The following is a 141294-nucleotide window of genomic DNA, read 5'->3' as shown; positions in this document are numbered from 1 at the left end:
TTGTTTTGTTTATTCACCATCTCTTCTTTCCAAACGGATTAAGTTTCCTCCTTCCTCCTGTGTGAGAAACACATTTTCCACCATGGATTCCAAACACAAAAGAAGAATGAGTCTGAACAGAAGATTGTATTTCAGCCTTTTTGTGTACAGAAAGGTCAACTAAATAAAAATGTACTGTAATGAATATAGACGATCCAAATCTCTATAGCAACCACATTGCAGTATTTATGCGGTATATAAACATAGCTTTTCCACGCAATCAAATACAATTTGTGCCTGTCTGGCACAGAAGGTGGGTGTGACTTGGCCATGGCCTGGCCACAGAAGAACAGAGCTGAATGACTAGGTGCTCCTGGAAATAGTGCTCCCACTGCACTACCACAGTGGTTACCAGTGACACCCACCATCACCAGACACCAGGGCCCTGCCCTGTACGGGCATACAGGCTGGATGGCAGGGATACAGACACAGGTGGTGGCAAAGCTCATTCAGTGTTTTCTTTGTGTTGGAACTCTGTGTACATGTCAAATATAGCTACCTTGAAACTTTCACTGACTGACCACTCATGGTGCTGTTGCTGGAATAGCACTATATTTTTGCGTGTAAAGTAGCTAGATTGGCTAGTTACATTGGGCTTCAAGCCCACAACACACCAGAAAACTCCGTTTTAGGTTAAATTGGTTGAACAAACCCATAAATGCTCAAAGTCATGTTTGTAGTCTGTAGAATTTTGACCATTAACAACATGTTTGGCCAAGGCACTGAACACATTAACTAAGAGACCGCCTTGAGGAGGCACAGAAGGGTTTGGAACCCTGTTCATTAATATAGCCACTTCTCGCTGTGTCTGTACAGAGATTGGTTGGTTACCACTGGCATAGTGGCGTTCTACAGTAGGCCTACCCTGTTATTTCTCACAATCCAGTCAGCGTTTCACGAGGAGAACAGTGCTCTTTTTATAATTACGCTGTATGCCAACTATCATTACTGCTTCTCCTAAAGAGCAGTTGGAAGCCGGTCAGAACCTGAAGCTGTGGAAATGTTTCTGTTTCTCTTTAAAATGGAAAAAGGATACAAAAGGGAGGTTTTTTCATCTTGTTCTAACTTTATCATGGGAGGACATTTAACACACAAAAGTCATACTTACTACTTAAAAGAATTGAGGCTTGATATACCCACTGGCGCCATTTTGAGAATTGAATTCCCCGACTCACTGTGGCCGGTGCTTCGTCAATATGACTTCCGCCAGGTGAACCTCTACCTATTTATAGCATCTGTAACAAACGAAGACACAGAGACACAAATTCGAGCCCTCTGAGCAAACACACCCACAACAGTTCAGAGAAAAGAATCCCCAGTGCCAAGTTTGAGTTGAGCAGCCGGTGGCATCATCAAGAACAGAACAGATGACAGGGCCTCCTCCTCCTCAGCACTAAAGCCAAAGTCAATCTGAGATGTGTTTGCTAAACAGGCTCTTCCTGAAACTTGGGGATGTCTCTTTCCTGTGGACACTTGCCACAGTTTGCTCTGTACATTAGCCTTCCCTCTCTTGAGTGAGTAGTCAGTAAATCTCCAGAGCCACTCTGTCTGTTTGCTTTAGCTAAGGTGGACATGGAGTCTCAATAGTTTTGACATCCAGTATGTTGATATTACCATAATAAATTAACAGCAGCCAGGTCCCCATGCTGTTTTGTTCCTGTGCTGAAAGGCCATTAGTCTTCTAAAATGCATTAAGACAGGATGGTGACACATCAACCCTCACTATGCCCATTCCATGTGTAACATTTACTGTCAGTGTGTGTTGACATAAAATGCTGTTGGAAGTGTGCTTCACATCAGTCTGAGAATAACTAGGCCAGTTCTAAAATGACTTCTCTGATTCAATGGTCAGCATTGACCCAGAGTGGAAAGATACAGACATCAATCTTAACGACACAAGATCTGAACTCTGAACTTTTTCCTGTGTTCCCAGGTTGGAGCTGCTTAAGAAGCTTCATGCGCTGAGAGAGGAGGAGATCTTCACTCCAGAAACTGGCACCGAACTCGCCAGCCCAACAGACTCCAGCCCTTCATCAGACCTCCAGCCCTCCATCAGATCTCCAAAATGGCTGCCTGGCTACCTCCGCAGAGACACACCACCCACTGTCATGAACACAGCCCATCTTGAACCTCTGGTACGTGTGAGGCTTGAGGAGGGCTTGGAGCCCCAACGGACAGGGTCAAGAGGTCGTCGCCAGGCCCAATCAGGGTCCCGGGGGGGTCACCACCACCCCCAGCTGATGAGAGTGGGGTGCGCCCTGGGAACCTGCCAGGTTCAGAACCTCAGCCACCGGCTCTATCAGCTGATTGGCCAGAGTGGACGGGAAGACTCCTCCCCCATTAACCCCCGGAGTCCGCATAGTTACGGATGAGAGACTGACGGATACTTCTCCCTCTCTTCTCTGAAAACATCATCACCCCAGCAAACTTCTATCTATAGACATGTATCTTTATTTTATGTATCACAGATAGCCTTTGCATTAGTATTAGATGTAGTCCACACCATTTTTAGATCCTGAAATGACCATTTCTGTACTTTTTGCCTTACTTTTTGCCTTACTCCTCTGTACACCTCAAAAACGCAACATGCTGTTTAAGAAAAGGAATCTGACATGAATGAAAGCCTCTTAGTTGACGCTTCCCACCACCAACCACCCCTGGGAACGAATACCTGTTACCCAGAAATCCTCTGAACATTTGGGTCTCGTCAAAGTCTTTGTGTTTCTCCCGGCCTCCTGACTAGTCAAAGAGCTGCAAGGGGCTCAGTTTGACTTCCCAATCCTGTTAATGTAAGAATAAATGCTCCCGTCCACCTGCCTTTCTACTTAACACAAGCCAACGCAACTGGACGTGTCTGTATAAGGCCTGATGACCTCCACAGCAGCAGTTAGCTCTGGCCCAATTGATCAAACACTTAAACCACTAATGTGGATTTCTACCAGGGCTAGGATCAGATCCCTGTCAGAGGGAATATATTCCTGAAGACCCGTCAAAACGACCCAATGAACCCTTTTACCCCACGCTAAACCCTGCCCCCTTAGATCTGCCAGGACAATTTGAGGGACCATGTTTGACATATCTGGGTTAATCCTCTGATTTACAGACCACCAGCAACCATTTGTGGGCAGACACTGACCTTATAGACACAGACACTGACCTTACAGACACAGACACTGACCTTACAGACAAGAACCTACTGTCCTCTCTCTTCTGCAGCCAATGATGTTCCCGACAGAAGCGGTCTGTGGTTCTGTGAAGTATATGTTTCAACAGACCACAGCCTTGACAGCCGCATTCAGCCACCATAGTCAAGTTCAGCAGTGGCTGAATGGAGTTCCGCTTCTGGACTCGTCTAGTAGAGACTGTTTATAGAAAGAGAAAGAAGAGAGTACACATTTCAATGACTCAGTTCCTACACAAGATGGAGGTTTTCAATGTTTTTATTATGAATCATTGCGGACCTATTTCAGCGGTGAGATCTATTGGTTGGCTCGTGAACACAGTGAACACTCCCGCTGCCCTTATCTCAGGGTCTGAGTGGGGATATTATCCCCTTCATGTGATTCTTAAGTTCTCCCACTAAGTCTCGACTTTATGTTTACGGCAATTTAACCAATCAGACCTAATCTCTTTAGTAGTGCCGCAATGGTGGCGAGGTGGTACACATCGTCTGCTGTATTTATAAACAAAATAAACTTTGACTGTGCCTTGCCTTGCCCATTGGACCGTATAACTACTAGCTAAAGCATCACAAGTTGCCAACCCAAACCCAAAATCTGCCACTTGCAGTACTGCCTAGGAATATTGAGAGGCTTACTTTGTCATTATCAATAATAATCCGGTCAGTTATGATCCTAATACTGCTAGTAGTTTAGTGTGTACACAACAATACTTTACGTTGTATGCTTGTAGTGTGTCAAATGAGTCCAAATTAGCACAGAGTCAACAGCAAAGTTCTCTGCTGTTACATTGTGGCTTTGTAATGACAGACCACGGATACCAAAAGTAAGGGAGCCAGAGTGCCACATTTTAAATCTGGATACGAAATACGGTAAAACAAATATATGCCCCTAGATTCCCTTGTTCCCTTGTCATAACTGACTCTGAAATGGTGGGCGGATGCCCTCAGTAAAAATAACCAAAAACAACCTCAACTCAGCAAGCCATGAAAAAACTAGCCCAACCTTCAAAAGGTGCAGAGCCTGTCGATCTGAAAAAAAACAAGCCACAACGTCTCCATGACATCTTTAATACCCATAATAATCATGCGGCCTGCCTCTTTGAAACACATTCAAATGTTTCATATTCTCTATGTCAGAGGATTAGAATAGTTTAAATCATCCTCAACGTTCAGACTATTAGTTTTCCAATAACTTTGATCCAAAATTGCTGATGTTGCTATTGCTGCAGTTAGAAACCAGGTCAGCAATAAGTCATACATTCATGTATTTATGACTATGACTATGTAACTATTAGGTTACTGTGTCGTAATTAAACAGTCACAGGAGTACCCAAAATCAGCTTAGAGTCTTTTAGGGTCCAGGTTTTTACTGTTTTGTTTTGACCACAGTGTTGCCTCAATGAAGTCATTCTATAACTAATTAAGTTAGTTGGGCAAGTGGTTTAAATTCACCAAATATCTGACAATACTTGACAGTCATTTTGTTTTTTTGTGATCTACTTTAGTGATCATACTTTAGTGTGGTCTCTATCCATATCCCCCTTTCATTTTGTTTGACATATTTTTGTCTTTTTGGACCGGATCACCATAATTAAAACTGGGTTTTTATTTTATTTTAGATTTAGCTCATTTAATCGTGGAGTGATTCTCTGTCTCACTCTCTCTATCTCACCATCTCTCCCTCTACCACTCTCTCTCCTTCTATCTCAGTGATGACGGCGAAGCCAGGTTGCAGGTCATAATCAGTGGTTCATTGGTTCTTTAAGTCTAATCTGTTCAAAGGCTTTGAGAAACACATGCCATTGTCTCTGCTGTAATTGAGCTAATCAATGTCTCGTGACAGACCATTAAAAGGCTTTTCAAACGCTAAGAACCTTGGTGAATCTCTCGACTTCTTAACCACCACTGTCACAAGTGTGTGTTTGTGTCTGACCGGCCACTTGTAGAATCAGGAACCAACATTGTGCTTGTTGGATTTTTGTTGGGGTCATTTTGTTTTTGCTGTACCTTTTCTTTGTGTTGTGAATCTCATATGACAGTAATTACACGTCAGTGTCGTGTCACTGGCGGGTCCGTAGCCTTTCCTAGCAGCAGAGCTGAGTGTTTTTGTCTGGGTAAACTGCGTACCACCAGATTATTTACGACCTTTGACCACTAATACCTCCCCTTGTGTGTTAAGAGAAACACTCTCCATCAGTCTTACATCAAAACTAACGCTGCCATCGCCTGCCATTGTTAACTTAACCTATGTTGTAAAGAGATGCAGGAGATTGTGTTGTGTGTTCACGTCTGTGTGTGAGTGTGTGTGTGACTGTATGTGAGTGTGTATGTGTAGGTACTTATAGTATAGTCATCCTAGCCAGGGATCTGACACATCACAATCCCAGTCTGTTTTTCCTCGTTCAATATTTAATTATACTTAAGGTCAGAAGCCTCTTATAGGGTCACAGCAAACTGAGCAAAGCACTTTAATGTTGTTAGTTCCTCACAACTTGAATTTCAAACATTGCAATTCTATTTTTAATGACAGATGAGAGTTATTGTATATGTTGCATTTGATAAAGATCTGTATTAATGTCTTTGAAGAGTTGTCAGTGGAGTGGAGTGAAGATGATATCATGCGCACTTGTGCATATTATATATTATTAGCGGTACTATGTAAGAAAAGTAATATATTTAAGTTTGTTAATCTTTGTATGTTTATATATGTATGTCACCAAAGACACTATTTATCTCGCATTTCCCACGCTTCTAAAAGGTGACCTTTTGTTAGGAAAGAAAAATCAATCCTAAATGTAGCTACATGTTCATGTCAGACAATGTATTTCATTCTCTGTAAAAAATAAAGAACTACTGTAGTGAGAAAGTCTAGTGTGTGCCTCTAATTTGTGAAACTGTGCGTGTGTGTTTGTGTGCGTGTCTCCATGTTTAACTTCACGTGTGTGTGAGTACAGTATGAGAAACTCTTCACAACAGTTATTGTTAACAACATCGATGCCATTGTCAAAACAAAAAATAATGAAGTTATAATCAGAATTATGTCTACTCTCCACAGAATTATACAAACATTAGAGAACATGACAGTTGCCAGCGCTCTTCGATATTACTACATCTTAAAATAAATAGAACTAGAGGTACCAAGAACATACATATTACTCAATATTTCCTTAAAGGAACATAAAAAAACACCCCTTCCTGGAATATGGTAAACCTGGGCAAAGGTGACATCATAGTGGAAAAATAGATGGGTGAAAGTTATCTTGACCATGATGCATCAGCATTGATCCAATGTCCTTCACTCTACTACTCCTAACAGCTCGTTAATCATTATTCGTCCCAGTAAACTGAGCAAAATTCAACAGACAAACAGAGAACACAGGTATAAATACACAGGGAATAATGGGGAAGATGGGAGACACCTGGAGGGGGGGGTGGAGACAATCACAAAGACAGATGAAACAGATCAGGGTGTGATAGAATGGCTTATAAATGCAAACTGTTTATAGCCTAAATATTGGTTGTGATAAGTTACATTTTTTTTGTGGAATTCCACCTTCATTTTTGCAGTGCTTTATTTATACAGATTGGAAACAGGAGGGTCAGTTAGATGGTTCATTTCTTTGGAATTGGTACCAAAGATAAGGTTTCGTCTCCTTCAAGTTGGTGGCAGCTCAATTGCCTCTAGTTTTGGTGTTACAAAGCACTTCATTTTAACAGTGTAGTGGAATCTGCGATGGCATCTGACAGTGTCAGTGTGTTGGTCTGGTTTTTGTTGTCAGTCTATACAGTATAACACATTAACATTTACACGCCGCAGGACAGGTCAGCGGGAGAGATGTAAAACTGTACTAATTCCATAGAATTCATCTTCCTTTCACTACCATGGTATGCATCTCACAAATACAGCATATATACTTGGTGTAAATCAGCTATGGGCCGGTGTCAACCACTAACACGAGAGAGAGGTGGAACAAGAGAGATGGAGAGAAGGGGAGGGTTTGGAAGATCTGAGAAAGGGGGAATAAGAGAGGGAGCTGGGAAGATATAGGAGGATGTAGAAAGATGCATGTATGGAGAGTATAGACCCCTTTCTGTGTTTGCAAACATTGCCACATGGGGGCGATGCGTGCAAGTGCTCAATGCCAGCAAAAAAAAGTAGCAATTTACATGAGTGTATTTCACACTATTTCATAATTGGATTTTAAGGTTTGTATGAAAGTCCTGCTTAATTGCAAATCAACTGCATTATACTTAAAAAACACTTCAACCAGTAAAATGGCTCTTTGGCTAGCGTTTGCTACAGCGTATGTCAATGAGCGTCAGCATTCTAGCTAGCAACTGTTATTTTAGCAAAGATCCCAACCAAATGTCATCTTAGCGACTGTTCAAGCAATAACTAAAACATCATTGTAAGCATATGAGAACCCCAAAAAAGTATTTTGTTTAGAAGTAATAAAAATGTAAATCTGGAAATGGGGAGGAAGGTAAGGATTGAGTGAGACAGATAGAGAGAAATACAGATACATATCGGAGAGATCTATAGTATGTCAAATGCTGCTGGTCAGGTGATAAACTGACAGAACCCAGAACTCTTCTTTCCACAAACACCTGACTAGAACCCCACGTGTCAAGGTTCACTCTCTTCCCCTGTCATAACATTTACATTCCATTACATAGGAGTTGCGCTGCAACACACACACGCACACGCTATCAGGCTGAAAAGTAATGTGAAAGTGTATAGGTGTACAGGACTCTGTCAGCCACTTTCATTGGGGTTTCTCCATCTTCATGTTTTTGTGTGTTTTGTCTTTAAAACGCTTGTTGAGCAAAATAAGAAATTGTAAGTAAATCCTAAAACCTGTAGAATCATGCAACGCAGATACAGTGCCTTCAGAAAGTATTTGCAATTTAAAATGTGTTAAATTGAGATTTTGTTTTACTGATCTACATACAATACCTTATAATGTCAAAGTGGAGTTTTGTTTGTAGAACATTTTAGAAATGAATAACAAATGTAAAGCTAAAATGTCTTGAGTCAATAAGTATTCAACCCCTTTGGTATGGCAAGCCTAAATAAGTTCATTAGTAATTTAACAGATCGCATAATAAGTTGCATAGACTCATTACGTTTTCTATAATAATGGTTAACATGATTTTTGAATGACTAACCCATCTCTGTACCCCACACATACAATTATCTGTAAGGTCCCTCAATCAAGTAGTGAATTTCAAACACAGATTTAACCACAAAGACCATGCAGATTTTTCAATGCCTTGCAAAGAAGGGCACTGGTTGCTAGATGTGTAAAGAAAAAAAGAAAAAAAGTAGATGATGAATATCCCTTTGAGCATGGTGAATTATGAATTAGGCTTTGGATGGTGTATCAATAAACCCAGTCACTACGAAGACACAGGCGTCCTTCCTAACTCAGTTTCCAGAGAGGAAGAAAACTCCTCAGGGATTTCACCATAAGACCAATGGTGTGATATGGGAAAAACGAGGATGGATCAAAAACATTGTAGTTATTTCACAATACTAATCTAATTGACAGAGTGAAAAGACGGAAGCATGTACAGAATAAAAATATTCCAAAGCATACATTCTGTTTGCAACAAAGCACTTAACTAATACTGCAAAAAATGTGGCAAAGAAATGTACTTCTTGTCCTGAATACAAAGCGTTATATTTGGGGTAAATTCAACAAGCACCACTCTTCATATTTTCCAGCATGGTGGTGTCTGCATCATGTTATGGGTAAACTTGTCATCTGCAATGACTTGGGAGTTTTTTAAGATAAAAAGAAACAGAATAAAGCTATGCTGAACAAAAATATAAATGCAACATGCAACATGTTTAAAGATATTACTGAGTTACAGTTCATAGAAAGAAATCAGTCAATTGAAAGAAATTCATTAGATCCTAATCTATGGATTTCACATGACTGGGCAGGGGCGCGGCCATGGGTGGGCATGGGATGGCATAGGCCCACCAACTTGGGAGCCAGGCCTACCCACTGGGGAGCCAGGTCCAGTCAATCAAAATGAGTTTTTCCTCACAAAAGAGGCAAAATCCTAGAGGAAAACCTGGTTCAGTGTGCTTTCCAACAGACACTGGGAGACGAATTCACCCTCAGCAGGACAATAACCTTAGACTGGCCAAATCTACATTGGAGTTGCTTACCAAGATGACATTGAATGTTCCTGAGTGGTCTAGTTACAGTTTGGACTTAAAGCGGCATGAAAATCTATGTCAGAACTTGAAAATGGCTGTCTAGCAATGGTCAACAATCAAGTTGACAGAGCTTGAAGAATTTTAAAAGGAATAATGGGCAAATATTGTACAATCCAGGTGTGCAAAGCGCTTAGACACTTACCCCAAAAGACTCACAGCTGTAATCGCTGCCAAAGGTACTTCTACAAAGTATTGACTCAATATTGAAAGTATTGACTAAAAACACGTTTTCACTTTGTCATTATAGGGTATTGTGTGAAGATGGGAGAAAAAAAAAACAGTTTTAATCAATTTTGAATTCAGGCTGTAACACAACAAAATGTGGAGTAAGTCATGGGCTATGAATACAGAAGACACTGTAGGGCAGGGAGGTTCAGACTGTTAAAAAGAGAGAGAGACGGAGAGGGAGAGGTTGAGTGAGATGGTAACTCTGGTCAACTGAGATAAAACGACAGCCTAAACTCCTTTAGTAGTCTCAGTTTGCTATTTTGCTTGTTATCTTGTAAAAGACAAAGCTGCTTGTTTTTGGGGGGCCAGGGTAAAAGCCGGGGTAAAGAATGATTATCCACGGACACTGGAACTTTAGATATAGACTCAAGGTTCAATTAGAGCAACCACACAACTTCAGGGGACGAATAAATGATGAAATCCTATGAACAAAGAGCTGGAACCTGCAAAGGCATCGAACTCTTAACTCGAGCTAACCCCTGCTCTTTACACCCCAGAGCCCCAGCATCTGGTATCAAAGTAAAAGTCCTCCGATTACAGTCCCACACGATCACAGTGCTGCTATGGTTTATTACAGCTTGTGTCTATGTCTATGTTCGTGTGTCTGTGCGTGTGAGCACACACACTTCTTCTCACACTGTCTTCATTGATATACAGTAGATGTTGTCAATTCTAATCGGTCCGCTGGCAGTAGAGTTTGGTTTCTAACCTTGGTCTCAAGCTCTATTTGAACTCAGCACTACAGATAACCAAGGACAGAGATTGGTCTCAAGGTTGAAAGTACTGCTTAATTGCCAACCAAACGCAACTTTGTAATGTCAGTGTTTAAACCTTGTGATTCACTCACAGAGGAGTTGTCATGGGTTATTTTCTGGGCAGTCTCGTTACCTTGCAAGGATCACGTAGATCTCTGTGGTCAAGCATTCTTTCACAATGATGAGAGACAGGCCTTCGTCTGAGAGGGCAGGGAGGTTCAGACTCTGTTAAAAAGAGAGAGAGACGGAGAGGGAGAGGTTGAGTGAGATGGTAACTCTGGTCAACTGAGATTAAATGGTTACATACACACACATACACACACATACAGTAGCTCAGTGTAACTCACTCTATCTGGCTTGAAGATTACTACAGGTTTTGATTTGAAGTGCCACTGACATGCTTTCAACAACTTTGTTACAGTGGATAGTTGAAGAAAGTGTAACAAGTATAGCGTATGCACACACACACACACACACACACACACACACACACACACACACACACACACACACACACACACACACACACACACACACACACACACACACACACACACACACACACACACACACACACACACACACCAAGACTCATGGTGTCAGATCTCATTTGCCTGAATCTTACTGACAGGAAGCAGGCTATAACTATCATAATACACACTCATGGGTGGGAGATGGATGTATGGCCTGCTTTAAGCCTTAAGTAAAACATAATTTAACTGCTGTAATCACACATAAATATCTGGACTCTAGTGTGGAAACAAATGTGAGACCGAGAGGCTCAAAGGCCCTGGAAAATCAGCAGCTGCGCTTTTCTCACTTGTGGGAAAACTAAAGTATGGTTTATTGTATTCATGTACAGAATCAATAGTGCTGTGAAGTCATTAGGTCTCATGTGATTGGGAAACGCCCTTGCATTTCTCTCTGAATGTCTGAAAGCTACAATTCCATGATGCCACATATCTCATGTGTCTGGCCATGTTCACTAACTACTATAACACCCTCTGGATACCATGCAGTACCACACCCTCTTACACACACACCAGCCATGGAGGTAACTCACTAGATCATAGTTGCCTCAGATTCCTGCAGGACAGAAAGATGATTGACTGTAATGTGTGGGTGGTGTCAATTTAGATGTACAGTGTCGGCCACTTCATTACATTTAAAACCCATGGAATCGGCCATATTGAAGTTTGCATTACCTGGAAGTATGTTGTCATTCGAATCTGGTGTCATAATTGAACGTAAGTGTTGCCAATTTAGGTCTATTTCATTACACACAATATGCCAGGTTGGGAGAAAATGGGTGAGAAGGTTCATGCTAGCAGCCCTGGGGAATAATATTCCTGACATGTACTGTAACCAATACACTTAACACTTTTAAGATAGACTAGGAGTGAAATTCAAATGATTGCCATTTCATTATTAATGGATAAACAGTAGTGTGTGTGTGTGTTTGTGTGTGTGTGTGTGTTAAAAAGCAGCTGTTAGGCATTAATAAGTGGGGTAATTTTAACCTTAGTCATAGAGATGAAATAGAGAAGTATGGAGAAGAGCTCAGCTGGTCTGTGAGTTCATTCACTCCACAGGCATCAGCAGCGACAGAGGAGCGTGACTCCACACCATGCCTCACATTCTCAGTTCTCTCTCACTCTTGCTCTAACACACACACACACACACACACATGCACAAACTTGCACGTGCAGACACACACGCTCTCTCACTCTGTCTGTGCTTCAGACCTTACCTCAAAGTGACACAGCATTCTCTATTCTAAAACCACACTGGCTAGACACACAGTCAGTTCCTAAACCCTCCCCTGAACCGGTGATCTCCAAACCTGGGTGTAGAAGTATACGTGTCGTCTCACACATAGTATCTCTCCTCAAGCAACCTCTTCACCCACTGAAAATGGAAAAGATGACCTGAATAATTATAGGCAATGCTATTACTACCCTGCCACACAAGATTATATTTGAACACAGATCAATTATAATCATTATGCAATGTGTATTTGGATTAGCTGGGTTTGACATTGTAAATAGAGAATATGATAAATATCTATCCAGATTTGATTTAATGTCTCTGACTGATGAGAAATTATTTATTTATTTTTCTGTTTAAACACTTCAAATACTTGGAATGTACGTGCTTCAACATTATATTGCTCAAATGATGTCAGGAAACATGTTGTCATGTTGTCGTTGGCAATATACCAAATTGATGTAACAGTTCAACAATCCAACTACAAATGACTTACCCAAGGACAAGCACCATTGACATGTTCAAAGCAGTGGAGGCTCCTCAGAGGAGTAAGGGGAGGACCATCCTCTCCTCTGTGAATTTCATAAAAATAAAAATAGTGAAACCTTAAAAAGTTATTATTTTTAGATGAAACTATCCTAAATATACGTCAGCAAATCATTTCTTAAAACACACTGTTTTGCAATGAAGGTCTACAGTAGCCTCAGCAGCACTCTGCAGGTTAGCACCATGGTGTACCCGGAGGACAGCTAGCTTCTGTCCTCCTCTTGGTACATTGACATCAATTCAAAACATAGGAGGATAATGGTTCTCACCCACTTCCACAGACTTACACATTAATTATGGCAACTTCCGGATCTATCAGAGCTCTTGTCCACCCAGTCAAAATATCAGATAATTAATCTAGCATTGAAAGCACAAGCTACAGCTAGCTAGCATTGCAGTGCATTAAATGTGGTGAGTAGTTGACTCAAAGAGAAAGAAGGACAATGGTTGAACAGTTTTTAACTAATACATTTCTTCCAAAATGAAGGATAAGCAAGAGAGCGAGGGAGAGAGAGAGTGCAAGAGACAGTTATATTTGGTTGTATTTTTTAAAACTTTCACTTTCACTTAACTTTAGCTAGAGAATTCAGCTTGCTAGTTTAGCCTACTCAAACACCCTGCTCAAACAGAGAGAGATGCTATGTTAGCTAGCTGACTATGGCTATCCAACACTGGGACTCTTCCAAGTCAAGGTAAGCTTTTGGTTTTATTAATTTATTGCCACCAGGTCCCACCGATGCAACTGCTAAACACCTGCTCGTCCAACATCTCATTCCAAAATCATGGGCATTAATATGGAGATGGTCCCCCCTTCGCTGCTATAACATCCTCTACTCTTCTAGGAAGGATTTCCACTAGATGTTGGAACATTGCTGCAGGGGCTTGCTTCCATTCAGCCACAAGAGCATTACATCACTGATATTGGCCGATTAGGTGTTCCAATTCATCCCAAAGATGTTCGATGGGGTTGAGGTCATGACTCTGTGCAGGCCAGTCAAGTTCTTCCATACCAAGCTCAACAAACCATTTTATATAAACCTTGCTTTGTGCACGGGTACATTGTCATGCTGAAACAGGAAAGTGCCTTCCCAAACTGTTGCCACAAAGTTGGAAGCACAGAATCGTCTAGAATGTAATTGTATGCTGTAGCATTAAGATTTCCCTTCACTGGAATTAAGGGGCTGAGCCTGAACCATGAAAAACAGCCCTAGAACATTATTCCTCCTCCACCAATCTTTACAGTTGGCACAATGCTTTGGGGCAGGTAGCGTTATCCTGGCACTTTCAACAATGCACATATTTTAATTGAAATGCATTCCAGGTGACTACCTATTGAGAGAATGCCAAGAGTGTGTAAAGCTGTCATCAAGGAAAATGTTGGCTACTTTGAAGAACCTCAATTATAAAATTCATTTTGATTTGTTGAATACTTTTTTTTGTTAATAGATAAAAGTAAGAGTTGTCAAAAATATATATAGTAAAGAGAAGTACATATAGACCTCAGATCTCATTACACTAACTCTACATTACACCACATGGTAAAGTCCAAACCAGCTTACTTAGGGGGGAAGGTCCTACTTCACAGCATCTGTAACATGTTGCTCAATGAATGCCTTCCCTCACATTGTTGTGTGTGGAGAATTGACAGATATCCATTTACTAGTGCTTACAATGGTTGATAACATTACCCTCTTATGGTTACTAAAAGTACTACAAGTATTGTCTTCTAGGCAGGATCCCATCAACATCTTTCACAACATACAGTACCATTAAAACATTTGGACACACCTACTCATTCAAGGGTTTTTCATTATTTTTTACTATTTTCTACATTGTAGAATAAAACTATGAAATAACACATATGGAATCATAGTTTAATTTCAATTTACTACAAAAAAATTACGTTTTTGTCTTTTGAGCTTATAGTCATGAAATCTATGCAGCCTACTCAATCACTTTTTATAGCTACTGTTTACAGGCCTCCTGGGCCATATACAGCGTTCCTAACGGAGTTCCCTAAATTCCTATCGGACCTTGGAGTCATAGCAGATAATATTCTAATTTTTGGTGATTTTAATATTCACATGGAAAAGTCCACAGACCCACTCCAAAGGGCTTTCGGAGCCATCATCGACTCAGTGGGTTTTGTCCAACATGTCTCTGGACCTACTCACTGTCACAGTCATACTCTGGACCTTGTTTTGTCCCATGGAATAAATGTTGTGGATCTTAATGTTTTTCCTCATAATCCTGGACTATCGGACCACCATTTTATTATGTTTGCAATCACAACAAATAATCTGCTCTGACCCCAACCAAGGAGCATCAAAAGTCGTGCTATAAATTCTCAGACAACACAAAGATTCCTTGATGACCTTCCAGACTCCCTCTGCCTACCCAAGGACGTCAGAGGAGAAAAATCAGTTAACGACCTAACTGAGGAACTCAATTTAACGTTGCGCAATACCCTAGATGCAGTTGCACCCTTAAAAACGAAAAACATTTGTCATAAGAAACTAGCTCCCTGGTATACAGAAAATATCCGAGCTCTGAAGCAAGCTTCCAGAAAATTGGAACGGAAATGGCGCCACACCAAACTGGAAGTCTTCCGACTAGCTTGGAAAGACAATACCGTGCGGTATCAAAGAGCCCTCACTGCTGCTCGATCATCCTATTTTTCCAACTTAATTGAGGAAAATAAGAACAATCCAAAATTCCTTTTTGATACTGTCGCAAAGCTAACTAAAAAAGCAGCATTCCCCAAGTGAGGATGGCTTTCACTTCAGCAGTAATAAATTCATGAACTTCTTTGAGGAAAAAATCATGATCATTAGAAAGCAAATTACGGACTCCTCTTTAAATCTGCGTATTCCTCCAAAGCTCAGTTGTCCTGAGTCTGCACAACTCTGCCAGGACCTAAGATCAAGAGAGACACTCAAGTGTTTTAGTTCTATAGCTCTTGACACAATGATGAAAATAATCATGGCCTCTAAACCTTCAAGCTGCATACTGGACCCTATTCCAACTAAACTACTGAAAGAGCTGCTTCCTGTGCTTGGCCCTCCTATGTTGAACATAATAAACGACTCTCTATCCCCCGGATGTGTACCAAACTCACTAAAAGTGGCCGTAATAAAGCCTCTCTTGAAAAAGCCAAACCTTGACCCAGAAAATATAAAAAACTATCGGCCTATATCGAATCTTCCATTCCTCTCAAAAAAATGAAAAAGCTGTTGCACAGCAACTCACTGCCTTCCTGAAGACAAACAATGTATACGAAATGCTTCAGTCTTGTTTTAGACCCCATCATAGCACTGAGACTGCACTTGTGAAGGTGGTAAATTACCTTTTAATGGCGTCAGACCGAGGCTTTGCATCTGTCCTCGTGCTCCTAGTCCTTAGTGCTGCTTTTGATACCATCGATCACCACATTCTTTTGGAGAGATTGGAAACCCAAATTTCTCTACACGGACAAGTTCTGGCCTGGTTTAGAGCTTATCTGTCAGAAGGATATCAGTTTGTCTCTGTGAATGGTTTGTCCTCTGACAAATCAACTGTACATTTTGGTGTTCCTCAAGGTTCCGTTTTAGGACCACTGTTGTTTTCACTGTATATTTTACCTCTTGGGGATTCGAAAACATAATGTTAACTTTCACTGCTATGCGGATGACACACACCTGTACATTTCAATGAAACATGGTGAAGCCCCAAAATTGCCCTCGCTAGAAGCCTGTGTTTCAGACATAAGGAAGGGAATGGCTGCAAACTTTCTACTTTTAAACAGAGATCCTTGTTTTAGGTCTCAAGAAACAAAGAGATCGTCTGTTGAATCTGACAATTAATCTTGATGGTTGTACAGTCGTCTCAAATAAAACTGTGAAGGACCTCGGCGTTACTCTGGACCCTGATCTCTCTTTTGACGAACAAATCAAGAACGTTTCAAGGACAGCTTTTTTCCATCTACATAACATTGCAAAAATCAGAAACTTTCTGTCCAAAAATGATGCAGAAAAATTAATCCATGCTTTTGTTACTTCTAGGTTAAACTACTGCAATGCTCTACTTTCCAGTTACCCGGATAAAGCACGAAATAAACTTCAGTTAGTGCTAAATACGGCTGCTAGAATCTTGACTAGAACATACCTACACGTACGCTATGGTCACAAGACGCAGGCCTCCTAATTGTCCCTAGAATTTCTAAGCAAACAGCTGGAGGCAGGGCTTTCTCCTATAGAGCTCCAGTTTTATGGAATGGTCTGCCTACCCATGTGAGAGACGCAGACTCGGTCTCAACCTTTAAGTCTTTACTGAAGACTCATCTCTTCAGTGGCTCATATGATTGAGTGTAGTCTGGCCCAGGAGTGTAAAGGTGAACGGAAAGGCTCTGAAGCAACGAACCGCCCTTGCTGTCTCTGCCTGGCCGGTTCCCCTCTCTCCACTGCGATTCTCTGCCTCTAACCCTATTACAGGGGCTGAGTCACTGGCTTACTGGTGCTCTTTCATGCTGTCCCTAGGAGGGGTGCGTCACTTGAGAGGGATGAGTCACTGACGTGATCTTCCTGCTGGGTTGGCGCCCCCTCTTGTGTTGTGCCGTGGTGGAGATCTTTGTGGGCTATACTTGTCTCAGGATGGAAAGTTGGTGGTTGACGATATCCCTCTAGTGGTGTGGGGGCTGTGCTTTGGCAAAGTCGGTGGGGTTATATCCTTCCTGTTTGGCCCTGCCTGGGGGTATCATCGGATGGGGCCACAGTGTCTCCTGACCCCTCCTGTCTCAGCCTCCGGTATTTATGCTGCAGTAGTTTATATTTCTGGCCGTGCTGCTGCTCCAGTTTCAACTGTTCTGCAGCTATGGAACCCTGACCTGTTCACTGGACGTCCTACCTGTCCCAGACCTGCTGTTTTCAACTCTCTAGAGACAGCAGGAGCGGTAGAGATACTCTTAATGATCGGCTATGAAAAGCCAACTGACATCTACTCCTGAGGTGCTGACTTGCTGCCCCCTCGACAACTACTGTGATGATTATTATTTGACCATGCTGGTCATTTATGAATGTTTGAACATCTTGGCCATGTTCTGTTATAATCTCCACCTGGCACAGCCAGAAGAGGACTGGCCACCCCTCATAGCCTGGTTCCTCTCTAGGTTTCTTCCTAGGTTTTGGCCTTTCTCTGGAATTTTTCCTAGCCACTGTGCTTCTACACCTGCATTGCTTGCTGTTTGGGGTTTTAGGCTGGGTTTCTGTACAGCACTTTGAGATATCAGCTGATGTAAGAAGGGCTATATAAATACATTTGATTTGATTTGATGTAGTAACCAAGAAAGTGTTAAACAAATCAAAATATATTTTGTTACTTTGCACACTCTTGGCAGTCTCTCAACCAGCTTCACCCTGAATGCTTTTCCAACAGTCTTGAAGGAGTTCCAACATACAGTGGGGCAAAAAAGTATTTAGTCAGCCACCAATTGTGCAAGTTCTCCCATTTAAAAAGATGAGCGAGGCCTGTAATTTTCATCATAAGTACACTTCAACTATGACAGACAAAATGAGAACGTTTCATCTTCATCTTCAATGCCCTTGCTGATGGAAGGAGGTTTTCCCTCAAAATCTCACGATACATGGCCCCATTAATTCTTTCCTTTACACGTATCAGTCGTCCTGGTCGCTTTGCAGAAAAACAGCCCCAAAGCATTATGTTTCCACCCCCATGCTTCACAGTAGGTATGGTGTTCTTTGGATGCAACTCAGCATTCTTTGTCCTCCAAACACGACGAGTTGAGTTTTTACCAAAAAGTTATATTTTGGTTTCATCTGACCATATGACATTCTCCCAATCTTCTTCTGGATCATCCAAATGCTCTCTAGCAAACTTCAGACGGGCCTGGACATGTACTGGCTTAAGCAGGGGAACGCGTCTGGCACTGCAGGATTTGAGTCCCTGGCGGCGTAGTGTGTTACTGATGGTAGGCTTTGTTACTTTGGTCCCAGCTCTCTGGAGGTCATTCACTAGGTCCCCCCGTGTGGTTCTGGGATTTTTGCTCACCGTTCTTGTGATCATTTTGACCCCACGGGGTGAGATCTTGCGTGGAGCCCCAGCCCCAGATCGATAATTGCTCCCACAGTTGATTTCTTCAAACCAAGCTGCGTACCTATTGCAAATTCAGTCTTCCCAGCCTGGTGCAGGTCTACAATTGTGTTTCTGGTGTCCTTTGACAGCTCTTTGGTCTTGGCCATAGTGGAGTTTGGAGTGTGACTGTTTGAGGTTGTGGACAGGTGTCTTTTATACTGATAACAAGTTCAAACAGGTGTCATTAATACAGGTAACGAGTGGAGGACAGAGGGGCCTCTTAAAGAATAAGTTACAGGTCTGTGAGAGACAGAAATCTTGCTTGTTCGTAGGTGACCAAATACTTATTTTTCACCACAATTTGCAAATAAATTAATTAAAAATCCTACAATGTGATTTTCTGGATTTTTTTTCTAAGTTTGTCTGTCATAGTTGAAGTGTACCTATGAAGAACATTACAGGCCTCTGTCATCTTTTTAAGTGGGAGAACATGCACAATTGGTGGCTGACTAAATACTTTTTTGCCCCACTGTATGTTGAGCACTTGTTGGCTACTTTTCCTTCACTCTGAGGTCCAACTCACCCCAAACCATCTCAATTGGGTTGAGGTCGGGTGATTGTAGAGGCCAGGTCATCTGATGCAACACTCCATCACTCTCCTTCTTGGTCAAATACATAACTTGAAGGTGTGTTGGGTCATTGTCCTGTTGAAAAACAAATGATAGTCCCACTAAGCGCACACCAGACGGGATGGCGTCTTCGCTGCAGAATGCTGTGGTAGCCAAGCTGGTTAAGGTTGCCTTAAATTCTAAATATATCACTGACAGTGTCACCAGCAAAGCACGCCCATACCTCCTCCTCCATGCTTCACGGTGGGAACCACACATGTGGAGATCATCCGTTCACCTACTCTGCGTCTCACAAAGACAGCGTTTGGAACCAAAAATGTCAAATTTGGACTCATCAGACCAAAGGAAAAATGTCCACAGGTCTAATGTCCATTGCTCGTGTTTCTTGGCCCAAGCGAGTCTCTTCATCTTACTGGTTTCCTTTAGTAGTGGTTTCTTTGCAGCAATTCGACCACGAAGGCCTGATTCACGCAGTCTCCTCTGAACAGTTGATGTTGAGATGTGCCTGTTACTTGAACTCTGTGAAGCATTTATTTGTGCTGCAATTTCTGAGGCTGGTATCTTTAATGAACAAATCCTCTGCAGCAGAGGCAACTCTAGTTTTGATGTCTTCACTATTATTCTACAATGTAGAAAATAGTACAAAATAAAGAAGATCCCTGGAATGAGTAGGTGTGTCTAAACTTTTGACTGGTTCTGTACATTATACCAACGTTTTGATCCAACTATACAGAAAATTAAGGTTTGATTCGATATCTTGAATTAATCAATTGTCCGTATAGGGACATTTATCAGAAGAACGTATTACAAAACATAAATATTTTAATAGATCTCAAACAAAAATAGGGTTGTTATCCAAAGGGGTTAAACAATAGCAGTTCAAAGACTACATGAAAAACAGTGGTCACGGAGAGATTATGGTCTCTAGCGCCAACTGGCGGAATAAGACTGTCTCTCCTCCCTGTCCCTGGCCTGTCTGTCTAACCAGTGGTGTGCTTCTCTGTGTGTGCAGAGGGAATCCAATCTCTCTTTTCAATGTTATGACTGTCCGTTCCTCTAGAACGTACCTGCCTGGTCGGTGGCACCCGCCTGCCCTATGCAGCACTCGGGTCCTGTCTATGGAACGAAAGCCCGGTGCTGAAGCAGGTCTAGGTTTGAGTTCTAAGATCAAGTCTCTGATGTCAGTCTGTGGCCCGAACACTGTGGTCTGGAAGACAGGCCAGTGCCTTGTAGAAGACAGGTGGTTCTGTCAGTGGTTTTCGTTCTGGTTCTTGGCTGGTTCCTGATCTGAATCTGGTTCTGGCTGTGTGTGGAGGGTCTGGTTGGATGGGGCTGACAGGGATCTGTTTACGGAGGGGTCCAGGGGGGTGTGTGGGGTGCCCCTGTACCAGGCCAGGTGGGAGTGGAGGGGTGCGGCTGTGTTGGGTCTGGTCCCACTGCTAAGTCTCCTAGTGGAGAAGTGGGAGAGGGGTCTGGACCTGAAGACACAAGGGATCAAAGGTCACCTGGATTCTGTGTTTAAAACCCTAAAAGGACAAAGTTAAACTATTAGTTTAAGATTATTTTCTTGAGGTCCTGGGACACAACAAGCAACACAACAAGCAACTCCAGTCTAGACCCCATGTTTTGCAGTTTGCTATAGTTTATGTTCAATATGCAGTGTTGATCATTTGGCAAGCGATTGCATCGGTCAGATATTCCCTTACCAACGCAGTTGCTGTTTGAGGTGTGGCTGAACTTTCAATCCTGCACTGGGTCTTCCTGTTGTAAGTCTCTGGTCAGTGTGTGATCAGACCCCAGGAAGCATATTTACAGGTCCAGAGCTCTCTGCAGCAGTTCAACAGCCTCTCTACTCGTTGTATTACTGGGGTCCTGACACAGAAGCCTGCCTCCATTGGGATATTTAAATAGACACAATCGCAAGTCCACAGCACAGAGCAAAAAACAGACAATCACATAGATCCAAAAACACACAGCAAAGAAAGACACAGATGGACAAACAACCTAGTACTGATTTTATCCTGTGGATTAATGCTGAGGGACAAACAACCTAGTACTGATTTTATCCTGTGGATTAATGCTGAGGGACAAACAACCTAGTACTGATTTTATCCTGTGGATTAATGCTGAGGGACAAATAACATTTAGAATTAAAGTGTGAAAGGGGGTGGTAGCACTCCTAATTAGAAGCTGAAAGCACAAGAAACTAAACAGTTTTTATGTTTAGTTTCTTGTGCTTTTTACCCTTTTTTCTCCCCAATTGGTAGTTACAGTCTTGTCCCATCACTGCAACTCCCGTATGGACTCGGGAGAGGCGAAGGTTGAGAGCCATGCGTCCTCTGAAACACGACATGCCAAGCTGCACTGCTACTTGACACACTGCTCGCTTAACCCGAAAGCCACCCGCACCAATGTGTCTTAAGTAACAGCGTACACCTGGCAACCGTGTCAGCGTGCATGCGCCCAGCCCGCCACAGGAGTCGCTAGAGCATGAAGGGACAAGGACATCTGTAGTGATGCCTCAAGCACTGCAGAGCCTTAGACCGCTGCGCCACTCGGGAGGCCGTTATTTTGGAAGTTACCTGTATATCACAGGAGGCTGCTGAGGGGAGGACGGCTCATAATAATGGCTGGAATGGAGTGAATGGAATGGTATCAAACACATGAAAACCATGTGTTTGCTCTGTTCGCTACCATTCAAATTTCTTCTGTTCCAGCCATTACTATGAGCCTGTCCTCCCTAAGTAAGGTGCCACCAGCCACCTGTGCTGTATATACTGGGACCTATTGAGGAGAGATGGAGGGAGGAAGACAATGCATAGACTGTAAATAACAGGACAATATTACATCCTCAATTTGAATGGATTCCTATTAGTGGGGTTATGGTAAAGAAGGAGTTAGAAGAACCAGAACCAGAAGCAGAGGAGAGGTAGGAGGACAGGACATCCGTCTCACCCTGCTGTGTCAGCCCAGACGTCTGCCAGGCATTCCTCCACCTCCACCACTAGAGGGTGCTCTTTACCATACCAGCGCCTCCTGGTCTTCAAGGCAACCTGGAGGTGCAGCACCATGCGGGTCTACGTCAAACACAGAAGTCACCATGTTCATTTAGATTGTCTAGGTTGAGGAATAGCATATGTCATTCACATGGTTTTCACATCTTACTGACGGGAAGCAGGCTATGACTACTATAACAAGCAATCATGGGTGGGAGATGGATATGGCCTGCTTTAAGACTTTAGTAAAACATCATTTAACTCATGTAATCACACTTAAATCCCTGGACTGTTGTGAGGAAACAAATGTGGGAGACCTAGGGGCTCAAAGCCTTTGATATTAGGTCTCATGTGATCGGGAAACACACTTGCATCTCTCTTTGAATATATGAAAGCTACAGTTCCATGATGCCACATACCTCGTGTGTCTGGCCATGTTCACTACCCAGCTAGCACATAATGTTCTGAGAACCATTTGCTTTTTACAGCTTGGTGAGAGTATGGTTGTCCTATGGTTATTTTGCATACAACCTTCCCACCTTCCTACACACAATACCCCATAATGTCAAAGTGGAATTCTATTTTTCAAATTTTGAACAAATTCATAAAAAATGAAAAGCTGAAAAGTCTTCAGTCAATAAGTATTCAACCCCTTTGTTATGGCAAATCTAAATAAGTTCATGAGTAAAAACTCATCTCTGTACCCCACAGATGCAATTACCTGTACGGTCCCTCAGTCGAGCAGTGAATTTCTAACACACATTCAACCACAAAGACCAGGAGGGTTTACCAATGCCTCGCAAAGAAGGGAACCTATTGGTAGATGGAAAGAAAAAAAAGCAGACATTGAATTTCTTGAGTCAACAAGTATTCAACCCCTTTGTTATCCCATTGAGCATGATGAAGTTATTAATTACACATTGGATGGTGTGGCAATACATTTACATTTACATTTAAGTCATTTAGCAGACGCTCTTATCCAGAGCGACTTACAAATTGGTGCGTTCACCTTAAGACATCCAGTGGAACAGCCACTTTACAATAGTGCATCTAAATCTTTTAAGGGGGGTGAGAAGGATTACTTTATCCTATCCTAGGTATTCCTGAAAGAGGTGGGGTTTCAGGTGTCTCCGGAAGGTGGTGATTGACTCCGCTGTCCTGGCGTCGTGAGGGAGTTTGTTCCACCATTGGGGGGCCAGAGCAGCGAACAGTTTTGACTGGGCTGCGCGGGAACTGTACTTCCTCAGTGGTAGGGAGGCGAGCAGGCCAGAGGTGGATGAACGCAGTGCCCTTGTTTGGGTGTAGGGCCTGATCAGAGCCTGGAGGTACTGAGGTGCCGTTCCCCTCACAGCTCCGTAGGCAAGCACCATGGTCTTGTAGCGGATGCGAGCTTCAACTGGAAGCCAGTGACGTGAGAGAACTTGGGAAGGTTGAACACCAGACGGGCTGCGGCGTTCTGGATGAGTTGTAGGGGTTTAATGGCACAGGCAGGGAGCCCAGCCAACAGCGAGTTGCAGTAATCCAGACGGGAGATGACAAGTGCCTGGATTAGGACCTGCGCCGCTTCCTGTGTGAGGCAGGGTCGTACTCTGCGGATGTTGTAGAGCATGAACCTACAAGAACGGGCCACCGCCTTGATGTTAGTTGAGAACGACAGGGTGTTGTCCAGGATCACGCCAAGGTTCTTAGCGCTCTGGGAGGAGGACACAATGGAGTTGTCAACCGTGATGGCGAGATCATGGAACGGGCAGTCCTTCCCCGGGAGGAAGAGCAGCTCCGTCTTGCCGAGGTTCAGCTTGAGGTGGTGATCCGTCATCCACACTGATATGTCTGCCAGACATGCAGAGATGCGATTCGCCACCTGGTCATCAGAAGGGGGAAAGGAGAAGATTAATTGTGTGTCGTCTGCATAGCAATGATAGGAGAGACCATGTGAGGTTATGACAGAGCCAAGTGACTTGGTGTATAGCGAGAATAGGAGAGGGCCTAGAACAGAGCCCTGGGGGACGCCAGTGGTGAGAGCGCGTGGTGAGGAGACAGATTCTCGCCACGCCACCTGGTAGGAGCGACCTGTCAGGTAGGACGCAATCCAAGCGTGGGCCGCGCCGGAGATGCCCAACTCGGAGAGGGTGGAGAGGAGGATCTGATGGTTCACAGTATCGAAGGCAGCCGATAGGTCTAGAAGGATGAGAGCAGAGGAGAGAGAGTTAGCTTTAGCAGTGCGGAGGGCCTCCGTGATACAGAGAAGAGCAGTCTCAGTTGAATGACTAGTCTTGAAACCTGACTGATTTGGATCAAGAAGGTCATTCTGAGAGAGATAGCGGGAGAGCTGGCCAAGGACGGCACGTAACTATATATATTATATATATATATATCGTAACTATATCGTATCAGTAACTACACGATACAGGTGTCTTTCCTAACTCAGTTGCCGGAGAGGAAGGAAACGGCTCAGGGATTTCACCATGAGACCAATGGTTACTTTAAAACAGTTTCAACATTGTATTAATGCTAACCTAATTGACAGCCTGTACAGAATAAAACATATTCCAAAACATGCATACTGTTTGCAACAAGGCACTGAAGTAATACTGCAAAGAATGTGGCAAGGCAATTCATTTTTTGTCCTGTATACAAAGTGTTATGTTTGGGGCAAATCCAATACAACATATTACTGAGTACCACTTCATATTTTCAAGCATAGTGATGGCCGCATCATGTTATGGGTATACTTGTAATCGTTAAGGCCTGGGGTGTTTTTCAGGATAAAAAAGAAACGGATTGGAGTTAAGCACAAGCAAAATCCTAGAGGAAAACCTGGTTAAGTCTGCTTTCCACCAGACACTGGGAGATTAATTAACCTTTCAGCAGAACAATAACCGAAAACACAAGGCCATATCTACACTGGAGTTGCTTACCAAGAGGACAGTGAATGTTCTTAAGTCGTCGAGTTACAGTTTTGACTTAAATGTACTTGAATTTCTATGGCAAGAACGGAAAATGGTTGTCTAGCAATGATCAACAACCAGTTTGACAGAACTAGTGCTAGCTGGGTAAGTACTGTAACACCCTCTGGGCCATGTTCACTAACTACTGTAACACCCTTTGGGCCATGTTCACTAACTACTGTAACACCCTCTGGGCCATGTTCACTAACTACTGTAACACCCTCTGGGCCATGTTCACTAACTACTGTAACACCCTCTGGGCCATGTTCACTAACTACTGTAACACCCTCTGGGCCATGTTCACTAACTACTGTAACACCCTCTGGGCCATGTTCACTAACTACTGTACCATCCTCTGGGCCATGTTCACTAACTACTGTAACACCCTCTGGGCCATGTTCACTAACTACTGTAACACCCTCTGGGCCATGTTCACTAACTACTGTAACACCCTCTGGGCCATGTTCACTAACTACTGTAACACCCTCTGGGCCATGTTCACTAACTACTGTAACACCCTCTGGGCCATGTTCACTAACTACTGTACCATCCTCTGGGCCATGTTCACTAACTACTGTAACATCCCCTGGGTAGCAGGGAGGTAACTTACTAGACTAGATCATAGTTTCCTCAGATTCCTGCGGGACAGAAAGATGATTGACTGTAATGTGTGGATGTTACGCTCCCCGGTTTCTGTGTTGTTGTGGGTTTGTATGTATGTGTATGTACTTCAGGAAATGGCTTCCTGGATTCCCCCAAGGAGCTGATTGGTCGGCCCCATTGCAGATTGGTGCTGACCCCGTTAACCTAAGCTGACATTGTTATTCAGTCTTCTTGTTCTCAGAACGTTCATTCATTATCTTCAAATAACCTACAATTTACATTCTCTGAACATTAATATAACCTCACCAGGAAAACAATCACGGAACCACAGTAAAACGTTCTAAGAACCTCTATGCAACCTAAAAATTAAGTTCCCAGAACTGACGAAATGTTCACTTCTGTTCGAAGAACGTTTAAAAAAAGCATTCCTCTTTACTAGTCAGGTAACTTATGAGACTAGATCATAGTTGCCTCAGATTCCTGCAGGACAGAAAGATGATTGACTGTAATGTGTGTGTGGTGTCAATTTAGACGTACAGTGTCGGCCGCATAGAAGTTTCCAATATTTTAAAACACATAGGCTCGTCCACATTGAAGTTGTAATTACATGTAAGTATGGGGTCGTTGGAAACTGGTGTCATATTTGAACTTAAAGGAAAAATACACTCAAATACGATATTTTTGAATTTTTGTCATTAGTCCACTGTTGATACAGTACCAAAATGTTTTGCAAGACAAGTTTTCTTAGTTGACCCTCGGATCCTGATCGGTTGGTCTGAAATTCTTAGTTGACCCATGGATCCCAGGTCGGATCCTGCTCGGTGGCCATGGACCTTGGGTCTGTGTGAAAATATGAAATACGGACCAGTTTCAAAATGATATTTAAAGAGTTTGAATGCTGTATGAATGATTGTGCAACACTTTTGAATGTGGGTCAAAAGGGAAATAAAATGTTTTTTTTGCCCATCTACCAGTCGTCCCCGCCTCCCGCTAGCACAGCAGGTGGGAGGCTGGGGCGTCAGCGTGCACTAGCTAGCTTGATAGTTAGCGACACCGTGTGCTTGCTTGAAAGTTAGCTATCACCCAGTGTCGCCTCCCATTTGCTGTGTAACAGAGTCCTCTTTAGGACTAGCTGGCTCCCTTACAATAAAAGATTGCCGTTTTGAAACAGCAATAAAAGTGCAGTAACTGCACTAACTTTGGATGCAGTATAATTACTGCATAATTACTGCAGTAAAAAAAACGGTATTATTTTGGACGCAGTATTTGCAGCATACTGCAGTTATACTGCACTATGACTGCAATCTTTTTTGTAAGGGCAAAGTGTCCTTCACTACCCGCCTGCCGAACACCTGCTTTCACCATTGTTAACAGAACTGCGGGAAAACAGCGCGAAGGACACTGTCTCACGGTGTACAGCTAGCTAGCTATCATTGTTGCCCCTGCCAATTCTTCTGTGGGGTTTATAGGCCGTTGGCATCCAACATTATTGTGCATTCATTTTAGGGCTAGGTGTCCCACCAGCGGGACAACTTCCTGTGAAACTGGAGGGCGTGCAATTCAAATAAATAATCATAAAAATGATGGATATTAAACATTTAGGTACATATGTGTCTTACATCGGTTGAAAGCTTAAATTCTTGTTAATCTAACTGCACTTTCCGATTTAGAGTAGCTATTACAGTGAAAACATGCCATGCCATTGTTTGAGGACGGTGCCCCACATTAAAAAAATGTTTCAGCGGCACAGGTTTCATAAATTCATAAATAGCGATAAAATATTCAATTACTTTTTGAAAATCTTCCTCTGATTTGTCATCCAAATGGTTCCAGCTATAACATGTAGTGTCATTTTGTTAGATAAAATCCTTCTTTATATCCCAAAAGGTCAGTTTAGTTGGCGCCATTGATTTGAGTAATTCACTCGTTCAACATGCAGAGAAAGGAATCTGAAAGTCTACCCCTAAAATGTATTTCAACAAGTCAAAATATTTACTCCTCAGTACCCTGAAATGTAATCAAACTATAATATTTCTTATGGAAAGAAGTATGTTCAATAGGAAACCGATTTTAGCAAGTGTGTCCTGTCTTCATGGCGCATGCAAACACGAATTTCCAAGACTGTGCCCCTGTACTAAACTAAAACTGATGTACTAAAACTGATGTTTCTTATTTGTTTTTGAAGTTACAAGCCTGCAACCTTGAACATAGACTGTTGACACCCTGTGGAAGCCATAGGAATTGCATCCAGGGAGCTAATTTTCAGTATGACCTTATACTTGCCATTCTAAGAAGATGGTCTCTCAAAAAGTTCTGGTTGGTTTTTCTTTTGATTTCTCCTACTATATCTATTGTGTTATATTCTCCTACATTATTTAAACATTTCTACAAACATCAAAGCGTTTTCTTTCCAATAGTACCAATTATATGCATATCCTGGCTTCAGGGCCTGAGCAACAGTCAGTTTACTTTGGGCAAATCATTCAGGCAGAAATTGAGAAAAAAGGGGCCTAGCCCTAAGTTAACAGCACCTTCTGTACTGGAGCACCCACACCTCCCGGCAGTCCTAACTTAAAAATTGACCATAGAAGTTTAAAGAGGGTTTCCTGCAGGTGCAGGAATGCCCACATGCAGCAATTACCCGAAATGCGGGCTGCAATTGCACCCTTCTCACTTGTTTTGGGATAGGAGGAGGATGCAGCAGAAAGGAGGGATAGTAGGCTTTGTAACATGAGTTTCTGAAACATGAGGTCGTTCTTTGCCTTTATGAAGAATAAACTGAATGAAAGAAAGTACAGGGAGGAAAAACCGACAGAGAAATTGTCTATATGAGTCTCCCCTGTGAGTGAAATGACCCCAAAAATTAGACGTCGAGCGGTGCTCACATGGTCATTTATATACATTGGATACTGAAGGGCAAAGGGTCGGTGCTGCTCTTGGCTCCTATTTTCAAGACCTGAGCTATTAATGACTTGAGTCAAGTGTGATATTTGTCAGCATAAAGCTGAGTGACTCACTCATACACTGGTTTTGTGGCTTTAGTCCAAAATAAAGATGTTGTACTATAATGCAGAGTTACCGACACATTCTTTGTGATCATCTTTAATAAATACAATTGTTGACCAATTTAAACCGCCCATGTTGTGTGTGCGAGAGGTAGATTGATAGCCTATCTAGGCTAGAGAAAATATTGTATCCTAATGTTGAAAGGCTGCCAATGTTTTGACTGTGTAAATCATGGTGGATAGGTATAAGAAATATCAGGACAACTTCTCTCTTCACTTAGGAATCTTTAATTAACTCTCCAGACAGTAGGCTACATGTTCTCTAGTATTCAGACCTGACATCAGACCGAGCACCTTGCGCCGTGGTATGGATTATTATTATCAAATCATTCAAAACCTATCTCAGGCTGTGTAGACTAATACTGTAAAGCATATCTACATTTACTTTAGAACAAAAATATAGGCTATTATAATGAGTTAGACCTGATTTAGGCATATAGAAATAGCATACCAAAATCTATTTAAATCACTCTTTAACACACAACACTCATCGCTGTACTACGTAAGTCGTTTTTTTTGTTGGTATCTGTACTTTACTTTAATATTTTTATTTTTGACAACTTTTACTTCACTACATTCCTAAAGAAAATATTTTACTCCATACACTTTCCCTGACAACCAAAAGTACTATGTACATGTTTAATGCTTAGCAGGACAGGAAAATTGTCAAATGCTGAAGTTTAACAAGAGAACACGTGCTCATCCCTACTACCTCTGGTCTGAATGACACGCTAACACAAATATATATTTTGGAAATAATGTCTGAATGTTGGAGTGTGCCCCTGGCTAATCGTAAATTTAAAAAAAGGAAATTGTGCCATCTTTGCATAAGGAATTTTTTATTATTTATAATTTTACTTTTACTTTTGATACTTAAGTATATTTTAGAAATGACATTTACTTTTGATACTTAAGTGTATTTAAAACCAAATAATTTCAGACTTTTACTTTCACTTTTACTTGAGTGACTTAATATTAAGGTATCTATACTTTTACTCAAGTGTGACAATTGGGTACTTTTTCCACCACTGCATAGCGGGAATACTAATCTAGACCTACAAATCATAATCGTTGGGAATGCAGATGGGAGACTCCTGATCAGAATACCAGGCAGGCAGGCAGCCACTGCGAGTGGAGTTTACCAGTCAAATTGCCAGGGTTAGAGGTTCCAAATTCGTTCAAAATGTTATATTTCAATAGTACATCCACCACCACAGAGTGGCAGTAGCTAGCTTTTGTCACAGTCACACACACACAAATTGTTAACTTGCCAATGCCGAAGAAGATATGTACATTTCCGGATTTCCGGCTATGTCGCTTTGGTCGCCAAGGTTCCACTTTCCACACGTGTCCAACCAGGTGCATTTGTTTTTCTTTGCGAGTTTTATCATATTTGATTTACGTAGCCTACTAGCTAGCTCGACTATTTGGATGATATATCACATGTTATGTAGCCGCTAGCCAGCTAGCTATAGTAGCTAGCTATTTATCTCAACATTGATCACACTTGTGCGCGTATGTACGAAAAAGTCAACTTGTGTTTTTATATGCACGTATTTTGCTAGTCGAATTATGGTAACTAGTTAACGTTACATAGCTGCTAGCGGTCATGACTATCCATGCTGTCACATTTAGGAAAGAATGGAAAACATTAATATGGTCTTTCTCTTACAGATAGAGAAAATAGGATATGCTGCAGCCACCATGTTAGGGACTCCAACATCCACCAAAAAAGGGGCACGTGAGAATTCCATGTTGTTTGAGATGTCTCGAATATCCCCTCTTCTATTTGAAGACACTCCTGAATTAATCTCATCAGTGACACCTGATACAGTCGAGGGATACAAAAAAAAGAAGAAGAAAAAGACTAAAGCACTATCTGAACAGGGATCAGAAGAACCGGCAATTGAGCATAATCAAAAGGATGGTCACCAGTTGACAGTAGAGAAAAGGGGTGAAGAACCTAAACATAAAGAGCAAACAGTGACCGTGGTGAAGAAGGAGAGGAAGAAACTCAAAAAAGGAAAGCAAGAGAAGCAGCTAAATGTTGTTCACAGTGAAATGGAGGTACCAGATCCTGAGGAACAAACTGGTGGGAAAACAAAGAAAAAGTCAAAGAATCTTCAAACACAACAGGTGGGAGCGGATTTAGTGATTGCTGATGAGAAGAATATGAATAGCCGGAAGAATAAGAGAAAACATAATGACATTGAGCCAGAACGGGTGATAGACAGTGTCCTCTCAAAGGCTGCAGTAGATGTTTCAGCTGTAACTGCGCCAGATGAGGCCAGAAAGAGTAAGAAGAAGCACAAGAACAGACAAACAGAACTTGAGGAGGGAGGGGAAAGCTGTCGGACAGTTTCAAGAACAGCAGAGGATCCAGAAATCATAGAACTGCACCCTGAAATGGTCAAGAGAGGTGAACGTATGGTAACTGAGGCAGCGGAGAAAGTAAAAGAGAAGAGGAAACAAAATAAGAAAAAACACAGAGAGAGTGAACTGAATGATTGTCCAGATAAAGCAGACCTTCCAGGTATAAAAGAACAAACTGAAAGAAAATTGAAGTCAAAGAGGTCGAAAACAGATGGAGGGTCTACAGCTGTGGAGGGCAGCGGGAGAAAGAAAAAACACCGCAGAGAGTCAGACAAGGGAATGGACAGTGTCCACTCTGCAGCAGATGTTTTGGATTTAGCTGTTCCAAATGACAACAGGGCTCATGATGCTGGAACAAACGGTGAGACACAGGAGGGCGCCCATTCAGTCATTGTTGAGACAGGGACCCAACACAACAAACCCTGCCTAAAGGAAGAAACTCTAAGGTGAGTAGATGGAAACCTGGTTCACTTGTATTGAAGTGTGAATCTAGCGTATTTTGAGAGTGATTTCATTTCCTAAGTGAACACAACCATTGACAGTAGGGCAATTCCACAATAAGAGTGATGCTGAGACTCTGATTTTTTCATTTTAATGTATGTATAAAAACAATGTTTGCAAAGTTAAACGAACCATACAAATCTTGGCACAATGATGACATTTAACCATTTCCACTGAACATTTTACGAAACACTCATTTAAGCTACTTGTTGAACAGTGCAGAGGCAAAGATTGGTTACAGAATGAGTGCACCAGCTGCACGAACCCTCATTCTGTTACCAAACTTTGAATCTGCACTGTTGTTCAACTAAATGTGCTTTTGTACAATTTTCTGTAGAACTTTAACTTTGCAATCATTGGTTTTTGTTTGACAATTTTAAAGTGAAATTAGTCCCCATATCACTTTGTTTACTGTGGAGTCGCCCAGGGGCATTTGCTGGTGAAAACCAGACATTTTGTGAATGCAGTGTACCAGAATATAATTTGGAATTTTCTCCCCTCACTATGCTACAGTGTGGACGACTGGCAGGCTCTGAAGGATCTCAAAGAGTTCATTCCCAACATTGAGTCAAAGTCGGTTGAAGAGATCCATAAGATGATAAAGTATGATCTTGATCGATTCAAGGAATTCCGAAGACAAGGTAAGCTTATTCTTCAGTCACTCATGGTTCAATATCTTTAAGTGTTTATCGCATCATTATGTAACATTGTAGCAATGATATGTAAGATGTTACTGTGTTTAGAGATGAGACTGAAAGTATTATCATATGTTTTATCATTTTAGACCTAACCAGTTAAGCCCATGTGGAATCTTCTGTTGTTCCCAGGCCTTTCCCTGCGAAGTGGAAGATTCAATGCGCAGGAGAACGAACGACTCAGGAGTAATGTCAACGACTTCCTGTCTCTCACTGGGATTCAGAGTGGCTCTGAGCTCTTCCATCCACAGCACTTCAAAGAGGAAGAAGCAAATATCAAGAAATTGAAGAGGCAGCACAGATTCCATGAAAGAATAGGTGTGTTGTCTTGTAGCCAGGTTAATTCGATTAGAGAGCTTTCTGACACAGCCGGTTTTTATCCACATTACATCCCTGTTCTTCAGCATTGTCTACAGTGGTCAAAAAAATATGCTTAGGAATTTCCCAGAAAACTGAACTCACCTCGTCCTAACCTGTTGTTCCAGGTGAAGGAATACCGAGGCCTTGGCATCAAGTCTATATTCGTGGGAGGAAAATGTTTGATGGCAGCAACTACAAGGGCAGGTAAGACTGGGCTAGTTACTATAAGGAAATGACCTTCACGGTCATAAACAGCTATCCCGGCTTACGTTATGTTGCCTCTAAATACAGTGTACGAAAGTATTGTCATATTGAATTGACATTTTCTTTAGTGTTCACAACTGTGCTCTTGTTCTAATATGAACCACTTCATGGTTTGCTAACATTTGCAGACACATTGAGGCACTTTGAATGATTATTTCCTTGATTTCCTTACCGAAGGTTCACCAAAGAAGAGCTTCACTCTTTGAAAAAACTGCAGACGTTGCACGGCAACAAGTGGGCGAAGATCTCGGCGTTGACTGGCCGAAGCGAATCGTCCCTGGAGAAACGTTTCGCTCAAATGTGTAAGTCGTTGGGAATTGTTCACCCCACCCCACCGCCTTAGTTTTTGTTGATGAAGTGGAAGAGAGGAATATCCAGCATCGTGGCACATTTTCTTTATCACAGTACATATTCTGCAGTTCTATCACACGTGCAATGATGGTATCACTCATGCAATGATGGTATCACACATGCAATGATGGTATCACACATGCAATGATGGTATCACACATGCAATGATGGTATCATACATGCAATGATGGTATCACCCATGCAATGATGGTATCACACATGCAATGATGGTATCACACATGCAATGATGGTATCACCCGTGCAATGATGGTATCACACGTGCAATGATGGTATCACCCGTGCAATGATGGTATCACCCGTGCAATGATGGTATCACCCGTGCAATGATGGTATCACCCGTGCAATGATGGTATCACACGTGCAATGATGGTATCACACGTGCAATGATGGCCCAAGGAGATAAATTGTGGTGTGTTTCAAGTAACTTCTTTGTTGTTGTTGTAATATCCCAAACAAATGTGGCAGTTCCACCAAGTACAGATTACAGCTTTAATATATTGACTCTGACATCCTTGCCGGACATCCTGCTCCACTTATCTTTTTGGGAAAATGGTTGTTAGCTTTGTATGACCTGGGGCAATGCTCCCGCTTTGTTTGGTGTGTATTTCTCAGCTGCAAAAAGAGGCACGTGGACTGAGGAAGAACTGAAAAGACTAATGGAAGCTGTGCGGAAGCACCTGGTGGGACAGGCAGAGCCTGGTAGTGGACCAGCCACCGTCAGGAAAGACCATCTGTACAACAACATCCCCTGGACAGATGTGTGCCAGGCGGTTGAAACGCGCCACTGGTCCCAGTGTCGAATGAAATGGTGGGCAGGGGGTTTGAGGATTCATGTTACAAAATAAACAATTCCCATTGAATTGTTTACACAAACGTTTAGATTCAGAACTTTTGTCTGACTTTTTAGACTGTCTTTGGTTTTGTTTTTCCAGGTTGGCTGTTTTGAAGCACAAGATGGCATGTGGAAAACCAGTATTCAGTGGCGGCACACAATCCTTACAGGGCAAAGTGGATTTGATCAAAGCGTAAGTGTGTTCATTTCCATTCAATCTATGCGATGGTGAATCTATTTTTTTGCTACTTTGTTTTAGGATTTATTAGCCCAGTCTAGTGTCGTTGACTTCGACCTTTCTGAAGTGTTCTGATACACAGGACAAAAGGTAGACGTTTGGTCCTGATATCTGCATGTGAAACTGTTGCATGGTGAATTTTTATCCATGTCATTTTTGACCTTCAAGGTTGAATGCAATGCAGATAGAAGATGCTGCAGATATCGACTGGGAAGAAATTGCTTACACAATTGGGTAAGAGGTTGTTATTAAACACAGATTGTTTTAGACAATGTGTCATGGGTGACCTTGTTGTGTTTATAAAAGGTGACATTTTCACCGGGGGAGATTTGTATTGGGTTGGCATTCACTTTTAGGATTGTCTAAGTCTCTGAATACAACACTGAGATCAATGCATGACAAACCCTTTACAAATGTTTTCCATCTTCTAGGAGTGTGGAATTCAACAGTGCATGTCAGTGTGATGTACGTGTGTTGTAATGCAGTGCTATGTGCTAACATTTGTATGTATTTCATTTAAGGGATGTCACGCCGCGCTACATTCAGACACACTACTACAAGTTAAAGGTATCCAGCGTTCCGATGTGGCAGAGCATGTCCTTCTGTGGTAGGTGTACGCTAATGTCATAAACATTATCCTCTTATTTTACAGGGCAGGGCAGTGGAGAGGACAGAAAGAGTGGGTCAGGTTCGAACCCAGGCTCACAGCAGTAGTACACAGTACCTGGGAGCCCGAGGCAGCGGCTTAGACCACCTCTATCGCTGGGTTTTTAGCATTTTGTTAGAATTGATAAGTGTGAATCACTATGATCAGTGACGATATTGTTTAGTATTTTACCTTTATTTAACTAGGCAAGTCAGTTAACAAATTATTATTTTCAATGATGGCCTAGGAACAGTGGGTTAACTGCCTTGTTCAGGGGCAGAACGACAGATTTTTACCTTGCTTTAACCACTAGGCTACCTGCCACTCCAGAAATAAAGGGAGAGGAAATGTTGCTATGTCCCCCTTGACTGTACTATTTAAATATAATAATACTTTGGGGAAGAGAGCTTTGATATAGTCCCAAGTTACACTTATTCCCTATAAAGTGCACTCCTTTTGACCATGGGCCCTGGTCAAAAATGGCACACTATATAGGGACTAGAGTGCCGTTTGGCACGCACATGGTTTGCTGGAACAATTTACATATTTAATTTCTGTGTATTCTTTTCAGAGATCATAGACTTCCTCAACAGTAGAGTTCTCCCCAATTTTGAAGAGCGCCTCCAAGTTCTGATAAACTCAGGAGAGGTGGTGTCCAGAAACGATCCTCAAGAGCTCTTTCTCCTCTCTGAGATCTTTGATAATGAGGACAGCGACTACTACAGCGAGGTTCAGAACAGTTAAAAATAAAGCACGTGGACCTTGCTTAAGTTCCCTGTGGGGGTAGCTGTGTCCCGCTCTTTCATTGTGGTTAATGACGATCAACTTAGTTGTAATTAAATGTTAGTTTGGTTTTCTGTAAGACATTACAATGTCATCACCCCATAACGATTACTTTGATGTAATTTATTTTGAGGGGGGGATATGGTGAATACTCCGGTGACCAGCTGTGTAATTGTTTTGTATTGTGTGTTTGAAAAAACTGACTGAGGGGACATTTTTATAGTCCCTTTTCTTTTGAGAATAAATATCTCCTGGCTTCTAGTTGATCTGTCTTGATTGGGTGGTCTTCACCCATTGCGAGCATGTTTATGAAAATCACTAAACCAAAGCCTCTTAGCGATTGACTACAATTAACAGAGCTGACAACTGGTGTTGAGCATCATACATTTTATTTAGTTATGTGAATGTATTTGACTGCTTCCAGTTGTGCTTTGTTGAAGCTTTTCTGTTTCTGTCCACTGTCAGCATGTTTGATAGACATGACATACCCTTGGGGTCGTAATGGAAACCCAGTCTGCACAAGATTCTCAAACAGGAGTATCTGAACTCTGCTCAACAGTGCATGGAACAGAAGCAAAGAAACCCATGTCCCATTTATTACACATGTAGTAATGTACTGCTAAAGAAACATGGGCTAACATTATTTGTGTAAGAGAAGGAAATTACATTAAGATTCCCTCTTCAAGAAACAGCAATAGTGTGAAGACATATTATCCATCGGCAGTCTTAACAGTTGAAAGGAATGGGGATACCTAACTAGTTGCACAAATGAGTCAAGTAAAGGCTTTGGGTGAAGTTGCCACTAGGGGAAACCTCACCCTGGAGTGGTTCAGACACGCAGACCAGCCATGGCCCTTTCAAGGGGATCACTGCTCCAGTACCCATAGTCCCAGCCCAAGAACCAGCCAGTGAACGTGGGAGGCTCATGACCTTGCTTTAACTTCACTATGGGCGTACTGCTGTCCCGCTTGGTAGGGTCTGTCTCTATGTAACGAACAGCTGACCACAGAACAGGAAATAGGCAGGAGCAGTGAGGAAAGAGAGAACAGTTAATTTAATGAATCGGCACATTTATCAGGTAATTATGTGATCTTGTTTTAAACCCACCATTGCTTACCTGAGGCTATACCCTCTGTCTTCTCCTCCTCATGAGCTTCACCTCCGATCCAAACAAAGATCTGATGGGTACATGGAAAATAGCGCATCAACAGGGGTGCATTATTAGCAAAAACAGAGTTAGACACGTTCAGCAGGATGCAACGTTTCTGAACGTTCAGATCTAAATATGCTATGTAGAACAAACAAGCCCCTCACATAAGGAATCACTTTGGTTCTTTTCATGGCATTTCTACAATGTTCGGCTACTGAACGTGGCCCTGGTTGCACCTTGACAATCCCTCTACTAGTCACCTGTTCCCAGGTGTCCAAGAGCATGACATCATCTGGGGCCAGGTCTTCTTGTGTCATCTCCCCAGGCACCTCTTCAATCTGTGGAAATAGTATTGTGGCATTTTGACAACAGGCCAGGTCACTGCACATTCAGGAGGACATGGAAATGGTTTCCCACACTTATGTATAAAATGTGGATCAAAGGCTATTTCATTAGCAGAGGAAACTGAATTTGTCCAAATGGATATTCAAATCATGTCAAACATGAAAACAGGAATGAAGCAAAGTGCTATACTACAGTTATAACAGGGAAGACTCACAACGAACTGGCCAGTTTTGTTGGAGCAGGCAAACAGGCGTGGTGGATGAACATCCATTTTGTTTTTCAGTCTGGCTGAGGTACGGTAGTCTGCTTTGCCTCCCAGAGCATCCCAAAAGTCATCTTGACACACAAACACATACATACAGTTGTGGATCTGGAAGAAGATGGAGCTGATGGATAATCTTTGTCTTGTATCCTCATAATCAGTAACATTCTGTGGCTATTGGCTAAACACCATTTCCCTGTGAATTCGACTGCTGACAGGGAACGTACCTGCTTCTTCACCCTCGGCCAGCTCTGAGGCGGAGACCCCTAGACGGTCACTTAGCTTTTGAGCTCCATGTTTCTCACTGTCACTTGTCCCCTTTCCCACCCATATGAAGGAGGATGCCGGGGTCACCAGCACAAAGACATCGTTGGAGTTCAGATTTGAGGCAGCAGCATCAACCTTGAGTGGAGAGAGGAAGAGAGGAGGCAGTGAGAATACTGTACACTGGAGGTACTAACTACAGTTCTGCCATGGCAAACAGACTGTAGTCATCTTCACCAAGAAACCAACCATACATCACAATAGCTGGCTACTCAACTATCTACTGGGGTGTATTAGTGTAGTTTCGGCTTGTTTGCTTCCGTTTGGATCCTAGTGAATACACCCCAAGAGTAACCAAATAGGTGAACCTACAAAACATCCTTTATTGAGCTCTTCCCACCTCACCTTCCATCTCCTGTTACTCACCTCTATGGCACGTGTGCAGCCAGCAGGGTTGGACCGCACATGGAACAGCTGTGTGTCTGCAGCCTGGGCCTGGCCACCCTCTCTGGAGGTACCACCCTGGTGCACTACCATCGGCTGCCCCCCGAAAAGACTCATGAGGTGGGCAGGCTCCTTACCCTGGATCACCCGCACCTTCATCACGGTAGAAACAGATAGAAAATCATAGAGTGAGTCAGAAACCTGGCTTTAAACCTAACCTTCCCTCATTTCATTTCATTTTACAGACCAATGCTCTGACACTGTTGATATCCATGTCTGAATCCTGGCTTAGGCAGGCCACCAAATATTCTGAAATTTCCATCCCCAGCTACAACATTTTCCGTCAAGATAGAACCGCCAAAGGGGCAGAAATGCAATCTACTGCAAAGATAGCCTGCAGAGTTCTGTCAAACTATCCAGGTCTGTGCCCAAACAGTTCGAGCTTCTACTTTTAAAATTCCACCTTTCCTGAAATAATTCTCTCACTGTTGCCGTTTGTTATAGACCCCCCTCAGCCCCCAGCTGTGCATTGGACACCATTATTGAATTGATTGCCACCCATCTATCTTCAGAGTTTGTACTGTTAGGTGACCTAAACTGGGATATGTTTAGCACCCCGTCCGTCCTACAATCTAAACTAGATGCCCTCAATCTCACAAAAATGATCAATGAGCCTACCAGGTACAACCCTAAATCCGTAAACATGGGCACCCTCATAGATATCATCCTGACCAACTTGCCCTCAAAATACACCTCTGCTGTCTTCAACCAGGATCTCAGTGATCACTGCCTCATTGCCTGCGTCCGTAATGGGCCCGCACTCAAACGACCACCCCCGATCACTGTCAAACGCTCCCTAAAACACTTCAGCGAGCAGACCTTTCTAATCGACCTGGCCCGGGTATCCTGGAAGGATATTGACCTCATCCTGTCAGCAGAGGAAACCTGGTTGTTCTTTAAAAGGGCTTTCCTCACCATCTTAAATAAGCATGCCCCATTCAAAAAATGTAGAACTAAGAGATATAGCCCTTGGTTCACTCCAGACTTGACTTCCCTTGACCAGCACAAAAACATCCTGTGGCATACTGCATTAGCATCGAATAGCCCCCACAATATGCAACTTTTCAGGGAAGTCAGGAACCAATATACACAGTCGGTTAGGAAAGCTAAGGCTAGCTTTTTCAAACAGAAATTTGCATCCTGTAGCACTAATTCTTAAAGGCTTTGGGACACTGTAAAGTCCATGGAGAATAAGATCACCTCTTCCCAGCTGTCTGAGGCTGAAGAAATACTGTCACCACCGATAAATCTACGATAATCGAGAATTTCAATAAGCAATTTAAAAAAAAAATGTTACCCCCTTTTTCTCCCCAATTTCGTGGTATCCAATTGTTAGTAGCTACTGTCTTGTCTCATCGCTATAACTCCCGTACGGGCTCGGGGGAGATGATGGTTGAAAGTCATGCGTCCTCCGATACACAACCCAACCAAGCCGCTTCTTAACACAGCGAGCATCCAACCTGGAAGGAAACACCGTGCACCTGGAAACCTTGGTTAGCACGCACTGCGCCCGGCCCGCCACAGGAGTTGCTGGTGCGCGATGAGACAAGGATATCCCTACCGGCCAAACCCTCCCTAACCCGGACGACACTATGCCAATTGTGCGTCGCCCCACGGGCCGGTTATGACAGAGCCTGGGAGCGAACCCAGAGTCTCTGGTGGCACAGCCCTTAACCACCCGGGAGGCCCAATAAGCTAGTATAATGCTAGTAAAACTAAATGCATGCTCTTCAACCGATTGCTGCCCGCACCTGCCCGCCCGCCTAGCATCACTACTCTGGACGGTTCTGACTTAGAATATGTGGACAACTACAAATACCTAGGTGTCTGGTTAGACTGTAAACTCTCCTTCCAGACTCACATTAAGCATCTCCAATCCAAAATTAAAATTAGAGTCAGCTTCCTATTTCACAACAAGGCCTCCTTCACTCATGCTGCCAAACAAACCCTCTTAAAACGGACTATCCTACCGATCCTTGACTTCAGCGATGTCATTTACAAAATAGCCTCCAACACTCTACTCAGCAAATTGGATGTAGTTTACCACAGTGCCATCCATTTTGTCACCAAAGCCCCATATACTACCCACCACTGCGACCTGTATGCTCTCGTTGGCTGGCCTTCGCTACATATTCGTCGCCAAACCCACTGGCTCCAGGTATATTTCACTGGTCATCCCCAAAGCCAACACCTCTTTGGCCGCCTTTCCTTCCAGTTCTCTGCTGCCAATGACTGGAACGAATTGCAAAAATCTCTGAAGCTGGAGACTTATATCTCCCTCTCTATCTTTAAGCATCAGCTGTCAGAGCAGCTTACCGATCACTGTACCTGTACACAGGTATACTGTACCTGTACACATCTGTAAATAGCACACCCAACTACCTCATCCCCATTTTGTTATTTATATATTTTTGCTATTTTGCACCCCAGTATCTCTACTTGCACATCATCATCTGCACATCTATCACTCCAGTGTTAATGCTTAATTGTAATTATTTTTGACACATTGGCCTATTTATTGCCTTACTACATTTGCACACACTATACATAGATTTTTCTTTTGTGTTATTGACTGTACGTTTGTTTATGTGTAACTCTGTGTTGATGTTTTTGTCGCACTGCTGTGCTTGATCTTGGCCAGGTCGCAGTTGTAAATGAGAACTTTTTCTCAACTGGCCTACCTGGTTAAATAAAAGGTGAAAAAAATATTATGACAATCCATGACCATGGAAACGTATTCATATAGATTCAGCGTCTGCAGACAAAACAACTGACTAATATTGTTCAATTCTGTAATCCAGTGCATCTTGATTAAAAATGATCTGGTCCGTATTATCGGGGCCAGACAGCGACAAATCAAACGATCCAGTCACCTGTACTGCCCCTCCTCCCAACTCGTCATCCAGCTGAACAGCCAAGATGGCCGAGGCACCAATTTCATCCTGGCTAGAATCCACTCCTTGCCTGTAAAAAAGGAGTACTTTTCAAGTGCTATTCACATACATTTATGCTTAGGTTATATCATACAGTATATAGTTAGTTTAGATGTGTCTGATACAGTATGTAACAAAAGCCCCGGTGCACATAAATGATGAAGATACAGTAACGATAGAAGGACAATAGCAGTTTTTGCTGTAAGACTATGTAATAACACATAAAGCTTCCAGAAGGATAATCTCCATTGTCTTCACCATATGTAGATGACCTGTCCGTTACGGCCTCCATGCTGGTAGTTGTAGAGGATGATGTAGCTGTCTCCCCCATAGAATCGTCCGTAAGTGGAGGGCTCCACAGGCACCTTGTCAGCTCCCTCAATACGCCAGATCTACGGAGGTTAACAGGTAAACACAGCTCTTACTAGTAGTCGTCCATGAATGGAAAAAAGGTAACACCCCTTGCAGTTCTTTTCTCAAGGCTTGTTTGTGAGATTGTGACACCTTTTTGGTGGGTGTGCAGGCCCACAGTGGTAACCCTTAGGGGCTGTAAGTATCCATTTTTATGAGGACACGACTATCCTAAACCTTGAAACACAATATTTAAGGTTAACTACCATCGTACTATATGGTGTTTACTCAGGAAACACCAGTGTCCCCGGGAAAAAATGTTTTCCTAACCTGCTTCTCTCCATTCCCCTCGTCCACCATCCCATGCTGAGCCGCCATGGCATCCGAGTGATGGAGAGTGGAGGCATCGAAGGGCACCTTCTTGATCTTGGCGATTTTGTTGGACACGTAGGCGGTTCCCAACCCCACTGTATGGTCCGCGTCACGCCAGATTTTGAAGAACTGCTTGAACAGAGGGGTCTCCCCATTCTCAGGTAGGATCTGGACCTGGGTGTGTTTCGGGTAGCCCATCTTTGTGATAAACTGTTCGGCAGCACTCATCACCGCACTTCTCTCCTCTTTGTTAGCATCCTTACCTGTTTTTATTCCAAATAAACTCATGATTAAACTGCAAAGGCAGAAGAACTAAGTGATTTCCAGGCACAACAGTATTCAAAAGTAGTGTCTAATCTAAGGGAACATTAAAGCTTGGGGTTTTACAGTCAAAAGAAGTCATAGAGACCAGCTGCTGAGAAGAAACCAATACCTTTCCAGACAAAGATCCTGCCATTGGGGCCATTGTCCAAGATAAAGCAGTCACTTGACTCCAGGGCATTCTGTGAAAACGGGTTCTCCGATGATACCATATCAATGCCCATATCCCCACTGGCATTAGACACCTTTTGAAAAAAAACATTTCAATGTAATATTGGTATTTGAAGGTCTGCTCAAAAACTGCTTATTACATCATATTTAACGATTCAATTGTTTAATTCGAAAATGGATCTGACCTTGTATAATTTTGCCAGCTTCCTATTGGACACGTCTGTATTTGTGTCATCTGCTTTTGCCTCAGGCAAATCGGGTTTGGGTCCAAGAATCTGGAATAAGACTACGAGAGTCAGGCATCTCACAGCAAATTATCACAATTATGTTAAAAAGTAACTAACTGTAGATGTTTATTAGAAGAAAATAAACAGTTGCATGATTTGAAGTGTATGGAAATTTAAAAAAAATTCCGTCCCTTTCTCCTTATTGAAAGACCCACCTCCAGCATCTTCTCACATTCTGCCCCCTCGTCACATATGTACAACTCAGCCCGCCCACATCGTTCATTGTCACGGATATCCTTTGACACCTGAGTGGCCTTCAGCTTCTCAAAGTTATTGGCCTTGGAACCACACCATTGATAGACCTCCTGTAATAGAGACGAGTGAAGATTATCAGTACAGTGGACCAAGTGTAATAGTGTAGCTCCTCTGCCTGTTGACTATGTTAAAGCATACCGCAACGTATACAAATGATATTTTACATTATTCATGACAAAAACGGTATTGATTTCAAAGTGGATTACTTACAATAACAGCTTACTAACATGGGCAATGACTATACAGTCTTAGCCTACAGTGTACAAATACATTTCCACTAAAATCTGCAAATAATTTCACTAAATTAAATCAGTATATGTTTCCTTGATTTGTACATAATGTAGATAGTTTGCTGTAGAAACTCTTATAGATTTCAGTGAACTCACGTTGCCCAGGTCGAGGATAAAGATGTCTCCCTGGTTGAAGCTGTCCCAACTGACTGCTACCTCTGTGGCTCGAACCACACGCCGACCCCTGACCTGGAGCATACGCTGCACCTTAACCTCATTGGACACCACATGCTTGAACCCTGAAGCCACACCCCCTTTCTAAGGTAAAGATTGGGAAGATAATCAGTAAGGTAAGTGGATGAGTTCTTGAGAGAAGTAAATACATTTAACAAACTTATTGAATGTCTTTCAACATTGCCAGTAAAAAGCACGAGCTGACACACACCCCAAAACGATGGTGGAGGTGCTAACTAACGGAATAGTAAACTGTGTAAAAATAAATACATTATCGCATACTCTATATATACCATATGCATCCAACAATTTAACAGGTGAACCAACATTTTGGCCCACAGTACCTTCTACCCAGCACACAGTTCCTTCTTGGGTAGAAGGTACTGTGAACACTGTAGAAGAGACTGTGCCAAAACGTTGGTTTACACATTCAATTGTTAGTAGCACACGTAGACTGTGCGACTTCCTTTGTTTCTCTTTACACGCTTTTGAACATTACCATGTACTTCAGTCCAGTTTTGAAGTAGCCTGAAAATGTTCTTGACTCGTAACCCTGCACCTCACGGTACTGAATAGGTTTGCCACCCAGGTAGTCATCTAATTGGATGGTAAAAATGGCTGCTGCTCCACTCTCATCTTGTGTACAGTCATCTCCTGCAGGACCAGAGAAATAATGAATGGTCACATTTCAAACATTATTTTCACAAATAATGGAATGGATTTCAATTGTAAAAGTGCATAAGCACACATCAGTGAACTGAAATGTACAAACACTGTACAACATTTCAAGAAATACAGTCATTCTGACCAGATCAAGTTTTACCTTGCCAGAAGTGAAGGTCATACTGTAGATGCCCAGAACGTTGCTTGATGGTATTAAGAACAAGGTATGCGTCCCCTGAGTAGAACCCGCCATACAGACTCTCTGGCACGGCCACCAGGTCCAGACTCTCAACTCTCCACACCTGGAGCCCAGGCTTCTTCCCGGCCCTCTTAAACTCAGGATGGTACGCCATGCTATATGGGGCAGGAAAAACTTCCCATTCAACTTTGATACGTGTCCCTAGGATAGCCTGGAATCCAGACCTGTTTTGTGATAACATTCCACTCCGAACTGATAGATAGAGTTAGGGATCATGTATCAGTTAAGAGTTCAAATAAGGTCTGTGGAGAGACACAGCAGTTAAACCAGAGATGTTCTCTAATGTTGATACAGGTTTTGATTTCACCACTCACTCACAAATAACTTGTCTGAGCAGAGAAAGAGATGAGGGAGGGCTCTCATATCTCCAGCCAATCAGTAGCATTAGTCTCATCTTGCCCAAGGGCTTTCTCCATTATCCTCCCCCACACATGATACACTAGGCTAGTCCCATCCCAAAAACAAAGAGGGGTGAGTGAGTTCATTTTGCATGGCCTGGTGCCCCGGGTGGGCGGAGTTTAAACATTTTAGACCATTCCATTGGTCCTTAAGTGAAATCTCCACCCAACCGGGGCACCCTGCCATGCAAAACACTGGCTACCAATCCGCATCACTCCGGCCAAATGCCTCACCCACTAACATTTCTTCTCCATTATGACCAATAGAGCAGTCAAATTAAATTCCGTATGAGTCATCAGGCAATATTTTTTCCCCCCTACAATAAAACCACCTTCTGCATGGATGATGTTCTCATGTCAGCTGATAAAACATTATTTTGCACTGGTTTAATTAACAGATACTAGTTATATCCTTTGTGGGTTAACCTACTTTCCTTTTACACTTTTCAGAAAACTAATGGACACAGATTAAACCTGGTCCTGGACTGAAAAACACTTTAGAATTGAGAATCTCCATTGAAGACCCTTCTTAGTCCAGGACTAAGATTAATCTTTGTCCAGGAAACTGGCCCTATATCATGCCTAAGACTTATCTTCCAGTTTATAAACTGCCCAAGAAACCTCTCACGATTATTGTGCAAGGGAGTCATTAATCATGAGATAAGGTACTACTTGAGGGAGTGCCTCATGACTACCCAACATCTCATAAATTAACATTTGAGAAGATAAGGAATTCAATTAAGAAATGTTTTCTAATGTAGAAAACAACTGTATACAATTTAAATTGTAACATGTATTCAACATCCTACTGGATGGAACATCTTAACTTTGTTTTCACAAAAACAAAAATCCACAACGACATTTCATTGTCGTTTCTGACTTTCAATGAGGAAGGCAATCAAGAGAAATGGAGGACATAATACGCTATTCTAAAGTTGTAAACTTTTAATGTCAAAACAAATCTTCATTCAAAACAAAGTAGCCTACCTGGTGTGCAATAATAAATAAACGAGTATGCTTGTCGTTAGCGGTTGGTATCAAGAGGTTGCTCAGCGATAAAGTGACACCGCGCTTCTGTAGATTGTACGGGATAAAATGACTGTATGGGCGACTCCCTTCTGCGCCAGGTACAGGTAACTGCCAAAATAAAGGAAACATCAACATACATCGTCTTAATAGATCGTTTGGCCACCATGGATGGCTACGTTTAGACAGCCCAGTTCTGATATTTTTCCAAGTAACATAATCACAAAAAATGTTTTTCAAACCTGATCTGATTGGTCAAAATTTGTGAAATAAAGATCAGAATTGGGCTGCCGATGACCCAACAGCTTCAATGCACATTGGCATACATTCTACAAGCGTCTGGAACTATATTGGAGGGATGCTACACCATTCTTCCACAATTTGGTGTTTTGTTGATGGTGGAGGAGAACGCTTTCTCCACCATCAATTCTGAAGGAAAACGCTCCAGAATCTCCCATAAGTGTTTAATTGGGTTGAGATCTGGTCACTGAGACGGCTATCCATAGTAAAACAAAATATATATAGTATTCCCAAAAAACTATTCTATTAGAATCCAGAAGAAAGATCTATCAGATCAGATTGTATCCTTTAGGAGTCCAATAGGACTGGTTCCAAAATCTGTTCGGATTTTCTTTTGGATTCAGGATTTTTTATTGGAATCCTATAGTGTAGTACGCCGTATAATCAGCATTTTCAAAAGCGTTTAAGAAATATATTACCTTCAACAGTGTTATCTTGTGATCAATCCATCAATGTTTTAGAATTATTGGTGTCGTAAAACATGTTGCTAATGGGTTAGCAATTATCATGTTTGACATTTCAGTGGAAATACCCGGCCATGGAGCTGGGTTGAACACCGCACCCGGACTAGGCACCGGCGCAGAGGAAGGCTCCGGCCTTGGAGCGGGACTGGACGCCGTGCCTGGACCTCGGCACAGAGGAAGGCTCCGGCCTTGGAGCGGGACTGGACGCCGTGCCTGGACTGGGCACCGGCGCAGAGGGAGTCTCCTGCCATGGAGCGGGACTGGACGCCGTGCCTGGACTGGGCACCGGCGCAGAAGGAGTCTCCTGCCATGGAGCGGGACTGGACGCCGTGCCTGGACTGGGCACCGGCGCAGAGGGAGTCTCCTGCCATGGAGCGGGACTGGACGCCGTGCCTGGACTGGGCACCGGCGCAGAAGGAGTCTCCTGCCATGGAGCGGGACTGGACGCCGTGCCTGACTGGGCACCGGCGCAGAGGGAGTCTCCTGCCATGGAGCGGGACTGGACACCGTGCCTGGACTGGGCACAGGCGCAGAGGGAGTCTCCTGCCATGGAGCGGGACTGGACGCCGTGCCTGGACTGGGCACCTGCGCAGAGGGAGTCTCCTGCCATGGAGCGGGACTGGACACCGTGCCTGGAAGCTCCAGACCGTTGACCCTCGCTGGAGGTTCCCGGAACGTTGACCGTCGTAGGAGGTTCCGGACTGTGAACCGCGCCGAAAGCTCTGGACTGTGAACCGTAGCCGGAAGCTCTGGACTGTGAACCGTAGCCGGAAGCTCTGGACTGTGAACCGTAGCCGGAAGCTCTGGACTGTGAACCGTAGCCGGAAACTCTGGACTGTGAACCGTAGCCGGAAACTCTGGACTGTGAACCGTAGCCGGAAGCTCTGGACTGTGAACCGTAGCCGGAAGCTCTGGACTGTGAACCGTAGCCGGAAACTCTGGACTGTGAACCGTAGCCGGAAGCTCTGGACTGTGAACAGTCGCCGGAAGCTCTGGACTGTGAACAGTCGCCGGAAGCTCTGGACTGTGGACTGTCGCCGGAAGCCTGGTGCGTGGAGCCGGCACACGTGGCACTGGACCGGTGACACACACTTCAGGGCGAGTGCGGGGAGCAGGCACAGGCCGTACCGGGCTGGGGAGGTGCACTGGTGGCCTGGTGCTTGGAGCTGGCACAGATGGTACCGGGCTGAGATGGTGCCCCTCAGCACGCCTGCGCTGCAGCATACTCCTTGCCAAAACCTCTCTCCGGTGTCTCTCATTACCTTCCTCTATCAACTCCCACACAGGCTCTGGCACTCTCTGCTGCTTGACCGCTAGCTCCGCCGACCACCCATCGTGTCCCCACCCCCCAAAAACATATTTGGGTTGTCCTTGGGCTTTCTGTGGGTGCGAACCCTGGCGTCGTCGCGGTCCTCCCTTTTTTCCTTCCGTCTGCCGCCAAGGAAGGATTTCACATCCTCTCAAGTCCAAAACCTCCTCACCTCATGTTCACGCTGCTTGGTCCTTTGTTGGTGGGATCTTCTGTCACGGTTGTGTGGAGAGACGGACCAAGGCGCAGCGTGATTAAAGTTCCACATACTTATTTACACAAAACTTCCAAACAAAAAGAAACAAACAACGAACCGTGACATCTGAGGTGCCAGATGCACTAACTCAAAACAAGATCCCACAAAACACAGTGGGGCTGCCTAAATATGATCCCCAATCAGAGACAACGATAAACAGCTGCCTCTGATTGGGAACCATACCAGGCCAACATAGAAATAAAACAACCTAGATTACCCACCCTAGTCACACCCCGACCTAACCAAAATAGAGAATAAAAAGGCTCTCTATGGTCAGGGCGTGACAGTTGCTCTATGTTTATAATAAAAACAATGTTTGTTGTGCTTTACTCTAGCATTGAACAGGTTAGGTAGCCGTTTTCTACTTATCATATTGCATATAATATACTGTATATGTTAAATTTTAGAATATGGTAGATTCCATCATGTAATACGACATTTACCAAAACATGTATTTATGGTTTCAGCATATACTGTACAAATTGATAACTTAAAAATACATTTGATTTGCTAAAGGTACATTGACTCTTCCCTAATCCACTTTATTCTCCCAGTCTTTATTTCTACATTTAGTTAACCTCAAATGATACAACAGGTTTGGGTTGTCTTTTTAATCATAATATATGGTATTGTCTTGCCTCACAGATATCATGATATACAATAAAAATACAGAATGAACTGATTTATTTTCCATCACTGTGGCTTGTCCAAAATCCAATATATACCACATACACAAACAGACACACTCCTTCTTCTGACTATAAGGTGATATGGCCACACTGCTATGAAAAACATACTGTATATTATCTGCATCTCAGTTGTGGATTATAAAGATTTTAATGATACGCTTGTATTATTATATATTTGTGTATTATCTTTATTTTCTTAAACATTACAAAATGCTTCTAAAATAAAATGTTTGCTTCTTTATTAAACTCTAATTTTACTTTCTGTGGCACACACTACTGGTCAACATGAGCTACCAAAATGATTATGAAGTGTGCCAGGCCTTGCAGTCCCAAGATAGAAGGGGGGATTTCGTCAGGCAAGAAAATGGCCTTGTCGAACCCCCCCCAACTCCCTTCTAATTTCCATAATTTTGTCACTAGAGTCAAATACTTTCTAGAGAACCAACTTCACGTCAGGATAGGCAACTGAAATGAATAATTAATGTATGTGTGTTATATTAAACAGAGGGAGTCAAATGTAGGCAAGCAATAAACATTTCAGAACAACTACTAGTCAAATAAGACACGGGAGAGATTAATTTTGACAGAGAGATTTATTTCTTGACTAACACACTTGAAACAAATAGGCAAACTGAAAACTGCAGACATTACTAGTGAAATCTCAACTAGCAAGCAATTCGCAGCAGTGAAGAATTGAGTTTGTGCGCGTTCACCCGAAGGGGGGGAGATTTTTGGCACAACACCTGTAGGGTTCCTATTGGTCAGTTACCCCGCTGCCTGCCTGAACCATTCCGATCGTATTGATGTATTTGATACCACTCCACTAATTCCACTTCAGTCACTACCACAAGCCCGCCCTCCCCTATTAAAGGTGACATACACACACTCAATTCTACACAAACACACACCTTTGAACTCATGACCCAAACTCTACATTACATGGAAAGGTCCAAACCGGCGTTGTCCTACTTCAGAGCATCTGTAACATGTTGCTCAATTAATGTTTACTAGTGCTTACAATGGTTGATTACATCACCCACTTTTGGGTCCTAGAAATACTATAAGTATTGCCTTCTGGAGAAAAGGTCAATGTTGTTGCACAACAGGATGAGGAGCTAAACCATCTTACAAAACATTTGATCAATATTTAGATGCAACCCTACAGAAAACAAAAAAGGATCGATTCATTTGACGTCATGAAGTGAAGTCAAATCATTTATTTTCTATACAAAATAGGGGCCATTTCACTCCATTTAAACATGCAAAAATTATATTTTAATTTATATGAAAAAAAATGTATTTTGACAAATTTCAATATTGAAAAGAAAACAGCTGATTGGTATCAAAAGTGGTAAAAGATTAAACACTCAAACAGTTCAGTGGTCACCATGAGAGCAGTCTTCTTTAGATCTTTCTCTTCTCTCTATTGCTTCCTGGCAGAATAAGACACTCTGTCTCTCCAGCTCTGTTCTCCTCCCTGTCCCTGGCCTGTCTGTCTGACCAGAGGGGTGCATCTCTGTGTGTGCAAAGGGTATCCAATCTCTCTGTTCAAAGCTGTTACTGTCCGTTCCTCTAGAACGTACCTGCCTGGTAGGTGGCACCAGCCTGCCCTATGCAGCACCCGGGTCCTGTCTATGGAACGAAAGCCCGGTGCTGAAGCAGGACTGGGTTTGAGTTCTGAGATCAGGTTTCTGATGTCACTCTGTGGCCCGAACACTGTGGTCTGGAAGGCAGACCAGGTCCTGGGAGAAGAAGACCGTCGGTTCTGTCTGTTGTTGTGGTTCTGGTACTCAACTGGTTCTGGTTTCAATTCTGGCTGTGTATTGCGGGACTTGTTGGATGGGGCTGACAGGGATCTGTTTACGGAAGGGTCCAGAGGGGTGTGTGTGGTGCCCCTGTACCAGGCCAGGTGGGAGTGGAGGGGTGCAGCTGTATTGGGTCTGGTCCCACTGCTTAGTCTCCTAGTGGAGATGTGGGAGAGGGGTGTGGACCTGGGGACCTGAGGGGTCAGAGGTCTCCTGGATTCTGTGTTTAAAACCCTAAAAGGACAAAGTTCAACTCTGTTAGGTCCAATGACCTGTAACGTTCTCTTAGATCCTATGAAAATGCAAGAAGAAAATATTAGCATTTTAAATTGTGTAGGAGCTGAAGAAGGCTTACTGTTGTAAGTCCCTGGTCAGTGTGTGATCAGACCCCAGGAAGTAGATATACAGGTCCAGAGCTCTCTGCAGCAGTTCAACAGCCTCTCTACTCTCTGTCTTACCGGAGCCATGAAATATCTGCCTGCCTGCCATGACACACACAAGCTCAACATATCACACTCTGTGCAGTTGCTAACAGTCAAGAAAAAAAGTGTAAGAATGATTGAGAGTTGTGGTGCCTCTGTTTGAAAAATGAAACAATTACCAAGTTTGACCAAGGTGCCTGCGAGGCTGCATCCCTTCGCCTGAAGACACGGCGATGCGGGGGGACAAAGCTTCATGTCCTGGTCTTTGACGTGCACCGTGTGTCGATACAGCTCCACTGCTAGCCTCTGCCTCAACCTGAACACGTCACATCTTCACCACACTGTGACATTCATATACTGTGACTGACTGAGTAAACTACTGAGGATCGGATGGGATGAGGAAGAGAAAGAAGAGGGAGAACAATGACAGAGAAGAAACTACTGAGGACACAATTAATGATGAAAAAGAGAAGAAGAAGAACCAGAAGAACACTAGAAGAGTAGTCTCACCCTGCTGTGTCAGCGCAGGTGTCGGCCAAGATGTCTGCCAGGCATTCCTCCACCTCCACCACTAGAGGGTGATCTTTACCATACCAGCGCCTCCTGGTCTCCAAGGAAACCTGGAGGTGCTTCTCAGCACCATGTGGGTCTTGCAGGCTGAGTCTGTCACATATACATTTTTAAAAGATCATGACATTAATCTAAGCTTGCCTAAATTGAGACATACAGTACCAAAAGTCATTCACATGTGTTTAGGTCTAACAACAGCAAAAGACATAGAAACCCCTGTAGCTGAACCTATGAAGTATAGAAGCGTCACGCATGAGACTATACCTATTTATGCTATTTAATACACACCTGTGTATCCCACAGAGCAGTGATACAGTGGCCTGAGCACACAGGTGGAGTTTGTGGTGTTCCATATTGATGATGTCACTGAGTATCTGAGAGGCCTCGATGGTTTGGACGTCTGCAAACAGCAGCTGGCAGAGCACACAAAGCAACTGACCTGATAGGGGAGAAACATGAAATACATATCATTTCAGCACACTAAAAGCATTTACGGTACTTACTTTGTGAATGAAACAATACATCATCAGGTTGATTATTTAAAAACATGAGACCCATAGTGCACCAACTCTCTGGACAGATACCCTTTCCAACAGTGATTCTCTCATGTCTCTCAAGGCAGGTAGCGGTGAGAGTCTGGGCGGTCACCAGAGCTGATCTACAGTAGGTCTCTGCCTCTCTGTGCTGGTCAGTCTCCACATAGAGCTCAGCCAAAGTCTGCCGCACTGTCAGCAGTAACATCACACTCTCCCCGTCTCTGTCCTGCTCACCAGCCTGAAATGACAGGAAATTGGGAAGCAGAGCGATAATTTCAGCAGGCTGTATGAAAGCCTTTCATAATTCAGTGTGAGTCTATACACTAAGAACATAAAATGGTATTACTAGAGCAATTACAGTGTTAAAGCAAAGTCTTAGCATCGTGGCTCGGATTTAAAGGGACAATCCACTCAAAACGATCTTCTTGTATTTTTAAAATTAGTCCACTGTTGACATAGTCCCGAAATGTTTTGCATGTCAGCAGTTAAGTTTTATTTTTCATCATCATGGTGATGTACCCAGTATCGATAGTGGACTAATGAAAGCTAAAGAAAATAAAGTTTCCCTTTAAGAGTGAGTGGTGGGTGTAACTAACCTGTGTGAGGGTGTTCTCAGACTGCAGTAGGATCCGCTCTGCTTCCCCCTTCCTGTTCAGACAGAGCAGCAACTCAGAGACCAACAACTCCACTCTCCCTTTCACACCTGGATCCCACTGACAACCATCTTCTACAGGTGGGGAACAAACAAAAACAGTCATAATCATCACTGGTCACATAGGATCACTGATGATGACTGGTAACACTAAGACATCCTCAATAATCAATTTGTTATCAGTGATGAATAATTACCTTTGCCGTTACTTTGGGACTCAGTCATGAAGGCCATGTTGCTGTGTGCCTCTCTCTGCTCTGGATTGAATAGAGACAATAGCTACATTATTTACGGATGGTATATCTACAGTTCTATGTCGTTATAACTGATCGCCACTGAATGCGTGTTGAGATGTGTAACCATGATGATTTTACCTGTATGTGTAGCAGGAGGGAATGCCCATCGCCCTGATTGGATAAAAGTAGGAGGTTGGCTTCCCTTACCCAGCAGGCTCTGGTACGAGGTGTTGGGGTCATAACCTCTGAGGATCAGGACAGTCCAGTACCTGACAACATCCATTCTCAGCTGAGGAGACTGGCTCCAAGTTGTAGACAGGTGCTCTACAGTCCTCGGGTCAGATAGTATGTGGATACCGTTATGTAAATAAATGATGGATAAACATGTGAATCTGTAATCTGATAAAAAAAAGTCTCACCCAGTTTTAAAGTGTTAAGTTAAATATATGATGACAGTTAATCTGTGGCTAAACTATTTTACCCAACAGTAACTTTGTGTGCCCCTAGTGTCCTTATGTGTGAAGTATATGTCCATGCTCTTACTGTGGATCTATGAAGAAGGTGTGTAGCTCCCTCCAGGCCTCACTCTGCTCCAGGTGCCAGGGGAGCTCCTCCAGGATCTGAGGCCAGCTACAGAGCTCTCTGCCCTGCCTCTGGAAGAACTGGGCCAGGCTGAGATGGTAGCCCCGTCTGGTCCTCCTCAAGCCCCCTGAACCTTTACCGGGACGGACCCCTACAGATCAAAAAGTAGAAGACTAAGGAGAAGTGGAATTGAAATGATTGGTCAGTTGGACTCCTTAGTGCAGAAGAGTTCCACTTACATGCAGATACTTCACTTTCATTGTTAGACAAAGATGATCAACCAAGTAAAAGCACCACCATGTTTGAAGGACCAACAAATGAAGGCCATTGTAAAATCTCCATTCTATGCTTTCTATTTCTAGGCTTGTAACTTCCGCTCCCATCTGCCACTCACTCAGCAGGAGGAGGTCCATGGCTTGGCCCATTGATTGATGGGTGAGGCTCAGTGTTCCATTGGGTCTCTCCTGTAGCCAGGGCCCAGCAGCAGTGCGGAACCGGGCCCACTCCAGAGGTAGAACCCGTATGGACCCAGGATAACCAAGAACCTCCAGCAGGACCAGGACCTGCTCCTCAGTCAGCCCAGCATGGGAGAGGTGAACCAGGCATAGAGTGTCCCATACCCAGCCTCTGAGATCTGGAGAGAAGGAAGCAGTAAGGTTAGATACAACAATTCATCATAGAGTGCCACAACTAACAATGTTAATTCTTCACCTTTATTGAGAAAACATTACAGTGGTTATTCTTGCTGTACGGCACTTTAAAAAAAAAAGACAACTGAATAACTAGAGAGGGTAAAGATGATCCCACCTATCTTGGACACCTGAGAGCTAGGCCCTCCCGTTCCTTTGGCTTGACTGGCCGTACCCTCACTGACCCCGCCATAGTCATTGATCCAGCGCTGAATCACCCTGGCCCACAGCTCCGCCATAGAATCCACTTCCACATACTCCTCTATCAACTCCTCCTCCTCCTCCTTTCCCCTCAGGATGCGGCACGTCTGCAGCTCGCTAGCCACCACCGCCAGGAACAGCGGCAGGCGGCCCATTCCCGGCCTGGTAGTGGTTCCCAAGATGAATTGCAGTAGGGTCCTGTGCGGCTCCTGGCAGGGCAGGGTAAGGTGTTGGAGCAGGACGCTGCGGCGGACCCAGGGGTCTGACAGGCCGGGCCAGGGGAGGGTGTGAACATCTGGGCGGAGGGTCAGCCTCTGGTAGGTGACGTCTGTGGAGGTCGCTGTGATGAGGATCTTACACTGGGGAGGCAGAGGGTCAGGGAGCCAGCATAGGTCCTTCACCTGTCAATGAATAATAAACGTTATGAATTCATGTTCACTATATGAAATAATACGCTTTGTTTTTAGTCTTGATTTATTTGAATGCTATCAATATAAAATATACTGTACAAGAACCACCACTGGTAGTGGTCTGGGCAAAGTAAGGCTTTACCTCCTGCATTGAGAGCCCGAGTGTCCCGGTAAGTCTGTCTAGTCCGTCCAGAACTAGAACACAGGGTCCCAGAGCAGCCGCAGCAGAGAAGGCCTGAACCACAACATGATCTGGCTTTACATGGTGCTGCAACCCCTCACTCCACTCAGCCTGGGGCCCTAGTACAGAGACACAATAACAACCCCTCACTCCACTCAGCCTGGGGCCCTAGTACAGAGACACAATAACAACCCCTCACTCCACTCAGCCTGGGGCCCTAGTACAGAGACACAATAACAACCCCTCACTCCACTCAGCCTGGGGCCCTAGTACAGAGACACAATAACAACCCCTCACTCCACTCAGCCTGGGGCCCTAGTACAGAGACACAATAACAACCCCTCACTCCACTCAGCCTGGGGCCCTAGTACAGAGACACAATAACAACCCCTCACTCCACTCAGCCTGGGGCCCTAGTACAGAGACACAATAACAACCCCTAACTCCACTCAGCCTGGGGCCCTAGTACAGAGACACAATAACAACCCCTCACTCCACTCAGCCTGGGGCCCTAGTACAGAGACACAATAACAACCCCTCACTCCACTCAGCCTGGGGCCCTAGTACAGAGACACAATAACAACCCCTAACTCCACTCAGCCTGGGGCCCTAGTACAGAGACAGAATAACAACCCCTCACTCCACTCAGCCTGGGGCCCTAGTACAGAGACACAATAACAACCCCTAACTCCACTCAGCCTGGGGCCCTAGTACAGAGACACAATAACAACCCCTAACTCCACTCAGCCTGGGGCCCTAGTACAGAGACACAATAACAACCCCTAACTCCACTCAGCCTGGGGCCCTAGTACAGAGACACAATAACAACCCCTAACTCCACTCAGCCTGGGGTCCTAGTACAGAGACAGAATAACAACCCCTCACTCCACTCAGCCTGGGGCCCTAGTACAGAGACACAATAACAACCCCTAACTCCACTCAGCCTGGGGCCCTAGTACAGAGACACAATAACAACCCCTCACTCCACTCAGCCTGGGGCCCTAGTACAGAGACACAATAACAACCCCTAACTCCACTCAGCCTGGGGCCCTAGTACAGAGACACAATAACAACCCCTCACTCCACTCAGCCTGGGGCCCTAGTACAGAGACACAATAACAACCCCTCACTCCACTCAGCCTGGGGCCCTAGTACAGAGACACAATAACAACCCCTCGCTCCACTCAGCCTGGGGCCCTAGTACAGAGACAGAATAACAACCCCTCGCTCCACTCAGCCTGGGGCCCTAGTACAGAGACAGAATAACAACCCCTCACTCCACTCAGCCTGGGGCCCTAGTACAGAGACACAATAACAACCCCTCACTCCACTCAGCCTGGGGCCCTAGTACAGAGACACAATAACAACCCCTCACTCCACTCAGCCTGGGGCCCTAGTACAGAGACACAATAACAACCCCTAACTCCACTCAGCCTGGGGCCCTAGTACAGAGACACAATAACAACCCCTAACTCCACTCAGCCTGGGGCCCTAGTACAGAGACACAATAACAACCCCTCACTCCACTCAGCCTGGGGCCCTAGTACAGAGACACAATAACAACCCCTAACTCCACTCAGCCTGGGGCCCTAGTACAGAGACAGAATAACAACCCCTAACTCCACTCAGCCTGGGGCCCTAGTACAGAGACAGAATAACAACCCCTCACTCCACTCAGCCTGGGGCCCTAGTACAGAGACACAATAACAACCCCTCACTCCACTCAGCCTGGGGCCCTAGTACAGAGACACAATAACAACCCCTCACTCCACTCAGCCTGGGGCCCTAGTACAGAGACACAATAACAACCCCTAACTCCACTCAGCCTGGGGCCCTAGTACAGAGACACAATAACAACCCCTAACTCCACTCAGCCTGGGGCCCTAGTACAGAGACACAATAACAACCCCTCACTCCACTCAGCCTGGGGCCCTAGTACAGAGACACAATAACAACCCCTAACTCCACTCAGCCTGGGGCCCAACCCCTAGTACAGAGACACAGTATAACAACAACCCCTCACTCCACTCAGCCTGGGGCCCTAGTACAGAGACACAATAACAACCCCTCACTCCACTCAGCCTGGGTCACTCCACTCAGCCTGGGGCCCTAGTACAGAGACACAATAACAACCCCTAACTCCACTCAGCCTGGGGCCCTAGTACAGGGACACAATAACAACCCCTAACTCCACTCAGCCTGGGGCCCCCTAGTACAGAGACACAATAACAACCCCTAACTCCACTCAGCCTGGGGTCCTAGTACAGAGACAGAATAACAACCCCTCACTCCACTCAGCCTGGGGCCCTAGTACAGAGACACAATAACAACCCCTAACTCCACTCAGCCTGGGGCCCTAGTACAGAGACACAATAACAACCCCTCACTCCACTCAGCCTGGGGCCCTAGTACAGAGACACAATAACAACCCCTCACTCCACTCAGCCTGGGGCCCTAGTACAGAGACAGAATAACAACCCCTAACTCCACTCAGCCTGGGGCCCCTAGTACAGAGACACAATAACAACCCCTAACTCCACTCAGCCTGGGGCCCTAGTACAGAGACACAATAACAACCCCTAACTCCACTCAGCCTGGGGCCCTAGTACAGAGACACAATAACAACCCCTAACTCCACTCAGCCTGGGGCCCTAGTACAGAGACACAATAACAACCCCTAACTCCACTCAGCCTGGGGTCCTAGTACAGAGACAGAATAACAACCCCTCACTCCACTCAGCCTGGGGCCCTAGTACAGAGACACAATAACAACCCCTAACTCCACTCAGCCTGGGGCCCTAGTACAGAGACATAATAACAACCCCTAACTCCACTCAGCCTGGGGCCCTAGTACAGAGACACAATAACAACCCCTCACTCCACTCAGCCTGGGGCCCTAGTACAGAGACACAATAACAACCCCTCACTCCACTCAGCCTGGGGCCCTAGTACAGAGACACAATAACAACCCCTAACTCCACTCAGCCTGGGGCCCTAGTACAGAGACATAATAACAACCCCTAACTCCACTCAGCCTGGGGCCCTAGTACAGAGACACAATAACAACCCCTCACTCCACTCAGCCTGGGGCCCTAGTACAGAGACACAATAACAACCCCTCACTCCACTCAGCCTGGGGCCCTAGTACAGAGACACAATAACAACCCCTAACTCCACTCAGCCTGGGGCCCTAGTACAGAGACACAATAACAACCCCTAACTCCACTCAGCCTGGGGCCCTAGTACAGAGACAGAATAACAACCCCTCACTCCACTCAGCCTGGGGCCCTAGTACAGAGACACAATAACAACCCCTCACTCCACTCAGCCTGGGGCCCTAGTACAGAGACACAATAACAACCCCTCACTCCACTCAGCCTGGGGCCCTAGTACAGAGACACAATAACAACCCCTAACTCCACTCAGCCTGGGGTCCTAGTACAGAGACAGAATAACAACCCCTCACTCCACTCAGCCTGGGGCCCTAGTACAGAGACACAATAACAACCCCTAACTCCACTCAGCCTGGGGCCCTAGTACAGAGACACAATAACAACCCCTAACTCCACTCAGCCTGGGGCCCTAGTACAGAGACATAATAACAACCCCTCACTCCACTCAGCCTGGGGCCCTAGTACAGAGACACAATAACAACCCCTCACTCCACTCAGCCTGGGGCCCTAGTACAGAGACACAATAACAACCCCTCACTCCACTCAGCCTGGGGCCCTAGTACAGAGACACAATAACAACCCCTAACTCCACTCAGCCTGGGGCCCTAGTACAGAGACACAATAACAACCCCTAACTCCACTCAGCCTGGGGTCCTAGTACAGAGACAGAATAACAACCCCTCACTCCACTCAGCCTGGGGCCCTAGTACAGAGACACAATAACAACCCCTCACTCCACTCAGCCTGGGGCCCTAGTACAGAGACAGAATAACAACCCCTCACTCCACTCAGCCTGGGGCCCTAGTACAGAGACACAATAACAACCCCTCACTCCACTCAGCCTGGGGCCCTAGTACAGAGACACAATAACAACCCCTCACTCCACTCAGCCTGGGGCCCTAGTACAGAGACACAATAACAACCCCTAACTCCACTCAGCCTGGGGCCCTAGTACAGAGACACAATAACAACCCCTCACTCCACTCAGCCTGGGGCCCTAGTACAGAGACACAATAACAACCCCTAACTCCACTCAGCCTGGGGCCCTAGTACAGAGACACAATAACAACCCCTAACTCCACTCAGCCTGGGGTCCTAGTACAGAGACAGAATAACAACCCCTCACTCCACTCAGCCTGGTGCCCTAGTACAGAGACACAATAACAACCCCTCACTCCACTCAGCCTGGGGCCCTAGTACAGAGACACAATAACAACCCCTCACTCCACTCAGCCTGGGGCCCTAGTACAGAGACACAATAACAACCCCTAACTCCACTCAGCCTGGGGCCCTAGTACAGAGACAGAATAACAACCCCTCACTCCACTCAGCCTGGGGCCCTAGTACAGAGACACAATAACAACCCCTAACTCCACTCAGCCTGGGGCCCTAGTACAGAGACACAATAACAACCCCTAACTCCACTCAGCCTGGGGCCCTAGTACAGAGACATAATAACAACCCCTCACTCCACTCAGCCTGGGGCCCTAGTACAGAGACACAATAACAACCCCTCACTCCACTCAGCCTGGGGCCCTAGTACAGAGACACAATAACAACCCCTCACTCCACTCCAGTACAGAGACACAATCAGCCTGGGGCCCTAGTACAGAGACACAATAACAACCCCTAACTCCACTCAGCCTGGGGCCCTAGTACAGAGACACAATAACAACCCCTAACTCCACTCAGCCTGGGGTCCTAGTACAGAGACAGAATAACAACCCCTCACTCCACTCAGCCTGGGGCCCTAGTACAGAGACACAATAACAACCCCTCACTCCACTCAGCCTGGGGCCCTAGTACAGAGACAGAATAACAACCCCTCACTCCACTCAGCCTGGGGCCCTAGTACAGAGACACAATAACAACCCCTCACTCCACTCAGCCTGGGGCCCTAGTACAGAGACACAATAACAACCCCTCACTCCACTCAGCCTGGGGCCCTAGTACAGAGACACAATAACAACCCCTAACTCCACTCAGCCTGGGGCCCTAGTACAGAGACACAATAACAACCCCTCACTCCACTCAGCCTGGGGCCCTAGTACAGAGACACAATAACAACCCCTCCCTCCACTCAGCCTGGGGCCCTAGTACAGAGACAGAATAACAACCCCTAACTCCACTCAGCCTGGGGCCCTAGTACAGAGACACAACATAATAACAACCCTCAACCCCTCCTCCACTCAGCCTGGGGCCCTAGTACAGAGACAGAATAACAACCCCTAACTCTACTCAGCCTGGGGCCCTAGTACAGAGACACAATAACAACCCCTAACTCCACTCAGCCTGGGGCCCTAGTACAGAGACACAATAACAACCCCTCACTCCACTCAGCCTGGGGCCCTAGTACAGAGACAGAATAACAACCCCTAACTCCACTCAGCCTGGGGCCCTAGTACAGAGACACAATAACAACCCCTCAACTCCACTCAGCCTGGGGCCCTAGTACAGAGACACAATAACAACCCCTAACTCCACTCAGCCTGGGGCCCTAGTACAGAGACACAATAACAACCCCTAACTCCACTCAGCCTGGGGCCCTAGTACAGAGACACAATAACAACCCCTAACTCCACTCAGCCTGGGGCCCTAGTACAGAGACACAATAACAACCCCTAACTCCACTCAGCCTGGGGCCCTAGTACAGAGACACAATAACAACCCTAACTCCACTCAGCCTGGGGCCCTAGTACAGAGACACAATAACAACCCCTAACTCCACTCAGCCTGGGGCCCTAGTACAGAGACACAATAACAACCCCTAACTCCACTCAGCCTGGGGCCCTAGTACAGAGACACAATAACAACCCCTCACTCCACTCAGCCTGGGGCCCTAGTACAGAGACAGAATAACAACCCCTCCACTCCACTCAGCCTGGGGCCCTAGTACAGAGACACAATAACAACCACTCACTCCACTCAGCCTGGGGCCCTAGTACAGAGACACAATAACAACCCCTCACTCCACTCAGCCTGGGGCCCTAGTACAGAGACACAATAACAACCCCTAACTCCACTCAGCCTGGGGCCCTAGTACAGAGACACAATAACAACCCCTCACTCCACTCAGCCTGGGGCCCTAGTACAGAGACACAATAACAACCCCTCCCTCCACTCAGCCTGGGGCCCTAGTACAGAGACAGAATAACAACCCCTAACTCCACTCAGCCTGGGGCCCTAGTACAGAGACACAATAACAACCCCTCCCTCCACTCAGCCTGGGGCCCTAGTACAGAGACAGAATAACAACCCCTAACTCTACTCAGCCTGGGGCCCTAGTACAGAGACACAATAACAACCCCTAACTCCACTCAGCCTGGGGCCCTAGTACAGAGACACAATAACAACCCCTCACTCCACTCAGCCTGGGGCCCTAGTACAGAGACAGAATAACAACCCCTCACTCCACTCAGCCTGGGGCCCTAGTACAGAGACACAATAACAACCCCTCCCTCCACTCAGCCTGGGGCCCTAGTACAGAGACACAATAAACCCCTAACAACCCCTAACTCACTCAGCCTGGGGCCCTAGTACAGAGACACAATAACAACCCCTAACTCCACTCAGCCTGGGGCCCTAGTACAGAGACACAATAACAACCCCTAACTCCACTCAGCCTGGGGCCCTAGTACAGAGACACAATAACAACCCCTAACTCCACTCAGCCTGGGGCCCTAGTACAGAGACACAATAACAACCCCTAACTCCACTCAGCCTGGGGCCCTAGTACAGAGACACAATAACAACCCCTCACTCCACTCAGCCTGGGGCCCTAGTACAGAGACAGAATAACAGTAAATGTGTAGCCTTAACAACGAGTTGAAGAGAAATACCACAATATTTTGGTATTGGTTTCATTAGCCCACTGTTGATACAGCCCCGAAATGTTTTGCACGTCATCAATCAAGTTTTCAAGATATAGAACTTTCAAAATATGTGTCACAGTTTGATTCGTGCACTAATGAAACAAATACCAAAATATTGTTTTTTTGTAAAAATTTTATTTGAACAGTTTCTCCTGGGCTGCACTAAAAAGAAATACTAAAAGCACTAATAGCCTCTGTCTATGGCCGTCTGTTAATGCCATGGCCATGTGTGTCACTGAACCACAATGCATCTACATGTATGACATCGTTGCTATATCTTGTAGTTTATTTGTTGCTGTTTTATCATGTTGATTTGTTTATTGTTTGTTCTCAGGGCACCATTGAGAATGAGACCCTGGTTTCAATTAGGTTCCCCTGAATAAATCAAATGTATACATCAAAAATAGAAATACCACACTAGTTACTTAGAAGAGTGAGATGAGAGGGAACCATCGGTCTGTCTCACTGGTCTAGACCAGACAAGTGGTATGACAATGTTGACCTTGTTTCTTTCTTAAGATCAAGGTCAGTGTTTGGTTTCTCACAAAGTAAAGACATCTTTTTTTTTTTTTAAGTCAGTATTGAAGTACATCTTATCTAGCAGTAAAGGTTATATTCACCGGAAAAGTAAAGGAGTGTAAACAAATTTCTGAATAAAATGTCAAATTGGGAATGTAAGTATACAACAGTGCTATAACGGGTTACATTTGGAATTGATGGGTTCGATGACAAAGAAGTGAATCGGTTGATGTCATTGTAGTCGTTTCTATCCCTCACAGACATAGGCAATAACACTCTGGAGTGTTTACCATAATGGGCCAGGCGTAGCTCAGTGGTGATGCGTCTCAGTACAGATCTGATATCCACACTGGAGCTGCTGATTCCACAGAAATGAGGGATGGCCGGGATTCTAGGATTCTTCTTCCGGAACTCCTGAAGCCACCGGGCGGCCAGTGAAGACTTCCCACAACCCCTTTCACCACAGAGCAGGAAAATAGACCCCTCGGAATCACCTTTGTCATAGTCGCTGAGGGCAAAAGAAAATAGGAAGGACAGTCAAAATGTGTTTTCCATTGATAAAAAAAATATCTGAACACTATGAATGCATGACTCCATCTACTTTTAAGTATGGCAAATCTCACAGTAATTCACCACTGATTCCAGCTTAATGTGGACACCAAAATTCTTACCCTGTTAACTTAATGGTTGAATTCCTTGAGGTTGCTAGACTCTGAGACGTGTCAGAATGAGTGAGAGAGGCAGTAAATGTGTTGAGTGCCTCCATGACAGCAGTGGTCTGGGTGGAGGGGGCAAACCAGCGACACAGAGCCTGGACAGCACCTTCATGATAACATCTATCAAGGGAGTCCAGGAGGCCTAAAGAGCAGGGGAGAAAGCACTGCTTTAGGGCTTGGAAGATCAGGCAGACCACTGAAAAACACAAATATGAACCAGACTGAGCTACGTTAGTCATCTTCGCCGTCTTTTCAAAGCTGGTTGAACTAAATGGAATTAAACAAAGTAGATGTAAACAGAACTAGCTCAACTAGCAACCCCTCACTCCACTGGTTGACTTACCTGAACAGGTTGGCTGCAGGTCCAGGGACCCATAGAGCTGTTCCATGAGGCACTTCCAGTCCCTCTTCACTAGGTCCCCCAGATCCTGCAGCGTTCTGAAGAACCTTACAGGTTGCAGGCTGTCCACTACCCTGTTCTTCAGCTCCCTGGCTCTGTGTCTCTCCTCCGCTGTCAGTTTGGAGAACACGCTCAGCAACGACCTCTGACCTTCATCTGTGTACCTGTCTTCATCCTCCTCTTCCCCATGGAAAGAGTAGTCTCTGAAGTAGAAGAAGCAGTGTCTGGTGTCACCCATCAGGGCTGCCTGGGTGATCTGCAGCTCTGTCAGGGAGCACGTCTGGTTCCTCCCTGTGAGGACCCAGGGGTAGCCTCCATCTGCTGCAACATGCAGGTTCCTCTCCACCACAGAGAGGGCTTCTCGTTCTGGACCAGCAGCTGGGAGAGGTGTGGGGTCCTGCTGCAGCCTGAAGGGGCCGTATCGGTGGCCCAGGAGGCAGAGGAAGGAGGAGGAGCGGGTGATAAGGTCTAGGCTGATCTTCAACTGCTGGGAGGAGAGGGAGGTACTATTGTCAGGGAGGTCAGAGGGACGATGGCTCTCCCAGTCAACCCACTGGGTGTCCAATGGTCTGAAGCAGGTGCCTCTGGCCTGGCAGAGGGCATCCAGGTGGGGGAACACCTGTGTTCTCAGGTAGTGCCACTCCTGAGACAGATCTCCAGGTACGGAGCACAGCACGGGCTGGAGAGGAGCAGTAACAGGAGGGGCGGTGGAGTACGACCCTCCCCGGCCTCCCTCTTGTGGGTCCATCTCAGGCCGTTGTAGCTGTGACCTGCTGTGCCCGTCTGAACAAAATAATGAAAAACAAGCATATTGGGAATAATCATCAACTAGATATCTAGCCACAGTGTTTGGCAAGTACATGGTATTACTGGTGTAAATATTAGAGGTTGACCGATTAATTAGGGCCGATTTCAAGTTTTCATAACAATCAGTAATCGTCATTTTTGGATTCCGATTATGGCCGATTACATTGCATTTCACGAGTAAACAGGTGCTCAGCCTGCCACGCAGTTATGCGAGAGCAGCAAGGAGCCAAGGTAAGTTGCTAGCTAGCATTAAACTGATTGTTTTTTTTACAAGATAAATCTTCACATAATCACTAGTTAACTACACATGGTTGATGATTTTACTAGGTTAACTAGCTTGTCCTGCGTTGCATATAATCAATGCGGTTCCTGTTAATTTATCATCCAATCACAGCCTACTTCCCCAAACGAGTGATGATTTAACAAAAGCACAACCGTTGCATGAATGTACCTAACCATAAACATCAATGACTTTCTTAAAACCAATACACAGAAGTATATATTTTTAAACCTGCATATTTAGTTAAAAGAAATGCATGTTAGCAGGCAATATTAACTAGGGAAATTGTGTCACTTCTCTTGCGTTCATTGCACGCAGAGTCATTATATATGCAACAGTTTGGGCCGCCTGGCTCGTTGCGAACTAATTTGCCAGAATGTTACACAATTATGACATAACATTGAAGGTTGTGCATTGTAACAGCTATATTTAGACTTAGGGATGCCACCCGTTAGATAAAATACGGAACGGTTCTGTATTTCACTGAAAGAATAAACGTTTTGTTTTCTAAATGATAGTTTCCGGACTTAATGACCAAAGGCTCGTATTTCTGTGTTTATTATATTCTAATTAAGTCTGATTTGATAGAGCAGTCTGACAGCGGTGGTAGGCAGCAGCTGGCTCGTAAGCATTAATTCAAACTTTACTGCGTTTGCCAGCAGTTCTTAGCAATGCTTGATGCACTGCGCTGTTCATGACGTCAAGCCTATCAACTCCTGAGATTAGGCTGGCAATACTAAAGTGCCTATTAGAACATCCAATAGTCAAAGGGAAATGAAATACAAATGGTATAGAGAGAAATAGTCAACGTGTCATAATTCCTATAATAACTATAACCTTAAATATCTTAACTGGGAATATTGAAGAACTGGGAATATTGAACCACCAGCTTTCATATGTTCTGAGCAAGGAACTTAAACGTTAGCTTTTTTACATGGCACATATTGCACTTTTACTTTCTTCTCCAACACTGTGTTTTTGCATTATTTAAACCAAATTGAGCATGTTTCATTATTTATTTGAGACTAAATAGATTTGATTAATGTATTATATCAAGTTAAAATAAGTGTTCATTCAGTATTGTTGTAATTGTCATTATTACAAATATATGTATACATCTTTTCAAATAAAAATCAGGTGATTAAATCGATATCGGCTTTTTTTGGTCCTCCAATAATCAGTATCGGTATTGAAAAATCATAATCGGCCGACTTCTAGTAAATATGTACTGCAAATTCATGACATGCAGGGAACAGTGCATATTTCCCACAAAAAACTGCTCAGTGACTGGATATCTACAGAACTAGAGGGGAACATTTAAGAAAAAAACAAGATAAACATCTAAATTAAGATGAAATCACACCTAATAAAACCCAATTTGTGAAAACATCTAGCTTGATGTAGGCCAAACCTGTAACATAAATAAACTATTGTGTGTGAGTGTGTCAGATATGTCACATGTTTGGTGGACTGTGGACAGGACCCATTTGAAGCTGCATCGCGGTGTCTTCTGACTGGCCATTCTTCTGGCAGAAGGTACAGGAAGTGAAGGCATAGAGAAATGGATTCAGGCAACTGTTGGCATAGGTCAGTAATACAACTTGGTAGAGAAGTTTTTCAAGTTTTCAGACTTGGCCAAATATCCTGACATGTTTAGCATGATAACAACTTGGAATGGCATTGAACAGATGGCAAAAGTCACAATGATGCTGGTCACATGTCTCGTCATCCTGGACTTTCGGGAAGAAAGCTGAATGTTTCACTCTCTTATGGAGGCGGATGTAGGATGTTAGTTGGAGGGAGACAGGTATCGAAATCACCAAACCTCCCACCCCAGGGCTATACTTCTGTTTACTATAAGAGATGTAAACACAATGGAGATGGTTGTCCACCCCCTCCTCCATGTTGACTGTCAGGAACGGTGAAGATATTACAACACCTCACAGTATGGGAAACAACCACCTCCCCAAACTCCCCTCACGCCACCTGACCCAGCACTGGGGTGCAGAACTTGGTAGTAGCGCTGGACACTCATCAACAGGATGGTCAGCAGGCTGGAGAATGTACAGCAGTAGGCAACGAAGACAAACAGCTTGCAGAGACTGTTGCCCAAGTCCCAGCTGAAGACTATTGCATAGACCAATAGCGGCACGCATATTAGCAGGCTCAGCATATCTGACACGCCAGGCTCAAGAACAGTTTCATACTCAATTTGTATTAGTACAGATGCAAACAGCTGATCACAGCTATGTTATGCCCAGAAGATAGCAGAGAGCCAGGACGACTCCACTGATCATGGTGCCAGTCGGTGGAATCAGGGATTCAAGAGGTGCAGTTGAAGTTGGAAGAGTTACAGGTGGAGGAGTTGAAACTGTCAATCGTTGTGAGACTGAAGATGAGGGAGAATGAGTTCAATTGAATGTAGACGAGCAGCTGAATGTTGTTAGCAGTTGAGAGGTGGTTTGGTAGTGTCTGCACCTGAGTCGCTGGCATGGTTTCAAAACTAGGAAGGAGAAAAACTCTGATCACATGAAAAAGAAAGGGGAGGGTCTATTCCATACCAAATATGTTGTTTTGAGATCTACAGCCTGTGACAATTGCACAAGCAAGTGAATGCTGGCATTTGAAATAGATGAGTAGCTATTCCAAATAGACTAATTTCATAAATCAAAGCACGCACCTGGACACACACACACAGACTAAGCCACGTGTGAATGGACAATCGTTGACAAACAAAATTCCATAAAAGTGTTGATACCTGTACTAGCGGCCAATAGTTCGTTCCAGGGATGGTTGCCAGATCACAAGGCCAATAGTTCGTTCCAGAGATGGTAGCCAGATCACAAGGCTGTCTGTGTGATCCCGATTAAAATGTCTCACGTTATAAATACATCTGAAAGCTATCTGTAGAGTAGATGTTTTTCCTGGCAAAATATATGCATTTGGCAAACTAAAAGTATGTTTGTAGGTAGTCTGAGGTGCTTGATCGTTTTAGTACAGCGTCGATGTCAATGCATGCCTGGTACTTCGCTGAGAAGTTGTGTATGACAAGTCATAGCAACAGTGGTAGTCAAGGTGAACGTATGGGCTTCCGGATGAGCCTATCATAAATTGTTACACTGTAAATGTGCTGATGAATGTATATATTTCTAATGACGTGTTGCAATGTATCAGACATGATCTTATCGCTTTTTATGATAACAAAATCCTTGTTAAACGTGTTATTCGGCCAATGGAAACTAGCCACGCGTTGAACATGTACAATCGGCCATGTAATACCACGATTGGAAGATTGAAGCGGCGAAATCTTCTGCCATTGGTTATTGTTGCGCGTGGGGAGCAGGTATAAGTGCACTTCATCAACCCACCGCCTCTAAAGGGGGATCAGATAAAGTAGTCTACAACCCTGGACGCAGTTTCAAGCCTATGCCGGGGTGTAGGAATAAAGTACAATATAATAAAATACGGGACTAGGACTATAGTGCTATATTTTTGTTTATTAAAATGAAGCGAATGTGGATTGTATGCCTCCTTTCTGCTCTTCTAGCTTTCAGTAAGTAGGAGTTATAAATTGCATAATAGAATAGAATTTCAACTTCTTTGCTGCTACTTGACATGTCATGATATTTTCTTGGTTGCAGTATAAGCAGCAGTAAATGTGTTAAAATGCCATCTTTTGATTGCAGTGCAATGTTTTGTTGACCGATGAGTGTGTTAAATGGGGTAACATCGTAGAAGACCTAGGACTGAATTGCAGGTTTCTGCTACTTTCTCTTCATCTGATTCCTGTGGAGCCAGACTAATGCCTAATGCTTATCTTTTTTTCATTCATCATATCTGGACGTTATTGTTTGCTTTATGGGCACGTTATTCAGAGTTTTACTGAACATTTTGTACATATTGACACTGCAATGTCATACCTAAGACCTCTGCTTCCACAACCATTAAACAAAAGCAGGATTCTGAACACCCTGATCCCACACAGTTATACTCTATTTGTACCAGTTATCAACAAATAACTACCAGTGTTGGAAAAAGTACCCAATTGTCATACTTGAGTAAAAGTCTAAAAGTATTTGGTTTTAAATATACCTAAATATCAAACCTAAAAATATAAATAATTTCAAATGGTTGTACGTCTTTACGTCTTATGGTTTTGTACAACAGCTTCAAACAGCTGAAAAAACTATATTTTTGGTTATGGAAAATATATTTCTCAGAGGTTCACATGGTACAGTAATTCTCTACACAATACAAACTTAGAATTTTAGCAACCAGGAAATGGCAAAAATGATTTTTGCATATTGCATCTTTAAATTTCTTCTCTGTTCCATCAGGTTGACTCCGATGACCTTCCTCTGAAGGTTTCAAGAGAATCTCTCCAGCAACACAAACTTCTGAAGGTGAGGCTTGCTTTCAATTCACTCTATCAAACAACGAAACCCACCTGGACCTCAACCACTTTTCACTCAACAACTCTGCTAACAACATACTTAACATGCCTCTTCGGCCAGGTCATTCGCAAGACCCTGGACATGATCAAGAAGATCAAAGGAGCACAACGAGAAGTTCTGGAAGGAGTTTGGCACCAACATCAAGCTGGGTGTCATCGAGGACCACTCCAACCGGACCCGTCTGGCCAAGCTGCTGCGTTTCCAGACCTCCAACAGCGACACGGTGCTGGCCAACCTGGAACAGTACGTAGAGAGGATAAAGGAGAAGCAGGATAAGATCTACTTCCTGGCTGGGACCAGCAGAAAAGAGGTGAGGGTCTAGATGAGAGCACTGCTTTGTGATAGAAAATAGAATATGTAGGTTTGTAAATGTAGAGCATAATAGCGGAGTTGGTTATAAACCTTGTAATGAAGAGTCAGGATCTGTAAAACATAGTAGCCTCCTTTCTATATCAAATGTATTTATATAGCCCTTTGTACATCAGCTGATATCTCAAAGTGCTGTACAGAAACCCAGCCTAAAACCCCAAACAGCAAGCAATGCAGGTGTAGAAGCACGGTGGCTAGGAAAAACTCCCTAGGAAAAACTCCCTAGAAAGGCCAAAACCTAGGAAGAAACCTAGAGAGGGACCAGGCTATGTGGGGTGGCACGTCCTCTTCTGGCTGTGCCGGGTGGAGATTATAACAGAACATGGCCAAGATGTTCAAATGTTCATAAATGACCAGCATGGTCGTATAATAATAAGGCAGAACAGTTGAAACTGGAGTAGCAGCACGGTCAGGTGGACTGGGGACAGCAAGGAGTCATCATGTCAGGTAGTCCTGGGGCATGGTCCTAGGGCTCAGGTCAGTTGAAACTGGAGCAGCAGCACGGCCAGGTGGACTGGGGACAGCAAGGAGTCATCATGTCAGGTAGTCCTGGGGCATGGTCCTAGGGCTCAGGTCCTCCAAGAGAGAGAAAGAAAGAGAGAATTAGAGAATGCACACTTAGATTCACACAGGACACCGAATAGGACAGGAGAAGTACTCCAGATATAACAAACTGACCCTAGCCCCCCGACACATAAACTACTGCAGCATAAATACTGGAGGCTGAGACAGGAGGGGTCAGAAGACACTGTGGCCCCATCCGAGGACACACCGGACAGGGCCAAACAGGAAGGATATAACCCCACCCACTTTGCCAAAGCACAGCCCCCACACCACTAGAGGGACATCTTCAACCACCAACTTACCATCCTGAGACAAGGCTGAGTATAGCCCACAAAGATCTCCGCCATGGCACAACCCAAGGGGGGGCGCCAACCCAGACAGGATGACCACATCAGTGAATCAACCCACTCAGGTGACGCACCCCTTCCAGGGACGGCATGAGAGAGCCCCAGTAAGCCAGTGACTCAGCCCCTGTAATAGGGTTAGAGGCAGAGAATCCCAGTGGAAAGAGGGGAACCGGCCAGGCAGAGACAGCAAGGGCGGTTCGTTGCTCCAGAGCCTTTCCGTTCACCTTCCCACTCCTGGGCCAGACTACATTCAATCATATGACCCACTGAAGAGATGAGTCTTCAGTAAAGACTTAAAGGTTGAGACCGAGTTTGCGTCTCTGACATGGGTAGGCAGACCGTTCCATAAAAATGGAGCTCTATAGGAGAATGCCCTGCCTCCAGCTGTTTGCTTAGAAATTCTAGGGACAATTAGGAGGCCTGCGTCTTGTGACCGTAGCGTACGTGTAGGTATGTACGGCAGGACCAAATCAGAGAGATAGGTAGGAGCAAGCCCATGTAATGCTTTGTAGGTTAGCAGTAAAACCTTGAAATCAGCCCTTGCTTTGACAGGAAGCCAGTGTAGGGAGGCTAGCACTGGAGTAAAATTAGCAATTTTTTGGGTTCTAGTCAGGATTCTAGCAGCCGTATTTAGCACTAACTGAAGTTTATTTAGTGCTTTATCCGGGTAGCCGGAAAGTAGAGCATTGCAGTAGTCTAACCTAGAAGTGACAAAAGCATGGATTAATTTTTCTGCATCATTTTTGGACAGAAAGTTTCTGATTTTTGCAATGTTACGTAGATGGAAAAAAGCTGTCCTTGAAATGGTCTTGATATGTTCTTCAAAAGAGAGATCAGGGTCCAGAGTAACGCCGAGGTCCTTCACAGTTTTATTTGAGACGACTGTACAACCATTAAGATTAATTGTCAGATTCAACAGAAGATCTTTGTTTCTTGGGACCTAGAACAAGCATCTCTGTTTTGTCCGAGTTTAAAAGTAGAACGTTTGCAGCCATCCACTTCCTTATATCAAATGTCCGACAGTTTGCTGAATCGTACCCTGAGCTTAATTTCCCCTCCATATTAATCCGGTAGGCCGAGTAGTCTCCCTTTGTGGAGAAGCTGTTGAACAGGGGTTATGAGGTCGTCTACCTGACAGAGCCTGTGGATGAGTACTGTATCCAGGCCCTACCGGAGTTCGACGGCAAGCGCTTCCAGAACGTGGCCAAGGCAGGGTAGCCCAGTGGTTAGAGCGTTGGACTAGTAACCGAAAGGTTGCAAGTTCGAATCCCCGAGCTGACAAGGTACAAATCTGTCGTTCTGCCCCTGAACAGGCAGTTAACCCACTGTTCCTAGGCAGTCATTGAAAATAAGAATTTGTTCTTAACTGACTTGCCTAGTAAAAAAAAAAAGAAAAAAAAAAAAAAAAAAAGGGTGTCAAGTTTGACGAGAGCGACAAGACCAAGGAGAAGAGGGAGGCCCTGGAGAAGGAGTATGAACCTCTCACAACCTAGATGAAGGACAGCGCCCTGAAGGAGAAGGTTAGCGGTCTTCTCAATAGGCTCAATGGGAATGTGCATTGTTATTGGATAGACACTAGTCAGATGGCATCTCCTCGTTTGAAAATGTTTGCCCAAGTGTTGAAGAAGCTTAAAGCTGAATCTTCTCTGTTTGATCGGTCTGTAGATCGAGAAGGCTGTGCTGTCCCAGAGGCTGAGCAACTCTCCCTGTGCCCTGGTAGCCAGCCAGTACGGCTGGTCCGGTAACATGGAAAGGATCATAAAGGCACAGGCCTACCAGACAGGAAAAGACATATCAACAAAGTGAGCAATGTGAAACCATTTTGACCTAATGTACAGTATACGTTCTGTAGGATAAGACATCACTCACAAGAACTCGTAGTGGCTCAAGTCTTAGAGGGTGTTGACATAGTTTCTGCTTATGTTTTGACACCTTTTATTTCTGTTGTCCAGTTGTTATGCAAGCCAGAAGAAAACACTGGAGATCAACCCCAAACACCCTCTGATTAAAGAAATGTTGAAGAGAATAAATGTGAGTACCATTTAGAATTCAACACAAATTACTTTACCGGGCATACGCCCTTCTATTTCAAATGTACCCCAATGAATCATACATAATGTTAGGAACCTATCAAACTCTCCTCCCTACCTCAGGATAATGCAGAGGACCAGACGGCCTCAGACCTGGCTGTAGTGCTGGTTGAGACGGCCACACTACGGTCAGGCTACCAGCTGGCTGACACCAAGGCCTATGGAGACAGGATAGAACGCATGCTCCGACTCAGCATGAACGTGGACCTCAATGAAGAGGTACGCTCAATATAACTAATATCACCCACGTGCAAACAGGATCTGAATACTTACTGCTACTTTACCAATATAATAAACACTGACTATGCAAAGTATGTTATAATGCAGTACATTATGGCTAGATTCTGTATACAAGAACTGATTTGGGGAATGGGCACGAAGAGATGTTAAGGTATATCTTCGCTTATCTTAACTTCCTTACCTGTCACAGCCAGAGGAGGAGCCAGAGGAGGAGGTTAAAGCAAAGCAATATATAGTAAGACAATGGATAGTGATGGTCCTTTTTGCTTCATGTACGGATGTGTTTTTCACTTTGCTCTTTCCAGGGAGCCACAGGAAGGTATGAACTGTGAGACGGACTGAGCGAGGGAAGGGTGAGGGAGCGAACTGGGGGGCAGAGCTTTGACTGGAACTAGGTCCATTTTCTCTGCTGAAAAGGATCAGGTGGGTGTTTGGATTTTAGTAGCTTCTGTTGATTATTTTCTACATTCCTGTAAATGTGTTACTATTTAACTGAGGTGGTTATGGTTATGGAGTGTCGACTTCCTGTCACGAGAACCATTAAATGTTTCCGGAAAGGTAATCTCTCACCTGTGGTGTCTTTTTACCTGTCATTTCTGTTCTTTTTTAGCCAATAGTCAGCCAAGTCAGAATTTCCACAGTCAAACATCCAGCTTTTTATTTAGGAAAAGACTTTAAGAGATCACATTGTTGAGTTTCAAGTCAAAACAACCAATACAATTATGCTCACAACGACCATATACATTTTTGATTCTGTACATGTCTCGCTTGGAGTTCTTGAAGACGGTTTGATAGGAACCCTCAAAGAAATACCATCTCAAAAGATGTTAAAACAGCAATAGGACTTATTATCAGAAAGAGGCCTCCACAATATTTACTGTTCACAGTCTGAAATGACCCTACACAACCTCTGTTCAACATCCCTCAGATTTTACCCTCAGGCTGTACCAACAAGAATTTCCTGGTGGGGTCTGGGATGAATCACTTCTCCCACCGGACCAGGTGGACACAAGGGTAGTCCCAGGGCTTGAAGCGGCTGTTCCAATGCAACAGGTGTGCCCCCTGGAGGAAGGTCTCAGAGTTGCGGGCATCTGGGCTCCAGCCTAAAGGAAAAGAGAACAGAATACACAGTAAATCATCCTCTCGAGGTAGCTCTATCCTACATTATGACACCCAAGCCTGTGTACCAGACCCATATCTCTGTACATGGCTCTGCTGTGCTATGTATGAGGTGTGGTGATGTCATCAAGGTGAGGTGATCTCACCCAGGTGTCGGACGTGCCACAGAGGATCGATGATTGTGTATTTGTCATGGAAAACGGTCAGCATAGGAGTCGCCACACCCCCTGCCATGGCACTGCTGTACATGTTTTCCCTAGGGGAGGAGGGCATCAAAATAGAACATTTTACATTTAATTTCCCTTATGATATTCAAATGAAACATAAGTAATAAGTTTTCATATGAATATCTGTTTATTATTGTTATAGACAGCAGGGTTAATTACTTATGGATTCACCTGGTCTTAGGTCAGTTTGGTGGTTATGTGGAAAGATATGATCACAAGTCAAACATACTTCTCTACTCACTTTAAGTTCTCCTGCAACTATTTCTCCAGCTGTTTGGTGATCTTCTGTTTCCTCCACTCTCCAATGTCGGCCACAAACACCCCAGGGTTAAAGGAGCAGTCGCTGGGGTTGATCCCCAGGTCTCTCACTTCCTGTAGCCCAGGAAGCCCATGTACGTTGTCTTGGAGACAGGTTCATTAGGGAAGGAATTTGATTTGGATTCAGATTCGGAGACAAACTGATCAAGTTTATTCAGCATTGAGATCTATGAGACTGCTTGTCGGGTTGTTATTTCAGAAGATAATTAGAGAGTATCTTCTAGGCTAGGTGTAGGATAAACTCAAGTTCAATATATTGTCCTTTACCAAGATTGATTGTAATAGAGGTACCGCCGATGTTATTTTGGCAAAAAATGCCCTCTTGTGCAAAAATAAATAGGCACTACCCTGCGGCGCACCATCTCGTGGGTGGAGGGCAGGTCACAGTCTGTGGTGAAGGCAGCAGCACAGCCTTTCTCCAGCTTGGTATGGTACAAGTCATTGATGTCACTTGTCGTTACTGAATGTAAGTACTGAAAATGCAGACACCCATTTATCTCAACTACAGCGCAAGACAAAACTGGACTGAATGGCACAAAGATAAGGACACATATCTGTACCTTGCACAATGACATCACCCTATTGTGTCTGATATCAAGGAGCGGCAAGTAAAAGCGTACAAAGTTCAGCTGCAAAACAATCAAAACAGGGACTTTAGGGACAGTGACTGTGGTTAGGTTATAATTAGTTCCTATGTGGGTGCTTGTGTGAGTGTATGTTACTCACTGGGTGCAGCAGGTCTGGTCGGGAGGAATCTGGTTTCACCTTTCAGAACCATGGGGGTTGAACTCCAGAAGCTTACACTTAATGCCCTTCAGCGTGGTCTTCTCTATGTACTGTCTATGAAAACACAAATGAATATAATGACAGTTCAACTCACTCCATTTTAAAGTAATTTCTCAGTTGTCCTTTGAGGCCTTTATTGAAACAATTCAGATAATCAATTCATTAAAACATCCTGGGTTGGTACTAGGAACTGAAATTGCTACAAATAACACAGTGACAATGGAAGGGGAGAGATTAGTGTGAAACACCTTGTCAGCTTGATGGAATCACGAAGAGTGACAATGATGAAAAACACACTGGCATCTGTGTTGCTATAGATGCTGTTGATGGTTGCCATGGCACCGCCCATTCGTTCCTCCGCAGCACAGATGACCACTGGGATGTCATCCTCTCCCTCCGCAGCCTTCTCCACAGGAACTTTTGGCGCACACTCTGGGTCCTTCCTGGTTTCTGTGAGGGAAGTACAACCAGTTTGGGCTTGGTCAAGTTTGACCTAGATAGTTTGTGTGTATGCATTGACATGTAGGCTACGTGTGCCTTTTAAAAAAAATATATATTATGTAGTTCTGTCCTTGAGCTGATGTCTATTGATATTCTGCATTATGTCATTCTGTATTATGTTTCATGTTTTGTGTGGACCCCAGGAACAGTACTGTAGCTGCTGCTTTTGTAACAGCCAATGGGGATCCTAATAAAATAGCAAAAGTAGTCTATTTTTCTTTCTATTTTAAAAAGCTATTAATTATTTAAATTGCTAAGTAATTTCTCCCCTAAAAGCTATCCCATAATCAACAAGCATTCATAGCCTCATGCCAACTGCTGTTCTTGGCAGGTTCTAGTGCTGCCAAGTCCTAGTTCCCTTCTCGAGCCGAGACGGGCCTCTGAACAGCTTACTGTACAGGAGTAGACACACTATGAGAACCAGCATCATGAGCAGGATATGGTTTACTGTGACACAGCAGAGAGAGAGGGAGAGAAAGGGACCATTCAATAAAGTCAGATGCAAGGGAACTGAAGCAGAAGTCCTTCCAAACTGGATCAGTTTTACTTAAGCACAGTTTCCACTGTAATGCTGTCACCTCTTATCCAATCATGGCAGATCACATATTGCTGAGATACTCAAACATGGCACTCATTGTCTTTTACGACTCATCCTCCAGGTGGCATGACTAATTCTACCTAATAAAATAGTTATACCTGCCCTTCTCTTCCTATCCACCCACCTCAACCATGTGTCAGCTGTAGTCAACCTGAGTGGCATCAATCTTGTGCTGACACGTTCACCCGTGGATGACCTAAACTGTCTGCCTCAACAATAACAAATAAATAGTAATTAAAATATTGCTTCACTTCTGGCAATGTTTAAAAACCAGGCTACCCGACTGTACTCTGTGCCAAAAATCAACTGTTTGTGTTGTTTGAGTAAAGGCATCTGTTAACTTTCTAAGTAAAGAATAGACTGTATAAAATAAGGGTGTAGAACAAGGCACAACTGTTGTGGAAACTGATTAAAAATCCTTGAATGGTTGCATCATGTATTGAATGTGAAGAACAGATGACTGAGATGATGAAATGGGACTTTTACAGGCCTGCTTTCCTGGTTACCTCAGTGTTGAGGAACATTTGGGATGCGAGAGAGAGACTCAAACATAATTTATGGAGGTGTTGGAAGCGTTACAACTCAGCTGAGGCAAAGTATACTCCAGAGGAATCTGGGGAGGGTTGTGCTTTACCATCTCCACCACAACCACCATGTTTACAAGAGTATTTACATGCAACAATGTTTTATTACTCATTTAATATATATATGAAAAGGTAATGATGTCAAAACTTAATTACAGGGGCAATCCTGTGGTCACTCACTTTTCCTCAAAAGAGCCATTGTTCATGTTTCTTCCAGCCACATCTGAAAAGACAGAGAGAACCCCAGAGAGCAGTGAGATTCAAAGGCAGACAGACACATCTGAAAAGACAGAGAGAAGCAGAAAGCAGTGAGATTCAAAGGCAGACAGACACGAAGACAAATAGACTAAGAGTAAGCGAGGGGGAGGGACTGCCATATTCCTTGGCATTGGTGCACAGTTGAGGATCCAGAAGGGTGTCTTCACAGACATAAATCCTTCCCAGAGGTGCTCCCGAACAAGACCTGGCAGTCCTCTCAGATAGACACAGTCCTCAATACAGCTGTTAAACACAGGAAAACCCCTCTGACAAACATACCTCCAAATCAACACTAATAGTTTAATATTGGGCTTCACATGAGCCTGAGTAGGCGAGGTACCCTAATGGGTACTGGTAAACAAACCAGTACCCATCAGGGTACCTCGCCTATCCACAGGAGGCACTTAGGAAGAGTCATAAGAACTTAGGCCTAATGATTGGCTGCAGAGGAGGCAAAAGACGGAGTACTTCGGGCAGAGTGAAATGTGATTGGGGGTACAGTTAACAAAAACAAATGTTGAGACCAACTGGTTTATAATATTAAATCATTTAGTGGGTGCTTATATTGTCCTATTTCACACATGTAAAAGTGTTTATTATATGCATGTGTGTATTGGGAGATTGGAGAGTTTTTTTTTGCATATCCCAACTCCCCTGAGACACCCTTAAAGAGTGGGGTCACTATTGTCCACCGCCCCTGGAACAATTAGGGTTAAGTGCCTTGCTCAACAGCACATGGACCAATTTTTCACCTTGTTGGCTCAGAGATTTGAACAAGCAACCTTTTGTTTACTGGCTCAATGCTCTAAATCGCTAGGCTACCTGCACCCTAGTCTGTTTCCACTGAAACATTTGCTGATGGAAATAAAGATCCTGCAACATGATCATGTTTACGCTATGAGGATCACATACACTACACGGTGAGATTGTCCACACACCGCAACTGCAGAACTGAACAGACATGACAATTGAATGTCATGACTTTTGTACCTGGTCACTCTCTATATTACTTTATCAGCATGGTAAATGTATACTGTAGCCCAAGGTGTTGGCTAATACAGTTATATCTAATGTAGTATGCAGTACATATTGCACTGTTTCTCTGTGTGATATACATGGCACACTAAGGGCCTGGTGAATCAGCACGCATGTGGATCTGGTTGTCAAGAGACTCTTGGTGCTTCCTTCCTAGTGGCATTTTTCAGTAAGCCTCTAGAGAGACACTCTCTATTTGTTATGCTTAAATCCTAACTCTGTCGACATTGACGTCTCTCCGTCTCGCTCACCCACTGTCTCTTTTGGATGTAATGTGTAAGTAAACAGTAGAGAGGTGTAAACTACTCTATAAACAACCAATAAAAGTGACATGACAAGCTGTGTTGTTTTTGGTGCTGGATAAACTAACAAAAACTAGTTCAGCTGTGAGATCATCATACTGTACTCTTCTGCCCATTTTCAGAGAAAATACTTCCACTCCATTGATGTCAGATAGAAATAATAATATCTGTATTAGTTCAGACTTTTCACACATGCTGCAGACATATTCTCTGGGCAAGTTCTCCTCCGTAGAAAGCAAGACTGAGCCAGTATAAACGACTTGGTAATGTTTTTTAGTGGTTGTAAAATATCCATTAGGTGAAGTGTTTTGCACCCTTGTCTTATACAACATTAACATGCAAATGGTGACAGAGTTTGGATTGTGTTCATTTGTATTTTAGGGGTTCCAGACTCTTTTCAGTGTTCTCTACACACATGCTCTTTGGGTCAACTTTCTCTAAATGAATCCAAACTAATCTCAGATGGATAGTCATAAATATGGCTTAATCAGGAGTTTACAAGATGAAGTTGTTTTTAATAGCCTCCTGTATGTGAGATTTAAAACATGTAGAAGAACTAGGGAATCCTCATTAAACAAATATTTTACTATCCGTTCTGGTAAATTAAATGCAGTTTCTTCACAAAAGTGAACCGTCATTCAAGGTGTCAAAGGAGTCAATGCCAACTGTTATTTTACACTCAGCCTCTGCTAACGCCACATGAAGAAAGCCATAGTCTGGCTTCATAACCACACAGGCTACCTCAACTATGATAAGGAAACATAAAGTAGGCTCCTAAGTAGCCTAGTTGCTGCCATGTTGCACACCTTTTTCATGGAAAGCGTATGTTTTTTTTCTCCATTATGGGCAACTACTTAGCGGATATCCAACCTAGGAAATACAATAGCCTTACATTGGTTTATGTAACAATTGCACAAATGAAATTTAAAAAATCTCAGATGAACCTATAGCAATCTACTCAATGCATCACACGTAGATTATGATAATGATAAAAAAATATGAATATTACCTTCTTAAAAAGGGGTGTGTCTACTTTTCTAGCTTTAGAGCAATGCAAGCTATGTACAACAACGCACACAATCAAAGCAAAACTCTAAATTCAACAATGTGTCATAAAATATATTAATTTACCACAATTATTCTCAACGCTTAACTATCCACGGTCTCTGCACATGGTCTTGAATAAATGCTACAAAGCGAAGCTACTTCACCCACTCAACTTTACATCTTTTTTTCTTCTTCAGGAAGTTCTTTCCAGATGTGTCTAATCTTGTTCACCCATGGAAAGCTCCGCGGGTGCCACATGCCTTCTTGTAGATAATTACTGAGATTGCGGCCACATGCCTTCTTGTAGATAATTACTGAGATTGCGGCCACATGCCTTCTTGTAGATAATTACTGAGATTGCGTTGCACTCTACAATAGCAACTGTGCTTCATAAATTATTTCTCATAGGATGCATGTAGCTTTATAGCTTACCTTTACATGTTTTAGCCTATCGTAAAAAGAAAAGTAGATTTTTGGCCTACAATTTAATAACTGTATTTATATAGGCCTACATCATTTTTGGCAACTACCATTGCAAGCAGAAGTTATTATTTACAAAGTCTAAATCAGTTAAATGTAATACACCTAAACCTATGCATTATCATTCAATATAAGTTATTTTGAGAGTAATGAATATCAAAAACTACAACCCCCAGTGCACAATTCTGCTACAGCCTACTGGACGATCAGAGTGTATTACCGAATTTCTTGCAGGAACATGCTGCAAGCTATTTTAGCCCATAGCCTATGGTAGAACAGTGTTGTCCATTGCTTTAACGTATTATTTTCAGGTATTAAGATCACATTTCCTGTCTTTTGCGTTTTTAAGGTAAAAAGTAGAGTAGAACTCAATTGAAATGTGTAGGTTTTTGGTTGACCAACAAATTAATCTACTTGTCACCATTTAAGCTACTTGTCACCCAAGCTTCTGATCAGAAACAGCATCAAGCTAATTTAGCAGTTTAAACGGTGTCAAATAGTTAATTTTAATACATGTATATGTTCAATGGATGATGAGAACGCATTGAAATATTTAATCAAGCTTACCCAGAATGGCGAATTGTGCACACTTAAAAAAGAACTTGGTGGCAACATTGTTGCACATTATGTCAACAAAAAACATTTCGGGAAATCGGGTGATACATTGTTGCATTATGCCGCCCGTCATGGCCACTTGGACATTGTGCAATTTTTAGTAAAAGAGATTGGGATGGACATAGAGCTTTACAATACCGACTACAAAAGAGCTCTACATGAAGCTGCGTCCATGGGACAGCGGGAGTGTTTGAGCTATCTGCTCACTGAAGGAGCCAAAGTAGACTGCTTAAAAAAGGCTGATTGGTGAGACATGCACTAACACGCAAGCCATGTGTAAACATTAAGACAACGTTATTCTATATATGTCTCTTTTTAGAAAAAGATGTATTGAAAAACACATTTATTTCGATGTATTTCATCCCCTTCGATAGCTCAGTTGGTAGAGCGGAGGACTGTAGAGGCTAAATGCTGAAATCCTTAGGTCGCTGGTTCAAATCCGGCTCGAAGGAAAATATTTTCGTCGGTCCATGTCATATCAATTCGAAGTTTTTTTCGTTATCTGCATAAATGCCTACTAGCTAACTCTCCTCAACAATGCATTACAATATCAATCAAAAATCAAATGCCAAGTCCAAAAATAACAATACAAAGTAATACAACTCCTTGTGAGATGTATACAATAAAATAAATAATATGATTTATAAAATAATATATGTCCAATTATGATGACTGTTATATAAGTAGTAAAGTGAGATGTAACTTGGTATAGCAGTTTAAATAGAGTAATAATAACTAGTAACAGCAGTGGTGACCTTGTGTGCGTGTGTGTCATGTATACTAAATAACAAATACGTTGTTCTAAGATTCAACTAAAGTTCTGGTTTCAATTGATTATATAGGTACTGATTAATTGAATGACCAGAGTCAAATTCATTAGAGACCAAATGGAAGCAACCGGCCGAAACGGGAAAGGACTACCAGAATTTGGAGAGGCTTGTTTTTTGTCAGTTGCTAAACGTTTTGCTACCTTGTGCACTAACGAATACGATCCTGCTTTTTCTGAATACGTATATCTCCCTTCGATAGCTCAGTTGGTAGAGCGGATAACTGTAGATGCTAAATACTGAAATCAAATGGAAGCAACCGGCCGAAACCGGGAAGGACTACCAGAATTTGGAGAGGCTTGTTTTTTTTCAGTTGCTAAACGTTTTGCTACCTTGTGTACTAACGAATACGATCCTGCTTTTTCTGACTACGTACATCTCCCTTCGATAGCTCAGTTGGTAGAGCGGAGGACTGTAGAGGCTAAATGCTGAAATCCTTAGGTCGCTGGTTCAAATCCGGCTCGAAGGAAAATATTTTCGTCGGTCCATGTCATATCAAATCGAAGTTTTTTTCGTTATCTGCATAAATGCTTACTAGCTAACTCTCCTCAACAATGCATTACAATATCAATCAAATGCCAAGTCCAAAAATAACAATACAAAGTAATACAACTCCTTGTGAGATGTATACAATAAAATAAATAGTATGATTTATAAAATAATATATGTCCAATTATGATGACTGTTATATACGTAGTAAAGTGAGATGTAACATGGTATAGCAGTTTAAATAGAGTAATAATAACTAGTAACAGCAGTGGTGACCTTGTGTGCGTGTGTGTCATGTATACTAAATAACAAATACGTTGTTCTAAGATTCAACTAAAGTTCTGGTTTCAATTGATTATATAGGTACTGATTAATTGAATGACCAGAGTCAAATTCTTTAGAGACCAAATGGAAGCAACCGGCCGAAACGGGAAAGGACTACCAGAATTTGGAGAGGCTTGTTTTTTTGTCAGTTGCTAAACGTTTTGCTACCTTGTGCACTAACGAATACGATCCTACTTTTTCTGAATACGTATATCTCCCTTCGATAGCTCAGTTGGTAGACCGGATGACTGTAGATGCTAAATACTGAAATCAAATGGAAGCAACCGGCCGAAACCGGGAAGGACTACCAGAATTTGGAGAGGCTTGTTTTTATTCAGTTGCTAAACGTTTTGCTACTGTTAGCAATTGGATATGTAGATGGGTGAGCCGGTCAAGGATCGATTCAGACTAAGTGGTAAATTTTATGACAAGTAAACAGTTTATTCAGAGTGAAAATATGTATTACAACGTAATTACGGCTCTTCCGTTAGTTCGTGTGGAACGGCAGGCAGAGAGCGTAAACAGTCCGCACAGCTCTTATATACGTCACAGAAAGTAGGTTGACCCTAGGAAGATCGGATCTCCGGATTGGTTCAGCTGGTTGTAGTCTGTAGTCTTCTGCCATTGGCTCAGTTGTCTGTCCATCATCGTAGGATCTTCTTCGGGCACACAGTGTTCGGTTAAAATTAAAAGGAGATTGTGTGTAATGTGGGAGCTATCCTGTAGGGGACCCCACAGGCTTTTACTGTGAGTTGTAGCCATGTAATTAGCAGTAAGTTAGTCACCTGCATACGAAATAGCAATTCCTTACACTACCTTGTGTACTAACGAATACGATCCTGCTTTTTCTGACTACCTACATCTTCCTTCGATAGCTCAGTTGGTAGAGCGGAGGACTGTAGAGGCTAAATGCTGAAATCCTTAGGTCGCTGGTTCAAATCCGGCTCGAAGGAAAATATTTTCGTCGGTCCATGTCATATCAAATCGAAGTTTTTTTCGTTATCTGCATAAATGCTTACTAGCTAACTCTCCTCAACAATGCATTACAATATCAATCAAATGCCAAGTCCAAAAATAACAATACAAAGTAATACAACTCCTTGTGAGATGTATACAATAAAATAAATAGTATGATTTATAAAATAATATATGTCCAATTATGATGACTGTTATATAAGTAGTAAAGTGAGATGTAACTTGGTATAGCAGTTTAAATAGAGTAATAATAACTAGTAACAGCAGTGGTGACCTTGTGTGCGTGTGTGTCATGTATACTAAATAACAAATACGTTGTTCTAAGATTCAACTAAAGTTCTGGTTTCAATTGATTATATAGGTACTGATTAATTGAATGACCAGAGTCAAATTTATTAGAGACCAAATGGAAGCAACCGCCCGAAACGGGAAAGGACTACCAGAATTTGGAGAGGCTCGTTTTTTGTCAGTTGCTAAACGTTTTGCTACCTTGTGCACTAACGAATACGATCCTGCTTTTTCTGAATACGTATATCTTCCTTCGATAGCTCAGTTGGTAGAGCGGAGGACTGTAGAGGCTTACTGCTGAGATCCTTAGGTCGCTGGTTCAAATCCGGCTCGAAGGAAATATTTTAAGGTCCATGTAATATCACCGTGCCTGCATTGTATACCATTATCAACACACTACTATGAGTATAACAAATCATTAAATACTACACAAAATTAGGGTGGGAGGGTGAGTAAAAATAAAATAAATATTCATTGTAATTGCCTTTGTGACCCAATAAAAACATTTGTTCACCGAAAAATGACCTCACAAAATGCAAGATATGTGCAACTCTGGTCCACCATCGTGACCCACCTTTACTTTCAGGACCCCTCTGATGATGGCCTGCACCCGGAGGAACCTGGGTGTGATCCAGGAACTGCTGTCCCACAAGGCCGATCCCACGCTGAAGAACAAGGACGGCTGGAACTCCTTCCACATCGCCTGCAGGGAGGGAGACCCAGCAGTCATACAGCACCTCCTACTGGCCAACCCGGAAGTCTGGAGTACAGAGAGCAAGACGCTGAGGACTCCTCTGCACACTGCAGGTAATCACTGTGCTAACAAATCAGACATGTCACAGGTCTGGACATATTCACAGGTGTTTTGAACAATATGCATAAAAAAATTCAGGTTCATTACCCCTTCTCTGTCTATTCTCTGTTCCTACAGCGATGCATGGCTGTGAAGAAGTGGTCAGCATCTTGGTACAGAGGTGTGTTTGTCAATGTTTGTCTGTGTGTGAGAGGAGGTATGAATTAGGATAGTCTCTCAGAGGATTTGCATACTTATGAGAAGGCATGCTAGAGTGTCAGTGTTGTTACTCTGTGTTAATGGGATCATGTGTAAGTGTGTGTGGGTGTAGTGCTAACTGACCCTCACTTCTCTGTTTGCAGGTGTGGTTATGTTCCGGATGGCAGGGACAGCTGTGGGGTCACTCCCTTTATGGACGCAGTGAGGAACGGACACATATCTGTGGCCAAGCTACTGCTAGAGATGCACCAGGTACACTGGAGACTGGAGGAAAATAACATTTCCATCTATCAAAACATATCTGAGATAAATGAAATTTGCACCAAAATATCAACTTGTCTGTATCTCACTTAAATTCCACCATAGTCCCCTTGGGAAAATTAATCCACCTCAACCACTCCAGTACCGCTGGACATTGAACAAGATACTGACCTGTGTATTCTCGTGTGTCACACAGGCCTCTCCGACTGCATCAGACATCCTCGGGGCCCAGCCGGTGCACCAGGTTGCAGTCACAGCCCAGGAGGAGGCGCTAGAGTTCCTAGTGAGGGATCTCGGAGTGGACGTGAACCAGACAGCCACTGACATGCAGCTCACTTCCCTGCACTACGCTGCCAAGGTTAGCTCTATTCTGTAAACATCTATTATCAGGCCTATCCTGTACATAATGACAAATTGTGTGCATAATAATATATCATGCCTGATATTTTATATTTTCAGGAGGGCCACACAAGCACAATCAAAGCACTCCTCACATTAGGAGCAGACCTTCACGTCAGGGACAAAAAGGGAAGAACAGGTACTGTAGAGAAATGGTTCCCAAACTGTGGGGCGAGGGGTCGGCACGGGTACTCCCCCCCCAAAGGATATTATTACATTATATTTTTTAAAGGAACTCAATCCTGCTTTAAACTGAAATGTTTAATAGTAGAATGCACAAGATGTAATTTCAAAATTGGGTAGTGCATCATCAGTTCCTCTTGTCATGTTAGTCTTCGCATACCTTAGGGAGCTATTTGTAACTTGTCAAAATGTCCAAATCAACTAGCCCATGTCAGGTAACGTTTTTTTAAATGTATTTGTCACATGAATACACATTAAACATGGGAAAATGTATAGAATTGCAAGACAATTTGCTTTAAGACTGCAAAGTTTATTTGTACCCCATGACAAAATGTGTAGAATTGCACGAAATAAGCTTTAAACCTGCAAAATTCTCTCCACCAACAAGAGGGGTGTGAACAGTTTGTATCATGAACAGTGCTTGTGCAGGGGTGGCGCGGGATGTTTCCCAATGCTGGAAGAGTGAAAAAGTTTGGGAACCCCTGTGTAGAGGCTAAATGCTGTATAATTCTACATTATGATAATTGCACTTTGCTTGTAGCAATACACCTTAATTAAAACAACTGCTTGCAGGCCAAATCTGAATTTGTGCAACAAGAAAAACTGGAAATGTAAGTTGACATAATACAGGGAACAGGATGCGTTCTAATTACATAACTTCTGTCTAGCGTATGCAAGTAGTTCTCGCATTAGACCCAATTCTCAAACCACTCTATTTAAAAAAAATGTTTTACCTTTATTTAAATAAGCAAGTCAGTTAAGAACAAATTCTTATTTCAATGACGGCCTAGGAACAGTGGATTAACTGCCTTGTACAGGGGAAGAACGACAGATTTTTACCTTATCAGCTTGGGGATTTGCTCTTGCAACCTTTCGGTTATTGGTCAAACGCTCCAAACACTAGGCTACCTGCCGCCCCATATAGTCACAAGTACAGTTGATCTTGAATGCAGGTCATTGAATCCTGTCCTCGGGCACCCTGTGTTAGACTTCATCACAGGTCCAAAAAGTTGGACCCGTTCCAAAATGGATCTGGGGCTTTCCCACCCGACCTGATATGCATAAAGTAATTTTCAAAAAACCTGTTCAGATCAGAGAGTAGAAAGAGCGGGAGAAAAAACCTCAGACTGGGCGCTGCCAGCTCCATCAATAAACAAGTGATATTGGCTAAATGTATTTAGGCCCTACATGTCCTTAAAAACTGTCTATAACAAATTACAAAAAATATATGTGTTGTGTTTCGAAGGATAGCATATTCAAAACTTCATAGCCTATTGTTTCATTGGTTTTTACTGTCCTCAAACATTAACTGTCCAACTCCCCATTTAACTGTTGGAGATTTGAGCGCTAAATGCATCAGGGCATTGCATGCATACAGGCCTAGATGTCCACTATATGATATTATAAAACATCTATATAAAGGAAGAAAAGCTTGGGCCTAGCCCAAGAGAGAAAGATAGAGGTATGCTGGTGCCATGTTCCCAAAACCGACATGCATTTCTTTATACTCCGTCAGGTGGAACTTCATTTGGCAAAAAAACAACACTTGTGTCATATTTAAAGAACTGATTTAAACCTTTACAAACGTTTTGAACAGACTAGGCCTATATTGTAGCAACTACCCATCAAATGACAGCAATAGGCTAAAGCTATTTATTTTACAACAGGCCTACTTTTAACCTATGTTAAACTAAATACGGAGTACAAAAGTTAAAAAAGACAGTTAACTTAATTTAGCCAACAAAAATGTCTCAACATAATGAAACAAAACACTTTTTGCATATTTAAAGAACTGGTTTAGAATCCTAAACAGGCCTACAAAAATAATGATATACAGTGCCTTGCGAAAGTATTCGGCCCCCTTGAACTTTGCGACCTTTTGCCACATTTCAGGCTTCAAACATAAAGATATAAAACTGTATTTTTTTGTGAAGAATCAACAACAAGTGGGACACAATCATGAAGTGGAACGACATTTATTGGATATTTCAAACTTTTTTAACAAATCAAAAACTGAAAAAGTGAGGATCTCTGAATGATCCAATGTTGACCTAAATGACTAATGATGATAAATACAATCCACCTGTGTGTAATCAAGTCTCCGTATAAATGCACTTGCACTGTGATAGTCTCAGAGGTCCGTTAAAAGCGCAGAGAGCATCATGAAGAACAAGGAACACACCAGGCAGGTCCGAGATACTGTTGTGAAGAAGTTTAAAGCCGGATTTGGATACAAAAAGATTTCCCAAGCTTTAAACATCCCAAGGAGCACTGTGCAAGCGATAATATTGAAATGGAAGGAGTATCAGACCACTGCAAATCTACCAAGACCTGGCCGTCCCTCTAAACTTTCAGCTCATACAAGGAGAAGACTGATCAGAGATGCAGCCAAGAGGCCCATGATCACTCTGGATGAACTGCAGAGATCTACAGCTGAGGTGGGAGACTCTGTCCATAGGACAACAATCAGTCGTATATTGCACAAATCTGGCCTTTATGGAAGAGTGGCAAGAAGAAAGCCATTTCTTAAAGATATCCATAAAAAGTGTTGTTTAAAGTTTGCCACAAGCCACCTGGGAGACACACCAAACATGTGGAAGAAGGTGCTCTGGTCAGATGAAACCATTTTTGGCAACAATGCAAAACGTTATGTTTGGCGTAAAAGCATCACCCTGAACACACCATCCCCACTGTCAAACATGGTGGTGGCAGCATCATGGTTTGGGCCTGCTTTTCTTCAGCAGGGACAGGGAAGATGGTTAAAATTGATGGGAAGATGGATGGAGCCAAATACAGGACCATTCTGGAAGAAAACCTGATGGAGTCTGCAAAAGAACTGAGACTGGGACGGAGATTTGTCTTCCAACAAGACAATGATCCAAAACATAAAGCAAAATCTACAATGGAATGGTTCAAAAATAAACATATCCAGGTGTTAGAATGGCCAAGTCAAAGTCCAGACCTGAATCCAATCGAGAATCTGTGGAAAGAACTGAAAACTGCTGTTCACAAATGCTCTCCATCCAACCTCACTGAGCTCGAGCTGTTTTGCAACGAGGAATGGGAAAAAATTTCAGTCTCTCGATGTGCAAAACTGATAGAGACATACCCCAAGTGACTTACAGCTGTAATCGCAGCAAAAGGTGGCGCTACAAAGTATTAACTTAAGGGGGCTGAATAATTTTGCACGCCCAATTTTTCAGTTTTTGATTTGTTAAAAAAGTTTGAAATATCCAATAAATGTCGTTCCACTTCATGATTGTGTCCCACTTGTTGTTGATTCTTCACAAAAAAATACAGTTTTATATCTTTATGTTTGAAGCCTGACGTGGCAAAAGGTCGCAAAGTTCAAGGGGGCCGAATACTTTCGCAAGGCACTGTACAATAATAATAATAAATATGAAAATAAATAAAAAACCTGAATAGCGAGTTGCACTCAGTCCATTTGGCCAAGCCAACTCACTTCTCATCTTTGTCCACTACAATATTAAAACTTGTCCCTGAGGACATTCCCCTTGTCACCTTCTTTTCACTATACTATTTCTCCTCTAACTTTCGTTTTACTTGAATGAAAAAGGCCTCCATCTTAGCAATCAACAGTAGCCTAGTTCAAGGCTCCTTTCACGTGTGAGGTGAGCAGGGGTAACCAGTTTCGCTGGACATAAGCTACAAGCTCATTCAGTTCTCATCACCTCACACACATTAAATTAGCAGAGGATGGATCCACCCGATACCCGTGGCAATTATATCAGACCCGACCCAGATCTGAGACAAAGATTTGGGTCCTGGGGTGGGTCTCTGAATTTTGGGTCTGTTGGACCCATGAAGACCTCTACCCTAGGTGTGCAATGTGCAGATCTCTGCGCCAGCAAGTATCTGACATTGATTAATTAATCTACTGCCTGTGTCTCTCTGTGCTTCCCCCAGCTCTTCATATGGCGTGTATCGGGCAGCATGCAGAAGCGGTCAGGACACTCCTACAGCTGGGGCTAGTAGACGTGGTGGATGCCTCGGGCTCCACTGCTCAACAGCTTGCCAAAAAAAACGATGTGCTCAGAGTGTTTGAATGTGATTTGACATAAACTTCTGTCTGAATGGAGAATCAATAAATTATGGACATTAATGGTATTCTGGATGGCAGAATAATAACTTCATATAATTTCTTTCTGTGTGGATTTTGTTGATGGGGATGAAACCAATACAGTGCCTTCAGAAAGTATTCACACTATTGTACTTTTTCCACATTTTGTCGTGTTAAAACGTGGGATTAATAAAACAAAAAAAACAATGGATATATCTTGAGTAGATAAATAATCAACTCCCTGAGTCAATACATGTTAGAATCACATTTGTCACCAATTACAGCTGTGAGTCAGTCTGGGTACGTTTCTAAGAGCTTTGCACACCTGGATTGTACAATATTTGCACATTATTATTTTTAAAATTCTCTGTCAAGTTGATTGTTGATCATTGCTGGACAGCCATTTTCAAGTCTTGCCATATATTTCCAAGCCGATTTAAGTCAAAACTGTAACCAGGCCACTCAGGAACATTAAATGTTGTCTTGGTAAGCAACTCCAGTGTATATTTGGCCTTGTGTTTTAGGTTATTATCCTGCTGAAAGTTGAATTTGTCTCCCAGTGTCTGTTGGAAAGCAGACTGAACCAGGTTTTCCTCTAGGATTTTTTCCTGTGCTTAGCTCTATTCCGTTTATTTTTATCCTAAAAAAACTAGCATACCCATAACATTATGCAACCACCACCATGCTTGAAAATATGAAGAGTGGTAGTAAGTGATGTGTTGTGTTGGATTTGCCCCAAACATAACACTTTTTATTCAGGACAAAAAGTAAATTGCTTTTGTTGTTGAAATTCTTTACAGGGACACTCAAATGTAATCTTAAATCAATCATTCTTTATTATCAGCATTCTGAAGAGGTTCCAACCAACTCAATTCACCAAGTACACATGCCGATCAGGAGCTCTACCTGGGGCAGTCCCGGTAGTTATCTTATATACATACAAGTTATATTTGCATGATTTAGCTTATTCATCATTCATAATTTATTCATCATTAACGTTTGCTTCATTCACATGACCAACCAATACTGGGTCATGCATGTGACAGACTAATACCTCACGAGGCTTCTTCTCTCAAAGCTGAGACCTTGAAACTGAGATATCCCTTGTTCAAAACAAGGGTCTGGGCGTACTGCCAAATTGCAGATACTAACGGTGAGGATTCATTCAATCACTTGCATGAACTCAGAAATTGGTTATTAGAAAAGCACATGAATAGAACACAGAACTTGGTTATTAGAAAAGCACAAACATAAAATGTTCCATCACACTTTGCCAAATGTTTTGCACATTCACTTTAGTGCCTCTTGCCCGCACCTCCAACAACACTTCTTGCAGCATCTGGTCTCCCATCCAGGGACTGACCAGAACTAAGCTTGGTTAACTTCAGAGGCAAGCCAGCAGCAGAATGCAGGGTGGTATGCTGCTGGCTCTTTGTCATGACTGGGTGTATTGATACACCATCCACAGTTTAATTAATATGCTCAAAGGGAAATTCAATGACTGTTTTATTTTTTTTCCTCTCCTACCAATAGGTGTCCTTCTTTGCAAGGCATTGGAAAACATCCCTGGTCTTTGTGGTTGAATCTGTGTTTGAAATTCACTGATTGACTGAGGGACAGAGATTAAGTAGTCATTCAAAAAATATTGTTAAACAATATTATTGCACACAGAGTGAGTCCTAACCATTTATTATGTGACTTGTTAAGCACATTTTAACTCCTGAAATGATTTAGGCTTGCCATAACAAAGGGGTTGAATACTTATTGACTCAAGACATTTGAACTTTTCATTTTTTATTAATTAGTCAAATGTTTGGTAGTGTGTAGGCCAGTGACAAAAAAAATCTACATTTAATCCCCTTTAAATTAAGGCTGTAACACAACAAAATGTGGAAAAAAGTAAAGGGGTGTGAAAACTTTTTGAAGGCACTGCATGTGGCAGTTTGGAATATGAAGGATTAAAGAAAGGATTAGGGGAGTTTTTATGTTGTTATGATCGTGTGAGTTTGTCACCTGACCTACTGACTCACCAAAGCAAACTGAGGATGCAATGTGGACTGCATCCTGTCCATCCGGGAAAGACTTGCTAAGTGAACCAAGGTGATCTATGCATAGCAAACGCACACACATATACACACACGCACACACACATGGGAGAAAACATACACACACCGTATAATGGGGCTAAGGACAATGTCAAAGAGGACACACCTCTGACAAAATAAATACTCAGCATAGGCAGGTGATGGAGTACGGTAGCTACAGTAGACTTTTACAAATTACAAGACGAATAAAAGCTTTCTTATGAAAAATATATGTAGGGAAATGTCCATTGATAAGTATATAATCGATTCATTATCAGTACCCAGAAATGTGAGAAATGTTACCGTTATTGACAGACTATAGGCTCCTCCCCATACAGTGAAGCAGAATCGCTTGACGTTGAACCGCAGCCCCTTTCGTTTCCATCTTTGCAGATCTCCATTTTCTTCGGTCCACTATTCAGGAAAAGAGGAGAAAACACCTGGGAAAATGAATGAAGAATACGACGTTATCGTGCTGGGTACCGGACTGACGGTGAGCATAATTGTACCATGCCAGTTCGTTCCTTGAGTAATCTAAGCGATGCTCAGAGGCAATATGTTCCTTCAATTGCCACTTTGTCGAGCTTTGCTACGGCGCTAGCTAGCGTAGTTCAACTATCGGCTGGGCCTAATAAGCTAGCTAGCTAACTACTGTCAATGGTCACGTCTGTCAATGTTTGCATTCACAAATATTTTTCTCAATGAACTTACATTTCGGTAGTTAGCTAGGTAACTACTAATACGTTTAACGTCCTTTTAAGGTGGTGCCTCGGTCTCATATTCATGCATGCTGTTTATAAATCAAGTGTGAAAATCTAGCTGGCATTGGTAGCTAATTGGTTAGCATGATAGCTATTGTAGCTAATGTCAGCTTTGTTTAGGCTAACGTGTCCCAGTTTGACAGTGTATTGTCCTTTTTTTATTTTGAAAAAGTGTGCATATGCTCTCATGTTGAGTGTGATACAAAGGTAGTGTAATTTTCGAGTTGAATACTAATTTATGTAACGTTACCATCACCATGCGATGAAGCTTTATTCATGAGTGCTTGGATTTTTCAACAGGCGGTGGTTTTGGTTTGTTTTGGGGAGGAGATTCTCCCCGCGAGTATTAGTTTAGCTACTGTAGTTAAATTGTAACTAGTTAAACTAATCTAACTGGTGTACCTATAGTACACTGAACAGAAATATAAACGCAACATTTTCAAAGATTTTACTGGAGTTACAGTTTATATAGGAAATCAGTCAATTGAAATAAATTAGGCCCTAATCTATGGATTTCACATGACCCTGAGTACAGATATGCATCTGTTGGTCTGGTTGGACCACCATTTGCATCATGCAACGTGACACATCGCCTTCACATAGAGTTGATTGTGGCCAGTGGAATGTTGTCCCACTCCTCTTTAATGGCTGCGCAAAGTTTTGGGATATTGGCAGGAACTGGAACACGTTGTCCTACACGTCGATCCAGAGCATCCCAAACATGCTCAATGGGTGAGAAGTCTGGTGAGTATGCAGGCGATGGTAGAACTGGGACATGTTCAGCTTCCAGAAATTCTTTACAGATCCCTGTGAAATGTGTGCATTATGCTTAAACATGAGGTGATGGCGGTGGATGAATGGAACTAAAATGGGCCTCAGGATCTTGTCACTGTATCGCTGTGCACTCAAATTGCCATCAATAAAATTAAGTTGTGTTCATTGTCCATAGCTTATGCCTGCCTACCATAACCCCACTGCCATCTCAGGGTTTCCCAAACTCTGTCCTGCACTGCAAGGCTTACTCAAGTAATCAAAGCAAAAACCAAAACGTGCACCCAGGGGGAGCCCAAGGACCGAGTTTTGGAAACCCTGATTTCGCTAGCTAGTTTCTCAAGTTGATTCAGCAGTACTAGTTAATTACTTTGTATCCACTAGCCAGCCAGCAAATTATATTTTTATCAAAGGATATTCTGTCACGGATATTAGTTCTCGTACATTTTGTAGCTAGCTCACAAGAACATGCATGGAATCATTGAGAGAACCAAAATGACCGATAGTATGTTGTTCCCACTCCTTTACTCAGCTGTAAAACACTCGGTTGAGGCATGACAGGAAAAACTTGATAGAATTTACTGTACTCTGAAGCCTCACTCAGATGATCTATTTACAGTTTCCTGTCTGTCTCGCATGTCTGACTCAGGTGGGGGCGTGTGTTGTTAAAAATAACAGTTCAGCAATAGAACACACACACACAAGAAGACAATCATACTGTTACATTGGGAAACAATCCATTGCCAAGGTTTGAAAGCAATACATTCACTGATATAGGTCCAGCTAGTTCCTTTGCTGTCAGTCACACTGACCGTCACATTCCATGATTACATAACTTAGGAATTCCATATTCCATCCAGGAATTGTGTGAAATCGTTCAGAATCCTGTGCAGCCACGTTTTGTGTAGTCCACTCCAACAGGATGTGGCAGTCAGGAAGGCATTTTGGCTTGTCAGCGTAGGGGTAGGCAGCCTGGTTGAGAGTGTTGGCTTTTGGGCTGGTGACTCCTGTGTTGTTTTAGACTGCAGATGGGTGTGGTTCGGTCGCAGAGGAACTGAGAGTACAGGGCAAGTTTAAGTTCTACAAAAGCCAGACAGACCGTTGTCAGAGCTCTGAGGCATCACGTCGACCTAACTGGCGCCATATACTATGATACAGTGGTACGAAACGAGAGATGGGCTTAGTTCCAACTGATGCAGGTCAACCCTAGCAAGTATCCAGTTCTGTTGGGCATTTATTCAAGCATCTTCCTGCCGACACACACTCCACACTGATTGTGGTACATGTGGTTCCTCTTTGTGGTTGAGAAAGACATGGTGGGGAAAGGAGAACTGGCTGTTCTGGGATATGCCTTAATTGTATGTATACTCCTCCCTCTGCAGCTGGGGCCTAGCAAACATCTACATCTAGTCTCCCCAGCATCTGGGACTTGGTTGGGGTGGATGGTGGTGTCCTTGTCTGTCTGTCCCCATACTTAATGGATGGGGGTGGCAGGTAGCCTAGTGGTTAGAGAGTTGGGCCAGTAACTGAAAGGTTGCTAGATCGAATCCCTGAGCTGACGAGGTAAAAATCTGTCGTTCTACCCCTGAACAAGGCTTAACCCACTGTTCCTAGTCCGCCATTGTAAATAAGAATTTGTTCTTAACTGACTTGCTTATTTAAATAAAGGTTAAATAAAAAAAGAGGCCCAGGAAGGCATGGTCATCAATATTATAAGCCCCTCTTTTACACCACCACTTGATACTGTTGGTTGTCATGTGATGCCATTAATCCGATTTCATTCTGGCCAATCACCTTTTTCCTGATAGAAGGATATAGGGCTGCAGTAGCGGATGAAACATGGAGGCTAGATTTAGGTAATAACTTTTGAGTGTCATTTAATTAGAGCAAGGGAAGAAGATGTGATGGTTCTTGTACTGTGTGTGGATCCTGACAGTGTGCAATGACATTACAGATGCAGTCCAGATGTTGGATCCCAACCTTTTGGAGCCACACATGAAGGAGTTGTGGGGAAATGTCAGCCAGGGTGGCACTAGCACACAGTCACTCTTGTTCCCAGCGTGACACACACTGTGGCCTTTTGAACTTCAGAGAGCCGCCCAACACTTTACCATCTTCAGAGTGGGCCTCAGTCAATCACTTGTCATAAAAATCCACCTGCTTTTTATAGGGCTGCTGTGTTAAAGATTTAACTGTGAAATCCCCCCCCCCCCCCCCCCCCTGACTTCAATGTGTTTTATTGGTTGCATTGAGGATTGATTTCTTCCCATCTCTCAGCCTGAGGTTGTGATGCCTAGGCTACCCCCAGCAGAATGTCAGAGCCTACAGACAGCAGGGCTGCCTGAGTCACATGCCACTCAAAATTGTGTCTGGGAGGCATCCATTTACTGCCATATATTCTGGAAGTTACAGCACCAAAAAATAATAATAATGTTTTGTTAAACACCAGATAGTGAAATGTGTTGTTTAACAAGGTCAACCATAGTAGAACGGCGCCCCTGGAGCAAATTGGGCTTATCTGCCTTGACACGTCGACAGGTTTTTCACCTTGACGGCTCGGGTAATCAAACCAGCAACCTTTTTTTCCTTACTGGCCCAACACTCTAACCACTTGGCTACCTGCCACCCTCCATGTGTATTTAATGGATTTACAAAACCGTGATGAGAAACGAGGACAATTTTATGCCACACAACCAAATTGAGCATAGACCTCCAGCCTTTCTCTGATTGTCTTCCTAAATGAATAGGGAAATATGAACAGCTTGCCTTACCACATGGTGGAGTTTAGACATTTGCTGAGGTATTTTTCTCCAACCTGAAATCCCCAAGACACGTTTGGACTTTCAGTTGCACCTTTTATGGTGCCTTTTCCCACGAAAGAAATACATCTGTAATAATTGGTACTAAAATGGTCACTTGGTCATTATGGATGGAACATCAAAGGCAAGTGTCAAAGGCATTACCTGCACCTTTTTCTAAGATGCCTTTTATGAAAAAGACATTCCTCATGTGCTTGTGGTAGACTACCAGTCAGTGAGATGAGCACATGCTTCCACTGCGGATCTGCAGCACAGGCAGTCCTGCATCTCTTTAATCTCACGTTGAGTGACATCAATGCTTCTCTCCGAGAGTGGACATTGATTTTTTTTTCCCCTGAGAGACCTGACCGGTCAGTGCTTTTTTCTAGCTCAGTAAAAGTCCTTGTTTGTCCAACGTTAAGGCCCATGGTCTGAAAATGCAGTGGTGAGGAAATGATACTGTCTTTACTTTAAACTTGCCCAGCTCCAGACAGAGGGGTTAGCACGGGGCAGGCAAGTGGGTCAGGGACCCTGTATCCCCACGATGATGAGAACAGCAGAGGTGAGGTGCTGTTTTTGTACACCGGAGCCCTGTCCTAAGTTGCCCTGATCTGAATGCTGCTGACTCTAGGGAGATGGAAACTAAAACAATAGCCACACCAGAGTCACTTCCTGTGACATAATGCATTGTGTAAGACCTGGCAGCAGTGTATACCAGGAGTCTGGAATCATGATGCTGTGGTGTCCTGTTTGTTGTATTATTAGTCATTGTCAACACAGTGTAGCCTATAAAATATGCCTCTCCCACAAACACAACCTGTCACCTCTTCTCCCCCCATTATATTAAATCTGAGTCATTCCACGGCCTTATCTAGGGTGATTTGTTACAGTAAGATCAAATATTGCGGCTTCAATATGCAGGTAGAAGCTACTGGATGAGGTAACCCTCTGTCAGCACAGTGTTCTGAATCGGGCCGCATTTCAGTTGAATTTTTTTTCTGAATAAAGTCCACGGAATCAAATGACGCAGAGTGTTTTGCTGCTTCTACAAACCAGCTGCCGTAATCTTAAGACCTTTTGAAAGATGGTGGGAATTCGAGAGTCAGTCACACGCGCGCACGTTTTCCGCTGGCTGGCCGGCCGGCCGTACTGTACCAGGCAGTCCGTGATCTTGACTCACTTTTGCCTTGACAGAGGAACTCGAATCGCAGCCTAGCACTGCTAAGAGAGAAACAGAAAGCTGCTGATCGGCAGCTTGGTTGTACTATCTAGCCTAAATTCCGTCTTTTAAATGGAGCGTGAGTTGAATTGGACACTCAAACCTACTCCCCTCTCTGCATAGCTCCCCTCTTCAGCGGCCATTGCTAAAACCCTTTATTTTGTGGCGACACTGTCACTACAGACTGCCTCTACTCTAGAATGACAGAGAATGTTGAATAGAGTTCTGTGTTGTAGATTCTGGAATCTCCTTCTCTACTGTTAACCAAACTGGAGCTCATACTGAATTAATTCTGTGACTCTGGTCCCACCCACGTCCCCCCCCCCCCCCCCCCCCCTCTCCTCCACTGCCTTCCTTATCAAAAGTGGCGAACACACACACCAGAACTGAGGCCATCTTCAGTCAAAGCCTTAGCGGGTCATGGTAGTTAGGCTACATAAGTCTACTCTCCCAGAAGATTCAACAGTAGATTTAATGTTTGTCTGTTGTGTCATATCAATCCAATTTTAATGAAATTCCTGCTTATTAGGCTAAATGATTGCTTACACTATATAATCAGTGTTAATCCATCTTAAGTACACACACGGCAAGCAGAGGGGAAGCATGGATAGACCACTAGCATAAGCTATCATTATAGAGACCCTGCCAGCTGGACTGGTCCACTGTTGCTGGCCACACAGTCAGTTATCAGATTGGAGCATGAAAAGACAGGGAAAACCCAGACAGGGACCACATTCATTACTTTGACTACATCTGCGAAAAAGCCTCAAATGTTTCCTTGTCTAGTTGAATCTGGGCTGTGTGAAATGTGAGGCTTTTAGTGCATTTTCTGGCCGTAACGAGACCGTGACTCTGTGCATCTGCCATTATGAAACACAATCCTATCTGGAGAAGAAGAAAAAACGGATACCAGCAATATTCATACAACAATACAATCTCAAACATGAAAATCAATATCTAGGATTCAATTATCATTCCAAATGTTTGACCTGTGCGATATTGGCAACTATCCAGGTTTAAGTGATTTGCGTGATGCTCAAACCCCTCTCCTGTCTCTCTCGTCCAATAGGAATGCATCCTGTCAGGAATCATGTCGGTGAAGGGGAAGAAGGTCCTGCACATGGACCGGAACTCCTACTACGGGGCAGAGAGTGCCTCCATCACTCCCCTGGAGGATGTAAGTCGACCTCTGTCCTTTGAGGCGCTGACCCATAAGACCAACCTCAACAGGCCACACAAGACACAAACTAAGACTGCACCATTCTCTTACACAAGATAACAGTCAGGATGCCTACTCACTCATTTCCCAGAAATGTTTGTAACCGTATGAATCTGAATGAGGAGGCATGAGAAAGAGAACAAGGAACTAGTCATACTAATCTGAATATCCTTAAAAATGGGTGACTGCACATGATCATTATAGTCAGTTGCTGCTTATATATGCACTCTGTTGTATTCCTCTTGGCTAAATTGCTGCTTCAACAAAATGGCAAATGGTTCTCTCTTTTAGCTGTATAAACGCTTCAGTCTCCCAGGCGCCCCACCGGAGTCCATGGGAAAAGGCCGGGACTGGAATGTGGACCTCATCCCGAAGTTCCTCATGGCCAACGGTAAACACTAATCACCACTTTTTATTATGTATTATATTAACTAGGGCCAGGAGTTTTCCTGACCATGTCACCAGACAAGGAAAAACTCTGGGCCTTAGATATAACACTTCATCCTTGGTCTCAGGGGAAAAGAAGGGATGAATACCATTACATTACATTTACATTACATTACATTGGTGATTGACTCCGCTGAGTACAAGAGACAGTAGATCCAGCTGGTCTATCATGAAATAATAGAGACAGTAGATCTAGCTGGTCTGTCATAATACAACAGAGACAGTAGATCTAGCTGGTCTGTCATAATATGATAGAGACAGTAGATCTACCTGGTCTGTCAAAATATAATAGAGACAGTAGATCTAGCTGGTCTGTCAAAATATAACAGAGACAGTAGATCTAGCTGGTCTGTCAAAATATAACAGAGACAGTAGATCTAGCTGGTCTGTCATAATATAACAGACAGTAGATCTAGCTGGTCTGTCATAATATAATAGAGACATAGAGACAGTAGATCTAGCTGGTCTGTCATAATATAATAGAGACATAGAGACAGTAGATCTAGCTGGTCTGTCATAATATAACAGAGACAGAGACCAGCTAGATCTACTGGTCTATCATGAAATAATAGAGACAGTAGATCTAGCTGGTCTGTCATAATATAACAGAGACAGTAGATCTAGCTGGTCTGTCATAATATAACAGAGACAGTAGATCTAGCTGGTCTGTCAAATTATAATAGAGACAGTAGATCTAGCTGGTCTGGTATAATATAATAGAGACATAGAGATAGTAGATCTAGCTGGTCCGTCATAATATAATAGAGACAGTAGATCTACCTGGTCTGTCAAAGTATAATAGAGACAGTAGATCTAGCTGGTTTGTCATAATACAATAGAGACAGTAGATCTAGCTGGTCTGTCATAGTACAATAGAGACCGTAGATCTAGCTGGTCTGTCATAATATAACAGAGACATTAGATCTAGCTGGTCTGTCATAAAATAATAGAGACAGTAGATCTACCTGGTCTGTCATAATATAATAGAGACAGTAGATCTAGCTGGTCTGTCATTAAATAATAGAGACAGTAGATCTAGCTGGTCTGTCATAATATAATAGAGACAAATGTGATTCTGTAATATTCAGTAGTTGGGTCGTGGCCATATTTGATAGTGCGACTGATCTTGTTGCCTAGCAATGATTGGATGTGGTTGACAGGATGAGGCAACAGAGAGAACTTTCAATTTGAAGACTAATGAAGCTGTATATGTAAAAGTGATTTTGAATTGGATTGAACTTTATTCTCCCAACCCGTCTGGGAAAGGTAACACTGATTTGTCGGTCTCACCTGTGCAGGTCAGTTGGTCCGCATGCTGCTGATCACACAGGTGACGCGCTACCTGGACTTCAAGGTGATCGAAGGCAGCTTCGTCTACAAAAAGGGCAGCATCTACAAAGTGCCCTCCACCGAGACCGAGGCCCTGGCATCCAGTGAGTGGTACAGGGGGACTATGGGAAATAGAGGAGAGGTTGGGTTTTGTAGTTTATATGTCTGATAAGCTCAGGTTAACTCTGCATACAGTAAACTTTTAATCAAGTCTAATATCCATCCAGCTTACAGCAGTCTAAAACGGTGAATTGTTGACATGTCATACGTCAAAATGTCTTACTGTCACCGCAGCTCCTCACAAATAACCTCTTCCTGGTTCTGTATTGTCTTGCTTTTCAGCTCTCAATCATGTAGATAATTAGCTACCCCTGAATAGCACAACTCTCTCCCCTACAGGTCTGATGGGGCTGTTTGAGAAACGGCGTTTCAGGAAGTTCCTGGTTTTCGTGGCTAACTTTGATGAAAACGACCCCAAGACCATGGAGGGCGTGGACCCCAACAAGACGACGATGAGGGACGTGTTCAAGAAGTTTGACCTGGGCCAGGATGTCATCGACTTCACAGGACACTCCCTCGCCCTCTACCGGACAGACGAGTGAGTCACCTGCATCTTCTTATTGGCTGAGATGGAAGGTGTTCGGCCATTTTGGGGTTAACTAAAAAGCTAGAAGAATTACAGGTATTCTTGTTTGCAGTTGCACTACGTTGATTATCAGATTTCAGGATATAGCAATATTCTGAGACTGTGATAAAGGTGACCTGGAATGTCACCGCTATGATATACCGTTTAGATGACATGGTAGCCTCACAAGCACAGGGTGTCAAAGGTAGTCATTATATTTTCCATTCTTTCAAGAAACTTGGTTATATATTCAAAGAAAGCACTGTATTCATTCTTGTCTCTCCCCTTTCTCTCAGGTACCTGGACCTGCCTTGCATGGACTCGCTAAACAGGATCAAGCTGTACAGTGAGTCTCTGGCCAGATATGGCAAGAGTCCGTACCTCTACCCCCTCTACGGCCTGGGGGAGCTGCCCCAAGGGTTCGCCAGGTAAGGCTCAACTCTGACTTCTAACCTCTATCATTTTCGCCTTTTTGTTTCATCCGTGTTTTGGCTTGTTGACTTTCACTATGCAAATAAAAGTTTGACTCGTTTGAATCCAAATACAATGTTCAGCAGTATGCCCAATTATTTCTTATTTTGCTGTTGGACTGTTTGAATTTAGATGGGTCTTTTTCAAAGTGCTATTTCTTGAAAGTATACAATAGTATTCTGAACTGTGTGCTTCTAGTTAAAATAGACATTGTCAGAGAATTGAACATGCTTTACAGAATCTCTCCCTCTCGTTCCCTTGTCTCCTTCCTGTAGATTAAGTGCTATCTACGGAGGAACCTACATGCTGAACAAGCCCATTGAGGAGATTGTCATGGAGGATGGAAAAGTAGTGGGAGTCAAGTCTGAGGGAGAGGTAAAAATCGTATTTCTCCCCGGCTTATATAGAGGCCGTACTCTGAGGACTAGAGGAAGGCATGTGTAATCTTAAGGCTAATATTTAACCCCCCCCCACCTCAGATCGCCCGCTGTAAGCAGCTGATCTGCGATCCCAGCTATCTAATGGACCGCAGCACCAAGGTCGGTCAGGTGATCCGGGTCATCTGCATCATGAGCCACCCCATCAAGAACACCAGCGACGCAAACTCCTGTCAGATCATCATCCCCCAGAACCAGGTCAACAGGAAGCACGGTGAGCCCCACTGCAGGAAGTGATGTCACCACACAAGGCCCCTATGGAAACGATGTATGAGATTTATAAATCAAACATGGGTAGTTGAGCGTGAAGCTCAACTACCCAAAAGCATTGAGTACTCTACTTAAGACTAACATCACGTAGCAGGTGTAAAATAAATGCCTGAGGGTCCCCACATCCGGGTTTAAGGGGAAAAGGAAGCTAGTTTGAAGATACTGTATCCCTGACCCCGCTGAGGGTGAGATGATGGTGAATCAAATGAATCTTTGAAGGATGGCATGGACTTAACCATATCACTGCCCCAAATCGCACCCAACTCAGACAAGGAGCGAAATATTGAATTTACTAATCTTTTTTTTCCATCCTAGATATCTACGTGTGCATGATCTCCTATACTCATAATGTGGCAGCACAGGGGAAGTATGTGGCCATCATCAGCACCACAGTGGAGACGGACAACCCTGAGATGGAGGTCAAACCAGCCATGGACCTGCTGGAGCCTGTCGAGCAGAAGTACGAGCCTCATCACTAAACTGTTGGCCTTCTCCCACTAGTCTTTGCTACGGTCATGTTGACGTTGTCATTTCTCTCTGCAGGTTTGTGAGCATCAGTGACCAGTACGCACCAACTGACATGGGTGCTGAAAGCCAGGTGGGTCCATTACCTCTGTTTGTTTCTGCTTACCCCAGTCAAATCCAGTGACCTTGTGTTAACAAAAATATAATTATTGCTGGTCTTGTTTGCCTGTGTTTAACCATCTATTGTTTTCTTTTTGTTGGCGTAGATCTTCATGTCCCGTACCTACGACGCTACCACCCACTTCGAGACCACCTGCGACGACATCAAGGACATCTACAAGCGGATGACGGGAACCGAATTTGACTTTGCCGAGATGGAGCGCAAGAAGAACGACATCTTCGGCGACGCAGCTGACCAGTAGAGAAACGAGCGAGTCTGCAACACTCGTGAATATCAGATATTTGCCACCGACAACTGAAATCTTTAAAAAAAAAATAAGGAAAACTATCCAAAAATATAGATAAATGGGCTGGCTGACGATCCAAGTATATGTTTTGCCCGTTATGGAAGTTCACTCTATATATGAAGTCACAATATAGCATCACTGGAAAAGGGGGCCAGGTGGGAGTTATGCCTTTTATAATTACATTCAGACAGTTGTTGCACTGAACATTGGTATACATACGCCCTACATTCTTTTTCATAATGTAACTGATCATTTTCTCTCCTGGATGAGGGCGTTTAGTCCACAGATGTCAAATCAATTGATCAATCAAAAGAAAACAGTACCACAGTGTGGGAGGGTCAAATTTATTTTGTTCAAATACTAAAAATAAATAATGCAACCATGTAAAAGCGTAAGTGTTTTGGGGAAGTGAATCATGAAATGTGATCAGATCAGTTGTATTTTTCTTGTCAGGTGTTTTCGTTGTTGTGAGGGAGGTAAGTGAGTGGCTTGGCTTGTTCCAGTTACAATGAAGCACTATTCCTAACAGGCCGTAACCAAAAAAGGGTTTGGCCAGCAAAGCTTCATTTGACCACCAAAACCTTGTGAGAGAGGAAGCTTTTAATTGTTTCCTGTTACCAGCTAATATAAATACTCCGATCGATTTGTGATTGGGGGGGGGGGGGGGCTTGTTTTTTGTTTTCATTTATCTGCTCCCTTGTCCTGGTGGCTCATCTCCAGCCTCTAGCAGACAGCCCTGGGCAAGGCATCTTACTGTACCTAGGCCAAGCCACTGAACGAGCAAGTGTAGTCCAACTACCTGGACCGGTTTGCAGCAGCTTGAGTAACCATAATGTGATAGAATACTAGTCTTTCCTTTACTATTAAAAATGAACAGACCCAAGCAGACTGAAGCAGGTTGGGGATTTGTGGTGAGGTTGACTAATTGCTTTAAAAGGACCAAATGTCTACTATGGCAGTATTGATATGACAAGGGCCCTGTTTAAATGTCATCAATGTATAAAAAATTAAAAAAGATTACAAAAAGATGGTGCTCAAATGATTTCTGTACTGCAAAGTAAAAATTAACTTGTGAAAAAACAAAAGTATTTGTTGTCCTTATTCAGTTGTGAGTCGATGCGAGTATTGCTGTCTGGGCTTTTGTGTGGTCATTTGAGTATTGGAATCTTTGCCTTTGACACTTCCTCTAATACTATTTTACAATATCGTCAACCTAAACTGTCTGCTGAAGCATCTATGAACTTTGCACTGAAGAGGATCTTTGAGTTATTTATAAATGCAGGACTAAAAACAGACATGAACAGGCTGATTCTTATGACAAAGACCATCCTTTAATGAAGTGCAAAGATTACTCTGGATTTGGTGAAATTCTGTATTGGCTGGTTGGTATTAATATGGCAGCCTATTTGTAACCGTTTTAATGTGTAATGGTAAAATGCACTTAATGGCATGTCCACAGAATCAAAAAGCTGTTATATGTTTGGTACTTCAAAGCCCCAAGTAAATCTCAAGCTTAGAACTACAACTCCCAGAAGCCTCTGCGGCTTTCCTGTCCCAATTGTCACATGGACCCTGTTCTGATAAATAAACCCAGTCCACTCATGTTGATTTTGTTTCTGTCACGCTAATATTTCTCAATGGAAAATCTGGCAATAACGGTAATGACAGCGCCACGGCGTTCTAACTTTGGAAATATTGTTGAGTCTTCGATTTGGGCACTATCCATTTTTCAATCTGAACTACATAAACTCAAATTATTGACAGAAAGGTGGTGAATGTAAATATGTTTGCTTTTATTCATTGCCCAACCATGTTTATTGGATGAACTCATTATCCAACCAGTGTAAATACGCAGGAGGTCTCCCCTTCCTACTAGGGATTTGGGCAGACTGAACTGCTTTTCATGAGGCTGCGTCCTTAGGCAGGGCCCTTCAGGTGAAACAGCTGATTGAGGGTGGAGCATCTGTAAACATGGTGACAGTAGACAACATCACTCCTCTCCATGAGGCATGCATCCAGGGACATCCAAACTTTGCCCGACTGCTACTCGATGCAGGGGCTCAGGTGAGGCAGCTACAGTAGGGCTAAATATATAGAGCTGTGGCAAGAGACACCAATACACCTGGAGCATGTGTAGCAGTAGTGGTCCCCTTCTCTCTACATCCTTTCCTCTTTACCCCCTCTCCCCCAGGTGGACGTGAGGACCATCCATGGTCGCGCTCCTCTCTGTAACGCCTGTGCTGCGGGAAGCAGCAAAGATGCTGCTGGAACATGGAACCAAAGTCAACCCCTCCCTCACAGCACTCACTGCCTCCCCTGCACGAGGCCTGCATAAAGGGTAAGACTGGGTTAATGACTGGGGAAATAGTGATAAGGCAGGGTCAGGTGGACTGGAGGAGGGAGAAAACAGGGCAGGAGAGGGAAGACTGACCAGGATAGGAGGGAAGAGACTGGTGGAATAGGTTTTAAGCAGAAGGAGAGGGAAGAGGACTGGAGGAAGAGGTAAGGAGATAAGGGGCAGCACTAGGGTGAGTGAAGTAGGAGTGCAAGAGAGTGGGTGTGAGGAGGATGCACCGTATGTGTATAGATATGTGTGCGAACTTCATATCTAATGAAACTGTTTAGTATCCATCTATATACTATAGGTAATGCAGATATAGTGAGGCTAATGATAGCGCATGGAGTCTTGCTAGAGGCCTTTGACCTCCAGTTCGGTACCCCTCTACATGCTGCCTGTGCCAGGAGCATGTGGACTGTGCCAGGGTGCTGCTCAAAGCAGGTGAGGATGGGGACAAAGAGCAAAACATTGTCTCAGGCAACTGCTGTATTCATATCAATGGCTCTGTATCATACAGTGTTTATATATACGTTTTACATACAAGTATTTGTTATGCTGGGCGGACACTGGAAATTCATTCACAAATCTGCCACAAAGCCACATTTTCCTGAGAAAATGTAAGTATCGACTGTGAACAGAATGTGTTTTCTGTTCAGGTGCCAAGGTGAATGCAGCTAAGTTCCATGAGACGGCTCTCCACCATGCTGCCAGAGTAGAGATGGTGGACATGATTGAGTTACTGGTGGACTTTGGAGGCAACGTGTATGTCACAGACAACGACAACAAAAAGCCCATAGACTACACCAAGCCTGGCTCTCCCACTGAACAATGCTTACAGTATTATGAAAGTAAGTCTAGAGGCAATAATATTTTCCATTTGTGATTCTCCATCCCTTATGTGTCTTTTGTCATTGTGGCTGTCTGGTTATCTCTATCTCCTCTGAGTCTGCAGCAACTTAGCAGAGTGGCTCTGGGGACATTGCTGGGTGCCAGAGCTCTGGAGGTTGATGCTGGGTACTAGATCTGGAGGTCGTAGGTCAACTGGACATATCTCAACGTACCATCAGCTACATTTTCTGAGACATGAGGGGTGCTGATGCTGCCTTATGAACTGACTCATGGATGGATTCCCAAAGGAATATCAGGAACAGGAAAACGCTTGAATACTATGTTTGGACACATCTCATCTTCTTCTGTATATGTTTTGTTTACTGTGGGACACACATACAATATGATGTGATGTATTACTATAAGCAGTAACAATACATTGTAAAATACATTTCAAGAAGGCCTGCAACAATGATGTTATAATATTTGATAGAGATGAAAGCTTGTTTTAGCATGGTTTGATAAAGCCAAACAACTACAAGTTCTCTACTCTTGCAGTAATATGAACATTTTGACAAAACATTTGTACTACAACTCCCAGCACGCCCTTAAATCCGTCAAAGGACATGTCAAAACCAGTCACGTGATGTATCAGTGCCGCAGCTCAAATGTGTTTATTTACTTCTCGTGGGACGTAATTTACAGTTTTTCAACATAAAACGGGATTTGACCAAATGATGGAGGTTGAAACTGCCAGACCATACTTCTTTGGAGACATAGGTGCGTATAAAACATTTCGGCTCCTTGAAATTGTATGCCAGCTAGCTAGCATTCATTTGGTTACTGCATGTCATAGCTAGCAAGCATGTGTTCATGCTATAACAGCAACGTAAATCAGCTACATATGTGCCATGTTGTGTTTTAGTCCATATCGATTGTCAAGTAAAGGTTTACGATGGCAAAATGTGTTGTCAACACCAGAGATGATCTAGCATACACTCACCTAGCGCCGGCTGATTATGTAGCAATAGGTATTCTCTTGCTATTTGCTCTCTGGCTGATGACTGTGTGGCTTGCCCCAGGCTGCTGGTCGGAGAGGACCGAGGTGCACAAAGCGGCCTCCGAGGGACATGCTGCCCAGCTGCAGCAACTCATCCAGAGCGGTGCCTCCGTCAACATAGTGGCTGTGGACTCTATCACCCCCCTCCATGAGGCATGTGAAAGGGGGCAGACCCAGTGTGTCAGGCTGCTACTGGATGCTGGAGCACAGGTGAGACTGTCACTAGGTTGAGAGAGATAAGAGAAATAACTTCAATAAATGAGGTAGGTTAGCCATAGAAGAATACAGGATTGTCAACAAACACTCTAGTCATATCACAGGAGAAAAGTGTGTCCCAGATTCAACACAGGTTAAAGATCAACAGAAGAGAAAGTAATGTTATTTATAGTTAATCAGGATAGATACATACATAATGGCTGTGTTGTCTTGTAGGTGGATGCCCGTAACACGGACGGTAGCACCCCTCTGTGTGAGGCCTGCTCGGTTGGGAGCTTTGACTGTGTGCGGATGCTGCTGGAGCATGGGGCCAAGGTGAACCCCACCCTCTCTTCCCGGACCACCTCACCCCTACACGAGGCCTGCATGGGGGGTAAGTGTGTGGCAGGTGTAGGATGAGCGTGCATCACGATTGTTTGAGAACTTGTGACGGTCTGTTCTTGTGTCCCAGGTAATGCTGACGTTGTGAAGATCATGATCGCTAAAGGTGCCAGTCTGGAGGCATATGACCTGTACTATGGGACCCCACTGCACGTGGCGTGTGCCAACGACCACACGGCCTGTGTCAAGGCACTACTCAACGCAGGTGAGCATTAGAGAATAGCACTAACAACAAATTATTTGATTTTGAAGAAGAAGAACACAATGAAGATACTCCTGAATAGAGAATAAAACCCTGGATTTGAGTTCTCAACTCTGAGGTGAATCTTTATTAATAACCTCTGTGTCATTTGTTTCCTCAGGTGCCAAAGTGAATTATGCTCGGCTGCACAAGACGGCCCTGCACCATGCTGCTAAAGTGAAGAGTGTTGACATGATCGATATGCTGGTGGAGTTTGGGGCGAACATCTACGCCAAAGACAAAAACGATAAGAAGCCCATTGACTACATCGAACCCGGTTCTCCCGCTGCACTCTGCCTAGAGTTTTATGAAAGTAAGTCAGTGTGAGAGAGGTTTTTATACCGCAGTTACCAGTTATAAGCAACAGACGTGTACTGTACCCATATGTTTTTTGGGGGATTTCTAAGCAATGGCACAGTGTCACCAGTAGGTGGTGCCCATTACTAATTTTTCAGGATCAAAAAGTTACAGGTAGTGGAAAAGTAATTTAAAAAATAACTTGATCATGTTGAACCCATCAAAAAAAGCTGTTTGAACACTTCTTAATTGGTACACAATACTCGGGTCAAGGTAGATTTAATTTCTTCCTGGTACGGGGCCTCCTTTTTTTATGGGCCTAATTATAGAATGACATATAAAGTAGCTTCCATATTAATTTCAAATCGAATCAAACTTTATTTGTCAAATGCGCCTGGTACAACAAGTGTAGACCTTACAGTGAAATGCTTACTTAGTAGCCCTTAACCAACAGTGCAGTTCAACAAGAGTTAAGAAAATATTTACCAAATAAAAAGTAACACAATAACATAACAATAACAAGGCTATATACAGGGGGTACCGAGGCAGTGTGCGGGGGTACAGGTTAGTTGAGGTAATTTGTACATGCAGGTGGGAGTGAAGTGACTACGCATATAAACAGCGAGTAGCAGCAGTGTACAAAATAAATGGAACGGGGGGGGAGGGGTCGTCAATGTAATTGTCCGGTGGCCATTTGATTAAATGTTCAGCAGTCTAATGCTTGGGGTTAGAAGCTGTTAAGGAGCCTTTTGGTCCTAGACTTGGCGCTCTCGTACCACTTGCTGTGCGGTAGAAGAGAAAACCGTCTATGACTTGGGTGACTGGAGTCTCTGATAATTTTATGGGCTTTCCTCTGACACCACCTTTTATATAGATCCTGGGCCATACACTACCCTGTGTAGTGCCTTACGGTCAGAAGCATTTGCCGTACCAGGCGGTCTTGGTGTGTTTGGACCATGATAGTTTGTTGGTGATGTGGACACAAAGGAACTTGAAACTCTCGACCCGCTTCCATTGATGTTAATGGGGGCATGTTTGGCCCACCTTTTCCTGTAGTCCACGATCAGCTCCTTTGTCTTTCTCACATTGAGGGAGAGGTTGTTGTCCTGGCACCACACTGTCAGGTCTCTGACCTCCTCCCTATAGGTTGTCTCATCGTTGTCGGTGATCAGGCCTACCACTGTTGTGTTGTCAGCAAACTTAATGATAGTGTTGGAGTCGTGTTTGGCCACGCAGTCGTGGGTGAACAGGGAATACAGGAGGGGACTAAGCATGCACCCTTGAGTTACCCCAGTGTTGAGGATCAGCGTGGCAGCCGTGTTGTTGCCTACCCTTACCACCTTGGATCGGCCCTTCAGGAAGTCCACGATCCAGTTGCAGAGGGAGGTGTTTAGTTCCAGGGTCCTTAGCTTAATTGAAAAGGATCTCTGTGGTTCTAGTATTGAAGATTTGGAACTTAACTAAAATGTATTACCTTTCAATGTGGCATAAACACAACCAGTCATGAAGTTTTCATCTGATGTCAAACCATAAAAGGCTCATGTAGGCTACACGCGCACATTTGTCCACTCACAAATGAATTCCAACAGCCAAACAGTGCTCTGTGCCCCAACCATTTGATGAATGGAAAGAAACATCTGTTAAAACACCAAAAAGTCTAATGACATTCTGCGATTGTCATTCCTCCTACACTTGTAGCCTGAATTGATGTCCGTGCGCGTCAGTCTTGGACAGTCATCTCTGCCTTGGAAAAATGTCAGTGTTCTCCTCGAACCACACCGCATTTTGAAGCGTCTATAATATGCCACCTACTTTCAAGTCCATTTTTCATGTGGCTGACGTGGTCATGATAAATAATGTTGTCAAAGCGTAGTTTTTTTTTGTCATTTTGTTTTAATTGTTGTGATAGGCTCATGATTTACCTCTACGGCGTATCCCGTCTATTTATTTTTTTAGGACTCAATACCGGACCGTACTATCTTACTTTAACCCCTGCCAATACGCAGTCTTACGTCAGAAAGATATTTTGAACATAGGCTCCAGTCCATCTGTCCTGTCCCTCAAGTTAATGTCTATCCTACTCATGTTCCAGGAGGCTGATTTTAAATTAGTACCGGTCTATAACATTCAGCTTAGCTACCTGTCAGTAACTGACGATGAGACCCAAACCCAGACAGATTCCTCTGCCTCAGAGCCTCTCGTGGAATGTGAGACCAGGTCTGTGTGAGAAGCCACACAGCAACAGTATCCTAGGCATCAGACACAGACACCTCTTGTAAGGAAAAAATGTAACTTTATTTCATGAAGTGCAAGGACATTGTGACATACAGTTTTAAACATTTGCTCAACTCATTGAGTCCTATTGTTGGGTTATGCAAGCAAACGACAACATAAAATCCCTGCTCAAAAGCTCCAGTATTTAAAAATACTAAATAGGACCCATATCTCTGACTGTGTATTGATACTTGAGTACTCTATTCCTGTGTTCTGTATATTGTGGCTAGAGACTATATCTCCCATAAACCTTTGCGGTTGTCTACCTGTAGGTACTCCATTGAGTCTGCAGCAGCTGAGCAGAGTGACCCTAAGGACGATGCTGGGTATCAGAGCTCTGGAGGTCGTAGTTCAACTGGACATACCAAAGCAAATCATTAGCTTCCTCTGTTACCACTGACACCATTATCTTACTAAGGAGAAGGAAGGAAGCTCAGACATTGAAACCTTTCTATAAAACATCACAATTATCAAAATGCTACAGTCTGAACCTTAGATACCACTAGATTAGATGCATAAAAATAATATGCATACAGCAAAGCACAGGTTTCCAAACAGTATTTTTAAGAGCACTTTTTTCTTTGTCTTCAGAATGTGTGCCATATTAACACATTATATACATATTTAAAGAACAGAAGCATAGGAGGTTATAATGGGGACTTTTTACATATAGTTTATTCTTAGAACTCCCATATCTTGTAAACCTACATGAAAGACAAATGGAGGCCTCAGGGAAAATGAGGGGGAGAGGAGAAAAGAAATGGAGGAGAGGAAGTGATTTTGGCAGCTGATCCTGTCCACTCTGCAATACCATCTGTGGACACTACACCAGCATTTTAGTCGCCATGACAATACGGCAGCAACACATCCCAGATCTCCGGTACATCCTCAGGGATGAGAAGCGGTGTTGCAGCAGGAGGATGAGAGGCGTTCCCAATGACACGGTCCAGATGTCACTGTGTATCCCAGATTCCTCCCTGACATCGGAACGGAAACCACACCTGACAACTGGATGCGTTTGAGGTGGACGTGGAATCCAGGCAACAGAGAAACACCATGGAAAACAATCCTGCTTTTTTACTGTTAGCCTCTCTGATCTGTTGCGTCCGCTATAGCTGAGACGGCCCAGGCCTGAATACGGTGTCTGTTTGATGAGGGTGTATGGATTCCTCGGAGTTGTCTCTCTGGTCACTGTATTGGTACTGTTATTTGACATAACCCATCTTCATAATGGGAACAGAGGAATATGTCTATTATCATGTCATGTCTATGTGCATTAATCAAAAAATGTGTTTCTAAAAGATTATGACCTATTTAATCTCTCCCCACTGGCCACACTACCTCATTTCAGTGTGGATAATTGGGTAATATTTGGTTGAGACGTTAATGAGATTACAACCTATATTAACCCACTCAAATTAAATTCCAATAGAAAACAATGTTGATTTTTGGTTTAGTTGTCACCCAAAATGTTAATCACTGCACTTTCAACCATTTTAAAGCACAGCTAAGCTCAAGTGGGAATACAATGTCAGTTATTGATAAATCCCTGTGCTTAATCTTATAGCAGAAACAAATGACCTGGATGGCAGTTGAGATTACATTAAATGTACATGGGTGCAAGGAATCAATGCAGTTTTGAGATTCTGTGCAGATTATTACAGCAGTTGTGGTGATCTCCACAGACCTGTGATCTATGCACGCTATCTTGCACATGCACCCTTTTATATCATTACAGTAACCTCAAAATGTGGTCATGTATGTGTTACTCTTATAAGTTTGAATGTTACATTTGTTTTTTTAAGATAGTCTAAACTTAAGGCTATTTACTGTATTGCAAAGTAATATTGTGTTTTGTTGACAACACAACCAAATATCAACATTTTAAGGAGATGTATCTTCTGCTTGGATAGGTCCTTCTGTGCCACTGGCTTAGTCTGGCTTAAATTCAATTTTTTTCTACAAATTAATGATTGCTATGTTGGATTCACGACTCCATCTAACCAAAAACATGTATTTTCCATATAGATTCCACGTCCATGTTGACAAATTGTTGAAACAACGTTTATAGTACCAAGTACAGCGCAAGTGACAATCCTCTCAGATAATCCATCTATTTAACCCATTTTGGGAACGGTCAAGTTTTTGAATGCACTCGAAAAGCAAAATATGCCCTCAAAAAGCAATTTAAGTCCGTATCATCAATAAGCTCAAGCAGCTTTCTCCCCCCTCATTTAGCCTCTTCCAAATCTGTGCTGAGACAGCATGTCTGCTGGACTATTGAGTAAATTACATGTCTGTGTCAAGTGTGAAGGTTGTTAGATCATCGCTTGCGGCATTCGATTGCTTTTTACCAGGACAGGAACCTATTTGGAACTGTTTTCTGTGGATGCAACGCGGCCTCGTCCATTACCGTCGGCCTCGTCCATTACCGTCGGCCTCGTCCATTACCGTCGGCCTCGTCCATTACCGTCTTAACCGCTCAGAACACATCCAGAAATAAGCTCAGGAGCAGAAATAGCTGGAGCCCTCCCTGTTCACATGAGGGAACAAGGATAAATGCCCTCTTTTAAAATAGCTTGTTAAAATAACTGACCCCGGTTCAGAAGGGATCTGCTACCGCTCAGTCTTAAAATAGGCTGACCATGTAGATGATGGTTTAAATAGCATTTTTCTCAGTCTTAACATTCAGATGGAGGAGACGAGAACAGGCATGAGAAGAATGTCCAGTTATAAAACATATTTGAACAACAAAAAAAGTGCAATTTGGGGATTTTGGATCAGCCTTTAAAGGAATGATACACCTGTTTCAAAGGCACTTTCTCTGGTTGTTCAGATAAGGCAAAACCAGTCAAAGGTATCTGCACAGGGATTTCAAACATCAGGTATTTGGTGCTGTGCAGCTAACAGAGGTAATCTTTCAATCAAGCAATGTAACATCAAAGTAGACTGGATCTAGCATGCTGCTTGCACACTTGATACAGTATATTCATGAATCAGTATTGGGTACTAAGAATGATACAAATACCTATTTCTTATGATACATGTTTGTGTTACTGTTTAAATCTGTCAGAGTCAAATACTATTGTAAATAATATGTCCTCCACAGAAATGTATGTTGCTCTGTATACTGTAAGACTGGCATTGTGTGTTAATGAACAGCATTGTTGACATGCTCGCTGCCTTTTGGATTTTATTATGATAAGCTCGATTCATTCATCTAAATTGGGTCAACTGTTATCATGATGAACAGAAATTGAAATGAGCAACAAGATGGATCTCCAGCCATGATTATGTCCAGTGTCCACTAGGATGTGCCATAGATTAGGAATTTGTTTAACAACAATCAATCTCGCTCACTCGTCAAGTTACAAAGCAGCTGCACTGCTCCAGCACTAGTAGACAAGAGGCTCTGAGTACATCTATTTTCCTGAGTTGTCTGAGCTGATATGGAGATATAGTGAACCTTGAACTGTCCATTTGAAGAAATTGATCTATAGGCTAGCATTTGAGACAACTAAATAAAAGGCTTAAAACGTGCTCATTCTTGAGGGAGGCGAGAGTACTGTCACTCACCCACCCTCTTAGATTACAGAATAAAAGGCTAAGGGGTTAGTTAGATTGAAATGGATGGGACTACGGTATTCCCATGTGCTTCCTCTGTTGCTCTCCCAACGCAAAAACAACCGGTCACGTTGATGTACTTTCCTAGATTACATCTGTTTGTACTATCTCAGAGATATGCCAAGGTTTATATGTGGAATGGAGTTACTTATAGTTCGCTTTCAACCTTTGAACTCCAACCTCTCAGTAGATATTTGCCAATATGTATTATCCTCACATCTTTGTTAGCTATAAGAAACAACTCTTCACCTCTTTGTAGAAACTTCCTCGGGGAGGGGAATTAAGGATGGATGTAGATAGATCCGGAAGGAATCTGAGAGGCTCAGTGTCTTTTAGAGGAGAGATAGACTTGATGCTGTGATGGTCTGCTAGGCCTCACTGGGAGAGCTCTTCAACTCCAGTTAGGAATCCTTCCCCCACTCAACGAGGATCAGATGTGAGGAAGTGTTTGCCAAGCCGGGACTCTGGTAGTTACTTTCAACCATGAGCAACTGATTTAGGACCAGCCTGTCCTGCACTCAGTCTTCACCTTAACCATAATGGGACTAACAACAAAATTGGCCCCGGACCAGTTATTAAAAGCTTGGTGTAATTATAGCTTCTCCACTCCCATATAATTATAGCAAAGGGTTAGAAGTTCATATTAAGGACAATCTCTACCACACCATAACTCAGAACTGGTCAGGCACTACAACACACAGCACACACAGCCTCTGTCTGCTTGTTAGAGTAAGAGGCAGTGAGGCACCATTTTGTGTGTTTTGTGTCTCCTAAATCTGTGTTAAGGGTGACTGGTGGGATTGAGTTATTCCACTGCACTGGTAAATAAAGCACGGCGAATGGGAGGAGAATACTGGCTTGAAAGCAGCTCTTCTTTGAAGTGATCCTAATCTGTATGACTGAATGGACGTGTGTTTGACTGGAAACATCATCAAATGCATAGGCACACCTGTTTATGGCCTTGGTCTGAAATCACGTGGGACCTCTTCAGCGGTTCACTGCAGTATAGCTACAACAGATTGGTACTCAAAACATGGTTAGAATGATCAACTGTTTAGCTTTAATACCTTTAATACCTTTTTAGCACCATCGAGCAAGTCCACCTAGCTAGTCCACCTAACACGTAATAAATGAAAAGTCTAAGTCAGTATTCCAGAGGATTTATCCAAAAGGCCTCTGGCTGGGTGTCGTCATTCAGACTTACTGTAAAACAGCCTGGTCTCCTCCAGTCTGAGAACATATGCACATCTGTCTAGTCAGCCACACACCCACACACACACACATGTGGACGTCCCAGAAGCACAGCGAGCGGCCAGATGACCCAACCATCTGGTTATATTTCCTAAAGGGAGTCCCCGGGCCAGTTCTACCCCACCCTGCTTCCTAGTCTTACACAGCACTACTCCAGTTCAGTCAGTGGGGGTGAAGTCAGCAGTTTCTTCTTCCCAGACAAAGTCTCTCTCTTTCTCTCTCCAATGACACATACGCCTGGTCAACAGTAGTCAACTGGCCCACCCCTCAGACAGACAGACAGACTGTCCTGGGCTAGCCCGGGGAGCACAGGAGGGCCCAGATGCACAGACTGTCCTGGGCTAGCCCAGGGAGCCCAGACTGGCACTATGACTGGAAATTCAGGCAAAAAAGCAAACATGCATGCACACACCACTTTTCTCACAAACACCTTGGCAGACTGATTGTGTATGAGTCTGTCATATTCTGACACACACTCTCTCCCCATCTCTCCAAATTTTCTTTGTAAGCAAGTCTCAGCTTCTCGTGCTTCAAGCCTGCACTCTATTGAAGTATAAAGAAGAAAAGCTAAATGCTGATTGGATTGGTTTGAGACTTCGGGGGCCTTTGGTAACCACAGTACAACAGACATATAAGAAAGAGCTGTGGGCTTTTTCAAGAAGACAAAGCAGCAAATTTGGAACCGTTTATTTCCCTCAGAGGCCTTCATCTACATCTGCATTTGCTTTCACATGGTGCCTTTTGTCAAAGCTATTCGTAATGGGTATTTGACACCTTAGTGGCAAAATTCACATGCGCACCCGACATATATGCGAACACACACAGACACACAACTACCCCCTTCTCACAAAATCACATTAAATATCCACACATTCTCAGAAGTCGAGTATTTAAACTTTGCGCACCACAAGAAAAGGAACAATGTTCTTTGTGAGCAGTCAAACATATTTGGGTGAAGGATAAAAATGCTAACACTTTGTACAGTGCCTGATCTGGTGCAACCAATTACCTTCAAAAGTCACAATTAGTTAAATAAATTCCACCTGTGTGCAATCTAAGTTTTGCATGATCTGTCAAATGATCTCAGTATACAGACCAGTTAATTACATCCAATATGCAAATAGGAGATTAATACAATAAAGTCTTAATTTATTACAATTAAAATACTGTGTATGAAAGGCCCCAGAGTCTGCAACACCACTAAGCAAGGGGCACCATGAAGACCAAGGAGCTCTCCAAACAGGTCAGGGACAAAATTGTGGAGAAGTACAGATCAGGGTTGGGTTATAAAAAAAGATCCAAAACTTTGAACATCCCACGGAGCGCTATTAAATCCATTATTAAAAAATGGTAAGAATATGGCATCACAACAAACCTGCCAAGAGAGGGCCGTTAATCATAGAGGCAACAAAGAGACCAAAGATAACCCTGAAGAAGCTGCAAAGCTCCACAGCGGCGATCTGAGTATCTGTCCATAGGACCACTTTAAGCCATACACTCCACAGAGGTGGGCTTTATGGAAATGTGTACAGAACAAAAGCCATTGCTTGAAGAAAAAAATAAGCGAACACGTTTGGTGTTCGCCAAAAGGCATGTGGAAGACTCCCCAAACATATGGAGAAGGTACTCTGGTCAGATGAGACAAAAATTGAGCTTTTTGGCCATCAAGGAAAACGCTATGTCTCGCTCAAACGCAACACTACCCCGAGAACACCATCCAATGTTATTCATCAGCAGGGACTGGGAAACTGGTCAGAATTGAAGGAATGATGGTGCTAAATACAGGGAAATTCTTGAGGGAAACCTGTTTCAGTCTTCCAGAGATTTGAGACTGGGACGGAGGTTCACCTTCCAGCAGGGCAATAACCCTAAGCATACTGCTAAAGCAACACTCAAGTGGTTTAAGAGGAAACATTTAAATGTCTTGGAATGGCCTAGTCAAAGCCCAGACCTCAATCCAATTGAGAATCTTTGGTATGACTTGAAGATTGCTCTACACCAGCGGAACCCATCCAACTTGAAGGAGCTGGAGCAGTTTTGCCTTGAAGAATGGGCAAAAATCCCAGTGGCAAGATGTGCCAGGTTTATAGAGACATACCCCAAGAGACTTGCAGCTGTAATTGCTGCCAAAGGTGGCCCTACAAAGTATTGACTTTGCGGGGGTGAATAGTTATGTACGCTCAATTAATCTGTTTTTTTGTCTTATTTCTTGTTTGTTTCACAAAAAATATTTTGCATCTTCAAAGTGGTAGGCATGTTGTGTAAATCAAATGATACAACCCCCCCCCTCCAAATTTTTTAATTCCAGGTTGTAATGCAACAATATAGAAAAAAATGCCAAAGGGGGTGAATACTTTCCCAAGCCACTGTATGTAACCCAAATATCCCTGTATCTATCAATCAATCAAATGTATTTATAAAGGCCTTTTTACATCAGCATTTATAAGGAAATTATGCGTCTGGTTGTATGGCTGTAGAATAAGGTCCTGAAGCTACTGTTTCCTGCGATGGTTGGTGGAGCTGGCCAGAGAAACAATGTGATCCAGAACAGAATGTACTCCAGGTTGTTTCCCTGTTGCTAATAGGCCTGTTCTCTTTCTCACAACCATCAATTTGGCATTTTAACGCCCACAATAATGACATGGTGTGACAGGCTACCCAACCTGGATTTACTACTACTTTTTACGTTATGAAACACTTACTGTGTGTTCCTCTCTGGCAGTTTGACCTTATTTCGACTAGGAAAGCAGTGTCAACTAGACAGGTTGTTCTCTGTACAGGTGTAATAAGTATGTTAGTGGGGGGACCGGAAGGACGAGGAGGAGGGAGATGTGTCTTTTTGGCTGTAGAAGAAACTGCACAGTCAGACATTGTGTAGACCGTTATGTTATCTTGTAAGGTCTTGCTTATTACCTGCTGATTTAATGCAGATGATAAATAGTTTTTTGGGGAAAATCTCTTGCTCAAACAGGACAGGTACTATATTACCCTGTCCTTCTTCACTGACCTAACTAAAGACCTTAGTGATCAAGGACAGTACAATGACATGATCCTATCATTTCCACAGTAGTATGTATCAATGAGCCAAGCTAGTGAATAACAACAGAGGTAGGAGGGTAATAATCAAGTTTGAATCTGAACTTTCCCACTTTGGGATTTACAACCAGTTTGTTATTTTGTGCGAATAGGTGGATTATAACACTCAGAGTGATCATGCCTTAGTGCTTCTGTGTCTCGTTTGTTTTCATACCAGTGTGTGAGTGTTTTGGTCCATTGCGTGGCGACGACAGTAAAGAAGAATTCAAGGTTTGATTCAACAAAGCATTTTTCAGTGGCCTTAATTCACGGCTGTTGCTTTTTAAGGCTTGTTATTATGGAGATAAGATTAGCCACTAAATAACAGTGTGGCGCCTGAAAAGTGCTGAGGGGAAATATTTACACCTGTGACTGAGTTTGTGTCTCAGTTTAGTGGTATCACATAGTTCTTCTATTTTGGGCTTAGTGCCGTGACTGGTGCTGCCGCCACTTAATTCAGGGTCTGGTCTGTTTATTTTGAGGTGATTGTGTTGGTTAGTGCTCAGATATTCAGGCATTGGAATTCCTGACGTTATTCAGGCACGTATCTCTCCTCTCAGCTCACCTTCCCTAGCTGATTCAGTGGCATGTGGCTTATATCAAGAGTGATAGGAGGAAAATGGTTTTGTTTGTGTCCTTGTTAAACGTGGGTCTGTCTGATTTAACATGATGCCTCCCATGGGCTAACTGCACCATACATACTCCTAACTGAGTTTTATGGCGTGGGTCTTGTGCTATGTCCTCAGAGCCTTGACCTTTGATCTGGAGTCCACAGAGACCAGCTCATATCCTCTACCCTGGCACTGCTCAACCATGACCCCCAAGACAGGACAACCATTACCTCATCTCTACTCCATCTGTGTGTCCCCACCCCCTTTCTCTCTGACTTTACTTTACTTTACTTAACTATTAATATTTTTTACAACTTTCACTTCACCTCATTCCTGAAGAAAATAATGTACTTTTTGCACTTACATTTTCCTGAACCTCAAAAGTACTTGATACATTTTGAATGCTTAGCAGGACATGCAAGTGGTAAAAATTCACGCACTTATCAAGAGAACCTCCCCGGTCATCCCTACTGCCTCTGATCTGGTGGACCCACTAAACACACATGCTTCATTTGTAAATTATGTCTGAGTGTTAGAGTATGCCCATGGCTATAAATACAAGAAAATGGTGCCATCTGGTTACTTTTACTCTTGATTCATAAGTATATTTTAAACCAAATACTTTTCGACTTTTGCTCAAGTAGTGTTTTACTGGGTGACTTTCACTTTTACTTGAGTTCTTTTCTATTAAGGCATCTTTACTTTTACAATTGGGTACTTTTTATACTACTGTGTGTATATAGATATACACACACTCACATGAACTGAAATACATTGTGAGAATCTCAATAAATATCGTATTGGTATTGTGATAATGTCGTATCATGAGGTCTCTAACAATTCCCAGCCCTAGTTTATTGTACTTCTTCATTCCTACACACTACAGGCAACCTCGGACCATGAGAAGCCAACATCACATTTATACCACAACCCCACACACACGTATCAAACAAGCAAAGTGTCAATACAGGATTAAGATTGAATCCTACTACACCCGCTCTGATGCTCGTCGGATGTGACAAGGTTTGAAAACTATTACGGGCTACAAAGGGAAACCCAGACACGCGCTGCACAGTGATGGGAGCCTACCAGACGAGCTAAATGCCTTTTATGCTCGCTTTGAGGCAAGCAACACTGAAGAATGCACGAGAGCACCAGCTGTTCTGGATGACTATGTGATAACGCTCTCGGTAGCCGATGTCAGCAAGACCTTTAAACAGGTCAACATTCACAAAGCCGCTGGGCCAGACAGATTACCAGGACGTGTACTCAAAGTATGCGCGGACCAACTGGCAAGTGTCTTCACTGACATTTTCAACCTCTCCCTGTCCGAGTCTGTAATACCTACATGTTTCAAGCAGACCACCATAGTCCCTGTGCCCAAGGAAGTGAAGGTAACCTGCCTAAATGATTACCGCCCCGTAGCACTCACGTCACTAGCCATGAAGTGTTTTGGTGGTCATGGATCATCCTGGACCTATATAATAGGCGGTGTCAGAGGAAAGCCCATAAAATGATCAGCGACTCCAGTCACCCAAGTCATAGACGGTTTTCTCTTCTACCGCACAGCAAGGGGTACCAGAGCGCCAAGTCTAGGACCAAAAGGCTCCTTAACATCTTCTACCCCCAACCATTAGACTGTTGAACATTTAATAAAATGGCCACCTGACTGTTACATTTGTTTTGTACACTGCTGCTACTCGCTGTTTATTATCTATGCATAGTCACTTCACACCTACCTACATGTACAAATTACCTTTAACCCGCACACTGACTTGGTACCGGTGCCCCCTGTATATAGCCTCGTTATTGTGTTACTTTTTATTATTTTTTACTTTAGTTTATTTGGTAAATATTTTCTTAACTCTTCTTGAACTGCACTGTTGGTTAAGGGCTTGTAAGTAAGCACTTCACGGTAAAGTCTACACTTGTTGTATTCGGCGCATGTGACAAATCAAGTTTGATTTGATCAGAGCGAAACTGTTACCTTCCTCACATAAATATTGACAAAAGTCTGGTCTGCTACATCACACGTGTAGGATCGATAAGCCCTCCTCCACACCTCCCCTGGAGGTTTTAAACCCCCTATAACCTTCACTCTAAGAAAACGAGGTGCTATCTAGAACCTAAAAGGGTTCTCCTACGGAGACATCTGAAGAACCCTTTTGGAACCTTTTTGTCTCCGAGTGTAGACCTGTCGGACTCACACAGAGTATCAGCATGTCTGCTAATCTACAACATGTAGTCCCCAGGAACCATACAGGGTATTGGGTAATGTCTGGATTCCTTACATGGTGGTTGACTAGAACAAATGCAACCATGTAGTACAGGTTGTCTCAGTCTGGTAAAAGGCAATAGTCTTGGAAATGAGAGATATTGGAATCCCAGCCACCAAAAACATTAAATAATAACTTAACCGTCCACAGTTTTCCGTTAAAGGCAACTTGCCTAATGTCTACTGTGGGTGTCTGAAAGCTCCAACACCAGGCAAGTGAAATAAGAGACTCTGCTGTAAGTGTGTTTGTGTGTGTGATCATTTTAACGTTTCAGCACGGTCAGCTGGCAGTCCTAAATGTTATTGTGATTTTATTGCTCAGTCTCAGTTTTCGGGAGGAAAACCCACAATGAATATTTTACAAGACTGTTAAAATACTTTAGACAGATCACAATGGTCATAGCAGAGTGAGTTTGATGCCGGACACATGCATACACACAGACGGCCATGCACACATTCACCAATTCACACAGACAGACACACACAAACACACACTCAAACTGTTGAGAGATGTTCTGGAGTGTGTATGTGTGTGCCATGTTGAGGTGTAGGGGCCAGGGCTCTTAGAAGGGCAGGTGTGGGTCTTCAGGCTTTGAACCCAACGAACAAAAGGTCAAAGGTTAAATTCTTAAAAAGGTCCGTAGCAGTTAGTTTCAACAGCTTGTCCAAGAGCTACAAACATGGTACATTTTCATAGATCATGCAAGTCGAGTGGTTTGTGTCAAAGGACTTAGAACAAGACTATCAATAACATGGATTGTTCAACACTACCTGCTTAAAACTCCCTCAGAAGGTAATGCGTCTGAAAATATAGTGCTGATTGAAAGTGCTTTTTGGTTCTCAACAATATTTCTTGAGCTTTCCAGCTTTCCAAATCTTTACATAACATATAATTTTTTGACACTATGAATTTGAGATAAACGATGGAAAAACCTCTGGCTGTTATTGGACTGTTTTACATATGAAACGACCACAGATAAGATCCACAGTAAGAGGTCCCTTTCTCTGTAGTGAGTCTATCATGTTTTTTTAGAAGTGCTGCTATCAGTTTATGCCAGATCTTGGAATGACATACTTTGCTTTTTCCCTCCAACATCTCTTTTGTTACTGTGGTTATATAACCCCTTTCCAGGCAATCAGATGAAGCAACCCTCCAATGGTTTCAGTAAGACAAGACCTTGGAGAGAGAGAGAGAGTGTGGTGGGAGGAGCTTGGAGGACTGGCTCATTGTAATGGATGTAATGGAATAAATGGAACAGGATCAAACACATGGAAACCACATGTCAGACTCCGTTCAATATATTCCATTCCAGCCATTACAATGAGCCAGTCCTCCTAGCTCCTCCCATCAGCCTCCTCTGACACACTCCAAGGTCTTATTTTACTGATTGCTTTGTCTAAGTGTCTGGAAAAGGGTTATACAATAGAGATGTAGGGGATTAGTCTACCCATATGTGACTCTCTCTCTCTTTCTCTCTTTCTCTTTTCATCACCCTATCCTTAGGATTTAAATGGAAAACATCTGCCCAACTAATGGGTCTTTCCAATCCAGGCCTCCTTTGCAAGACTCCCTTGTCTGTGGCTACACCTGCTGCTAGTTTAATGGACCTTGGAAACAGTGACACCAACACACACATACCCACTACTGTTCTCCTGGAGCTTTTGATCTGACGCCTGGACCAACTCTATCCCAGGCCTCCCAACACCTATCATACATTGACATTGTACGTTCCCAGTCCTTTACTTCTTCCAGGCAGCCGTCCACCTCCATCCTCTCCCTCTCCCTGCCCCCTCCAACCTGTGTCTCACATCTGCTTTGCTGGCTAGACGTGTAATTTCCCCTGTTACGTCATACTCTTACACTCAGGCACTCCGGACACACATACAGACAAAGCTATTAGAACCGTATGCTCAACAGGGTCCTGGCACTACCAGACAAAGAGCCTTTTCATACAAAACGTCAGCCTCTCCAGTCCTTCCCAATACCAGCAAGGTCATCTCTACTTTATTGCTTGTTAATGTGTATGGGGAGACTATTGAAAACAGGGGGAAATGCACACATGCAATTTGGAGCACAAGATCTGGACAGAAGATGAAACACATAATCCACGATCAAAATGTCTTTAAATATGTTTTTTACATGAGACATTTCTTATTATATTGGCACTAGTCCTCATTCACTCAAACAGCTGCACTGTTGCTTCCCTCTAAGAGGTGAGTCACCTACTTTAGACTACATTGGCTTTGAAAGGGGACCTGACACCTGCTTGGGAAGTAAATGAACACCAGAGCAGGATGACAGTAAACCCTCTCAGAGGAACGAATGAGAGCCCTTCCTTAGTTCCTGCTGGTTCAGGTTGCTGCTGAAGGAGTGGATCTGGAGAAGTTGTGACCGTCCATGACTCACCAGTGACAAGACCGTCGATTCATCACCTGTGCTGATCACAAGTACTGACTGCAACTATTCTGTTGTACTTCTACAATGGCCATAAAGACAAACATTTACTTTTATAAGGACTTTTGGATCCAAAACAATGACTTCTCTTATTAGATATTCTTCTGAGAAATAGATTGGGTAAGTACAACGTCAAACAAATCAAGTGCGAAATGAGCGTTCCAGTTGAGTAAAACGCATTTTCATTACAGATTGGCATCGCGTGAGGAAAATGCCCTGTATGGTTTAACTGATTTCATGGAGTGGACACACCTTGTTGCTGGGGCACGTGAGACCCAGCGGGCCAGAACATCTGTGGGGCTCAAAGGGACAGACAGACTGGGGTCAGACGTCCTGGGCTAAACGCTTCTGGGAAAGGGTAAGATTTAGGGAGGGGAAAGCGGTTAGGGAGGGGGCAAGAGGAAAGATGGAGGGAGAATGTACATTAAGTACACTCTTAGAAAAAAGGGTCCCAAAAGGGTATTTGGCTGTCCCTGTAGGATAAACCTTTTTTAGTTCCATGTAGACCCCAGTACCTGGAACTAAAAGGGTTCTACCTGCAACCCCAAATGGTTCTCCTATGGGGACAGCCGAATAACCCCTTAAGGTTCTAGATAGCACCTTTTTTCTAAGAAGAAGGGAGGAGGGGAGAGAAAGCGGGCAGAAAAGACAGGGGGAGGAAGAAGGGAGGAGGGGAGAGAAAGAGGGCATAAAGGACTGGGGGAGGAAGAAGGGAGGAGGGGAGAGAAAGAGGGCAGAAAGGACCGGGGGAGGAAGAAGGGAGGAGGGGAGAGAAAGAGGGCATAAAGGACAGGGGGAGGAAGAAGGGAGGAGGGGAGAGAAAGCGGGCAGAAAGGACAGGGGGAGGAAGAAGGGAGGAGGGGAGAGAAAGCGGGCAGAAAGGACTGGGGGAGGAAGAAGGGAGGAGGGGAGAGAAAGAGGGCATAAAGGACTGGGGGAGGAAGAAGGGAGGGGGAGAGAAAGCGGGCAGAAAGGACAGGGGGAGGAAGAAGGGAGGAGGGAGAGAAAGAGGGCAGAAAGGACCGGGGGAGGAAGAAGGGAGGGGGAGAGAAAGCGGACAGAAAGGACAGGGGGAGGAAGAAGGGAGGAGGGGAGAGAAAGAGGGCAGAAAGGACCGGGGAGGAAGAAGGGAGGAGGGGAGAGAAAGAGGGCAGAAAGGACCTGGGGAGGAAGAAGGGAGGAGGGGAGAGAAAGAGGGCAGAAAGGTATGGGGAGGAAGAAGGGAGGAGGGAGAGAAAGCGGGCAGAAAGGACCGGGGGAGGAAGCAGGGAGGAGGGGAGAGAAAGAGGGCAGAAATGTATGGGGAGGAAGCAGGGAGGAGGGGAGAGAAAGAGGGCAGAAATGTATGGGGAGGAAGAAAGGGAAAGGAAAGTCATCACGAACTAGGATGGCAGGGAGTGAGCTGGCTGGTGTGTTTGAACTGCCAGAACCCTGGGCCCATTAGCTGTACTAATGCAGTGTTTGGAGGGAGGGAAGCTGAGCACCCAGAAAACCTTTTAATGTCTGCCATAACTCCTTTACCATGTGGAACATCCAGAGCCTTTTAACATGTCTGCTGTATGCATTTGGAACTAGGCCAGATAACTGTGCCACCCCACCCCTCTCCTACTGGACCTGCTATTAGAAGGCATTTGTGTGTGTGTGTGTACCGGCATACGTGCATGTGAGCACGCTTTAGGAAATGAGGCCCAATTAAACTGGGCAGTGTCTGCCTTATTAGAAAAACTGTGTTTGTACAGGGAGCACTGGAGAGAAATAAAAACAGCCAGCTCTGTGAAAAAAGTGCACTGATCAGCAGCACAGACACACACACCCACACAAAGACATGACAGAATCAATCATTTAGGGAAACTCCCAGCCTCCCACACCTACAGCTATAGGAACTTAATTTGACCAACAGTATCAGTGAAAAGTTTGGACACACCTACTCATTCAAGGGTTTTTGTTCATTTTGACTCAAATAAGCAAAGAGAAACGACAGTCCATCATTACTTTAAGACATGACGGTCAGTCAATTCGGAAAATTTCAAGAACTTTGAAAGCTGCTTTAAGTGCAGTCGCAAAAAAACCATAAAGTGCTATGATGAAACTGTCTCTCATGACGACCGCCACAGGAAAGAAAGACCCAGAGTTATCTCTGCTGCAGAGGATAAGTTCCTTAGTGTTAACTGCACCTCAGATTGCAGCCCAAATATACGCTTCACACACATCTCAACATCAACTGTTCAGAGGAGACTGTGTGAATCAGGCCTTCATGGTTGAATTGCTGTAAAGAAACCACTACTAAAGGTCACCAATAGTAATGAGACTTGCTTGGGCCAAGAAACACGAGCAATGGACATTAGACCGGTGGAAATCTGTCCTTTGGTCTGATGAGTCCAAATTTGAGATTTTTGGTTCCAACTGCCATGTCTTTGTGAGATGTAGAGTAGGTGAACGGATGATCTCCGCATGTGTGGTTCCCACCGTGAAGCATGGAGGAGGTGGTGTGGGGGTACTTTGCTGGTTACACTGTCAGTGATTTATTTAGAATTCAAGGCACACTAAACCAGCATGGCCATTCTGCAAACATACGCCATCCCATCTGGTTTGCGTTTAGTGGGACTATCATTTGTTCTTCAACAGGACAATGAGGCTGGTTAAGGGATAGGGATGGAGTGCTGCAACATGACCTGGCCTCCACAATCACCCGACCTCAACCCAATTGAGATAGTTTGGGGTGAGTTGGACCACAGAGTGAAGGAAAAGCAGCCAACAAGTGCTCATCATATGTGGGAACTCCTTCAAGACTGTTAGAAAAGCCTTCCTCATGAAGCTGGTTGAGAGAATGCCAAGAGTGTGCAAAGTTGTCATCAAGGCAAAGGGTGGCTACTTTGAATATATAATATAATATAACAAATATAACATATATTTTGATTTGTTTAACCCTTTTTTGGTTACTACATATGTGTTATTTGATAGTTTTGATTTCTTCACAATTTTTCTACAATGTAGAAAATAGTCAAAATATAGAAAAACCCTTGAATGAGTAGGTGTGTCCAAACTTTTGACTGGTACTGTATATTGTCACAGAAAAATAATCCTGCAGCAACAGGATTTTAACGGTTAGTCCATAATGTTGGTGGATCGGTGGTTAGGCTATGAGCTGGCCACAAGTAGGCTACATGAAAAGTGCAATACTGTTAAAGGGATACTTTAGGATTTTGGCAGTGAAGCCCTTTATCTACTTCCCCAGAGTTACAGTGCCTTGCGAAAGTATTCGGCCCCCTTGAACTTTGCGACCTTTTGCCACATTTCAGGCTTCAAACATAAAGATATAAAACTGTATTTTTTTGTGAAGAATCAACAACAAGTGGGACACAATCATGAAGTGGAACGACATTTATTGGATATTTCCAACTTTTTTAACAAATCAAAAATGGAAAAATTGGGCGTGCAAAATTAGGTTAGGATTAGGATTATGCACCTAACAGTGGTGGATTGTAGCGTTTTTTTAGCTGCCTGAGCTTGACCAATATGTTGTTCTGAAAGTCAAAGATGTCCGTGTTGTTGTTGTTGTTTTGTTATGAGGTCCAGAAGGCACCGGACCGTAGGAATGACCCATCTAGGAACTTCCTTCAAACTGCACGCAGAGAGATACAAATGGTATCCACAAGTTCATCTGACTCTGGAGAAGAATAGAAATGGCTTCATTGCCAAAATCCTGAAGTGTCCTTTTAATATACATTTGTGTTTGTGTGTGTTTTCAGTGAATTTACGTAAATCACGAAGGTCATCTGCAGGAAAATTCTCAGCAACAAAAGAATGAAGATCCTAAGAGCAGGGTTTAACAAGATGAGCTGATAAACAGGAAAGATAATGGAAAAGGTATGAAAAAGGGTGTGGGGTTTTTTGAGAGCGAGAGAGGCAAAAAAAGATGAAGGTAAGTAATGAGAGAGGGTTATGCAGAAAGAAAAGACGGAGAGATAAAAATTGTCTATCCAGGCCTCCCGGGTGGTGCAGTGGTCTAGGGCACTGCATCGCAGTGCTAGCTGTGCCACCAGAGACTCTGGGTTCGCGCCCAGGCTCTGGCGCAGCCGGCCGCTACCGGGAGGTCCGTGGGGCGACGCATAATTGGCCTAGCGTTGTCCGGGTTAGGGAGGGTTTGGCCGGTAGGGAAATCCTTGTCTCATCGCGCACTAGCTACTCCTGTGGCGGGCCGGGCGCAGTACACGCCAAGTGTGCTCTGACACATTGGTGCGGCTGGCTTCCGGGTTGGATGCGCGCTGTGTTAAGAAGCAGTGCGGCTTGGTTGGGTTGTGTATCGGATGCATGGCTTTTCGACCTTCGTCTCTCCCGAGCCCGTACGGGAGTTGTAGCGATGAGACAAGATAGTAACTACTAACAATTGGATACCATGAAAAGGGGGTCAAATAAAAACATTAAAAAACTTTTTTTTTTTTTTAATTGGCTATCCAAAAGGTACAAATTATTAATGTGATGATGGTTGGCGTCTTCTTGTTTGAATGGCACTCTCCGCATCCACTCGTATAATAACCAAACCCTGGGTTGTCTGTTTCCACTCCACACACACTACAACACACTTAAACACCCAGACTCCAATCTCCTCTGCTGTTATTAACGACTACCGTTAGACAAGCCCGTGGACAGGGGAGACCATAAATTCCAGGCCAGCGAGGTCATTTGTGCGGTTGTTCGCATTCACGTTGCGGTTGTTCGCACACACGTTGACCTCAAGCTGCAGCAATGAAGCTGCCAGAGCAGCAGGAATGAAACTCACTCAGCCATCCCCGCAGTAGGAACTAGGAACTCTGGGATACTATAGAGCAGGTACATGGGGTTTCTTTCTCCAATCCACCTGGCCTGCACCTCTCATACAGTACATACCCCTGTAACTGAGCCACCATGTTTAATCTAGACTTTTTCCTCCGGTTCAGTCCCAATCTGAAGGAGGCCATTGTTGCAGAGAAGCACAGAGGTATTTTTGGCAGGTTCCTATCTCTCCAACGGAGGACAGACAAATTGTACCTTTGGATGCCCTGGTTCATATACACAAAGAGAGGATTTAAAGTTCAGTTGATTGCTTGGTTTACTGCCCACGATGAGAAGGAGAGAGAGAGAATAGGAGAGACTATGGGGAAATGAAGCTCTATCTTATCTGGTAAGTCATCTAGCCTACACCTTGAGCATGTCAAGCCATTATACAACAAGCTGGCAGACACACCGCATGCAGGCACGCACGTCTTACAGAACTTTTGCATTCTTTCGGTGAGAACAGAAGAGAGATCATATCTGTAGTAATAGCTATATTTAAACATCCGCGATGTCCTACGTCAAGTAAAGGTCGGCCATAGAAATGGAATTACTAATTTATAGTTCAATGAGGTCAACATTCTTGCCAGGTTGTGACTTTTTCACCTCAGACACACCTTGTTTACTTACTCTAATCCGCCAGAGAAGACAGACAGAGGTAGACAGAGAGATCCCCCGGCATCACATGACAGATAATAATTACACTATTACTCAACAGAGAGTAGCCCAGCCAGCGTGCTACAGTACTTCTACCTCAACTCTGCCCAGCTACTGCCTGTTCTGCAGTCCTGTTTAGCAGGTATGATTAGGGCAAGGTGAAGGGGCAGCTCAGCAGCAGGGTTGCATGCTAGCGGTAAATCTAACCTAATTGGCCGTTATTAGACTATCTCACACTTCATCACCCAGTCACCGAGAGGTGAATCAGGGTGCCAGGAGACCTGAATCTGGGCCAACGACCTGTCACATACACCCCTGGAAGCTCATTGGATGACACGGGAGCCTGAAGTACACACAACGAGTGGTCATGACCCTTGATGAGAGAACAATGGACACACGAGAGGTTGTGACCCTGTTGGGTAGAGTGAAGGAAAAACACGCACAGGGGTTTGAGTGACACGAGGTGTCCATTAAGTTTAATGATGAGCAAATCCCAGACAGTCCCTTTATAGTCCCCATCGCCACTCTGTCTGATAACGCACGCCACCTTACTGTCACCAGTCTACAGGTTAGAACACACACATCAAACATAAAGTGAGGCAAATCTGGAGATCAAAAAAAAGTATTGAAATATGAGCGTGAGATGAATAAGACAAAAAAAAGAGTGATCAAAGTGGGAGAGGAGGAGAGAGAGAGAGAGAGGGTCTGGAGACCATCAGTGTAGTGGACAGGGTACAACCCAGTAAGCACCGCAGAGCACTGCCAGAAGAACCCAGGAGCGCTGTGAGGGTGTCTGCGTATCTCAAAGTGTGTAAATATGTCTGTATGTGTGTGTGTGTGTTGAGTGTGTGTGTCAGCAACTTGTTCCTACAATGTGTTAACGTTAGATGTTCTGGCACCTGGAGAAACATCAGACAGTGGAGAAACAGAGCAATAACCACACAGAGAGATATATAGATAGAGGGGACAGACAGATACAGAGAGGGGAAGTTAGAGGCTGAGAAAGATGTGAGTAGTGGGGTCATTTCTGCCACGTGAATACTGTACAGTCTGTAGCCTCAGTCTCAGATAAACACATGAGCTCTTTGGCTGCAGGGAGAGACAAAGGCTGAACTCCTGAGTCAGCCAAATACAGTCTTTGGAGGAGAGGAGAGCCAGAGCAATTAGAGAAAAGGAGAGAGTCAAAACAGAGAAAATTTGAGAAAAGGAGAGAAGTACAGCAGTTTGGCCAGTAGCAGTATCCACTGTCTGGAGCTGGGGAACCTGAGAAGGTCCTCAAGCTCTGCTGGCCAGATCTGGGTCGACAGTGTACCAGACAGGAAAGGAGAGGAAAGACCCAAACCATTGGTCTGCACACTCTTCTCACTTCAGCATTTCCTCAGGAAATGGGGGGGGGGGGGGGGGCACCTGGTCAACTAGCCAAGATGAGGTGCTAATTGAGTTCATGGTAGATGAGTATCAAAAGTAGAGGTCACTCACTTTTGTTTCAAAGTGTTTTTTCAAAGGCTTCCTGGTCCTATGTGTCAGCAGAGCGTGCACGTTGTCAAAGCAGTGGCCGGTGGTACTGAGTTGAAAGGTTGTACAGCAGCTTTCGAGGTTTGGGGTGGGGACGGAGCCGGGGAGGTTTTACAAAGTCTAAGCGATGGAAAAATGCTGAGGGAGAGATTTTTCTAAATCCCTTGGTTGAACTAGTTCCAAATTCAGCAAGATAATAATTTATTTCACTTGTGTAAGCTGTTTTACCACCGGGCCAGCAGTATCCGAGGTCTAGGATTACTGCATAAGGATAAGGTGAGGTACAAGACAAGCCATTGAATTTTAATGATACACTGCAACGCTTTTATAATGTTGCAAAAGCAACACAAAGTTCCCTTGAGTTAGTGTTATTTTAGTGAACGATACAGCAGCAATCTTTTCAAGACAGGATCTGTAAAATCCATTCACACCATCGTGCTGGTCATTTCAAATGTGTCGCACGTGCAGCTCTCTTTTATAACCCCTTATATTCCCATTCCCACTAATTGAGGACATTTGTTAACCTGAAAGCGTGTGTTTAAAATCCGCCGTGTTTGCTGTGGGCCTTTAGAAGACACCGTATTAAAAGCTTTAAAGATCCCATCTTTCTCCACTCTGTTTATATCTCTGTGATGTGTGTTTGCAGGCGGATAAAGAATGACCTCTGGAGCAGGTCTATAAGCAGGGCTTACAGATCTGATTGCTGCCTGCCTGGGTGGCTCTATCTATGTTTGACTGGCTCACACGGGTGTTTGAACGGCCTTCACAACAACCCGGGTTTGATGAGTTTCAGAAGGGAACTCCTGACCCGGGTTAAGAGCTCTGTGGCACGCAGGTCTGTTGTTTGGTGAGGATTAGATTTCAGCATCAAGCTTTTAGCTAGCTACTCCTCTCTTCCCTTCTCTCCATCACCCCCACCTTCCTTACCCTATGTTACTCTCTTATAATAAAAAAAAGGTGCTATATGGAACCGAAAAGGGTAATTTGGCTTTCCCCATAGGAAACAACCCTTCTTCCCACAGAGGGTTCTACACGGAACCCTAAAGAGTTCTAGCTGGAAACAAAAAGGTTCTACCAGGAACCAAAAAGTGTACTCAGTATTCCCCGGAGTTTGTTTTCTACCAAAACTGTGCAACCCCTCCTAACCCTCCCGCTCTCCCTTCATTTTGCCTTTTGACCCGTTTTGACTGGGGAATCAAAGGCAGGCTTTGCTGGGTAAACAACAGGAGCAGGGAGGCTGGAGGATCATTTAAGAGGAGAGTGGATATGGAAAGAGTGAGTGAGTGTGATAAAAGAAGGGATCCTGTATCACGGCCATCAGTTTAAAGAGAGACAGTCAGTCTGGTGATTAGAGCATCACGGATCACAGACCTTACCGGAGCTCCTCATTACAGACAACTGCGTGGCCAGGAGTTGTTTCACAAAGCCTGACTTACAGCTCATCACATAGAATTGGCAAAGGAGTTTTTTCTTGAATCTTGACCTAAATGCGTTTGCGTACGAGTGATTATGTGTTAGTAACAGTTCACATAACTTACTGGTCGGGCTTATCACATAGAGAACTGGCATAGGGGTTGGCCCTTGATTTTAAAGGTGCTTGTATGCGAGCATGTGACTATGCTTTAATGCTTTTCACCAACTCTCAAAATACAATGCATGCATTGTATGATATTCTATACACTGACTGCACCTCAAACTGCTGTACATGTGTTGTACAAAATAATCATGTTAATTCATAACAATTAATACATTTCTGCTACTGTACTGCAAAGGAAAACAAGGTTAATGAATGACTCTTTCACTCAGGCCTTTCATTCTACCCTTCTCTGCCTCCCACTCTACCTTTCTCTCTCTCCCAGTCCTCTCTCCCTCTCGCTATCCCACTCTTTGTCGCATACTCTCTCTCTCCCAGTCCTCTCTCCCTCTCGCTATCCCACTCTGTCGCATACTCTCTCTCTCCCAGTCCTCTCTATCCCACTCTGTCGCATACTCTCTCTCTCCCAGTCCTCTCTATCCCACTCTTTGTCGCATACTCTCTCTCTCCCAGTCCTCTCTCCCTCTCTCTATCCCACTCTGTCGCATACTCTCTCTCTCCCAGTCCTCTCTTTCTCCCTCTCTCTCTCTATCCCACTCTGTCGCATACTCTCTCTCTCCCAGTCCTCTCTTTCTCCCTCTCTCTCTATCCCACTCTGTCGCATACTCTCTCTCTCCCAGTCCTCTCTTTCTCCCTCTCTCTCTCTCTCTATCCCACTCTCTGTCACGTTCTCTCTCTCCCAGTCCTCTCTCTCTCTGTCCTTTCTCCCCTTCACGCTGAGGTAATGGGGGTCCTAGCTGTATCGATCTCCTCTGGATTAGGCAGGAATGCAGCTTCACACGGAGGCTTCAACTGGACTGTTCTTTTCTAAAGCGTCTCCACCTTCTATCAATAGCTGACTGCGACGGTCCCCATGCCTGAAAACAAACTCTGACATAGTCTAGGTTTATCACTGCAGTGGCTGGCTAGTGTATTTAGAAAACTCACCTACAACCCAGTTGGCCAGTAAAGTCCACACGTACATAATCCCACAGAACCACAAAGGCAGATAGTTCTGTGGTGCCAGACTTAGAATACGATCTATCACCCTATTTATCACACGTATCACACGACTAATGCAATTATGACATCATTTGGCCTCCTTTTAAATCCAGGTTCCCAAACTAAGCAGTGCAGCTATACTTATTTGTGGTACTGTGAAGCCTAAGGCCTCATTGCAGCACTACACTGACACTCAGTGGGGTGATCGTCACTCATTTGTCGTCGCTCAAACATTTGATCATTCCACCCTCCATCTCACTTCACAGCAGTAGGACGCCCTTCATTAAGCCAATCAATTCTGTCAGTCTCAGCTGTATTCTTTAGCTGTCTGCTAGAGAGTTGGTTATCGCTTCTGACAATTCCAGCTCCCCCACGAGGGTCGAAACCATAATGTTACATCACAACATCAGAGGGCCAAGGTGTTGTCCTGAAGCACACATCCATCAAACCTCCATTGGCAGCCTATGTGTTTTCTTCCTCAGGGAGAATTGGAATCGCCTCTCTCTGTTCACTCTCCTGCTCTGTCAGACCAATTACCCTTTAACCCAATGAGATAAGACTAGAACTGAGTTTCTCGACGACACAGTCAGTTTGCCTAAGAGAATGAACCATTTCCTCATTCTTCACCAGGGCAACTTCATGTTTCAAAAAATGCTTTGGTCTTTATCAGAGTCACAGGAAGAGAGCAATGTTCACACAACTACTTGTAATCCACTTTCAGGTAGAAATGGCTGTTGACTCTGTTCTTCTTGACCTCACCTTTCCCACTCTGGTTTAACCCATAAGAGTCTAAGCCGAGTCTAAGCCCTGTCTAAGCCGGGGAAGTGGGTTGGGGGGGGGTTCTTCTAAGTTATATGGAGTTGTTTTAAGGTCCATTTGCTGTTTGATTTAGGATTTTAAGACCACTTGAAGTATAAAAATTAAAAACAAATATTTGATGATAATTTCTATTTGGCTTTAGTGCTATTAGCCCATACAAATGCATTGAGTAACATATTTACTACATCGAACAACAGATAGTCCCAAAATGTAACATGTATTTAACCCCTTATTTTTGTCACTTAACAGTCTCCATATATACTGTACTTCCATAAATGTTTTCAACTGGTACAGAGGGACCTTCAGACGAGTCTTGTGAGGCCTGTGGGCGTTCCTAGACTTTTTTTCTTTCCACTGCAAGAGTCTAGGAACTCTAGTTCCTAGACTTTTCACGGTGGCTGATTTTTTAAGTTAAGATTCAAGTTAAGATTCAAGAGATTAGGTTTTTATGTTTTAGATATCTCTCTTACTCTTGTTTTTTTTTTAAAATAAGGTTGATGTCCACGCCCCCTTGTAAATAAAATTAGCATAATACAAAATAAATGGGTCAGTTTAAGCTCGAGATATCTGCTTTTTATGCATTGGATGCTTCTCAATCCACTGGACTCTTGCAGTCCAGACTTTTTTGTTGTGCACAGCCCAACTCTTGCAGTCCAGTCTTTTTTGTTGTGCACAGCCCAACTCTTGCAGTCCAGTCTTTTTTGTTGTGCACAGCCCAACTCTTGCAGTCCAGTCTTTTTTGTTGTGCACAGCCCAACAAAAAAGAAACAACAACCAATGAATGAGCTCAAATCCAAGGATAGTGTAGTGACATCAGCAGGGTATCATCAAGGTGTAAAAAAGGGCCATTAAACTTTCTGTGACAGACAGACCGTACTTTGGTCAAAACACTACTGTCACACTATAAAACTCTAGCCTTCTCCTTCATGGGAAAGCTTTAATTCACACAGATCATACCTCTCAAAAAACAAAGGTAAGATGAGCTCTGGGGCTATCAGTGTTGTCATTAGTCCACTAGCCCGTTACTCCACCTCTCCTGTCTCCAGTCCCCCACCATGTGTAATGTACAGCATGTGGCAGATTTGGAGTTTACATGAGAGCATAGCTGAGCTCTGGGACGATTGGCGTGTGAGGAGTCACTGTAGGCAAACGTATTGCATCATCAGGCAGTACAGTCTCCTCAAACACCCACCCTGCCTCAACTCTGGACCTCAGCTCTCAACGGACCAGTGCAGGGCCCCAATGCTAAAGGCTAACAGGCAGGCCTGACGTCAACCCTCCAGATTAAAGTTAATGACCACTGACACATTATGGGAATGTAATATGTTACTTTGGATGCTCAGCGTTTTTTTATTGGTGGAATATTATACAGATTTTTTGGTGTTTTAATTTTATTGTGTTGTAGTTGTAAAGATATCATTCAATAACACTGTAAAAAGAACTTAATAGAACAACTTCTGGCTTTGGTCCATGAGTTCATTACAGGTTCAAGACACTGGTGACTAGTCCAATATTTAATATGGCAAAGAAACATGCTATCAAAAAATGTATTCAGAAAATAGCATTCCAAAGGCCTCATTTTTCTTCCAGTTAGCTACCTGTACTAAGTGAGAGGAGACTTCTTGACATAAAACACGGTTCTTCTTTCTTCAGCGATTCACACAGGTTCACATGGGATCAATGGTTGATGACGAATGGGACAGATAATGAATGATAAATGCCCCGGTTCGCTTAGCTAAGGGAAACCACGTGTGCTCTCTTTCTGGCCTGATCTGAGTCCCTCACTTGAGCCAGAGAAAATAAAAAAATGTGTGTGTGTTTTCAGAAGCACAAAAGGGTTCTTTGTTGTCAACCTAGCAACCACAGGTGAATGACATCATCCCCCCCTCTCTGTGACTGCGGCAAATTGGAATTAAGCGGTCCGGTATGTGTGACTGTGTGTGTGTGACCTTGGTGATTGAAGCCATAGCTCAGTGTGTGTGTGTGATTGTGTGTCTCGGTATCAGTTTTCCCATGAGAGAGAGAAACAGGGAAAACCCGCGCATTACCAGGTAGCTACTGACTCCCTACCACCAACCATTGGCCCAGCTACATTCAAATATTTTACCTAGAGCTAAAACAGGATAGTTAATGTTAAAACACAGACACAGACCTCTAATGGAGATGAGGAGACGTGAATATACCACATACATTCATGACATCATGCATACAGCTACCACCATGTGGTTGGGTTACACACTGCAACCGTAGCCAACACACCGTTCTCACAATGTCACCAGGATTCTTGAACACACAAGCTACACACATGATAAACACACTGCACGGAAGCACTGGGGTTAAGTTAGCATGTTAGCTACACACATTATAAACACACCACACAGAAGAACTGGAGTTAAGTTAGCATGTTAGCTACCCTCAAAGACTGACAGAGGAGTGTAAGAGAGACTGTTGGCAGCGGTGGAGGGATATAGGGTTACTCCCGCCAACAGAAGCCAGTGCTTGCATGTCCCTTTGTGTCCCTTCTCTCTACAACACGTGACACAGAGACATGTGTATATCGTTCATACACACACACACATACTGAGAAACAGAGTGTTTGTCACAAAGGTAATTTGAGAAGTGGAAGCAGAATATCTTTGCATGACACAGATTTCAATCATGTAAATGCATTGGTTGGTAGAGTGTGTTGATGTACAGGTGAGGATGCTTTTTGCAGTCCTTTATACTGTATATGGGAAAGACAGAGAGTCAGATTCACAGATTCAACCACAAAGACCAGGGGGGTTTCCACACCTTGCAAAGAAGGGCACCTATTGGTAGATGGGTAAAAAAAAATCAGACATTGAATGTCCCTTTGAGCATTCTGAAGTAATTAATTACACTTTGGATGGTGTATCAATACACCCAGTCACTACAAAGATACAGGCGTCCTTCCTAACTCAGTTGCCGGAGAGAAAGGAAACCGCTGAGGCCAATTGTGACTTTATAACAGTTACAGTTCAATGGCTGTGATAGGACAACACTGAGGATGGATCAACAACATTGTAGTTTCTCCACAATACTAACCTAATTGACAGAGTGAAAATATAGAAAGCCTGTAGAGAATACAAATATTTCAAAACATGCATCCTGTTTTCAACAAGCCACTAAAGTAATATTGCAAAACATGTGACAAAGCAATTAACTTTAGTCCTGAATACAAAGTGTTATGTTTGGGGCAAATCCAATACAACACATTACTAAAAACCACTCTCTGTAACGGTTTTCTTTAGGTGAAGTAGAGGCGGACCAAAATGCAGCGTGGTTGTTATTCATTGTACTTTAATAAAGAAACTGTACACGAATAAACTAACAAAACAACAAACGTGCGAAAACCTAAAACAGTCCTATCTGGTGAAAAACACAGAGACAGGAACAATCACCCACAAACACACAGTGAAACCCAGGCTACCTAAATATGGTTCCCAATCAGAGACCATGACTAACACCTGCCTCTGATTGAGAACCATATCAGGCCAGACATAGAAATAGACAAACAAGACATCCAACATAGAATGCCCACTCAGATCACACCCTGACCAACCAAAACATAGAAACATACAAAGCAAACTATGGTCAGGGTGTGACACTCTCCATATTTTCAAGCATAGTGTAGTCTGCATCATGTTATGGGTATGCTTGTAATCGTTAGGACTGAAGAGTTTTTCAGGATAAAAAATTAACGGAATGGAGCTAAGAACCAGCAAAATCTTAGAGGAAAACCTGGTTCAGTCTGCTTTCGACCAGACACTAGGACATGAATTTAATGTGATTCTCACATGATTATTTTTTACATGTGAACTTGCAATTCACATGAGAGGTGAAAACATGTTTTTTTCCTCACACGAGAAAAAGTGGGGTTAACATATGAACTCTAACTCGAATATGTGACATTTTAGCCACCATTTGATGCCACCAGCCGAGATTGTATTTGAACTACTATTGGCAGAAAGCCAATGCAGCAGTAATCAGATTACAGTCAACTGCACAGCGCTGCATCAAAGGAGCCTTTCTCAGTGGGTCTGACGTCAAGATTATTGCAGGTGACAAACAACATTTCTTCATTCATTATCTCCACTCAGACTGGGACTATTTTTCATAATCTACCACTGCCTGGAGGCTGAAAGTCAAAGCTATGAGGGAGGGAAGGCAGTGACAGTTTCAACCATGGCAGTATGGTATGTTTAGAAGTACACAAACAGAAGAGGGTTAATTGTAGTCTGCCAGACAGCAGAGAGATGAGAGGAAACACTGATGTCATGTTAGGGCTGTTTGTGTCTGAAATGGCATCCTATTCTAGTCTATAAAGTACACTACTTTTGACCAGGGCCCATACGGCTCTGGTCAAAAGTAGTGCACTATATAGAGAATAGGGTGCCATAGTGCTCAGGTCAAAGGTAGTGCACTAGAATGCTATTTTGGACTCTCCTTTGGGACTCCATTGTTCGAAACACAATTCTAATAGAATTGGAGGGGTTCTGAAGATAGAATGGAAGTACTTTTCATTGTGATATATCTACTTTTGTCAAGGTGCCCCTTGCTGACATCGCTAAAACAGGTTTATGAGGCATATGCTCTATTTTGAAGAGACATATTTTGGATTCATCCCGTGTCACGCTGAGCTGAGGGAATGATTCCAGAATAATGCTGTAACTTTTGTTTCAGGGCACTCGTAATACAAAAACTGAAAAGAGCTGCTGGGCTCGACTGCAAATAGTCACACAAGGTACAGTATCAAAAGCTTCACTCCGTAACAGAGGAATAAAAATGTCAATATATACGTTAATATCTGCTCCAGCAGTGTTCAATACATCACTGGGCCCTCTCTCTCTCTCTCTCTCTCTCTCTCTCTCTCTCTCTCTCTCTCTCTCTCTCTCTCTCTCTCTCTCTCTCTCTCTCTCTCTCTCTCTCTCTCTCTCTCTCTCTCTGTCTCTCTCTCTCTCTCTCTCTCTCTCTCTCTCTCTCTCTCTCTCTCTCTCTCTCTCTCTCTCTCTCTCTCTCTCTCTCTCTCTCTCTCTCTCTGTCTCTCTCTCTCTCTCTCTCTCTCTCTCTCTCTCTCTCTGCTCTCTCTCTCTCTCTCCCTCTCTCTCTCTCTCTCTCTCTCTCTCTCTCTCTCTCTCTCTCTCTCTCTCTCTCTCTCTCTCTCTCTCTCTCTCTCTCTCTCTCTCTCTCTCTCTCTCTCTCTCTCTCTCTCTCTCTCTCTCTCTCTCTCTCTCTCTCTCTCTCTCTCTCTCTCTCTCTCTCTCTCTCTCTCTCTCTCTCTCTCTCTCTCTCTCTCTCTCTGTCTCTCTCTCTCTCTCTCTCTCTCTCTCTCTCTCTCTCTCTCTCTCTCTCTCTCTCTCTCTCTCTCTCTCTCTCTCTCTCTCTCTCTCTCTCTCTCTCTCTCTCTCTCTCTCTCTCTCTCTCTCTCTCTCTCTCTCTCTCTCTCTCTCTCTCTCTCTCTCTCTCTCTCTCTCTCTCTCTCTCTCTCTCTCTCTCTCTCTCTCTCTCTCTCTCTCTCTCTCTCTCTCTCTCTCTCTCTCTCTCTCTCTCTCTCTCTCTCTCTCTCTCTCTCTCTCTCTCTCTCTCTCTCTCTCTCTCTCTGTCTCTCTCTCTCTCTCTCTCTCTCTCTCTCTCTCTCTCTGTCTCTCTCTCTCTCTCTCTCTCTCTCTCTCTCTCTCTCTCTCTCTCTCTCTCTCTCTCTCTCTCTCTCTCTCTCTCTCTCTCTCTCTCTCTCTCTCTCTCTCTCTCTCTCTCTCTCTCTCTCTCTCTCTCTCTCTCTCTCTCTCTCTCTCTCTCTCTCTCTCTCTCTCTCTCTCTCTCTCTCTCTCTCTCTCTCTCTCTCTCTCTCTCTCTCTCTCTCTCTCTCTCTCTCTCTCTCTCTCTCTCTCTCTCTCTCTCTCTCTCTCTCTCTCTCTCTCTCTCTCTCTCTCTCTCTCTCTCTGTCTCTCTCTCTCTCTCTCTCTCTCTCTCTCTCTCTCTCTCTCTCTCTCTCTCTCTCTCTCTCTCTCTCTCTCTCTCTCTCTCTCTCTCTCTCTCTCTCTCTCTCTCTCTCTCTCTCTCTCTCTCTCTCTCTCTCTCTCTGTCTCTCTCTCTCTCTCTCTCTCTCTCTCTCTCTCTCTCTCTCTCTCTCTCTCTCTCTCTCTCTCTCTCTCTCTCTCTCTCTCTCTCTCTCTCTCTCTCTCTCTCTCTCTCTCTGTCTCTCTCTCTCTCTCTCTCTCTCTCTGTCTCTCTCTCTCTCTCTCTCTCTCTCTCTCTCTCTCTCTCTCTCTCTCTCTCTCTCTCTCTCTCTCTCTCTCTCTCTCTCTCTCTCTCTCTCTCTCTCTGTCTCTCTCTCTCTCTCTCTCTCTCTCTCTCTCTCTCTCTCTCTCTCTCTCTCTCTCTCTCTCTCTCTCTCTCTGTCTCTCTCTCTCTCTCTCTCTCTCTCTCTCTCTCTCTCTCTCTCTCTCTCTCTCTCTCTCTCTCTGTCTCTCTCTCTCTCTCTCTCTCTCTCTCTCTGTCTCTCTCTCTCTCTCTCTCTCTCTCTCTCTCTCTCTCTCTGTCTCTCTCTCTCTCTCTCTCTCTCTCTCTCTCTCTCTCTCTCTCTCTCTCTCTCTCTCTCTCTCTCTCTCTGTCTCTCTCTC

The 141294-nt window shown here is 43.6% G+C and overlaps 7 protein-coding genes, 1 long non-coding RNA gene, 4 other non-coding genes and 3 pseudogenes across 17 annotated transcripts in view; 12 read left to right on the top strand and 3 right to left on the bottom strand.

Moving 5' to 3' along the window:
* Window positions 1–6086, top strand: part of LOC115107030 (protein ADM2-like) — a 17619-nt gene extending 11533 nt beyond the window's left edge. For both annotated transcript variants that reach the window (XM_029630364.2, XM_065008261.1), the window contains one exon: window positions 1973–6086. In XM_029630364.2, the coding sequence (XP_029486224.1) occupies window positions 1973–2411 (439 nt within the window). In that variant the 3' untranslated portion in view covers window positions 2412–6086. The remainder of the gene's footprint in view (window positions 1–1972) is intronic.
* Window positions 6087–30320: 24234 nt separating this feature from the next.
* On the top strand, window positions 30321–36380 carry LOC115107029 (transcription termination factor 1-like). 3 transcript variants are annotated; one of them, XM_029630361.2, is made up of 11 exons: window positions 30321–30414; window positions 30730–31874; window positions 32443–32570; window positions 32757–32942; window positions 33110–33188; window positions 33426–33550; window positions 34233–34428; window positions 34553–34645; window positions 34859–34924; window positions 35212–35297; window positions 35908–36380. In XM_029630361.2, the coding sequence occupies exons 1-11, from the start codon at window positions 30343–30345 to the stop codon at window positions 36078–36080; spliced, it is 2349 nt and encodes a 782-aa protein (XP_029486221.1). In that variant the 5' UTR covers window positions 30321–30342; the 3' UTR covers window positions 36081–36380. The 3 variants fall into 3 exon arrangements, with proteins under 3 accessions (XP_029486221.1, XP_029486222.2, XP_029486223.1); XM_029630362.2 differs by lacking the exon at window positions 35908–36380 and adding an exon at window positions 35343–35901 and having other exon boundaries at window positions 35212–35257; XM_029630363.2 differs by lacking the exon at window positions 30321–30414 and adding an exon at window positions 30422–30570.
* Window positions 36381–36510: 130 nt separating this feature from the next.
* Window positions 36511–46194, bottom strand: LOC115107028 (gelsolin-like). Of its 2 annotated transcripts, XM_029630360.2 has the most exons (16): window positions 46106–46194; window positions 44622–44815; window positions 44298–44452; window positions 43721–43882; window positions 43235–43384; window positions 42978–43067; window positions 42734–42866; window positions 42259–42563; window positions 41836–41969; window positions 41518–41608; window positions 38567–38737; window positions 38104–38278; window positions 37829–37950; window positions 37530–37607; window positions 37237–37297; window positions 36511–37118 (listed from the first exon to the last, which is right to left on the bottom strand). In XM_029630360.2, the coding sequence occupies exons 2-16, from the start codon at window positions 44812–44814 to the stop codon at window positions 36949–36951; spliced, it is 2190 nt and encodes a 729-aa protein (XP_029486220.1). In that variant the 5' UTR covers window position 44815; window positions 46106–46194; the 3' UTR covers window positions 36511–36948. The 2 variants fall into 2 exon arrangements, with proteins under 2 accessions (XP_029486220.1, XP_064864332.1); XM_065008260.1 differs by lacking the exon at window positions 46106–46194 and having other exon boundaries at window positions 44622–44920.
* On the top strand, window positions 42375–49278 carry LOC135563972 (uncharacterized). The gene is made up of 3 exons (XR_010460741.1): window positions 42375–42461; window positions 43730–43914; window positions 46968–49278. It is a non-coding gene; the product is annotated as an uncharacterized LOC135563972 (long non-coding RNA).
* A 470-nt stretch (window positions 49279–49748) lies between these two features.
* Window positions 49749–68837, bottom strand: LOC115106263 (tetratricopeptide repeat protein 41-like). 2 transcript variants are annotated; one of them, XM_065008259.1, is made up of 17 exons: window positions 67972–68837; window positions 64070–64909; window positions 63682–63868; window positions 63301–63518; window positions 55408–55565; window positions 54773–55256; window positions 54360–54599; window positions 53927–54116; window positions 53522–53715; window positions 53345–53404; window positions 53092–53222; window positions 52544–52733; window positions 52248–52398; window positions 51900–52052; window positions 51569–51705; window positions 51323–51449; window positions 49749–51201 (listed from the first exon to the last, which is right to left on the bottom strand). In XM_065008259.1, exons 2-17 carry the CDS (start codon window positions 64872–64874, stop codon window positions 50586–50588), a joined length of 4041 nt encoding a protein of 1346 aa, XP_064864331.1. In that variant the 5' UTR covers window positions 64875–64909; window positions 67972–68837; the 3' UTR covers window positions 49749–50585. The 2 variants fall into 2 exon arrangements, with proteins under 2 accessions (XP_064864331.1, XP_064864329.1); XM_065008257.1 differs by lacking the exon at window positions 67972–68837 and having other exon boundaries at window positions 64070–65069.
* Window positions 65141–73602, top strand: LOC115122845 (endoplasmin-like; annotated as a pseudogene).
* Window positions 73603–73888: 286 nt separating this feature from the next.
* Window positions 73889–80442, bottom strand: LOC115122842 (glycosyltransferase 8 domain-containing protein 2-like; annotated as a pseudogene).
* Window positions 80443–80976: 534 nt separating this feature from the next.
* Window positions 80977–90064, top strand: ankrd16 (ankyrin repeat domain 16). The gene is made up of 7 exons (XM_029652115.2): window positions 80977–81393; window positions 84637–84857; window positions 84982–85024; window positions 85206–85314; window positions 85520–85681; window positions 85783–85861; window positions 89833–90064. The coding sequence occupies exons 1-7, from the start codon at window positions 81059–81061 to the stop codon at window positions 89985–89987; spliced, it is 1104 nt and encodes a 367-aa protein (XP_029507975.2). The 5' UTR covers window positions 80977–81058; the 3' UTR covers window positions 89988–90064.
* On the top strand, window positions 81512–81599 carry trnay-gua (transfer RNA tyrosine (anticodon GUA)). The gene is given in 2 exon segments: window positions 81512–81548; window positions 81564–81599. It is a non-coding gene; the product is annotated as a tRNA-Tyr (tRNA).
* On the top strand, window positions 82356–82443 carry trnay-gua (transfer RNA tyrosine (anticodon GUA)). The gene is given in 2 exon segments: window positions 82356–82392; window positions 82408–82443. It is a non-coding gene; the product is annotated as a tRNA-Tyr (tRNA).
* On the top strand, window positions 83653–83740 carry trnay-gua (transfer RNA tyrosine (anticodon GUA)). The gene is given in 2 exon segments: window positions 83653–83689; window positions 83705–83740. It is a non-coding gene; the product is annotated as a tRNA-Tyr (tRNA).
* Window positions 84301–84388, top strand: trnay-gua (transfer RNA tyrosine (anticodon GUA)). The gene is given in 2 exon segments: window positions 84301–84337; window positions 84353–84388. It is a non-coding gene; the product is annotated as a tRNA-Tyr (tRNA).
* Window positions 90065–92419: 2355 nt separating the features above from the next.
* On the top strand, window positions 92420–103402 carry LOC115122847 (rab GDP dissociation inhibitor beta-like). The gene is made up of 11 exons (XM_029652116.2): window positions 92420–92563; window positions 98689–98796; window positions 99130–99229; window positions 100584–100718; window positions 101014–101212; window positions 101536–101667; window positions 101986–102085; window positions 102190–102361; window positions 102733–102877; window positions 102961–103015; window positions 103149–103402. Exons 1-11 carry the CDS (start codon window positions 92519–92521, stop codon window positions 103302–103304), a joined length of 1347 nt encoding a protein of 448 aa, XP_029507976.1. The 5' UTR covers window positions 92420–92518; the 3' UTR covers window positions 103305–103402.
* Window positions 103403–105242: 1840 nt separating this feature from the next.
* On the top strand, window positions 105243–106570 carry LOC115122846 (ankyrin repeat and SOCS box protein 13-like; annotated as a pseudogene).
* Window positions 106571–107142: 572 nt separating this feature from the next.
* Window positions 107143–114157, top strand: asb13a.2 (ankyrin repeat and SOCS box containing 13a, tandem duplicate 2). The gene is made up of 6 exons (XM_029652117.2): window positions 107143–107295; window positions 107598–107785; window positions 108008–108164; window positions 108243–108377; window positions 108535–108726; window positions 111257–114157. The coding sequence occupies exons 1-6, from the start codon at window positions 107250–107252 to the stop codon at window positions 111382–111384; spliced, it is 846 nt and encodes a 281-aa protein (XP_029507977.1). The 5' UTR covers window positions 107143–107249; the 3' UTR covers window positions 111385–114157.
* The last annotated feature ends 27137 nt before the right edge of the window (window positions 114158–141294 follow it).

Source organism: Oncorhynchus nerka, linkage group LG23 (genome assembly GCF_034236695.1).
Source record: "Oncorhynchus nerka isolate Pitt River linkage group LG23, Oner_Uvic_2.0, whole genome shotgun sequence".
NCBI lineage: Eukaryota > Metazoa > Chordata > Actinopteri > Salmoniformes > Salmonidae > Oncorhynchus > Oncorhynchus nerka.
This window is presented reverse-complemented; position numbering and strand designations above follow the sequence as displayed.

Bases quoted from the DNA above. Each gene is read 5' to 3' on its own strand.
- asb13a.2 (XM_029652117.2), top strand. From the start codon at position 107,250: ATGATGGAGGTTGAAACTGCCAGACCATACTTCTTTGGAGACATAG. The intron at 108,165-108,242 runs GTAAGTGTGTGG...CTTGTGTCCCAG, and splicing joins ACACGAGGCCTGCATGGGGG to GTAATGCTGACGTTGTGAAG. The intron at 108,727-111,256 runs GTAAGTCAGTGT...GTCTACCTGTAG, and splicing joins CTGCCTAGAGTTTTATGAAA to GTACTCCATTGAGTCTGCAG.
- LOC115122847 (XM_029652116.2), top strand. From the start codon at position 92,519: ATGAATGAAGAATACGACGTTATCGTGCTGGGTACCGGACTGACG. The intron at 100,719-101,013 runs GTGAGTGGTACA...TCTCCCCTACAG, and splicing joins GACCGAGGCCCTGGCATCCA to GTCTGATGGGGCTGTTTGAG. The intron at 102,362-102,732 runs GTGAGCCCCACT...TTTCCATCCTAG, and splicing joins CCAGGTCAACAGGAAGCACG to ATATCTACGTGTGCATGATC.
- LOC115107028 (XM_065008260.1), bottom strand. From the start codon at position 44,901: ATGTTATCACAAAACAGGTCTGGATTCCAGGCTATCCTAGGGACACGT. The intron at 44,453-44,621 runs GTAAAACTTGAT...CTGGTCCTGCAG, and splicing joins TGACCTTCACTTCTGGCAAG to GAGATGACTGTACACAAGAT. The intron at 41,970-42,258 runs GTTAGGAAAACA...TAACCTCCGTAG, and splicing joins AGGGGAATGGAGAGAAGCAG to ATCTGGCGTATTGAGGGAGC.
- LOC115106263 (XM_065008257.1), bottom strand. From the start codon at position 65,069: ATGACGATTACTGATTGTTATGAAAACTTGAAATCGGCCCTAATTAAT. The intron at 55,566-63,300 runs GTAAACACTCCA...TCTCTGTACTAG, and splicing joins GCTACGCCTGGCCCATTATG to GGCCCCAGGCTGAGTGGAGT. The intron at 51,450-51,568 runs GTAATTGTTTCA...GTGTCATGGCAG, and splicing joins AGGCACCTTGGTCAAACTTG to GCAGGCAGATATTTCATGGC.
- LOC115107029 (XM_029630361.2), top strand. From the start codon at position 30,343: ATGTACATTTCCGGATTTCCGGCTATGTCGCTTTGGTCGCCAAGGTTC. The intron at 33,551-34,232 runs GTAAGTCGTTGG...TGTATTTCTCAG, and splicing joins GAAACGTTTCGCTCAAATGT to CTGCAAAAAGAGGCACGTGG. The intron at 34,925-35,211 runs GTAAGAGGTTGT...ATTTCATTTAAG, and splicing joins GAAATTGCTTACACAATTGG to GGATGTCACGCCGCGCTACA.
- ankrd16 (XM_029652115.2), top strand. From the start codon at position 81,059: ATGGATGATGAGAACGCATTGAAATATTTAATCAAGCTTACCCAGAAT. The intron at 81,394-84,636 runs GTGAGACATGCA...CTTTACTTTCAG, and splicing joins TGCTTAAAAAAGGCTGATTG to GACCCCTCTGATGATGGCCT. The intron at 85,682-85,782 runs GTTAGCTCTATT...TTATATTTTCAG, and splicing joins CCCTGCACTACGCTGCCAAG to GAGGGCCACACAAGCACAAT.